Here is a 121,896-nt window from a genome sequence, read left to right as displayed (position 1 = left end):
CAGATTAGTTAGACGTTGTTAAATGGCTGGGCCTCCCGAGTACCTAGAGACCCTAGGCAATTTTAGGAGTTGTCTTTGAGAATTTGCATTTACAAGTATACACTCAGATTCTGGTTTTAAAAAATGGGAGCTGAGGAATTTTAGACCCACCGTTAAAAAAAATCCTGGAACAAAATTATCGAGCAAAGGGGTGAGAAGTAAAAATCAATATGGACTGTAATCAATCTATCTGATGTCTTTCTGTACAAGGGTACAGATTTTACATGTAAAAGAGAGGTGTTAGATATCGTTTATCTTGACTTCCTTAAGATTTGTGATATTGTGACATAGTAACAACATGGTTTAAATGCTTTTATTGTCACCTGAGTGAAAATTTTGGGGGAAAACTGCTCTCAGTAGTTCACAGACAGACTGATGAGATGTGCTGAGTGGGGTTCTGCAGAGATCTGTCACGAATGTGATACTGTTCAATATTCCCTTTAAAACCTTGGATGGTGGAATGGAAACTATGCTTGTAAAACTTGTGAATAACGAGCATCACGTAGAACACCAGCTGTCTTGGCTTGTCATCTGATACTGCTGAATATTGAATGGGCATAAGAATAGCTCTTCCTTTCCTGGCTGTTCCTGAGCTAATCAGTTACCTCCAGTGACCTCTGTAAGCACCTTCTGCTCAGCCCTTGCTTCTCCCCATGGCTCTTCCACGCTGGCATGGGCTTCTGCCCTCCGCTCATCACAGCGATTTCACCAGCCGAACTGACCTGTGCTCAAGGCTGATGTGTCTTTGTCCTGTGGGGACAATGGCAAGATGATCGGTAACTGAGCACATCTCCAAGGCAAAATATTTTAATAAAAGCTTTCTGGATAAAAATGAGACTGAAACCCTAAATGTGGTTTCACACACCTGACCATTTTTTCCTGGCTCATCAAAGCTTTCAGTAGATTCTGTATCTTTTCCCAGAGAATCGTAGGTCTGGTAATGTTTGGTTCACAGGCACTTTAGTATTTCAGGAAGAGATCCTTTAAAGCTGGGTGGGGGAGGTTTTTTTGTTTTGGGGAGGGCAGCTGTTTGTTTTGGGGTTTGCGGGGGTTTTATTGTTTGGGGTTTTTTTTTATCTTCAAAGTCCCTGTCTAGCAAAACAAGACTCTCTTTTCCTTGGAGGCAAGTTATAAGATCTTCAAAGCTAATAACTGTCCTCTGTCTTTCAAGGCTATGTTGAAGCCTGGGGCCATAGACTGTATTTCCCACAGCCCCCAACAAGCTCCATTTATGCCTCTAGCTGTGATGCTTCTCTAAGTATCAATAACCTCCCATCACTAACAAGGTCAAATACCACATTTATAAAATACTTCAGTGTTCTTAGATTGAGGGCAATCCTATCTTTGTCTGGGTTTATACTCCTTTACGGCAGGAGGCCTGGTGCTCTGGTGAAGCGGTAGGGGAAGACATCCATTGCCAATGTAGTAAATGCCAAAGCTGAAATACAAATTTTCAGGGCTCGTTTGAGTTCAGCCCCTTCAGTCTGTCAGCATGGAGTTTATCAGCACATGGGGGAATGAGAAACAGACTCTTGAGCACAAATAAGTAACAAAACTAAAAAAAGGGCTCTTTAAATGTGTTCTTACACTTCAAGACTTTTTGTTAACTGGAAAGAGAGCCTTGTGTGGGATCATCATTTAAAGAGGAGGCAACTGCAAGCAATTTCCATTAGACACCAAGAGACAGTACACCTGGGTGAGGTGTTGGTCATGTTCATTACATTTCTTATCTAATTGTGTGATACTATCAAGCCCTACTCACTGGAAACGCAGCCATTCTAATTATGTATAGAATCGTGGTGCTAAATAACAATGTGGTTAGATGAGAAGAGTCAATGCTTTAACAGTTTTGCGGCCTTCCCCATATGTTTGCAGGGCAATAAGATGAAAATTTCCAGGTCCTGCTTTGATAGATCACAGCTTATAATTATAGTCACATTGCATGGGAACGTGAGCACACTGCTGGCTAGATTAGAGAAAGAGACAGACAAGATCGAAGCCTCCCTGGTTTTTTTTCCCCTCTCCGAGTGTGCTAACATGTGCCTACTTTAGGAATTTTGATGAGATTGTTTTCATACTTTTCCTCCTTTCCTCATTTTCATAGCTCTGAAGGTTTCGGTGGTTCTGCTTTGTTTCACTTCTAATGAATTCTTCTTTTGCTTGACCTTTATCTATTTTCACCGTATTCATTTGACTGTACTGTATTCCTTTTCCCCCTTCACCACAATCTGAGCTCTCCACCCCCTCCAATGCTGTCTCCACCTCCTTCCCTGGAGGCAGCCCCTGTCATTATCACCTCTCCTTCACTCCTCTCTTCCCTAACATAAGCGAGAAGCTCGATGACACACAGTTTCCTGCTTAAGAGGAGGCTGTTCATCGGCAGCTTTTATTTATTTAATAACCCCTTTCACAACGGTGCTTTACAGTTTATTGTAGAAGATACAGGAAAGAAAAATGAGCAGTGGTTTATGGAGCGGCAAGGTAGAGCTATGGGTCCCTGGGCCCTGCTCTGTACTAGCAGATGTGATAGTGCCATGGGCTGAAGGGCTGTGGATCATAGCCTGGCAAAGCACTAAGCCTGACTTTTGAATGCCTTGTACCCGATCAAAATATTCACTGAATCATAGGATCATAGAATCATTTAGGTTGGACAAGACCTTTAAGATCATCAAGTCCAACTGTAAACCTAGCACTGCCAAGTCCACTACTAAACCACGTCCCTAAGCACCACACCTACACATCTTTTAAATACCTCCAGAGATGGTGACTCAACCACTTCCCTGGGCAGCCTGTTCCAATGCTTGATAACCCTTTCGGTGAAGAAGTTTTTCCTAATACCCAGTCTAAACCTCCCCTGGTGCAACTTGAGGCCATTTCCTCTCATCCTATCGCTTGTTACCTGGGAGAAAAGACTGACCCCCACTTCTCTACAACCTCCTTTCATGTAGTTGTAGAGAGCGATAAGGTCTCCCCTCAGCCTCCTTTTCTCCAGGCTAAACAACCCCAGTTCCCTCAGCCGCTCCTCATAAGACTTCTGCTCTAGGCCCTTCACCAGCTTCCTTGCCCTTCTTTGGACACGCTCCAGCACCTCAATGTCTCTCTTGTAGTGAGGGGCCCAAAACTGAACACAGTATTGCAGCTACATAATACAAAATACTGATCGGGTATGAAGTCACTCCAAAAGTTGAAGTGTTCCCAAAAGGGGTAAGTGTTTGATGACGGGTCTTATGACAGATCACGTATTTTCTTTTCTCACTAGGATTTTACTGGACCTCCCATATCTATCCTCAAGTCTTTTCTTGGTCATTTCTTTGCCCAGTTATAACTGTTTTGCCCAAGAGCAAAGGTGATTCCTCGAAGCACCCATTCTCAGCTGTGTCCTTCCTTTTCCTGCAGGTACTGCAGCTGGGTCTGTACATCCTTTACCTTGGACCTGGCCTTACACCAGAGATCTCCACTGCCATAGTAGCCAGCAGTGGCACTGTCACCCATGTAGAGCCCATCAAAGGCCATAGAAATGTCATTTGTTTTCAGTCTTATCGGCTGTGATCTGACGTGGATCTGGGAAGAGACTTTGCTGAGGCTCTGGAGAGGAGCTGCTCTGCAGCAGTCCCTCACTGGCAAAATGGCCAGGGATAAGGAATACAGTGCCGTTGCCTTGTGTATGCTTAAGGAGGGGCATCAAAAAATCTTGGACCAGTGGAGCATCTAACCAAGGCTTTGCAGAGGGCCTATAAAAAGTCTAAGAATACCAATATATGGTCCAGTGCTGGGGGATGTCTTCTTTGCACCCAAATGGACTTGACTGGAGTTGGTGTGGGAGGGGCATGCAGTTCCCGAGTACAGCAGGGGTTTGGTGGTACAGCCCCGAGCCTCCCTTCTGTAGGAGCCACTTCCCCTCCTCTGAAGATGGGCATCCATCTACACTGATCGGAGTATTGTGAGAGCGGCGACGGGGGGACAGTGGATAAACAGGAATCCCTCCATTCCCAGGTACCCTTGAGAAGGTCCCAGGCTAACAGGGGCATGAAATGAGGGACAAACTCCTTTGCGGGTGCTTTGCTTCCTTTTCATGGCAAGTCTTATTTTCTGGGCACACTGCCAAGCAGCAGGGTTTTCCAGCAGGGCTGTCCAGTCTTCTCAGTTATCCCGCACCTTGACCTTTCTGCAGCAGAGATGCTCCCTTCTCTGGCCCATCCTAGCTCAGAAGCTTTGATCAAGAACATGTCACATCCCCATCTCTTGGTGGTTGGGAGACTACTTCTAAGCATTTAGCTTTTGCTCGCTCTCTCTCTCCCAAAACCTTTCCTATTGAACAGGCAGACGCAATTTTTAAAGTGATGGCATACACATTCACACATCTCACACAAACCCAGAGCTGTTTATTACCATCAGAAAGTGTTTTGGCAATGGATGGATGTAGAACCAACCTAGCTGTCCATCCTTTGCCAGTTTTCAATGATTGTATAGATTTGACTTAAGTAATACCGGAAATTAGGTGACTGGTTTTTGGATAAAACCGGGCATACTTTGCGACCAAGATGTTTTCTTACTAATTACTTCTTTTAGTTATGTGTTTAATTCCACCCAGAACATATTTTAGGTACCTAAGAGGTCTGATTATTTAGGTTTAGGTTTAGGTCTGATTATTAACTCTAAAGTAAGAACTGCACCGTTTCCTTCTTACAGAGCTACCCAGCATCACCAGTTCCTTTTAATTTCACAGTAGAAAACATTTTCTTTTCCAAATATTGACCTCAGTGTAGAATTAGCCAGGCCTTTTCAAGATGCTAAGCAAATGCATTAGACAATGCAGATAGAATAATTGCCCACAGGACGATCAACTGAAATGCTGCCTCCCAAGTCATGTTGCTCTTATCCCTAACCTCCTAGGGGAGAGAGAAAGAGGAAGAGATACTGCAATTTCACCCATGTATGCTACTCATACCTGATATTACCCATGACAACAGAAAATATAAGGAGGAAAATGCTGAATATGCACTTCTAAGAGATGGATGCCCTGGAGCAACAGAAACACAAAGCAGCTCCCACAAGAGAAGAATAGGATTAACTATCTTGATTGTTTTATAAAGACGTCTGGTATGTTTTTCCTGTTATGAGGCAAAAAAAGCTATTTGCTACACATGAAAAATATGTAGAGCCTACCTGGTGCTAAAAGGCAAGGGCATGAAGTATAAATAACTTAGAAAGTGAGAGAATGAGTATGGAAAGAGTCCTGCACGGATTTATCCAGGCATGTGTTAGTGATAGTTCAAGAAAAAATAACTTAGTTTGAAGGGATTTTTACATGTGTCTAATTTCTTAAGTGCATAGACTGTGACTCCAGCTCCTGAGAGGAGCAAGCCAATGAAAACCAAACTAAAAAAGCCAAAAGAAGTGGGAAGTAGCTTATGTTACCTTACAATATTGTATTTTCCCCGGTAGAGAGATTGTGGTCAACATGTTCTTCTCCGAGAGTGGTTCACGCTGCACTTAATCTGGTACAACTGTGGGCTGCCACCAAAGATGGCAGTCTTTCTGTCTTCATGTCCCCACTCCCACATGTGTCCCCGTTCTCTTCCTTGCATCGAGGGATTATGCAACTCCAGGGTGAATCAGCTCCCCCATCCAACAGAAAATGAACAGGTTTTTGGTGGGATAGTTTGCTTTGGGCTGACCCAAGAGAACTGAGGTGGAGGTAGATGGGGAGGATGGGGAAGAAACTGATGAGTGTATGGGGCAGTGACCTCTTTACCTCCATCAGCTTTAGCCAGAGCAACATTTCTGACTGCAGTCTTAGGCAGCTTCAAAACTGGAAAAGCACACAGGGAGAGCTGTTCTCTGTCAATATGCTGCTGGACCAACAGCAAAGATCTGGGGGAGGAGAAGCTGACAATAAATGTGATGGAAGAGGCAGAATTCTGAGGGGTTTGAATGCTAAAGCATGGGAAACCACCATCTCAGCTCTTTTTGGAGAACAGAAGGAGACGGACTCATGCATCTTCCTTCACCTAGTGACTGAGGAGAGTTTTTACTGAGGAAATTAAAATCTCACTTAGCTTCAACCAAGAAATATTAATTGTTTTCTCATTTGCTGCTGTTCAGATATTTTCTGCTGATCACAGTCTAGCAGATGATGTGCTATAAAAGGTGGAGGCAGCATAAAATGCCTTGCTGAATAATTGATCACCACCCCTCCAGGCTATGTCCATGGATGAATGCATATGCCAGTTAGGATGACTGTGTCCCCAGTTAATGTTCTTAATTGACAAACACTTGATCTGAATTAAAATAGTAACTTTAAAGACATCTTATTTATGTCAGAAGGGTTTTTGTATTTTATAATGTTTCTTTTTTGTGTGTTTTTCTGATTAAATGCTGGCACCTTTTGGCCCTTTTATTGTATGGACATTTAGAAATGGATGTATTTTTAAAAAACAGTGGTGTAAGTCTTGATCACACTAAATCAATGGGAAACCTCCTGTTCACCTTCCCTCTGTACTTTTTCATCCAATGTGGGTTGCTACAAACATGCTATAATTCCCCCATTTTCTTAATAGGAATTAGGGGACCAAATAAAAGCCAATATATGAGGTCCCTGTATCTCATCCACAAAGGCAACATGAAGCAGTAAAGGGCTAGAGGGCAAGACAACAGGGTTGCTGAACTCAGTAAATGGCAGAGATTTCCCACCTTTAAGCCCACTCTACAGGTTTCTTGTCCCTTCACAAGAATCACAGGAGGATAAGAAATTTTACTGGAAAATAGCTCTGATTCCTGAACATCTAAATTTTTAATGTGGCTGACGTTATGCACATATTGTCTTCTGGAATTTATTTCAGACTCTGGAAGGAGGAAAAAAAAGAAGGAAAATTAAAAAAAAACTGAAGGAATTAAGAGAGTTGGAAAAAAGGCAACATTAGTACCAAATGGTGCCACTGTACATGAGCTCTCCTCTCAGCTTTCTGCCTCATCCCTGCTTCCTCAGTGTTGCTTCTCCTGAAATGCATGGGTCTGGCTCTTAGAGACCTTAGGCCATTCTCCTGTCTGTTTGCTTTTGGGACAATTAATGGTTATTTGGAGGCAGCTGCCTGGATTTTCTCCCCATGTGACTGTTCACACGGTCACATCCAAACTCAGTCATACTTGTTTTACATTTGCTATGATAAGCTGATTTACTATTTCCTGTATAAACTGTTTAACATGACCTTGTAAGTCCAAAGTTAACATGAATTGTAAAAGGAGATAAAATCAAATGTCATCATTAATAATTTTATTTTTCAGTCTTTTTAAAGGCATTTTTACTTTTCTTTCAGGTGAGAACCTGGTCCAAAGTATACACAGGTGTGTCTACACACATCATGCATACTGCATGTAACCCTCTACAGTACAGGAATATTAATTGGGATATAAGGTCCAAGGTGAAGCTTTTGAACGTTAGAAAGTGGCAAGTTTAAGATCCCCTTATTACTCCTTTTTCATCTGTATTCTGCACTGAACCAGACAGAGATCCCATGGAGCAACAATACGTGCTGATACTGCATAATGCACTTTGCGCGGGGGACCAAGTCAAGGTCGTACAGTCAGCTGGCATCTTCTAACTTCTGGGTAGCTGACTTTGCTACCCACAGAATGTTCTCCTTAAGTCACTTCCTTGCTTCTTTTTTACAAATAATCTGAGGTTTATTTTAAAGAAGAAAATACAACCGTGTCATGTGTGTCCCAGGCTATGGACAGATGCCCTTTTCCAGATCCAGCTGTGCTGGGGTGAAGAGTTACCTTCCCTGCAGGTTCATAGCAACCTGCCCCTTCCCCAAGAAAACCTCCTGTGCCCTGGTACCCGCCGGCTGAGCCCACCATCCGCCTCCGAGGTCAGAATGAAATCGCTCCAGGTTAAACAGGGTGAGCAAGAGGCTTCGCTCATGTGCCTCATTCGGACTGAAATGGTTAGGGGAAAGTCATGAGTCCCAGGGTGGGAGTCCATAAGTCTCTCAGTGGACCCTAAGGAATGGTACCTAAGAAATGGTGCCTCCCGACAGAGAAGGCGATGAGTGTGCCAGTGCGCTGTCCGCACAGGGGCATTTGCAGGGTGGACTTCTGCCTACACCTGAGCAGCCCAAACAGAAGGACAATGATAATTTTTTATAGTTTTGTTCTCTGCTAAAGCTACATAGATGTTCTTGTGACAGAGGAAAGGCAATTTCCCTGGAAAATATCACAGACTTTATATAAACTGTGCAACTTCTCAAATAAAGAGAATGATTTTTCAAGGCAAGGACAAAGCCTTGAGCAACCCAGTCTGACTTGAAAGCTGACCCTGCTTTGAGCTGAAGATTGGACTAGAGACCTCCTGAGATCCCTTCCAACCTGAATTATCCTGTGATCCTATGATTTTTTAAAGCAAAAAATAACCAGCTACAGGTTTGCTCTCACTAGTGCTATAAACCGAATGCAAATAATTAGCACTTTGGAGCACCATTGGGAGGGTTCCCATTATAGCTGAGACAATCAGATGCCTGGCTGCCCCCAGAAGGATGGTTTGCGCTCTGCCAATCTTTCTGCTTTCTTGTTACCGCTCATATGGCCCCACAGTTTGTTGGATCCACTGGCTGAGCTGGCAGAAAGCTGGTTTCATGAGCTGACCTGGCTCACCCATGGGTCAGACAGCGCCAGAGGCAAGAAAATGGGAAAAGGTGGGGCCACGTGGCCAGGATTAACCCTGGAAAAGCAGGGCCTTAGCTTCTCACGTCAGCAAGCTGTGAGATAGTACAGTTTTATTCTTGTAAGTTAATGTAGGTGTGTCTAGTCACTGTCTGGGTCAGTTCTCCCACTCTCATGTTTAATTATCTGATCCTTCAGGACTGCAAGGATGTAGGCTGGTTTCTGTGCCTCCGTCTTGCAATGCATGTTTAGACTGTGAGTGCCAGGAATCAAGTGCTGTATCTGTGAAGTACCACTCGCATGTCTGCTGTTAAATAAGTGATAATCTACAAAGAGCTTTTTGCTTCCCAGTAAGTTGCCTGTTTGGAGGCTTTTCTGTCTTGATCATAGGTCAGATTCATGTCCTTTTTGACGTTAGGACAATTTCTTTTTTGAGTGATTTTCAGTGCAACCTTATCGCTCAGGTTACCTATTTTTATATTGCTGACTTGTGATGTGTGCAATGAAGCCTGACTCGCCGCAGCCTAGAAAGAACAGTCCAGCTCTCTCCTCCTTGCCTCTAGTTACAAGCTCCCGCTGCTTCCAATCAAACAGCCGTGGGCTGAGACGGACTAGCTCACAGATCAGAGCAGAGAAAATGAACTCTGCAGAAAACCCAGCAGGGTGGTTACAGTCAGCCTGGCAAGCTGCTCCAGCTCACCATGCCCTGCTCTGTCCGTAGGTCAGCCAAGGCGGGGGGGAGGCAGGGACGGACCCTTGGGCAGAGAAGGGGAGCACTCCCTGGGGGTGCAGCCTACAATGAGCTCGTACAAAGTGATCGTGAAACTGCAAGATCAGTCACCTTTTGCTCTTCAGAAGTACTTGCATTAAAATGTTTCTTCAGGTGATTTTACATAGAAAAAAATTCCAGGAGAAATTCCCCATGAATCAGTAAAAGACACTTTACCGTATTTTTTTTCCCTTGAACAAATGTAGCAGAAAATAGTTATTATTTAAAAATGATTATTTCTTCTGGCATAGAACAAGAGCAAGCCAGAGAATATTTTATACTTCATCGGCTAAATATTTACAATAGTAAAGTGAAGTGGCGGTTTTCTTTTTAGCTTTCGGCAACAAATGCAAAACTGTGCGGTGATTAGCTTTACATGAAGTCAGTGTGAAAGAACAACAGTATTTTTAAGAAGCTGTCAGTGGCTTATCTCACAGCTGGCACCTATTAATACAGTGAGTATTTTCTGCAAACCCAGATAGACTCCAAAATTAACACTATCCATTAAGAAAGACCATGGAGTGCTATAATTATGTCAGAATACTTTGGCCGGCAATAAACAAATCATTCTTAATGTTTTATTCACATCCATTAACACAGGCTTCTAACTAGGAAAGGTGTAAATTTATTTTTTTTTAATACAACTTAATCCATACATAGTTTAACATCATGCAGAAAAATAACAATTTTTCTATTATTTCCACATCAGCAATTTTTGTGGGAACTAGCCAGTTTGACATCACACTTTTTTCCTAGTAATGTCCCCATGTCAATGTGTGCTTTCACCCAGCCTTCTCAGACTGCTCAGAAGTGACACAATTACTTTAGACTCAGCAGTGCAGCAATAAATTACAAATTGTCCTCTAGCTTGTTTTTGCACACCCACGGAAAACTTCTTCCCTGCGGTTGTTCTCAAAAGACTTGAGATTCCATCTGCTTATTTTATTTCCCAGGTGGAAAAGAAAGGGAAAAAACCCAAAAAAGATAAAACTGAAGAGTCTGCATCCATTTCAACCTCTTCAAAATCCAGAGTGAATGCTTGGATTTAAGCAGAGTCACTGAAGATTTACAGTGACGGACAGACAAGAACGCAAAATCTTAGTCCAAGGCTGAGTTAGGAACACATGTAAACAACCTGGAAGCAGGTTTAAACAAGAACGAACTTGCGCCCACTGTTTATTTCAGTGTAAACACATAATGCTATCTTGAAATAAAGTCTGTGAATCAATTCAGGCCGTAAATTTGACCCTGTTAACTACCAAAAGAAGGTTCCTCAGCTGGGACACTGGAGGAGTATTGAATAATAAGCTCCAGTGCTCAGCTGCTAGTTAAGCGGGAAGCCAGGCTGGAGTAATGGAGAATATTGCCATGATTCTGGGGATTTAGGTGTTGCAAGGGCAGCCTCCAAAAAAAAACCAAACCCAAAGCTCTAAGAACTTATCTAACGTAGCTCATTTGCTGAAAGCACCAAGAGGCTACAACAACTGCAAGTTACTGGACACATAAAAGCTAGTAGCAATAACTTTTTTCTGAAAACATAATTTAATCTTTCTATGGGGACCTCAATGCAAACATTTGCAGAGGTTACTGGTATCCTTGAATAATGTATCATCTGGGCTTTCCAACTGAAGAATGTTTTTTTTCCCCAATACAGCAATGCAGTTATCCTAATACAGCTGAAAAACATAGTGTATCACTAGTTTTTACAAATGCTCTGACTCTTCCCATCTCTGTTTGATTTCAAACACAAAGAAAGTGACAGTGCAGTCACATTTGCCTGTGCAAAATATTTCATGTGCAATAGAAAAAAAACCAAAACCCAGCTATTACATAGTTTGTTACCCTCTGTATAATGTTCAGTTGCTTCTTAAAATAAATTTATATCTAATAAAGCAACTTAGTAGCTGACAGTTTTTCCAACAAAATAAAAAAACTACACTGACTTACTTTGTATATGACATTTCTTGACTTTTGGAAGGCTCCTGGTATCAGAATATGACCCCTCTTCCTTGCCAATTAAAAATGAAATAAAATAGCAGACAATAAAAGAAAAATTTCACCCAGACCATCTTCTGGAACTGACTGTCTCTTGCTTTTAACTCCCTGGCTTTGCCACTGTCCAGGTACAGCTGCAGCACACTCATATTATCACTGACGTTCCTGCTGTTCATCTTTATATGGGTAACATTAGCTTTACAATACTTCCCATCTTTGATAGCACCGGAAACAGACATTTCAAGGTTGCTTCTGAACTTGGAGGTTTTGTGTAGCAACACCATTCATCAGCACATCTAAGACACTATGATTGGACTGGCCAGAAATAATTCTTCCAAGCTCTTTACTGAGGACTTCAAACTGAAGTGGCAGCATGCTGTGAGAGATCATCCTGACTATGCCTGCTACGCCAACCCTTTCGACACCTTCTGAACACCAGAGAAAGCTTATATAATCTGTAATATCATCGCCATAGGTGATTTTTTTTTTTGGTTGCATTTCCAGACCTTGAATGTACTGTAAGGAACATAGAGTACTGGTGCGTTTGTGGTATGTGTCTTCTTATAGAGATCTGAGTGAATGGTTCAATAGTCAAACTTCTTTGCTTTGTACTCATCAAAGTTCAAGATCCTTTTGTATGGATTGTAGAATGCATCATCTAGGATATGGATTTCATAGGATGCATCAACTGTGCTTTGCATATAGCACTTTTTGTTACAATTTACAGATAAAATGTTTCAAGTCATTTTTAACTTAAAAATTAAAACAAAGAAAAAAAAAACCAGTCACTTTAGAAATTTGCCATTTGCCAATCTTCCATCCCACATCTCTGTTCAATAATGCGAAAACATAGGAGCATTCAAACTTTCCGTAAAGTTCCTGAAATCCCACATGTAGGCTTCAGCTGGAGGACATACATTGACAGTGTGTTATTAACGACTGGTATAGGAACTGCTGTGGGTGATAAGCAGGTGCAGATCTATACCTCGATGTATAACACTGGAGATAACAAAGCCAAGCGTCATCCTTCCTCACTCACTGATTTGCATGATTCAGTTTAATTGGGTAAAATGAGTCGGGGACACCGGCCTCATCTGTTAATAGCTCTCCCTGACAGCGCGCACAATTGCCACCCGGTCCCCAATGTCACTCTTGTAAAGGTTCTCTGTGCCTGACTGCTAGTCAATTAATGATCAGGCTTAGAAGGTCTCTTTGGCTGGTGTTAGTTCCCCCAGTCGTGCAAAGCAGCTGTAGACCTGGCCTAGCTTATGACTATATTTTGTTTGTTTTGCATTGCCACGTAGCAGCACAAAGCAACTAGTGCCTACTGATGAGTCTGTCTCAAAACTTCAGATAACGTTTTCAGCTGAGCCAAGATTCTTCTTATATATCTTTAGTTTATGGCAGATATTATGCTACTGTTCTTGTGTCTTCTTATTGGGTTTCTTCCTGGGTTTTCTTGTTAAATGTTCGTATGGGAAAAACCTTATAAAGAAATTCTCAGCCAAAGATCAATGTTAAATTGGAGTCGATATTGAGAATGTATATCACTAATTTAACTGAAAGTACTCCCAGAAAATATATGAACTGCATCTAGTGATGGCTACTCACATCAAAATCCAGATCCCTTTTTCACAGATTTAGTCATATCTGCAACCGATGAACTGAATGTCAGGTCCTGAATGGACACTACCAAAGAGACTAAAAGTAAATATGTATTCTTGCACAGATGTCTGCTAGCTATTTTACTTTTGTAAGGTGATATCTCAAATGTAAGAATGCTTTGAATTATAAATTGAATAGTCTGGTTTATTTCCATACTATTTTATCCTTTGATCTATGGATTACAACACTTGTTAAGAGATACAAATCTGCTGCATATCTAGGCACAGAGAGAAAAACTCTTAGATTGCATTAGCCTTTTTTATTGGTGTTGACAAAGCAGGCAGTTTGCTGTCAATTACAAAGGGTTTAGTTTACCTAACCCTATATTCAGGTGACCAATTAGTCATGCATATCAAGGTAATCTGATGATTGAAGACTTCTGTATGTCCATCCCTTGTCCCAGTCAAGCCAACAAAACAATCACAGTGGTTGGTCCATTACCAGCATGATAAATAGAACTTCAAACTACATCGTATTACTCTTTGAAGCTATATCAACCTTTGATTGCTACAACATCTAAAATGAAAATTGGAAGGACGATACTTACTGTGGTACCCAACCAATTCTATAGCTTCAAAGACTATAGATGAAGTAGATTTAGTTTGGAAGACTAGCCTATCAATAATGCTAGTATTAATGAAAGTAACACCCTTCTACTCTATAACAGGCTTTCTTCCAGGTCTAGTCTACCTGCCTTCTTCCTCGTATCTAAGAAAAAGGTTTCAAACATCAAGAATTCCATATTCCAAATTCCATTTAAATCACTTATTATCAATGCTATTTTGAAAGCTTGTTTTTGAAGCATTCCACATTTTCCCTGCCTTGTAAGAGTGTTACAATGCCCTTTATTCTTTTAGACTAATCCAAAGAGCTCACTTGATATACTTGAGTGTTCTGCTCCATCAGAATAATATCTTATCCTGGCAAATGTCCAGCTGGTATTTCATTTAAATTTAAACAATAGAAACCATTATGATTTTGAACTCCCTTCACTCAATTCTCATCACACGAACCCAAGTTTGTACCCCAGCGCAAATACATGACCTTCCCACAACACTGTTTGAAATTAAGGGATAGTTAGCTTTTGGATGTGCCATCAAATTATAAACTGTAATCTATCTTAAAGCTACAACTTGAATAAAGCTCAGTTTGGCAGACCAGAGAGATTATGATTCATGCTTTAATTTTATCTGTCAGGTGCTATTGCAGTGCTATTCTGGCTAGTGGCCCAGGCAAACTCCTAAGGCGGCAGAACACAGCTCTTAGAATACGTGCACTTTTTAGACTTAGAAGCTCTATGACCTCTCTTGTATTTGACCTCCTGAGGTTACCAAATGAACACAAAGTCAATCAATCATTTCCTGCCACTGTCTTGTTGAGGAGCTTTTTTCCTATGTCTGCCATACAGTTTGTTATCTTCTAGTTACACAGGGACAGATTCTTATCTGGAGTTAAGTGTACAGGTCAAACAGCTTGCATAAAGGTATGTTGGTTAACCCAAGCACAGTATGTAGCCCATTTTACTGCACGTTAATGAGAGACGTGGCTAAATAGTTTCTGCTACATGTCTCCCTTCTTAACTGTGAAATAGCTTTTTTTCAACAAATAAATCCAATTATAGGAATTTTTTTTCCTTTCAAAGAATTGAACTACAGATAGAACTACTGAATTTATTTGAAATCTTCTTAAATGTACAGCTAACAAATATTCTGTTGTTACTATATAAGCTAGGAACTCACATTACTAATTACTTCATCTGTTTAAGTACTTCCCCAAGGATGAGGGAAATGGTAAAGCCTTTACTGTATGTTCTACTGGTATAACAAAAAAAGACATTCAATGCTTCATTCTTAGCAATATTTATCAATGTTTATATGAAAATAGTAGTAGTTAAATAGACTTAGTGAGGACAAATTTGGGCATTAAAGTTGTCTAGAATGCTACAGAATTTGCAATTAATTAAAAATAGAAGCTTCTAGATAGTCTTTTCATAAATCCAGTCTTCAGGAAAATGTAATTCTTCTCCGAACCATCTAATTTAATAGAGTATGTATAAAGACTTTATTCTTCTGGGAGAGGTATATTAAGCCACTGCATGCCCATATGTATCTTGCAAGCGGTAACTAACAAACTGAGGCAGAGATCTGGGGGTCCGTTTGAAAGCATAAATCAGAAGCTGTCACGGAAAGCTGACTTAAAGCTTGTGCTTACACTGCCTTGATCCCAGGGTTTCTTTGAAGATTTCTTTGTAAGGCTGTAAGAGAGCATTCTGAGGGTTAGTCAAACGTACATAATGGCTACAGATGATGATAACTCCAATGCAGAATTAAGTAGCAAAATTTATCATTTTTCAAACTCCCTTTTGTGTAACTACATTTCCTTTTCCTTTCTAGCAGGCAGAGAGCAGCAGTTTAGCTTGAGAGCAGAGCTTTTGCATCAGCAGTGTGCCTTTGCAGCGGTAGCCGTACAGCCTCCCTGGCCATTTGCAGGCTACACACAGCGAGACCGTGTGGTGCAGCTGCTTCGTAAATAAGTCGTCTGACCTCGATGTTCAACTTCCAGTGATGGTGATCTGTGACGATCATCTTGATAATTGCAATATTTTTTTCCAGGGCACTTGTTTTTAAGGTTTAAATCATCTTAAAAATAGCAGCGCTGCAAGATTAGATAGTCTTTTTTTATTTGAACAGTTCTTCTTGAATCCGGAAAAATTTGGAGAGTCTTCTACTTGAGCAATTACCTAACAGGAGGAATCAACACCGATCCATGTTGACTGACAGGTTCCTCTGGGAGGTTTCTGCTTCTCCCAGCCCCAGCCCACCTGTCAGTGCAACGGGCTCACTACAGACAGTGCTCTGAACCTACAGGCAAAGCCTGAGGGTACACTCCATGTTAATTAAAGAACTTCGTTACTCTTCCTCTCTCTCATTTATATATTTATTTATTTTGAAAAAGCAGCTCTGTACAGAGCTTCTACCAAATATTGAGTCTCTACACAGTCCAGCCCTGCACTTGGCAGCAATACAAGTCCAGCCAAAAGGACAGAGAGAGAGACGAAGGGGTGGTAAGACGCAGTGCGTGGTTATTTAGGGATGCTGGCATTGCAATAACCTTAGCACAGTGGCAAGGAAATTGTCTTCTCCTCAGGGGAGAGGCTTCCTCGCCTGGCCTTGATTCTGAACCCACACAGTGATGTGTTCTATTAGCTGGATCTGATCCCTGTGCTTTTTTTTGCTCCTTTTTGTTGTTTAGATGCTATATTTTATATTAATTTACTTAAAAGGAGGAAAAACCCAGGAAAAAAGGAAAGTGTAACACTGGGGCTGGAGGCAGAGGATGCTGACATGGATTATGTCATGAAGGATATAATCTTTTGCCAAACTGAGACAAAGCCAGTGATTCCAAGCAAAAAAAAATAATTATGAGATCTCTTACCAGCACTCCTGCATGCTGCACCTTGCTGCACCTTTATTAAATCCATCTTTCTCTTCCTTACCTAGAATAGTGTGGAAATTGGGAAGAGGAAACTCGAGAGGTATCTCATGGTGATCTCTTACCTCAGAGTATTCCATAATGAAAATGTAGCGAGCTGATACGGAATACCTTTTAAGACAAATTTGCAACTGTTTTGAATATTTATGTACCCATGTCTCTGTGTGTGTATATATAGCTATGAGCAGTGAAATATGCTTTTTATTATACACGGAGAAGGCATTCTTCTCAAGGACTCATCATCTTTGTATGTTTTTTTCTGACAGAAGGTTGGTTTGTTCATTCACTACTCCTATTACATATGAAAAAAGCAGTACATCTGCAATATCCCTTTTTCCTCCTGATGCCACAGTGCTATACATTCACCCTTTCCCCTTCGTTTGTCAGAAATAATGCCTGTAAGTCAAATTCTGATCGCAAAGTAAATCTGGCAGAATTTATAAAAGAGATTTACGGTAAGAAAAATTGAATGGCACTTTTGATCCAAAGGTGGCTTATGGCACTTGTGAATCCAGCCATTGCAGTAGGTGTTTGCGTGCTGACTGACACCATGTCGAAATGCTGAACTAGAGCTGGAACTTGCTTAGGGGCTTTAGTTCCAGTATTTCGGTTTTTGCTCTGACAGCTCTTAAAAAATGCTGTGTAGGACCAGGAAGCTATGTGACTTTCAGCCATATCCCCTAATCAGATTCAGAATGCTTTAAATATTGCTGTAAAGTGTGAAATCTCCTCTGGGCTACTGTTCTTCCTTTGGCACTATTTCCACTGGAAGCCTGCCACCTGCATGACACAAAAATAGGAAACAACCTCTGGCCAGATTTTCAAGCTTTAAAACAACTCCTAAAAGAGATAGCATCAGTGAAGGTGAAAAGCGAGCAAAAGAAGAGTGAGACATGACAGAAAGGGAACTTGGAGGATGGAGCAGGCAGAATTAGCAGCACAGAAGACCAGCTAGAAAGATAAATCTCAGGTGTAAAGACAAGGAGGAAAAGAAAGCAGGAAGGAGGATGAAGGAACACATAAAGAGGAGAAGGAAAAGGGAAAAAAAACAGCCAGGAAGATGACAAATAGCAGAGAGGGAAAGAGGGAGCAAAGTAGGAGGGATAAAGGCAGATGATGAAATCAGGGAGCAGACCTGAGCATATAGCATTGAGAGTGGGCTATTTTTTCTCTCCTATAGCCCCGAGGGAGCTTGGCTTGCTAATCAAGGTACATATGTGTTCACCCCTGTAACCAGCTAGATCTTATGCTGATGTCAGCAAGAATGGGCAGATTGTTTCTGTTTAAAGGAGCCTCTGCAATGCATACCCATTCCTCCTCAGGGGGCTCTGGCTTTGCCCGAATGAATCCCCCTTAGCAGAAGATGTACTGGACACTACCTCAGTTCACCCTGATGGCAGCAGCCAAGGAAAGATTTAGCCCCAAATTTAAAGAGTTGATAATGGCAGCTTCACTCCAGTTCCTTTAACCCCAGAGACTCAAATTCACAGAGGCTAGTGAACTTTATCTCCCTCTGCTTCCTTTATAGATGGTTCAAAGCAAGACCCCAGCTTTACCACTTTGAACCATTTGCCCTGGAGAAGCCAATCTTTCACCATTTGTTAGGAGGAAAACTTCCACTGGCTCCTCAAATTCAGACATAGGTTGTGTAAACACCTTTCCGGTGTCTGAAGCCATCGCTTGGCATACCTTCAATCTAGCATTCACAGACAGTTTTTAGCACACCTCTCCTGTGAGAGGTATGATAGAAGAATAAGTATCGGTATTATTTATTAACAATCTTTAGTGACCTATTTGAAATGAATTATCATCTTCAGTCTAAAAGACTGTCATGTGCACCACCATGCCTGGGAACCTCAGCAAAAGGACCAGAAATATTTAATGAGTACTAAGAATGTTCTTTTATTCCTAGCAGTGATCCTTCACACCTCGGATTACCTCCGAGAGAGGGTGAATGGAAAAAGTAGGGAAACTTCTACTTTAAGAGTTTTCTGCGATGAAGTAGAGGACTTACAGAGACTATAGAGCTGAACATTTGCCATCTTTTAAATCACTACAAAATCTGCAAAGATAAAGGCTAGGCCCAAACCAGGAGAGTAAATGAGAAGTAGGCAGTAGCTGAAATAATTATCTGATAATTACCAAGCACCTGAAATTAAGTGGTTTGATAATTTCATTCCAGTACACAGAGGGCAAACATAAAAAATAACCACTATGGTCAAATTTTTCTTGATCTAATGATCACCTACACAGACAACGATATACTGCTGCCGCACTATAACCTGCGGGTGTTCTGTGTACAATACTCTTTGTCTTGTGTTTGGAGCCAAATTCTCACAAACATACAGTCAAATTATGGCCCTACAAATATTCCTGGACTTATTCACCACCGTGTTACTCCAGGTTCATGACAGCATATCCCTGCTGATGTTGGGGCCATTCTAACTGTGTGAAACCTGAAGGATATGGTGGTGAACCAAGTCTCATGAATGCAGTAGTTCCCTAAAAATTATATAATGTGTTTAGGTCAGCCTTGTACACGCAAGTAAGTGCAAACTCTTTTAAAACATGCTTTAGGCTCTCTGATGTTATGACGTACTCTAGATGTGGTCCCTCTCTGCCTCAGCCCTTTCTAAAGCAGAATTTCACTCTCCTGCCTCCACACACTAATAAGAGAAGTGTGGACTGCCAGGAGCCGCTGATACTTTTTTGATAGCTTGGGCTGACCCCAAGGCTGAGCAAATACATGCTGGAGGGGCAGTTCTCCCTGTCACCAGTCTTACTGTCTTTATTATAGGGTCTGCCAGTACCTTTCACTTTTCAAAAGCTCTGAATGTTTTTTTGGTTGTTTTTTGGGTTTTTTTTTTCAGTGCAGTAGCATATGGAAGCCCAGACAGGATTCAGGCCTCATTATACCAAGCATGTTAAAAAACCTCACCAGACAAATTCCCATGAATTGATTGAATTGTGTTGATTTTATTGTATCAGTGCAATCCAAGCAAAACAGATATACTGTGCTGGAATAATGTGCATTTGTTCCACTGCAATTTTATACTTACATAGTTTTCCTTTTTATAAATAGGGATTAAAAGGTGGTTTCTCTACAATATAATGATAATCATCTTCATGGAGAATTTTTTAAACTCAAGCAGTGATGAAGTGATTGCTTAATTGCTCAAGATGCTGGTAATGCAGCAATTGGCATAGGTTTGATGTGCGTAACAACGGTTCAGTTATTATTAGTTATGTTAGTTATTAACTAAATAACTAAATGTTAGTTATTAACTAAATGGCAAGTCTTCATATGGATTTACACAGCAACAGCCTATTCTTAAATAACCTCATATGTGAACACTTTCTTCAGGAACAACTGTAATTTTCTCTGCAGCAAGAATTTTCACACAAAAAGATACTTAGAAATTGCTACCATCCCCTTTCACATCCTCTTTAAAATGAATAAACTTTTAACTGACAAGTCATGCATGCCAGAACATTTATACCATAAGATACTGAAAATATTATTAGATCTTTAACTTCCACAAAGCTATCAGCATATCATATTCAATATCATAATCATACCGTGAGCATTTCCCTAGTACAATGCTATAAAAAAGTCAATTTTAAGATAATAAGAGACCAAACACTAGCTAGAGAGTGAATGTCTGATGTACAAAGAGACAAATATATTGCCCATCCCTTCTGTCTTAAAGATGTGTTTACTTTAGCTCAGCTGAATTAAAATAGGGTGCTAATAACTATTGTGGAACAACTGTACTTCTAGATGAAATCAAACTTAAAACTAAGGAAACTCAAAATGAAGGTTCATTCATCCCCTTTCTTTCCCTGAAACATTTTTTTGAAGACTGCTAATATTGACGCCATCAATTTTGTCATTCAAACTATCTACGTCATGTGCCATACAAATATTTAGCAGAAGACAGATGAGTTTTCTGGGTTCACATGATGACAAAACATCTGGCTATGGAATTCCCAACTTTGTCACATTTGTAGCAAAGTCCTCCTAAACATCTTGATTAAGCATTTGACTATTCCATCTACCTCTTCCATGTGCTTTCCTGCATTGCTGCTAAAAGATGCTTTCCTGAAAATGAAATCCTTGGCTCAAACAGTTGGTTTCAGAAATTAAACATGATTCCATAAATGGACAAAAATCAGTACCTTTCAGAGAAGAAATACAGTTCTCCGAGGAACACAGGTACTCTCACCCAGACTTGACAGCAATGTGGTATAGTTTTGTCCATCCTAGGGAAATGTCCTGTTACTGGACTACGTTCAGGATTAGCTTGGAGTTGCCTAGCCTGGCTTTCTTAATAACCTCTTGTGAAGAACACTGCATGCTCCTCACCCTCGGTCCTATGACAAACCACCACTGTTTCAGTTGCAGAGATGACATGGGACAGCTCGGTACTTTCACTGGTGTTCCCTTGTGCTCCTATTTGAGGACAGAACAAGGTGCGAGGAAAACGGCCTTTCTTGCCTCTTCAGTGTTACTCAAGAATAAGACCCATCCTTGCACAGACCCATGGGCACCATGGGAGGCATCACATGGAGGGCACCATGACCCATCCACCTGAACTTTTGAATGCACCATCCGAATCACCTTTCAGTTCCCAAAATAAGGATTAGTTGGGAGTTCAGTGGGAAACGGGCCCAACGCTGCTGGGAAAACATCGTGATTTTTAAGCGCAGTGGTTTGGGTGATGGCCATGCAGCAGGTCTGGAACACGACAACCAGAAAGATTACTCGGCTGTTAGGGATAACATTTGTGGCTGGCAGTTGCGATTCTCCCTGCTGATTAGAAACGGTTCTCTCCAAGAATGGTTCCTGCGGGATTACAATATATCCCAGCATTTTGTAACCATCAGTGGAAGTTCTGTTTTGTTTCTCACAATTGGTATGGAAAAAGTAGGCTGAGACAGAGGAAAGGTCAAGAGAAAGAGGTTGTTTCAAAATAATTGCTTTCTGAAAGTGGGGAAAGAATATGTTTATTTATACAGTAGAGGAAGTGCACTGTGGAAAAGGGCACAAGGAGACAGGTTTTCTCCACTGCTTACTGTCTAGAGATTTCTACGTAGCATGAGGTTCAAGCACAGGTGAGCCACCTCATATAATTCTGTAATTTTGAAGGCTAGATGTCCAGTTCTGATGGACTACTGGTGCAAAGCTCTCGTTACAGTCAATGGAGAGAAATGGTCCCCATAGATGAGAAAATCATACGCCTGTCTTAGCATCAGATCAATCACCTTCAGCAGGAGCTTGTTTCTCCCTGCTGGGGGTTGGGTCTGGGCACCTAGTTCATGTAGATGTCTAACTAAATACAAACCCAGGCCAGCTGTCTGTGCCTGGCGTGGCCCATCCTCAGATGTGCAATCCATACATTTTGTTCATAATTTACAGAAGGCTCTATGAGAAGCATAAAAAGAGAAGAAACAAATCACAAGAGAGGAAGAAAGGAAAAGGCAAGGCAAATATGGAAAAAAAACAGAAGGCAGGGAAAATTACAATACTGGAAGCAGGATGTGAATGCAGAAAGAAATTAGGATAAATGGCCAACCACAAGTAGGAAATACTACACAGGCTTCAAATTGCTGGCCTACAGGATTGCTAGAGAGACGCAGAAAACTGTGAATCTTTTAAAAGTATTAGTACTTCTACATAAATGTAATGTCCCGACTAATGGGTCTTTCATTGCTTCCCTAATACAACATCAAGCACCTTACCTGCATTTTCCTGTTCTTCGGCATACCCCAGTATTTCTAGCTGAAATTCTTTTTGACCACTTTGCCTTCAGAATCAGAAAGTTTCTCCATTGTCCACTTGCTTAATTTTCAAAGAAGTCTACATCTTCAGTTATGCTTTTTCACACGCTTGGGCAAAGCTCCCCTTGGGCATATTTTGTTCTCGAATTGCCGTCGTTTCTTGACAAAGACAACGCAGCAAAAATAGCTTCAACCACTACGATGCTGACCAATATCACCTCATTGTCTGCTTGCACTCTGCCATCTACCTGCCATCTAACTGCCGTCTTTTGTTAGGTACTTAGGTCATATGCTCTTTGTTCTGTTTGTACAGCATCTTGCAAAATGGCATCCCAGTCTGCCACTGGGGCTCCTGTGCACTAAGATAACACAGGTAATAAACACCGGTGTTTTGTTTAACGTTAACCACGTTGTACTTGTAAGCTTCTAAGTGCAAAAGCACTGTGCTTTTGCGGACACACGGGTACGAGGTAACACCACTCTCCTGGTTTTGTATCGGTACCCATCATGTTCTCCACCCGCCTCAGGCTAACGGGCTGGTTTAGACCAAGGTTTCTAAGCAGAACCTCGTGTTTAGTTTTTTCCCTTTTTTTCCTTACTGTAAAGCACGGCCTGGAGCAATTTCTTTGGGAAGGAGAACCAGGCAACCTAGACGCTATTGCAAGCAATACCGGGTGATAACAGAAAAGCGGGCTTCCAGGGCAGAGCCGTGCAGGCCAGCTTAAATCACTCGTACTCCGGTCAGCCCGTTTTGCCCAGCACCGCCTCACGCCTCCCCGCCGGGGTCGGCCCCTCCGCCAGCTCCGCGGCTCGACCCTCGCCGCCCGCCGGGCCCCCCGGCCCCCACCGCCCGGGCCGCTCCGGCTGAGGGCTGCGCGGCGGGGCCGCCGGCTCCCCGCGGCCTGCCTTGTCCGCGGCCTCCGAGACGGGCCCCGGCCGCCGGCTCTGCCCGGGCGGGGAGCGGCGGGGCAGCTCCTCCCCGCCGGGCCCCGCGCAACCCCCACCCCCGGCCCCTCATCCCGCCCGGCCTACCCCGGCGCCGCCGCGGCGGGGGGGGGAGGAAGGCCGCCATGCCCCCCGGGCGGCCCGTCCCCGCTCCCCGGCGGGACAATGGCCGCGGGGCGCCCGCACGCCAACCGCCGCCGGGGCCGCCCCTCGGCGCCGGCCCCCTCCCGCCGCCGCCGCGCCGCCCCCTTCCGCGCCGGGCCCGCCGCCGCGCCGCGGCTCCCCCGCCCCTCCCGCCGCCCCCAGCAGCCCCCGCGGCGCCCCGGCCCCGCCGCCGCCCGGCTCGCAGCGCCCGAGCCGCCGGCGGTTGCGAACCTGCCGCCGTGCGCGGCCCGCCGGGCGCCGCGGCCTGCGGGCGGCCGCTGGTTGGCGGCGGGGGGACACGTGAGGGGGGAGGGGGCAGCGGCGGCAGGAGTTTCCCCGACAGCTGGAGGTTGCGGCGGCGGCTCCTCCTCCCCGGGTCCCCGTTAGAGCCGAGAGACCCCCCGTGCTCCTCCTTATTGACAAACACACAAAGGGCCGCGCCGGGGACGCGTCTGGAGCCGGCATGGGAGACAAGAAGAGCCCGACCAGGTAGGGGCAGCGGCGGCGCCTCCTCCTTTCCCCGGGCCCTCTCCGCGGCGGCCGGGTGCGCGGAGCCGGCGGCGATGGCGGCCGGCGGGGCGCCCCGGGGGGGAGGCGGCGGCGGCGTGAGGGCGTCGCGGCCGGTGTTACCCCTGGCGCGCGTGTGTCTCCGCAGGCCGAAGCGGCAGCCGAAACCCTCCTCGGACGAGGGCTACTGGGACTGCAGCGTCTGCACCTTCCGCAACAGCGCCGAGGCCTTCAAGTGCATGATGTGCGACGTGAGGAAGGGCACCTCCACACGGTGGGTCGCCGGCGGCGGCTGAGGGGGAAGCGGGGGCGGGCGGGCGGGAGCCGCTGGGCGGCCCCCCGCCGCCCCGGGGTGCGAGGGAGGGCGGCTCTGACAAGAATCAGGTCATGTTTACCGGGGAGCCCCGGGCCGGGGGGCTCCCCGGTAAACGTGACCCAAGCCGGGGAGCGGTGCGCTGGCGTGTGTGGAAGCAGAAATAATAAATACCAGGAAGGGCATAATTGCCTGCACAGCCTAACCCCAGAGAGGCCGTGCCCCTCGCATGAAGAAGAGCCATCCCCTGGGGCGGGCTGCTGAGACACTCGCCCTTTAATGTTTTGTGGTTTTTTTTTTTTCTTTTAAACTAATTTTTTCTGAGTTTAACTTTGCCTCATAAATAGCTCCCTTTTTTTTTTTTTTTATTTTATTATTATTTTAATTCGCTTTTCATCACAGAGCATCACCGTGCAGGTTTCCGGGGCTGTAGGGGTGGATAATAACCCTTCGCTGTTTAGGAAGGAATTGTTGATTAGCTGAATTGCGCCGTGTGGAAGTGCCACCCTGCGCATCCGTGACTTCCCAGGAGGACCTTATCTCTGTGAATCCGTCAAAGCTTGCGGTGGATTGCTTGGTTCCTGTGTCTGCCGCTGTTTTTCAGTATTGTGGCCTAAATGTGCGTGCTTGGGGAATGGAAGTTTTTTATAAAACGGGCAGGAGTGCACTTGTAGCCGTTCCATGCTAACCGAAAAAAATATTGCTAAAGATCCTTTGTTACCGTTATCATACCTGTGGGTTAATCCTGTCAGCAAGCTGAAGTGGCAATAAAAGTTGCAATCCTATCAAAAGGAGCAATTACATTCTAGATACCGTTCAAAGCAGTGCTGAATATGACTTGCAACAAATGTTACATGTTTGAAATTGTAAGTGCAAGGTTGGGTCCAATTACTTGACAAAAAAGATTCACCTTTATTTCTAGAGTTCATTTCCTAGACTTCTGAAAACCAGAATGAGTGTTGAAAGGACTTCTCATAACTTCAGTTTTGAATGCTAGTTGATTTTTTTTATTTTTTGTTTTAACCAAGGAGATCAGTGAGGTAAACGCTCTGAGAAGAATTGCATCTGTCATGTATAGTGTGGTTTCCAGTTATAACAACGGCATTGCATTAATATCACAGATAGATGTGTACAGATCGGTAATACTCAGCAAAACAATACTGCTGAAATAAAGAATGCAAAATCTTTAAAACAGCACAAATAAAGCCTCTTTAACCTCCAGTCAGTTTGATAAGCAAAGTCAGTTTAAAATTATGTTTCATTGCATTAGAAACACGGTTGGATAAAAGCACTAAAACTTAAAAAAAAAAAAAAAAAACAACCCACAAAAAACAAACAACCCCCCCCAAACCAAAACAAAAAAAACCCCAAACAAAACAAAAAGAGTGTGGAAAAAATAAACAGTCCTGAGAAACCAGTATTATCATTGCCTTCTTTTTTCACTGCTTGAATATTTAATAATTTTTTAATATTTTAGCAACAAAATGTCTTTTTTTGGTGGTTTTTTTTTTTGTTTGTTTCCACTTTCTCCCCCACAGTGATCTGGTATGCAGAGCTTTAGTTGATACATTGATTTTTGTTTCTCTACTTAAACTCTGAAACAATGTGTAGCTGAGTAGGTTTATGGGTTTCTTTTTCCCATAAGGTTTAAATGAGTTGCCTTTTCACACGTTTGCAAAGTCCAGGATTTACACATGGCATGAGATAAATACAGGTTGAGGTTTTAGGCCCCAATTCTGAAATTAGATTTGAGCTAGTAAGTAGACCTTTGTGTCCATGGAGAGAATCATTAGGGTGCCAAAGAGACACAAAAGGCCATTTGCATGGATTTTTTTTTTTTTTTTTTAAGGAGCTGGAGTCCAAGAGACCAAACTGGGGCCTTGTTAAAACATTTGCTGGTACTGCCTATACAACAAAATGTTTTTCATCAATGTTGGTCAGAATAACAATACTTATGTGTTGTTTGATATTTGTGAATGCATTTGATGTTTTGATGACACTGTGAATGCTTTTTTTTTTGTCTTCTATTTTGAAGCTTAATGTTAGATTAAGTTGATGCCTCAGCATGGTTCTTAGTGTGCAGTGGTTCTTACTTCAAAATTTCTACTACATTTTTTTACTGATGAGAGCTTTGTCTAAAAGACACAGTAAAGCACTGGGTTTTTTAGTTCAGAGAAATCTATTCCTTTGTGGTGGATGGTTTAATGTCTGCTTCTGCATGTTAAAATTCACTAAATACGACCAGATTTGCAGATGGAAAAATGGGCAATCATAGTCACGTTTAGTGGTTTTGAAGGCTACTGGAAATTAGGTGCGAAGTCGACTAAAACAGTTGTATTTTTTATACTAATCATGTACAATGAACTTTACAGAAATATTTTCAGGTGTGGGGTAGGGTTTGTGGGTGTTTTCACTGTTGAATAATTTCTTCTCTCTGAAAGAATTATCTTTTATGCCAGAGGCTAGACATGGATTATGATCTTTAACAACTGGTGGAATTGTTAATATTAGTGGAAATAATTCTTATGACTTCTTGATTATATTTTAATATACTTCTAGACTGAATTTTCAAAGCAGATTGGATCATGGAGTTAAATTACCTTTGTCCATGGCAGTATCACCTTGAATGGTTAAACTGGGCTGTGCTTCCATGGGAGATGTCCAAGAGAAATCCTGGATGCTGCAGGAAGTGGTGTAACTGATTCTCAAGGTGGCACTCTTTTCTTTGGGTTAGTACGCAAGGAGTGCCCCAGCATGGTGCCAGTTAGATGTGCCATGAGTCAGATGTAAAACTAAGATCATATCTGCCAATTGGAAATCCCTGTACCTTTTACTGTAGAACCGTTGCCAGACTTCAATTTGGTAACCTCACTGAGGATCTAAATTCTCCCTGTAGACATGGCTTTCTTATTTACTTTCTAACCTAAATTGTTCTGTATTGTTGCTTGGGTACTGAGAAATTACTATGTTCCTCTTGATAGGAGACTGTACTGAATATAGTAATTTTCTATATGTGACCTTTAAAACGTTTTGAAATCTTTCTAGATGAAAGATGTTGTATAAATGTAAGGAACCTAGGACTGTAATAATCATTCCTTACTTGGACAAATCTCCTGCTGAAGTTCATTAGAAGCATGAGTAAGGAATGCTGAATAGAACTCGAACGTACTGTGTTATAGAGGGAACTGGTAACGAACGCTATATTTAGGTTGCCTAATAGTTTCCATTATAAAGAATTTGTATGATCTCTTTGAGAAACTCTATTATTTGCAAAAGCCATTGAAGTTTGGCAAGAGGAAGAGTCCTTAGGCTAAATAAGTGGTTTGATTTCCTTGCCCCATGAAATTGTTTGAGTTTTGCTGAGACATAAACACTTGAAAATCATCATTCCCCCTCCGTCACTTGTGTTGTACAGAAAAGTAAAGTAATGGCTAGAACACTGAAAAAGCCCAGGCCGGCATCACTGTAAAAGCAACAGCGGCAATGATATTATGCTGAAAACTCGAAAGGGAATTATTTGGCTCCTGGGGAGGTTATAGTCGGGTTGCTGAACTTGATCTGACTCTCACAATTACTGCTTTGCCAAAAGAAAGTTGCTTCCATGGGCACACTACCATTTCTTTTCTTTCTTTCCTTTTGCTCTTCGTGGCACTGTCTGAATCAGGAGTACACCAATACTGGTTGACCTTCAAGAACTGGACTGGATTCTTGGACAGACCTTACTGCAGCAAGTATTTGCTCCCAGTTTGTCTGTCCTTCAATAGGTGTTTGTTTGGTTTTTTTTTTCTTGCCAGCTAACATGGTTAGTCATTGTAATTGAGACACGTTGTAAAGCTGAAGATTCAGAGTTCCAGTGTTGCTGGGAAGAAGTACGCAAGAGGACTAGCATTCTCTCTAAAGGGATGTACGTTTGCTACACTCTTCTGTCTTCTAGGAGCCTGCGTTACTGCTCCATCATCTCTCTGCTCCATTTTCCTCAGATCATATTAATGCTCTTGTTATTCAGCTAGTGACAGCATCCAGATTTAAAATTACCTGTCACTTTACTTTTCTTAATGTGTTTTTTTATGCATGAGTATTGTGGTCTGGTCTGTAGTTGCAGGATCCCATTGTTTTTTCTGTGCTGTGACAAACCGCTTCTCCATTCAGTGTGAAGGATGAGCGTCCAGGGGAGTGTAGTGAGAGCTACAGGAGGAACTGCAAATCTGGCTTTTTAAACTTTAAAATGCTTGACGTGATACTCTGCTGTGTAAATAAAGGAAAAAAGGGGGGCAGGGGTGTGTCAGTTTCCCCTTTCCAGAGTCGATAGCATTCTGTGATTTTTTAAATTAGGAAAGAGGGCAGAATTCCAAAGGATATTTTCACTAATAGTATTCTCTTAGCTAATAATAGGAGGATTGTTGTACAAAGACGTAACTACTTTATGCTTGTTATGGTTGTATTTAACTCTATTTTTTAGAACTACTTTTATTGCTTGCTTTGAATTCAGTAAAAACTTAATCTTACCTATGAATCTATGAGACTTAGTGCACACTATTCAAGCCCAAAGTATTTTTCTTTTAGCAGGGGGAAAGAAGGAGGGAGAATAAGGAAATAAAACAAGAACAGGTGACTTCTGTGAAGTTTGGGGGGGGGTGGTTTGTTTTTTTTTATGTATTCCTCTCTGATACATATGTTGGGCAAGCTGCTATATGCAGTATCATTTACATAAAATAGCCCCTGAAATTTGTAGCCAGAATGAGAAAGTCATCTCAAGTCAGGATGAATTTCTGTGGATTTGGGATGTATACATCTTAACATCCTCTACTGCTGAAGTAGAGACATATATAACCAACTGAACGGGGGGGCATGGCTTCTGTGTCCTATGCTCTATTGATCTCCATTACTGAATCGTTCCTTTTCTCCCAGACAAAGGTATGAAAAGCCAACTTTAAATCATACCAGACAGAAGAGTCTGAGGTATAAGGAACTGGGATGCCATCCTTGTATGTTTGCTTGATATTTGGTCTGTGCTCCTTGATTGTGCCTGAGAGTGTGGCCATTCAAAATGTGCACGTATTTTATAAGCATGTCTGACAATCTCCTAAATATGAAATACAGGTCTCTACTTGAAGCTGTCATGAGTTTGTTTTATGCTTTGAGAAGCATAAATAAAATGTTTAATTTTTTAACTTGGATATCAAGGTCATTTTTCTTCACAAAATATGTGCAATTTGTTTAGTCATGTACCATCTGGATGTTTATAAGCACAAATCAGTTACATTTAACCAAATCTGGTATTTGTATTTCTGTTGAAATGCAGTACTGCTCAGGACAGAGAGTTGGTACTTATCTTGTATATCTGGTTTAACATGTCTGTTTTACAACAGCTTGTTAAGGACTCTCTCTTCTGCCTTCCAGTATGCAGCCTCTGTGTGCGCACATGCGCATGCGTGTGTCAGGGGGAAGGTTGTGAAGGAGAAAAAGAGGAAGAACCGCCTGTCATGCTGATTTTACAAATACATGACTGAATCGAGCTTAACGGACTGAAGAGCTGTTCGTTACTTGTGCTAGTTTGGAGAAGGAAATATTTGCAGGAATGAAGTGAGTGGAAAAGTCATATATAATCCATACTTTACCAAGCTCTGTATTACAAGTTTTATGTTTTAGCTTAAATATTACATTATGAAGAGGAGCACGAATAAATAGTTCTCTTTTGCTCTGTAGATAGCCATCAGGTAATCTAGTCATTCTGGCCTTCCAGTCTTATTTTTAAAAAGAGTTTTAAAAAGTAACCTTTGGAATTATTTAGGAATTTATTTTCCGTTAAAAATATAGTGAAACTTAAGAATTTTGCACACATCAACTTGAATGAGGTTTTGTTTTTCCATATAAAACAATGAAGTAATTTTTATAGATTGGGGTGGCTCTGTTAGATGCTGTTGATAGGCGTAGCTTGTATGTGCAACAGAGAATGCAATGGGCAGCCAATCAAAAGAAGATAAAACTTACATTTTAGAAAGACTACATAAGCAGTTGGTTTTAGTTTGTGTTTTGGTTTTTGTTGTTTTTTTTTTTTTTTAGGTTAATTCTATTGTTAAATCTGTGTGGTTTTGAATCTGACAGATATTTTAATCCCTTACTCTAAACAGCTCATTAAAAAAAAAAAAAGAAAAAAAAAAAGCTTTTTTTTTCTTAAGCATGAGCTCAGTATTCTTGGTTTAATGTTTGGGTTTTTTTCTACAATTCTTTCCTGATGTCTGTTATAGCTTGGGCTTTTTTTTTTTTTTTTCCTTCCCTTTTTTAATGCAGTCTTCCCAGAACAAAACAAACAGTGTTTCATTTGATATCGGGCTATTGATCCAACTTTGATAGCTGATTTAAACCTAGTTTAATTGTTTCTTTTTGCATCATATTGAAAATAGTAGTTATATCAGCAGTCATCTTTGGCCAGAAATTTAGGTAGCTGTCATTGTGACTTGGCCTTCTATGTGTATATACCTCATGTAATTAAAGAAACAAACATGGAGCAGAAAGAAACCTATTGCTTTCTATAAACTTTCTCTCTTCCCCTCCTATGATAACTAATGATGTCAGAGCTGCTGAACAGGAAGAAAAACTTCTTAGCCCTCTGTTTCCAAGATCTTGGATCTGATCATGGATTTAAGAGATATGCTCCCTAGAAGGCCAACTTTGTTAATGGGCACTGCTGGGTCAGAGGTAGGTTCTGCCAGTTAAGAATGGCTTCTTCAGCTGAATTGTATCAAATACACGCAAAATAGATTAGCATTTGTTTTCCACAGTTACTAAAGTAGTAAAAGCTTTGAATACATTTGGGTTCATTATAGGAATGGTTCTAAGAAGGCTAACATGTCTCATTTGGCTTATCTATGTTGCCCTAGGAACTCAGGATGGAAAAGGTCTTCCAGTGAGTTAGACCCTCTCCCATATTGAAACAGGATCAGTAGACCCAGGCAACTTCTAACATAATCTTTGCTCTAACAAGTCTCCAGTGAAGACTGTAACCCCTTTAGACAGCTTATAGTGCTTTTTATCCTTGATGTTTTTCCAGATATCTAACCTTCCTGTTCAGTAAAATAAGTTGATTTATACTCCCCCTATCCCCAGTGAATTACCCACTATATTTGTAGTTCTTTGGTTATTGGGTTATGGTTTCCATGTTCTCCCATTTTCTCTAAGTCTTTCTTACAGAGACAAAATTTCAGCAGCCCTTTCTTATAGGTGACAGTTTCCTTCAGTTTATATCATGATTCTTTATTCTTGACTCTTCAGTTGACACACCTGTTTCTTACAGTAGTAGCCCAGAATGAGGACATACCTTCAGCTGAGTAATTTCTAGTGCAAGGTTTAGTGGGACTGTGCCTGTCCAGAATCCTGCTAAATTGTGATGTCTGATGTTGGTACTTCCCTGAATGAGGATTTTCCTTTTGTGCAATGGTATCATGATGTTGGTTTCTCTGTGCCTTGCGATCTACTTGATCCAGTACAGTCTGGTGTCCTTTTGTGTCCCGTTGTTACGGAAGTAGAGCTTTTTTTTATGCAGTTGTGGGACCTGTGGTGCTTTATGCTATCTTTCTTGGATTTCATCATTTTGATTTTTGAGTCATCTTAACTCAGGATGGTCTTGGCAGATAGTTCTCACCACCATTCAGCTTGGTGCTGTTTGCTTCTTCTATTCCTTATTCCTTTGTCCAAAGGATGATTAAGGATATTAAATAGTATACCTGTAGAACCTAAATGTAAATGCTATCCTACGTCTACAGCTGGTGGTTGAGAACTATTAAAAACAAACAAACAAACCCTAATTTTGAACTTCATTCTGCACAACTTTGTCCCAATCATCGTCTAGCTTGAGTGGGAGAATGTATTTTTGATTGTGTCAAGTCAAGACGTGGGATGTGTATTGCTTTTCTCCTAGTCGCTAGGACAATTAATCCATTAAAGAGAGAAACTAGGCTGTTTCAAGCCAATTGGCTTTATCCTTTAATGCTCCCAATTGTTAAATAAATTTGTTCTAGTACCTTTCTGAAATTTGAGTTAGGCTGAGTCACCTACTACTTCCTGCATTTTTATTTACCCATCTTGTGAATTCTCTTTTACTTTTCTTTTTTCTTTTTTTCTGCAGTACTTGATGACTTCTTCCATCTTCCTGTAGTTCTCTAAACCATATGTTTCTGAGGGTGAATTTCATTAGATGCTGTTGACTGCCATATATAACATTCAGTAGCCCAGTCTGTTTCTTATTCTAACTTGTACTCATATCCCCTTGTTTAATTTGGTTATATGGAGTTAAACTTTTGTGTGGAGACTGAAGCAAAGAAGCCTTTATGCCATCTGGTATTTGCTTTCTTTCCATGTTTGATAATGGATATACTTCTTTCATTCTATTTCCATGATTAAGTACTTTCCTTTGGGGCATAAGTAGTGCGTGGTTTGATGTGTTTAGCGCTCTTTTTTTCTTTTTTTTCTTTTTCTTTTTTTTTCTTTTTCTTTTTCTTTTTTTTTCTTTTTCTTTTTTTTCTTTTTCTTTTTTTTTCTTTTTCTTTTTTTTTCTTTTTCTTTTTTTTTATGTTTTTCTTTTTCTTTTTTTTCTTTTTTTTTCTTTTTTTTTTCTTTTTTTTTTCTTTTTCTTTTTTTTTTCTTTTTCTTTTTTTTTTCTTTTTCTTTTTTTCTTTTTTTGTGGAAATGTCATCTTTGTTTTTAGTGCCACCAGTGGTGTTCTTGCTCCCTGTGTCTTTTCTAGGGAAAATGATCAGCTGTCCTGGTCTAAAAGCTACTGGTTTTTGAATAAACACCTACAATAAATTAAGTATGTTAAAAGAGAAGTCTAGCTGGTAAGAAGAAAGCTCTTGTATTGCCTGTAGAGTGATGAGAAGTTGCATTTTCTGCCCCATGACTTTTTATAATGATATTTTTCCTTTACTGTTGTGACAGCCCACTATGCCTGTTCCTGTTTAAAACATGATACAAGTGTCTGTACTCTTCATCTTGAAAGTCAGGTTAGGACAGAGTGCTTTGCAGAAAATTTTCTCACAGTATCAAATGAGGTCTTGTCTTGTTGGCTGATATAGTCAGCTACAAAATACTTTCAAAGTAGGCTAGTGGAACAAAATATTAAGTGTTCATTTTTTATGCTTTCATGCAGTAGCTTATCCTGGTTTAAGTAGGACAGAGAGATCCTGAGGATTGTCTGTTCTCTCTGAAGTGCATTCCACTGGTATTGATGTAGAGCAGGCTTGAACTTGGAGAGTTCAGCTGCAGAATATTGTTGGTAGGCTTTCAGCTGGCAAACTTTCCATCAGAAGTGAGTTTGAAGATACAGATACTACAAGATACAACCTTAAGGTCTGCTACAAGTTTTTTCTTGTTTTCTTAGGAGTTGGGGGAGGGAAAGAAAATGAAAATTGAAAATTTTCCCATTCTAACTTACTGGAAGTTTGGGACTTATCTTTAAACATTTCCATAATGCTTGAATATACTTTATCTGAACTGCACAGTTCAAATGACAGTGCTTTGTAGAAAAAAAGTGTGAATGAGTGGGGGGTTTAAAATTTCTTTTTAAAATAGAGTTCCTAACTCTAAAAGCTGAAAAACGTTAGTTTGACACATTCAGTGAAAGGAAAGTTGTTTCTTACAGATATAATTGAATTCTGTGATTAGGGTCATGAGCTAGAAGTTCTGTAATTGAAAACAAAGGGAAAAAGAAAAGATGAGGGCTGATGATTATGTGGCATCTTTTTCTATTAATATACCTCTTTCTTGAAGAGCATCATGGGAACTTGATTTTTTAGGAAAAGTGTGCAGTCTTTTCCCCTACTTAAGGTGGACATCTTTGTGGGGCTGGCTCTGAATGGAGGAAGTTTCTAGAATGCTGCAACCTTCTGGGAAGATCACACCCGCAGTGCAGAACAATTAAGATAGGTCAGAAGCAAGCTCCTTCCTGTTTGGTCATAAAACTAGCTGTGCCAAGTATTGACCCTGTTTTGTGCAACAATAACTGTGCTGCTGCATCAGTATGAACCTCATGTTTTGCGTGTGTTTTTTTGCATAGGTGCAAGAAGCATCACAGTTTCTACAGGAAGGGGACAGAGGAGCAGCCTGGAGGATCCAATCCTTTGTGGGATTGGAAGTTGGTAGAGGTCATTTCCCCATGAATCCCAAGGATCTAGGGGTCTAAAAGACTGTAACCACTGCCTTCTCTGCAGACTCCCAAATACTGCCTCCTCAGGGGATGTTGTTAAGGAAATTGAGCGTCCTGACCCCTGCTCATGTGTAGCACATTGTCATCTAGGAAACACAAATTGGTTGATACCCATATGTTTCTCAAACAGGGTATTTTCAATGTAGCTGTCACTTATGCTGAGCATCGATGAACCACAGTTTGTGGCATATGGGGAAGAATTTCTAACAACAATGTGCGATAGGTTGAAGCCTTAAAACTGGTTGTTGGGAAAGTAACATTTGATGGCTGCTTTAAAAACTATCCATGAAGATGAATTTGGGTTTTGTAAAGGTCCTGATACAGATATTTCTTCTTAGGCCAGACTGTTGTGCAGTGTACCAGTTGTCTTCAGGAGACTCGCTGGCCTCATCTGTTAAATGTCATCTGGAAAATAGTGCATTCCCTTTAAGGGAATGATTAAATAGGGACATTGCCTCAAGGGGTAGTTTTCTGCACATTTATACAGTGACTGATAAAACCATATGGGTCTTGTAAGTCTATTCTAATTGAATCAGCTTTTATTGAAAGACAAAATTGCTAGAAATGCACTGAATGGATGAATTCCAAGTAAATGATTCACACTGTAAAACAGCTAAGAATATGAAAGCACTGGAAATCAGAGCTGGCTGAAAGTTAGAATTCAAATATACATAGGATGTGTAGAAATTGCATTGTTACTCTGCAATATGCATATGGATCTGTATTATGTTTTCCCATACAGACCACTAGCTCCATTGTTTGCACTGTCATAATTATTCAGTTGTATTATTTGTGGAGGCAGTGCAATGTACTGTTAACATTCTAGGATATGACAGAAATGATGGTAATGAGAAAAAATAATTTTGGATAACAACGTAAATTATCAATGTTGAAGATGCATTTAATCATGAACTGCTTCAATGTAGAAATAAAGACTAGTTTCTCACAAGATGGCTTTGTGTGGTGATTAGCATGAGCATATTCATGTGACACAGCAAGCTAAACGTAGTTTAATCTGATAGTTTTTATTCTATGAATAGCTTAATAGAGTACTGATGACTGAGGGAGGGTGAGCTGATCTGTGTCAGAATCCAAAGACTGCTTCTCCTGCTAGTGATTTAATTTAATTGCTAGCAACTATTGTACTTGCATTACAAGAACTGGTAATAGGAAATATTTTTTGCTTTTCATAATGTGACTTCAGCTGCTAAAAATCAGGAGTGGCATCGTTATGTGAACTGCTAGCTTCTGTGTAGACCACAGTGTGCGAGATCTAATTGGCCACAGTGTTTGCGATACTACTTAGTATACACAGTGTTCCTGATGATTTCCTGTTTGCTTTAAATAATATCACTGATGTGCTTATGCAGAAATGAATTTTTTTTTCTTTTTTTCTTTCCTTGGTATTAGGAGGTAAGTTGTGGTCTGGTTGTGCTTGATCACAAAAATCAGCAATGGTAATGGAACAAATGTTTGTGCTGGGTTTTAAGTGAAGATTCCTTTGTTCTGGAATATTGTTTCCTCGGTATTTTGGCAGAACCTGGAAGCTCTTGTTGCACAAGGTGCTGCACAAAGAGCTTGTGGAGTGGATGTCATAGTCCCTTAAAAGATAAATGTGATTAAAAAAAGTAAATTTTGCTTATGTATCATATCTAGAAAAAATAAAATGTTAGTTGAAAAATTGCCTGATGGAAGAAAATAAAGTCTCAAAACATTGTAGCTACTAATCTGCAAATATATGGAAGGATATATTAAAAGCTGGTGTGCGTTTTGTGTGTAGCAATGTGTGACAATTCTCTCTAATTATTTGGGAATTAGTGTTTTGCATTTGACAAAAATAGTCCTCCACTGTTGAAGTTTGAAAAATATTTCGTGCTTTAAATATTTACTGTCAAACTAGCACTTGAAAAATTAATTGTCTTCTTGAGGCACGAAGAAAGTTCAGTAAAAGAGATAGGGCAATTGATAGGGTAAAGATAGGGAATTTTTTTTCTTTGCTTCTGTACAGCTAGATTGCACGTGGATGCTTACACCTAAAGGATATGGATTTGTGCATAAACTGGAATGAATAGCTTAAAATGTAAGACTTAAACTTTTGCCTTGCCACTTGGAAGTTTAATAGGGTTCTGCCATTCACTATGTGTCAAATTGACTGTTGACTGTCGGCATTATTACATGAAGACAGTTACTGCAATGACTTAATGCATGTATGTGTGTCTTGGTTCTATTGATTTCTTTCCATATTATAAAGAACTTAAGTAACAATTTCTTGACTCATAGGAAATGCTTCACCTGTGCATTTGTAAGCCATGATAACAAGATTATGATGCTAAATTAAATTTCATTCCATTTATTTTATTTAAAGCTGTCAACACCCTTGCAATGTCTGTATAAATATAGGCCTCAGCCTTTGAACATTTTTCATGGATTCCTAGTCTTAAAAAAAAAAAAAAAAATCTCTTTGAAGTTAAGCTCTTTGCAGGCAGAGGTCAGCTCAAAATAAGGAGGTCTGAGGTAGCTGTGTGTATGTTTAATTTTTCCCTCTGTTCAGGTGAAGTTGCTTACGTTTACTATTATTAAAGCCAGTTACAGTGGGAGGGAAAAGAGACTCTGGAAGGGGCATGGATGCAAAAATCACTAGCATTATTGTAACCTGTTTTGCAGAAAGACCTCTGAAAAAGAGAAAACATGCCTGAGGAAGTAGAAACGTTAATTACTTGATGTTTGTAAAGTAACTTGTTATCAGTGTATAAGGGATATAATTGTATTTAAAAGAATTGATGGGAGGAAAGTTTATTTACTTCTTAGTAGCTTCTACTTCAAAGTACTGAATTACTTGTTACAGAAACTGAATTCTGAAATAAATATATATAGATAGATATATATTTAATTCTGGAGCCATTTAGACCTTTTGGCATCTAAATCTACATCATCAGTCCATCATGAAAAAGTCACATTCCAAAACTGCTGGTTGTAATCTGTCCTGTGATCTTCAGAGTAAAAAGCTGTCTAAGCTCTATTACAAAGTTACAGTTAGAACTGTGCATAATTAATGTATTTTTGAAAACATGCAGGAAGTGTATCATACTATAATATTGCTACAATATTTAACTATAGCTGTACCTTGTAAAAGTTACTGAAATAAATGCCATAAGAATTGCCAAAACATTCATGCCAAAGTGAAGATATTCTCCTAATAATATGTGTTACAGGAGCAGCTTTCACGTAGAAAATCTTCTATCTAAAACCAGTTTTTCATATCCTTCTTTTTGTCTCTTTGTTTAAAAAACTGTTTACTGTAAAATCGTGCATCTTTCCAGCTGACTCCCTGTGTGCATCTACTTGCTTTGGAGATTAGGAACAACTTTTTATTTTTAAATTAATTGCTCAAATTACTGCATTAAGGTATATTTGAGAATATGGACCTTAGTAATTAGAAAAATGAGGACATGTGGTGAAGGAGATTTGAGTAGGGACTAGCAAGAATATGATGATTAAGTAGAAAGTATGCAAAGATAAGCTTTTCTTGAGATTTCAGTAATGACTGTGAACTACAAAAATGGAGATTAGAGTATTACTGTGAATATCAGATTTCTATTAGCTTCTAGAGACATTAATATTTAGGATAGACATGAGTGGAAAATGATCTTCAAATAAATTATAAGATATTTAAAGCCTGTACATTTGTATTGGGAAATGATCCAGTCTAATAATGAAAGAACAGAGTAGGATTTGAATGATTTGACTTTGTTCTCAACAAGATTTTAATGCACTTAACTGTGTTCTGTTTAGACTTTTAAAAGACATATATGATACAAACATCAGCAAAACAAGATTTTTATTAGGGTTTGGTTAAACCTAACCTTATTTTTTCCAATAGTTTTGCTTAGTTCACAACAGCATATTGCTAATGGAGTTACTTAAAGTGGAATAAATAATACAATGTTAGAGTTTTCTTTCTTGCTCAAGGAGATGAATTATTTAAGTAAAAACAAACAAGTACTTACTCTGATATTAGCTTTACAGGAGTTTGTCTTTTTGGTTTTGGTGACAGTTCTGAGAAGTGTTGAGCCGGGTGTTCTGTAGGCTTATTATATGCACGGCTTTGTGGAATGAGCATGTGTGGTTTCTCTTGGTGAGCTGATATATCAGGTCTTGTACTGTCTTGCAAATGCATTCTGAAAACACTTGTGGGAGTGTTTTAAACTGTTTCAATTGTTTTTAATGTAGTTTTGCAGAATTTTAGAGTAGCCAATGTATGAGAGTCTTTACATTTAACAACTTTGTGAAATTATCCAGTCAAGTTATATTTATGAAGGGATGTTTACAAAACTATTTGATTAGGTATCTAATGGTAAGATTTGATATTATTTAGATGGAGAGAGAGTCATAATCATAATGAGGTTGGCTTTGTGTTGTCTGGAGGTGAGGAATATATGGTAAGATATAAAAATAAAGAGGCAGTGGAGCGATACAGAATATTGAGGAACACAACAGTGTGCATTTCTAAGTACAAATATAACCCTGTATTCAAGATGCAGTACTAAAATTATGCTATGAATTTTCCAAGAATGTATTGGCTTGTCTGAAGTAAAATACGTGTTTGCTGTAAGCAAATGGGGAGCACACTTTAAATAAAATGGTCATTGGAAATGGCCCCCATCCTGTTGTTTTCTGCATAAAGGCTGAAGCTATAAGGAGGAGATGACTAAATTTAATTCCAAGGTCTGTCCACCTTTATCAGGGATTACTCTCATTTTCAATGGCAATGCATTACAAAATACAGACAACTAAAGACTTTCAGTCCACCTACTGTCACAAGAATTAAATTTACTACCAAATTCTAAAATAATTGAAGGTTGGAAAAACTCAGGCTTGCTAACAAGGCATTTCTGAAATCCTCACTAGATGAGGGAATAGCAAAAGCTGGTGGTGGAGAAGTACTAGTACATGATGAAAATTGGAATTCCATTTGAAAACAATACTGAGTATCTTAACTCAATCAGCTCAGTCAGAAACACACAGAAGCCCCACAGCAGCAGATGGAAAGGAGATATGCAAGTCTGCAGGGCACCAGAAGGAGAGAAAAAAAAACCTTTTTTTTTCATGATGATGTAAATGTACAGTAACTTCTAGGTGAACAAAATACACACAACTTTTGTAGGTTTGCTATGAAATGATAAATTTTAAATTTGGTGCAGAGTAAGCTTAGAAGAGTTTTATAACAGCTTCTAAAAGCTTGCATTTCAATAAGAAGACAGTCCCCAAAAAGAGGTGGGTTAGAGGGAGGACAACAAGATACAATTAAAGTAGAAATTAGTTGTGTCATGGTAACGGTGTTTATATAACATGGTATATATTACTGTAAGTCGTATGCTGTTTTCAGGTATCCAACAATTTTATCAGTCTTGTAGGCAGTGTAAATCTGTATTTGATGTGTCTGAACCTTCTAGCATGGCTGAATACCTTAAAAATCAGATACTGAGGATAGTATAGAAGAGTGTATCATTTTGGGCAAAACCAATAAGATTTTAAGTATGAATACTAGTGGACATGGTGGGTTTGAGAAAAACATAGGAAGAGTGATCTTTGAAGTATCATATAATTACTTGACTAAGAGGTTAACCTGTGGGGAAGGTGCTAGTTTTGAATTTGAGAAGAATGTGTTAAATGCTTTCCTTGCATTTGGCAGTAATTTTGAAAAGTGTCTTAAAATTTTAATGCTGTTTGAATTGTTACAGTACTATAACACATTCCCGTGCATCACCTTGTTGTCAGAACTGCCTGCAGAAATGCTCCACAGTAAAGTTGTTTTCTGTCCAAAGTTACTGAGCATTTGCAGTGGCTTAAGAGTGTACACAGCTGGTTATTGTGTATCAGCTTATCCATGATACTTTATTTATATTTCTGTAGATCCATGGGACACATTTTATATGGAACTCAGGGGACAACAGAGCTGTCAAAGGAAGAAGCAAGCAGTGTAATTATAGGTAAATGAAAGAAAAGCTTCTGTAATTAAAGTAAGGGTGAGTGCTTGAACAAAAATTTCTAGCTATCCAAATGGAAACCAGCTGAATTTTGGCATGACTTAAAGTAGAAATTGCATAAGTTTGTATATAAGATAAGATAGGATGAGACAGGAGGAAAAAATCGAAGGGGTATTAATCAGATAGAAAGTGGAGGCATTGTCATGACGATACTGTAGTAGTCATATTTCTTTGTGACTGTCAGAAGTGCGCAATTTTGGGAAGGTTGCTTTTTAAGCAGTTGTCCTTCATAAGTAGTAAACAAAGAAGAAGGTAGGATACAGGAAAACTTGCAGTGGTTTGAGGAGCTGACTGACTTTCTCTGATGCCTAGTGATTAGTTCTAGGTATTTTTTCCTAGAAGCTGACTGAGCTTGTTCTCTTATGCTTTGCCTGAAGATAGTTAATTGGGAATGCCTGGCTTTGATTTTAGAGTTTCTACTACCTTAGTCAGAACTGTGACAAGCGTTCTGGGTTTAATCCATAGTGCATCAGCGTATGCTGTGTTTATAATGCAGCTTCTGGAATAAACTCCAAGACTTTCCCAAGGAGACATCATAAAAAAAACTGTGTGGAGTTTGTAAAGGCCAAAGCATTTCTTTTTTTTTTTGTGCTGATCCTATTCTTTAGCCATCAGCTTTGCAAGTTTGACCAAAGATGATTTGTATAAATGGAGATTCTGCTTGTGAGACCTTTTGGCAGTAGCGATTTTGATAATTCTTGAAAAACCCTGGAGAGTGAAATTCAGGGCACTGATTGACTAGATTACTGGTTTCTAAAGAATGAGTTCTGCCGTGCCTTGCTGATGGGACAGAACAGATTGCAGAAGTGTGAATGAAGTTGACGTTCAAAAACATGCTGGACTCATTACTTGAGTCCTGTGCAGTGAGGGCCTTAAAGCAACAAGAAGTAGAGTAGAAGATTTGGGAACTTCCATTAACTTGGAAGCATTTATTCAGTCCTCCTGAATCACATGAAAGCGAAGAATACTTCGTATTTAAAGAATAATGTGGATTTTTCATTTTTGAGGAAAGGATTCTGTGACCAAGGGCAAAACAAAATCAGTGAGGTTTCTGTTCCAGATACTTCTTTCTTTCTTGAGGGATGAATCTGCTGTCTTGAACAAAAGGTCAGTGTCTCCCTGTAGGGAAAAGAAGTTTAGATAAATGGTACTTCTTAAGGATTAGGTGTGCCTTTGAATAAAACCTCTTTAAGTCTCTGAAACCAGTTTTGTGGGTTCTTTCTTTTTTTTTTTTTTTTAAGAAGTGATGATCTTTTACAGTGGAGGAAAGGAAAAAATTTGTGTGCAAAGTTGAAATTGTGGAACGTATGGGATACTGTGTAGAGATTCTACATAAAAGCAGGTGAATAATTTTGAAGAAATACCACAGGCTTTGTTTTGCTCAGGAGCTGGTCTTCTCTGGCAATGAAAATATGATAGGAGATAAGATATTGCTGATAAGCCTGAAAGCTCGAACTGTTCTGATGAATAAATGATTCCTGGTATATAATAGTTACCTGTTCTGTTTGATAGTATGAACATCTTACTTGTTTCATTGAATCCTTCTGTCACTCAAAAGGTAGCTTCTTAGTATCTGGAAGAGAAACTTGAGTCCACGAACTGAAAATAGATCAGTACCATATTGGGCAGCTACGACGTAACAACCTTCTGTAGGAATAGTGTTTCACAGGCAATTTCTTCCTGATTTCTAGGATTGGGCAAGATGTGTATTACATAGGAAACCAGGGAGTAAGATGAATTTGAAAACAGAATTGTATCAGCTCATTGATAGGTAAGTAAAACTGGACTAGGATATTGCTGTAGTTATTGGAGGAAAAGTGTGGCAAGTAAAGTGACGAGAGCTCAATAGCAGATGTAAATATCTGGCTTAACATGTGGTATTCTAAAAGTTTTTAGGTATGTTGCATGTGGCACTTGCTTTACAAAATAGATAATTTGCCACTCCAGACAGGATAAGCATCCAGCAGGGGCTTTTTGTCTGAATTGAAGCCAGGAGGTAGATGCACTTCAGAAGAGGAAAGGGAAGGAAAGGATCATATTAGAATGGAAGCTCTGCTTGGCAGATACTATTCTGGATCCACGTCATCTGTTGAAGAGCGTCTTTCAGTTTGATTGAAAGCTGAGGTGACAGCATTTCCTTAATTTAGACCTGTTCTGTTAAGACTGGGAAATCGTAATTTTAATACTTTTGCCGAAATAAAATATACAAAGTGGAGATTTAGCTTCAAGGAGTGTGCCTTTGAGTATGTCTCCTATTCTTCAGAATATCTGAACTCTGTAAACTGCGTGTTATAGATGATAATACACTTTTCCCACAATAGGTTGAAAAGGTGTATGTATTCAGCACTGAGATTTAATTACAGCATCTAGCTTTCCCTATAGAAAAGCATAGGATATGTTCTAAGATCTGTTGATACTGGGAGGATATGGGTACTGGTTCTGTGTGGACCAGTCCAAGTCCAGCATGGCTCACACTGAATCAAAGATAAGGTGTTGGCTGCTCTGTTGGACTGTTGATGTCTCTGCACTGTGCTTCTCAGCAGTCTACTTGATTGGCTGCACTGTGCTGCTTGGCAGGCTCTGCATGTTCAGGATATGCAGCACCAAATGGATGAATCTTCTCTGAACCCTGCATGCAGGGGTGCATCATGCTGACACAGGACTCACTTGAGATGTAGGTAGATTTGGGGTTGGTTCGTGGAAAAACTGTCACAGTTGTCCACATCATGCTCTTTGTTTCCAGACTGTAGCAGACGGACCCTAGAGCTGGTTTGACAGATAAGTAGTTCAGGTCTATCAGAATTTGAATTTATACTCTGAGTAGTGCAGGAGACATTAGACTACTTTATGAACTCATGATGGCTGTAGAAGCAGCATTATGCAAATGTAGTTGTGCTCTGTATGAATTAAATTCAGCCAGACTCCAAGATGCTTCAGCATTAAGCCAGTTTGGTTGTCTGCATGTTTGATACCAACTGAGGCGACTGAGAGTTTACTGTACTTCTGCTGTGTATGTTGATTATTAGTATTGTACATTTTTTTTTTTTATTTCTGTTTTCAAAATGGACCCGCTTTGTGCTAATGAGACCAAGTTATTCACCATATCAAATTGGTCAAAATTCTTTTTACATAGATTACTGGTGAATACTGGGTGAGGGAAATTAAGGAAGCACGTACTGCTGTGAGATGTTCAAAATGACTTATGAGCGGGAAGGTATTGTGTTGAGCTCTGGGAGAGGGAAATGACTTGGGGCAAAAGTTTGGTCTAGTGCACTGCGTGTATTCTTGAATGAGTATTTTAATCACTAGGAATGTAAATTGCTATGTTATAAAGTTTTGGTTTGTTTTTTTTTTTTTTAAGAATGTCAACAATGAAAACTAGTCCATCATTCTCGGTATTAAATATTTGCTCCCTTTGAGAGCATCAATGTTGAATGAGTTTCTGCACACAAAACCTAAATAGACAATTCTCTGCAGCCTCTGTAAATATACCCTCTAAACCAGCAGCTAGATCAAATCCTGTAAGATAAAATGTAGTCACATCCTGCCACAAGAAGAATAGAGTTAAAATGATGACATCCTTGTCATTTAGCATTAATGGTAATTGTAGGGAAGACAAAAAATGTATCTTTGAATGTTTGTATAACTGTCTGTTGGTTTTTTAAAGAAAAGTCATAGTTTTCCTTATTTTTTAAAGGAGATTATGAAGTGTGTGAGTATTTGGATGCAGGACCTTGAAAGCAACTTTGGAATTAGATAATTAATAAAACCATAATGGATGAGGTTGGAATAGAAACGTAGGTAGAAGTATGGCTGATCTTAACTTAGAAGAAAGATAACACTGGCTGAAAAGGAAAACTAAGTGATAGAGAAGGAGAAGCATAATATTTGGATCTGTGATGTTTAGTGATCCCTTGCAAACTCAGTAAATCAGTTTGTTGGTATAGCTGCAGTGCTTAGGGCCTAAACCATAAAGTTCACCTCTGTTGGGAAGAACTGATAGCTCTTATCTTTTGTAATAATGTATGCCTCTCTTGGTTAGTGTTCCACTTTAAATGACTGAACTGAAATCATTAGATAAAAATGCGAAGTTTTGAGGGGCTGACTAAGCAATATGCATTGTATTTATTAACGTTTCTGCCCATAGTTCTGGATTATTCAGTTGTAAAGTCACTCTCAGTGGTAGAGGCAAAAATGCTTGTAATCATAATGCAGAAGTTTTATAGAGCTTCTTTCTAAACACCAGTTAGCTCAGGTGCTCTTGAATATGCTCAAAAAGCAAATTACTATAAATATATTGATGAAATAAAAGGTGGTGTTAACATTGTCTGTATCTACTTAACCTGTAACAGCCTATTACAAGGAGTCTTTAACTAACTGGTTTTGAAAACCAGTAATTTAAAATGTATTTTGGCAAATCATCAAAATCAATTTCCTGTTACAGGAATAGTTTTTCTTACATTTATCTTCTCTGCCTTCTATGTATGAATTCCTTCATGCTTGAATGACATGATTCAGCTACCACTAAATCATGAACAATTCTATCAGGTTAAAGCTTCATGAGTGGTAAAGTCATCTCTTGAAGCCTGCATGGCTTGCAAAGTGCTTGGTTGCAGTTCAGTAGGCCCTTTTGAGTACCTGGGGAAAAAAAAAAATTGAATGCTTGAAAGACACTCTCAGTGTTGAGAGATGTGAATTTATTTTTTTTCTCAGTTTTTTAATATAAAAACATTGAATGCCTCATTTAAGAAATCTGGAAGTGACAAAGCAGATAATAAATTTTGGAACATAGATATAACTGATAGACAGCTATAGAAATAAGTGACAACAAAAAGATGGATGTTTAATTGGGAGGAATAAAATAACTGAGTGGAATTCCTTGTCACAGCAAAACCACATAGAACCTCGATTCATTTTTAGTGCATGTTCTCAAACATGATTTCTCTGTGGTGTTTTTGTCTTAACTGACTTCTGTCCCTTGTGGCAACAATCTTTTTTGTCAGTCTCTTTTTTATGGTACTAGAAAAATAAGTTCTAAACCTAGGACTTAGTTCTAAGCTTAATTTCCCAGCTGTACTCTAATAGAAATTATCTAGTTTGCCCTCAGGAATTGAAATTATTGCAAATTGAGAACTCCCAAACTAGTTGGCTAAGAATTTTTTCCCCTCTCTACCCCTTTTTAACAAGTGTCCGTGATCATGGTGTTGTCCACAGCCCTGGGCAATAATTAATTCTGTGTTGAGAAGTTCACTACTGTCTTACTTCATAAGTAACATGTCAGATTATTCTCTCAAGTCACTGTGTAGTAATGATGGGATTGTCACTTGGCCATCATTAGGAATATTAACTCCCTGTATCCCTATCTCCTGGAGCAATCATCAGTTCAAGACAGATGATCAGTTTTGTTTATATATCACAAGTGTTTTCCACCTGAAATGATAAGCTTGTGCATCAATTACATCTTGGTTCTTCTTGCTTTATTATGAACTACTATGACAAGTAATTGAAACAGTTCTGAGGCAAGTTTTCTTAAGTCCTATGTACTCTGTTAATGTAAACAATTGTAGTCCATTGAGTCATTTCAGTGATTTTGGACTCTACTGTGTGTTTTCCAAGGTCCTAGTTGCAAGGCTCTCCTCAAAAGCATGTAGTCATATATTTGCCAGTTGATAAAAGCTGGGTAGTTTTCACTAAGTGATCCGTTGCTGACCTTCATCTCTCCATGAGTCAGCATGGGCTTAGTTCATGAGTGGGTATGTGGTAGTCTAGTTTTTACTCCAAAGTCTACGGTGTTGACATTTTTAATAGTCTTTATTTTTACTTTAATTCATTAAGAACTTGCTGTGAAGACTCATGAAATCTCAGCTGGTTTATATTAACTGCTTTTCCCACACTTTATGGATTCTTGTAACTTGGCTTTCACTCTGTAACATGAACTATTGCAATCATTACTGAAAATATAACTTGCTGATGGGAGCTGCCTTGATTTTCTGCTTTTGTTATTTTACTCGTCACTTCATCTAAGCAAGAAGTGCCGGTAGCGTGGTCCTGCGGGTTGGAATGATAAATAAACATGTGTAAGAGCTGATAGCTTCTGTTGCTTTAATAACTGCTTTGTATTTTCAGAGTAACACAGTGCATAAAATTTGTGCTTTTCCTAGTTAAAAAAAACCCAACAATACAACCCAACTAACAAAACCCAAGAGCTTGGCAGGGTAAACATTCTTTTGGAGAAGAAATTTGCATCTCCAAAGTCTTAATAGAATCACAGACCTTCCTTTTTATATGTCATGACTTGAAATGTCTTAATTCCAAAATTTCGAAGTAAAGAAATACCCTTGCATTGGAAAGAGTAAAATGTTTCATTTCACATTAGAATCCTTGTATTCCAATACAAAATAAAATAAAAATGAAGCAATTTCAAAATAGTTTTCAGAAATGTAAAAATAATTAACTGTCAAAATTCTTTTGCCTGCTGTTCCTCTTCTCACCCTGGTTTTTAGTTTGGATCAAAACTTGGAAATGAAACCTGCGCTGTGTATACCGATGGAATGTGGTTGGACGTTTCTGTTGCCAGCTTTTAAAGTATACATGTTCTGACAGCTATATCCTACTATTATTAATGCAGTATATTTTTTTCCAGTGAACAACCTGATAAAAATGATATACAACTTAACACGATTTATCATTGCTTTCAATGAATTTGTTTGAGCTGACAACACTTAAGTTTTACTCTGTAAGCCCAACAGTGGCTTTAGGTCTGATACCTGAAAGGTCAGCTTTTTCCTTTTTGTGATATGGATTGTATACTTCAGTATTGCAGTACACTCAAAACAGACCCCTTCATCATTTGAGGGGGCTGGGATTGGGTGGTAAAGTATTCTCTCTGGAAGCTTCATCTTTTGGAGTTCACTCCGTGTAAGTCTCTGGATATGACAACTGGGAGAAGAGGGGACATTGCAAGGTCTTGTCTCTAATTCTTTAAAAAAAACCAAAACCCAACCAACTCATTTGTTGATAATGCAAGTAAGTGAACCAAAAGGCTGTAATGGGTTTAAATTTTATATGCTATTTTAATGAAGTATTAGCAGCAAGATAAGTTTTAGCAGTATTTCTTTATAGTGATTGTTAATGTTAACTGAACTGTACAGAGTTTGAGACTTGTGAAGTCTAAGCATTATGCGTTTCTGTATGTATGTGCACACAGGAAACCTCGACCTGTCTCTCAGCTGGTTGCACAACAGGTTCCTCAGCAATTCGTGCCCCCTACACAATCAAAGAAAGAGAAAAAAGACAAAGTAGAAAAGGAAAAAAGTGAAAAGGAAACAACAAGCAAAAAGAACAGTCATAAGAAAACCAGGTAAAAATTTTAGAAACTTTTGCAGTATTGGTAAAACATGATTTAAAAAAAGAAATCGCAGAATATTTTCTTATTTTACTGCTTTGTAAGTACTGTGGCAAGTTCTTTTGACAATAAAGCTAAATATTTGTGCGTGAAGTTCCATTGGTTTAGGATGCCTATTAAATGTGAAGAGAACCTGCAGTTTGTAATTTTGACCAGAAGATGGAGACCAGCTGAACATAGAGAGAAAGACTTGGGTATTTTTGTTAAGTATTACAGATGTATTTCTTACACCATACAAAACTGTAGATAGGCAAACTGATGATACTAATCTCTGGAAAAGAGAGGGGACAGGAGTGACTAGTTTTCATGAAAAATAGTAGGAGAGAGAGAGAGAACCAGTACCAGACTGCAGAAGAGTGGGAAAGTAACATGGTTATTGCTATCCTTGCAGAATTGGAATAAACTTTGAAGGGCTGAACTAGGGTATAAATTAATGTGACAGGATAAGGCATGTATATGACCTAGTGATAAAAATCTCCATGCTGCATCTGGGATGCTGAAGAAAACCTTGGACTCTTAGAACTGAGAACATGAACTATTACAGTACAGACAAGCAGTTGTAAAAGCCTTAATCTTGCTGTAAGTCCAGGTGGAAGGAATGTGCAAACTGCAAAACAAAAGTAGCAAGTTTAACCCCTAAATCATCACAGTCTAAGCATAAAGTTATTGTGGCAAGAATGCTGTGCCAAAAAGCTCAGAAGTATACAAGACATGTAGTCTAACCAAATGTGGGAGGAACTATTGATTTTTTTTTTTAATTATTTCTTTGGAAGCACTCCAAAGAAGTCCAGCCAAGGATGATCCTTTGCAATTAGTTATGCAGAGAAGTAGCAGATGCCTTTCTTGTGCTTGAAATAGGATCATCAGGATCAGAACCAGGGAAAGATGGAGAGTCAAGTGAGAACAGTTGTTAAGAAAGTCATGGTTAGGATTAAGGACACTGAGATGTTCCTTCTTTTTCTTTTTTTCTTAATACTCAAATCTACTAGCTTACCTCATGCAGCTAAAGTACTTCAGTTATGAAGTATTTGAAGTTATCATAGTGAGTTTTAATTAAGTTAATTAAATATTATAAATGGAAATATTGATGGTTGCATTGCAATAGTACATTAAAAATGCAAAAGTGAGGTAGGGGAAAAGGGAGAACATTTAAAAAATAACTAAAATTAAAATCTTGGACTGAAATACCAGTATTGAGATGTGCATTGAGAATTGCTATTTGAAATAATTAGGCTATTATTTTTTTTTAATGCTTCAAACAGTTCAATTTTTCACAGAATTGAGTTGCTAGGTAGGATAAAAAGTTAAGAATGCTTGATTAGTTTAAGCAGATTTCTTCAGTATCCTTTGGGAAAAGGATAACCTTTTCTCTTTGCCTGAAAACTTGTATATTATTGCTGGAAATAATGATAAAAATCGGCATGCACACTCAATATAATTAATAAGCTCCAGGCACGGCACTTATGCAGGTTGATAATGCTGATTTTTTTTCTTCTCCATTCCCATGTTACAGAGCAGCAGATTTTCAGTTTTCTCTTAAATTCTTCAGGCATGCTACTTCAGCCTCAGGGGAACAAGATGTCAAAGCCTCTTTCTGTTCTAGTGGAGGAAAGGCATGAGGTGTTTCAGCTGAAGTAACTGGGAACCAATTCTACTTCAAACAAAGTCAGATGATAGGGTAAAGGTTAGGGCTTTTCTCTTAGCACACCTGCTAACATGTGATGTCATTAATTTATTCTATTGCAGCTTGAGATAGTGAAAGCTGTGGAGTCAGTTAAATGCATAAAGCTATGCTGTTCATAACTGGTTGTATAAATTCAGCTGTCTGGTGACAGTTTTTCATGGTAGTCAAAGGAAAATAGTAAATTGAAAGTACTTTAAGCTTGTCACTAGCAAAAATATGATGGCAGAATATAAGTCAAAGTATTCTTCTCTGGTCTTCATGTTGTGACAATCAAACAATTGAAAGATTAGATGAAGAGACTTACCCTATCAACACTGTGTGTAATACTCAGCTCTGTGCATAATTTAAATCACAGCATATGCTAGGAATACTAGAGTTATACTGTGAACACAAAGTCCAGTTCAAGTAGTATACCAGCAGTCCTAGTGAGGTTTTGAAATGAAGTAATACCTGCTGCAAGTTAACACTATCTGTGCTGTTGAAGTCAAAAGACAGACACCAACATCTTCATTATTGAACATCATTCTCTACTTAGAACTGTTGCTTAAGGCTGCTGCAGAGATGGATGCTTCTCTGGATCAAATTTATAACTTTCTATAGCCACAATGAAGAAAGACTTAATTTCTAAAAGTAAAAACCTTCACATGTGCAACACGTCCATATTGCTGCAGAGTTACATTATTCATAAGGTCAACTTTTAAATAATCTTAGGAGAAGGTAATGTGTTATGTTCAGCTATTTTAATGTAAAACATACTAGGAAACACTCTACCATAAATACTTGTGGTATGTTGTTTTCCTATGTATTACATGTTGCACATAGCAGTCTTATGTACACATGTATGTTCTCCAGAGCTCCTAAAAAGTAGGGGGAAGACAAGATAAGAAGATGGTTTGTGTGCTTTTAATATGATTATTTGCTTTATTTAGGCCAAGATTGAAAAATGTGGATCGAAGTAGCGCTCAGCATTTGGAAGTTACCGTTGGAGATCTGACAGTCATAATTACAGACTTTAAGGAGAAAACTAAGTCACCACCTGCTTCCAGTGCTGCTTCTGCAGATCAACACAGTCAGAGTGGTTCTAGCTCTGACAACACAGAGAGGGGAATGTCCAGGTCATCTTCACCCAGAGGAGAAGCGTCATCACTGAATGGGGAATCTCATTAAAGTTTCATTCCTCCAGTTTCTTTAGTCTCTTCTCTTCAAAACATGCAAATACATAACTTCTGTCACCTGTTACCACATTTTCATGACAGATTATCCATGCACAATTGGTATGTTGACTGGAACATAATTTATGCAGTTTTAAAAAAAGAAAAAAGTGCAGTGGTAGAAACAGTAATTTAAATGCAATCTACAAATGCTTACGAAGCATTTTCAGACCAACTTTTTAATCTTCATGTGTAAAGGTGCCATGAAAATGTGGTTTGAATGTTCATTATGCAGTGTTATTGGTAAGTCCATTTTCACTTTTAGTTTAGTGAATTCTAACACAACTCTTGCAGTCTCTACTATTGGCATGTACTGAATTTAAATTTTTATAACATAGTTCAAGCTGCCTAAATATGTATTATTTGAGAATTGTGAAACATAGTTATATGTATGCAAGTCAGAGATCAACTTAATCAACTATTGCTGCAACAGAATTTTCATAATAATTATCTTCTTAAAAACACCTGCTGGTACTTGGTGTGGTTAAATAGGAAAAATGTTATTAAATAAAACATTTGTATGAATTTTTGCCAATGTTTGACACATTTTACTAGATTACTGTTACTGAATTATGTTGAAGGTTTTACCAGTATTTTTTCACACTTAAAACACTTATTGTAATGTTTACAAGCAAAATAGAAAACACATTCTAAGCATTGATTGGTTAACCTTACAATTCAGGTAAAGTACTACATTGTCACTGTACACTGGTATTCTATGTTGTGTAACAAATATGGAACCTCAGATGACTATGCATTTGGCAAAAACTAACATTTGGAAATATGAAAATTTGGAAAAGCTTTAAAAATAACACAATTGCAGTTCTCATTTCTGCTTAGTGCTGTTTCCTTGCCCCAAATTTATCTAGTGTCATATAGTCACTTATCATTTCATTACAGGAATATCAGATGTTGCACAAGAATAAGGAAATAACAATACTGGTTTTTTTTTTTGTTCCTGAATCAATTTCTTTAATTTTGATTTGGCCCATTAGAATATATTATGTCATAAATCATATGAAAAAACTCAGTACCCTACTTTATGGCATAAACTGTCAACGTTTACGCACTTAGCAATATACTGATACAGAGCAGAATGATTTACAATCCCATCTGGTATTATGTAAAATTACCAATAAAATATTTTTGTGAATACAGATTTTGCATTTTTGTTTACAACCAATAAGTGTTTTGATACACACATACAATCCATGTATAGACTTTAAATTATAGATTCAGGTTCAGTACAAAAGTCCATTTAGCTCCTTTTAGTGAGGTAGTCCACTTACACCCCTGTGATTCTTTTCTTTTTCATTAAAAATAAATATATTTTTAAGCCCATGTAAAAGTTGGATGGACCTTCTTGGTAGTGAATCCAGCCCCAAATTATTACCAACGTATGATACATCGTTTTAACAGCTAAAACAATGGATTTTTGTAGCCCCTGACAATTGTGATGTTTGGTGGTTTCTTGTAGTAATGTATTTTTCTGTTTTTAATGCAGTACTTACAGGCACAATGGTACTGTTCTATTTTGTAAGATGCTAGTTGTGAAATACAGTTAGTTGCATAAAATGAAAGTCTGATGTGATATCTGAGAACATACATACCTCATTCCTTGGTGTTGCTGTTTAAACTTTTTAGACATCAAATGTTAATTATAGGCTATTTCAGATGGATAACTACTGACCTGTTTATTATGTATTCTGCTTTATCTTACTAAATAGGATGTCTGTTCATTGCCGTTACCTGGCCAAATCTTAGTATCTGTAAAACAATGCATTTTAAGGTTCTTAAATGTTTTTGGGGCTGGGCTGGTGTTCAGAATAACATACACTAGTTTTTAAAAGAAAAATACGTGCTTCTCAACTTTATTTTTTTATATTTTATTTTTAGGTGGGACTATTTGCAGAACATGCTGATGTAATGGATTACAAGGGAGCTGAAACTGTTTAAAGTAAGCAGTTTAATGATAGCAAATCTTATCGCAAGATGTTTTATGAAATGTGTTTCTAATTTAAAATGTAACAAATGCTAACACATTTCAGAATTCCTTGCAAACAAATAATAATCTATTACCAGTAGTTCACTAAATGGGAAACGTATTTTCATTTAACTTTATGTGAATAAACCACCCAGCACTGCCAACAAGAGGTCTCTTTGTATCTTCGGAAATAAGTAGCCATTTGGTTTGGAAGGAAGGGAGGATGGAGTGGATTTTACTATGATTCAACTGTCTCGAGAATAATCTCAAAGATGTGGTAGAAGTATGGTTATAATCAAAAAGAATGCAGAAAAGTCTCACTGTTCTTTATGGAATAAGACATAGAAAAGCAATTTCTTACCACAGATACAACACAAGTCAGCTAGGATCTAAAAACTAAGCTGTGGTGGTTTTAACTGAACTATTACATTGCCAGTGTTTACATTGCTATGATGCCTGTTTTGGCATTAAACAAAGTTAAGATAATTTTTGCCTGTTTGTGATTAAAGGGATGTGACAATACTGACAGCAGAGTAGGCAAATTCTAAGTAGAATATGGCATTTGACTCTGTTCATAATGTTATAATTTAAATGAACTTCACTTTCATAATTTCTAAGTAATTTTGACCTGTAGTAATCCTAAGTCCTTTTTCTAACTGTAAATATATTTAAAAGCATCTTTACTCCATTTATAAAAAGTCAAAATTTAATGTTGTAATGTGTTTTGATTAGCTATTTTTCTGTGTGACTGCTCTCTGCATAAGAACTGTTATTTGTTAAATTCTATATATGCACCAGTCTTCAACAGCCATACATCCTGGGTTGTTCATGAAATGGTGACCCAACAAAGACAATTGTGATAGTGTTCCATGTAAATGAGTTCCTTTATGTGCTGATTGATTGTCTGGTTTCAGAAAGGAAAAGGGGGGAGAAATGAGGAAAAATGAAGTATAATTAGTTCATTGATAAAGTATACAATAATTCAGTCTCTTATCTTCCTGAATTTGCCACTAATTATAGGTGGCATAAAGAAAAAATATACAGTTGTAGACTATAATCCTTTTCCTGAAATTAAGTATGTATATTGGAGAGAAACAAAAGTTGTTCTACTTAGTAGCAGGTTAAATGATGCCATATAAAATCCTGATTCTAACAGAAGTGATAGTAAAAAAAAAAAAAAATTACATTAAAAAACTTTAAAATTCTTGATATTAAAAGTCTTGAAATTAAGACTATGACTGAAGTTTTAACCTATTACATGTTTCTCTAGATATTTGATGGTTTGTGGCATGGATTGTAAAATCTCAAAAATTTTTTGGATTTTATAATTTGTGCACTTTTTCTAATATTATGGATAGCACATTTTTAGGTAGCCGTGTAAGATAGAATACTTTTTATAATTTGTTTCCACCAGTTCACTATAGTGTTCAGGCAGGTCTTCTAAACTTGACACAAGTGTATAGCTCTGCATCTTAGATTCTTTAGTTTTTCTCTCACCTGTCTCAAAAGCCTGACAGTTTCCCACATTATGCTAATTGATTATACTTTGTTGTACAGGATGGATTTGGAACTGTCTGTTGTGTACTTCTTTATGTACATCCAGGGTTCTTTAACTGTATCTGCTTGGTTTTTTTCTGTCGCATGCCTTTATTTGACTCTGCTCCCTGCTAGGGAGTCTGGGTATGCTTCCTTTCAAATACCAGAAACTATATGGAAATAGAAATGCAATTTAATTTAATTTCTCCAAAGGCAGCAAGCGCTATATTTGTAGTAAATTTGGGCTGTGCTTACTCAGGAATAAGATAGGTAAGATAAAAAGTTAATGCTGGTTTTGGCTATGATAATTTGCGAATGCGTACTTCTATCAATGTTAAGATTTGGGCATGCAGGAAATACTGTTTGAGGTTTCAAAGGTTTTTCTTAGCTGAAATTATGCCCTGATTTATGTCAAAGCTGTCTCAATCTGAAAGGGTCTAACTTCACAGACTAGCAAAAGCTGTACCGTAAAATCAGTCAAACTGAGGAAGCTCAGGTGGTTTTCTTTTGTACTGTCAAAGTTTTAACGAGGAGAAACTTTCTCCTCTTGCTAAAAAACACTTAAGAGATTTGTCTAAGACAACAATCAGATACTGAGCTTAGTCTGACATCTAAAGAACCACCTATGTTTTAATAAGAATTAACAGGATTTAACTGCTAAATTAAAATCGGAAAAGTACTTCACAAGTTAATTACAGATCAATACTTTACAGAAATTATTGTAACTTCCTGTCTAGATGGATATTGTAACTAACTTCTTGTCTAGATGGATACGAAAGGAGTAAATGGTGCAACAGCAATGGATAGCTGCACACTTGCTAGTAAATGGTATTATCCACAGCAAGTGATGTTTAAGTGACTTTCCTAAGACATTACACAAGAAGATCGTGATATGTCTATGAACAAGGCCTAGGAGTCCCCTGCCTATACTATACCATTGGATTCAAACAGTGAAAGAAAACGCAGTGAACAAATAAATTAGTTTCAGATCCTAGAGTCTTAGTAATGCAGGAGCTGTTTACAGCTTCTGTTTTAACTGTATTGGTGAAAATTAATTAAAATGAACCACCACTGTATAATACTTAATCCCTCAAGAGATGTTTTCAATCCTAATCTTGCCCCTTTCATTATGGGAAACAGATAAAAGTCATCTGAAAGAACTTGCTCTGTCCACTGACACAGGGGATTTTAAGAGGAGACAGTTTAATGTGCACAGGAAGTTTTAGCTGTACTTTTAAGGAGTTAAACGTGGAAAATGAGGGGTGAGAGGATATTCCACAGCTCAAATGAGTATTACTAAGAATGATCACAAGAGATTGCTGTACCATTTGAGGTTTGTAAAAGACAAAATGGTAACACTATCTAATCACTCCTTGTCCCATATATTTAAGAAGAAAATTACCACCAGAAAAAATATCGTTCCAGTAACAATAATTTAAAGAATAGTTCCAAAATGTTAATTATTTTTTGGAAAGTATGGCATATCTTGACAGATGTAGGAATATCTGAGCAAGAAGCCCTTCAGGACTACATTTTCAGGATCTAGGCCACCTGGAAAAGCGTAATCTTTAATTACACTGTTCTCTGTGTATAAATATTGATCTTAGTCAAAGTGGTTGCAAAGTGAACAAGCTCCCTTAAACTTAAAGATTTTAAGAAATGTGGCTTTAGACCAATGGAGCTCTAACTTACAATGGAGTTATTGAGAAGACAACTGAGGAAAAGAGAGTATTAGTCTATTTTTTGACAACCTGCTAACCATGTGCTCATAATTTTCCTCTTCTGTATGCAGAAGCAGAAGTATACAGAAGAAGGAAATATATGTAATCAGGGCTAATGAAATTTGGCTCTTTACCCCCTTCCCAAGCTCACTAGATTCTACAAACTACAAATTCTGTTTGGTTCAAAGGCAGTTGCAGGTACTTAGTCACTAGAAAAGGATGGAGTTGTTCAGTCACTTAGCATCTGTTAGTTAAGACAAGTGAGTGGTCAGGCCGATTCTACTTTCTGAATACCCACTTTGGGAATATAGAGATCTAATTTGCTATTTATATGCATCTAATATATAGCAACCATCCATGAGTAATCTGTTTCAAGCTGATCCTTCCTTGCACAGAATAAATGAAAATGCTTCAATGCCAAGCCCAGTTCCTAATGGCACAGATCTTCGAGCAAGAAAATCTGCCATCTGACTGATCATGTCTTACTGTAACAGCCTTCAGCTATGAATTAATCTCAGCAAGGGAAATCTCTTAAGATTACATGTATTTGTTGAGTATCACTACTCCCACCTCTGAAGGAAACACATTCTGATTCCTTCTTCTCTCATTTCTTTTTATTTTAAAGTACATCTATAGTATAGGTGGATGCAGTGAGTTTGAAATAATTTATTGTGCCTGGTTTTGTAAGTGGGAAATTTGACTGCTATTCCCAGTTCTTCAACTATATCTTGGTTTCTGTAAGACCAACAATGGTATGTGGAGCTTAGAGGTCATCTATCAATTTTGTCACCATTGTCCTTGTTTCTATATAATTGACTTGCTGAACAGATTCTTGCTGAGCAAACTTACTTACACCAATCCTGTACCATCCAAGCATTCTGGCTGAGGTAGCTGGCATTCTGGGATGCGAATTACTGGTCTTCATATCTGCATTTCTGCAAATGGTCTGATTCGATTGCTGGGAGGCTTCCAAACACAGAAAAATAAGCAAAATGCTTTCCTACTGATGGAGGCATAATGTTGCCAAGTAACTTGCAGTACCTGGAGGCTTTTTGAAAGGTGCAAGAAAACGCTCTCAGTGCCAGCTGGAGATCTGAGGAGCATGCACAGATACTGAGCACTTTCTCAGCTTTCTTACAGAAATTCTGAGTAGCTTCTCTTTCTAATATCTCAAACACCTTCAAAAACCCTCAGTCCAACAAAAAGACAGGATAAGGAGGCAAAAGAACAAAGACAATATATTTTCAGAATAATACCTAGAAAAGCCACTATTCTAGGCTTTTCTAGGCTAAGAGGCTTCTTCGTGTGTTTAGTATTCCTTTCTCTGTACTGTATTGGAAGTAGGCAGCATCCCACACTTCTTATAGGTGTGCGTTGCTTTATAATTCTTGATACCTGTTGGTTCAGTGACTTTTGGCCTAAAGATAGATGTAGGTTATTGTGAATTTCATAGTAAATACTGTGAATGTTTCTCTCTTGGGTACAGGTCATTTATTGAAAGGGCAGTAGTTTTGATTAAAGAGCTAGTCAGGAACAAAATAGATTCCTTATGTACATTTAGACACTACCCAATTTTAAAGGGTCTGATTCCTGGACTACTAGAAAAAGGATAACTTTGTGCTGAAAGGGTAATAAGGACCCAGACTAGAACGGATGTGGCTTCTGAAAAGAGTTTTGTGACCAGTAGTTCGTATGGCTGTTTTCAGTGATTATTCCACACCTTAGCCCGTTAATCTTGAAGCGTTGGTAGAGCATCCTCACAGACAAATCAAAACTACCAACAGCACTGTCAGATGCTCTTAAAATTTACTAAGTGCCTTATACAGAGCATCACTGAGGCAATGGTTCGATTGAAAGGAAGTTTGATAAAAGATTTACTCCTCTAGATGGAGTCACAGGTTATCAGTTGTAACCAAGGTGGTGCTCCTGGTCATAACACACTAGAATCTTATATTTTATTGCTGATACAAGTACCTAATAAGAAACAGTACAGAAATTTCTGAGGCTTTCAGTTTGTAAAACATACATTCTTTGGAGGAGACTTTTTCTCCTAGTCAGCTGTGATAGCCTACTAGAATATCACAGAAGTGCATAAAACTTCTGAGTATTTCTGGATGCTTTCACACTTCTCGGTTTCTCAATCAAGGACAGTATTACCTTTCTTGGGAAGGGGTACATAAGTTGGTTTTATTCATAGGGTTTATATTTATCCAACAGTAGTTTTTAAGGATTTTATTGTCAGAAAAAGGGCTTGTTATTTTGAAAATAAAAATCTTACCTGCCAGGTGTCTTCCCCAAAATGAGTAAGTGCCTTTTCTGTTCTGACTCTTAGAAGTATTTACTTTGTCAGATTGAATCTGAATGTCCTGGATAAACCAACTATTAAGTACTGAGTGTTACCAATGGCTTGAAATCCTTTCACTGAAAGAACAAGAGACAGAATGTAAGCCACTTGAGTTATTTTGAGACCTGATGTTATCAGAAGTTTTCTAACTGCTATGAGTAGTATACTTCTAAGAACAATGTAACTTTTCAGGAACTTGATATTGATAGGAAATAAATATTTATTAAAAGAAGTCTATTAAATAAATATTTATTTACCAATTTAAGTAAGAGAAAATGTTACACCGTGGGAGCAACAGTCTTGCTGTTAGCAGTCCTGACTACTTAATGGAAAGTAAAACTGAGGCCCTGAACTCTGGCTGTAAAAGAATGCGTGGTATTTGGTAAGAGATTGGGACTGTGAATCTTAGGTCCACATTCTAATAAAGTAATTCTTCCTACCTAAGTTTTTACCAATTCTCAAGCAGAAAAGAAAGCACGAGCAGATATCTGTAAGAGGCCCTCTGGTTTTATTGGTGCTGCTTCCTATCTCTAGACTTTTTTTTTTTTAAACTTTGCTCAGGACTGGTACAGCTGAAAGTATATTTTCCCTTCATTCTTAAGCCTAGACTTTGAATGGAGTTTCTCTGAGACACTTTTGTAGTGAAATCGTATTCCCTACAAACATTGAAGACAAAAATAAACATCTCCGTGAACAAAAGATTGTGTGTGGTTGTAATTTTTTAATATATACAATTTTGTTATAAAAATTCTAAAGGTACTCTAAGAAAAACATAACCAGTATATTGGCCTACACTTAAAAGGTCCCTTTTGTAGCAGTCAGAAAATACCGTTTGCATCATGAGATGTTACAAATTTTCTGTCTGATAAACTATGTTCAATTCCAGTTAAGCCCTCCTTTAAATAAAGATGACAAAACATTTCATTTAGCCAAGTGTATAGTAACCCATTAGGATGCTGCCTTAAACTGACCTCTTCCTGACCTCAATTCAAAAACATTATTAAACAATTTAAAATTCTGAAAGCTTGACAGAAAAGCTGAGGGGAAGGGGCTGGAAACAAAGAAACAGTAGGAATCACATTGCAAAGATATTTTTTTCCAGAATAAATGCCACACAATTAATGATAATGGAATTGTTTTAAAATTAACGACTCTATAGTTATTTCACATTGTTTGATAAACATACACGTGATTTCAGATGAGTGTAAATAGCTGTCTTTGAAGCCCAGAATAGTGACACATATTGAAATGCCTTCTCCAGGAATAAATTAATAATTCTTGCCTGTGAAGAATCTGACAAGTATTTTTGGTGAAAACTGTTGTTGGTGCACTATATTCGATCTTGACTGGCAGTGGTGATGCTTAGGGTGTGTTATGATAAATAAAATAGCAAATAAAATGATTAAAGTGTTCAGAACCATTCTCTGAATGTGTTATTTGTACTGGCTAGAAACAAGTGCAAGAAATATAAGTGGGCAATTTAGGGATAAACAGCAGACTTAGGGAATTTGATCTCAAAATGCCAAGAGGCCTCTGCTAATTTACTGGCACAGGTGATTCATTACCCCTTTTGGCTATGATGGAAGTTGAGATACTCCTGAAAGTAACAACTGAGGTAAGAAGCTTGAGAAGAAGGCTTAGCTAAGGCTTCATCTCATTGTATATACAACTACTCTTTTTGTTACTAAAGCAGATTCTGAAGAAATGGGCTGTGTGGGTTGTCGCAAGTTGTCTTCAAGTTACATACAGTTCCAGTGTTCAATTCTCTCTGAATTGTTTGTAGTTTGTGTTGCTTTGCAGCATGAGGCTAAAATCCTACAAGGCATTCTTGAAGGAAGCTGGTTCTCTTGTAAAGACAGTCAGAGTTTCCCAGTTGTGTAGCAGGTGACTGAAGCATTGGCCATGAGTATGTGAACTCATCCTCACTCCAAAGAGGCAATGTGTGAGGCTGATACATCCTCAGGTGCAGAATGCTCTTAATGCCACCCTGTAAGTGCTGGGCATAGATTCCCGAAGCGCAGGCAGCAAGTGGTAGCAAACTTGACACAACTACCAAGCTTGGTACTAGCAGAAACGCTGACTTGTACAAGACTAAATTGGCATCAGATACCAGAATGGGGCTATTGTCACTAATTAAGGGAGTCTAATTTAGAAGAATAGAAGGAATTCAAAAGAGGAGAGCAAGCTGTAAAGCCCTTCTATCACCCTTCTATTCATTTCTTTCCTCTGTTGACTGTTTGGTAAGTCTGCTACACAATTATGGGTCTGAAGATCAAAACAAATTTCTTAAATTCCACACAAATGTTTTGGCAGCCATGGGAGATCACAGCATTCCGCTATGTGCCTGGTGCCTGCAGATAGCTTAGGACAGTGTCCAATTTTATTTTACCCTTTCTTGACCTGAAAGAAAATAAGAGTAAAAAAAAAATATTTCTAAAGTTACAGATAAAGGATGGGTGAAGGAAGGCTGAGTAATGTATTAGTGCAATCATGAGCCAGCAGCGCTTAAAGATATCTTAGATATTTCAGGCTCTAACTTCTGTGCAACACAATATCCCAACTACTCACCAACTCTGCTGCCGCTTGGGCAGTGGAATAGTTTGAGAACACAATTCTAATGACAAATCAGATAAATCAGTATAATGTCTGCACACTCCAGGGAGTGGCACAGGACTGTGCAAGGTAAGCTGACTGCTCAGCATAATTACTTCTGTGAACTTCAGACATGACTAAGACTATTGACCAAGTATAAGGATACTTGGTACGTGAGCCTGTTATGTACCTTGGGTGTTTGTCTGTTATGTGGCTGTTCTGTTCAGCTTTAAAAGGGGCAGTCAGTACAAAAGAAAGTATTAATGTCTTACCTCTTCTTCCTGATAATTCAAGCACTAAATGCTTTAAACAGCTAGCACTTTTGACTGCTCTAATCTGGTCTGAATTAGTAATTATGGAAATAGAGCAACCACTAGAGAAAAGCATGTGGAGAGGTGAACGTTAGGACTTCCTTTCTCTATCCTTGACATGTCTCTACATCGGTTTACAACATTAAACCCTACTTGAGGAGGACCAGGGAGCAAAAGCAGGGGTACAGATAAACAAAATAAAAAGGTAAAATAGCAAGTGGGCTTGCTAGAAATTGACAAAGTAAATCAACTCTTCACCTGGTTTGACTGACTGACTGCTTTCCAAAACCTCTCCTGACTGAATGACTGTCTGGCATCTTTTTCATTCCAGGCTATGCTGCTGTTTCAAAATAGGGGCAACTGGCATCCTGGCTCACTGCCTCCAGTGTATCATCTGGCTTGCAGTGCTGAATGGCTTTCAGAGTCCCTGACAACTCTCCTAAACCTCTGTTTCCTCTTGGAAGGGCAGCTTGCAGTTGTCTTCTAACTTTTTTTTTTTTAGCTTTTTGCTAGATGCAGTTTCACTCTCCTAGCCATGCAGGCTTTTTGCACTTGGAAATAAATACATAAAATGTATAAAATTTTTACATCAAATATGAAAAAAATAAACTAAAAAAAGGCAGTAGTTTTCAGTCTGTGGTCTGAGGATCTCATGAGCTAATGCATTCCTTCTAAGAGTCTTAAAAAAAGTGGCTAGGATGAGCATACTTATTACAAGTAGCATTAAGTTCACTGGGTAGAGTCTACACTGTTACTGTAAAGTGGAAAAGGTAGAAAATACCTTACAGGATTAATTTCAGATTAGTTGATGTCCTTCATCTTAAAAATCAAACTTTCAAGCCATAATGCAAAGTTGCTATTGTGTATGATTACTGCTAGTAAATATTTATTCTATTACAAGAAAAAAGTGATGTTGTATTGTAGAAACTTAAAGACCCTGATCTGAGTGTCGGAGGACTCAGAGCGCTTGATGCTGTAGCAAACAATAGCAGGACAAGATAAGGACTTTAAAACTTGAGTATAGTTATATATAAACAAAAAAAAAGCCAGGCCTGCTTGCCTTATTTCTATATTTTTCTACATGGTACATATTTGCATAAGTAGATAAGTTTGCTTTGACTCCTTCCAGGAGTACTTTAAACACAAATACCTGTGCCAGGAATGGTCCTTGGAGAATTTTAGATGAGGCAAAGAAACAAAAGCCCAACACGGAGAATCCCCTTTGGACTGATGTTTTAGAGCTCCATATTTAGAAATCTTTACAGGAAAAAAAAAAAGATTCTGACACACAAGTACAGAAAAAGAGATAAAAAGAAAATTCTCTTTATGCTCCTAGAAGGTATTCTTTCTGCTTTTTTAATGTAGTAAAGCACTAAAAATTGTGCAAGTCTACATATATAGATGCATATTTATTTATTTAGGACATGGAAGTTGAACTTTCTTAAGAGGAACAATACTACTGTTCCTCTGTTTAATAACTGTTTACTGTTTAATAACTTATAATTGTTCCCAGAGGATCCATTAAATAAATTGTGAAGTAAATTGTGCTATTGATGAAGAAATAATTGATTCAAATTAGAAGAAACTAGGAATTTTGCAAAGTATCACACCACTTCCCATACTGCTTACAATGCAGCTTATTTAATTTTGTGTATTATTGTCCTCGGGTGTGTATATTGCTGATACCAAGAGTAATTGTGAAATATTGTAAGCTCCTGCTTATAGTCTAAATAGGTTAAGCACACACTACAATGCAAAACAATGAGCTATAAAGGGAAGAAATGGGGGAAGGTAATAATATTTTGGTCATGAATAGAAATTGATTTTGAGAATTCTTATTAACATTTTTAACATTGGGGGCTGATGTAAGGCAATTTGAAGACTAGATACATAAGAGTAAAAGGCAGTTGTAACAAACTAAATCCTTGTCTTAAAAATGAATTGGAAATAAAGAAAAATTATATCTGGCAGCAACAGAAAAGGGACATTGCACCAAGAAGTCTGATGATACCATATGCACAATACGTGGTAGTAGAGCAGTTTCCCCTTGCTTACCCAACCTTGCAATCTCCCATAGCAAAGTGTTGGCACTGCAGGTTGTACGAAAGAGCACATGAACATCAAAGAAAGTGTCTTTGCCTTTGAAAAACCCCTAACTGGTCTGCATGCGAGGCAGCATTGACACAAATCTGTCAGCGCAAAAGCTTATTGCTTTGCCAACTTAACTAATGGTTTAACTTCCTGAAAGAACAAAACCAAAAGGAATGATACAAATGCATCTGATTAGGACTGGGTTTTTTAATTAGCAGAAAACTGGAGTGGAAATTGATTTCTCTCTGTTGTCTCTGTTGCATCAGATAATCCCCTTCCACAATTGTGAATAATTCTTTTTTTTCTAGTTGATCTGATTTATCTCTTGATCTAATGAGTTGTTAGAATTTTGGTTTCACTTTCTGGCACACAGTAACTGCTCTTATGACCCTTGAACACACTTGCAGAAGTATAAGATGCCGATTCTTTTAAAAAATCAGTTGTCCTAACTATTTAACATCAATAGTTCACTAAGATTACTGTTTTCTGGATTTCAGCTATTTTCTGGACATAGTAAAGAGAACTGAATCATAAAGATACAAAAATCACCATGGCTAAGTAACTAAATTCCAGTCAAGAAAAGGATTTCAAGATTTAAAATTGCTAATAAATGGAGAGAACCTTGCATCTAATTGTACCTCTTCATGTTTTAAGTTTATTAAAGACTAGCAAATGTTATAGCATAAAATGTTATATATTGTTCATTAACTGTTTATGGAGAGTAATAAAGATACGTAATTATTTCTCCTTAAAGAATTTTAAAAGCTGAATTAGCTAATTGGATACCATCCCATAGTGTTTTTTCTCGGTGACAACCTAGGTATGACATTTCAGTCACTTTTGCTTATCTTTGTTATTCACAAGGCCGCGTTTCTAGTGAGAAGCATTTTCTCTTTTATCAGACCAACTGATAGATTAAATGGACAGATTTTGCAGTGTGAAAAAAGGCTTGCGCGTGTGTAAGTTTTTCTGTTTTTTTCTCCCCAATTGCATCGGATACCTTAACAAAAGATACTGACTTTCTCTCTGACCTTGCCTCAGTTATATTTTTAGAGCACTGCAGGGACATTCTCACTCATTAATTATTCAGGCATTATTGGACAGCACTGAATGAAGAGAATCCTGTAAATTTCCTATTTGGGAAATGGTATGATTGATAATCCCCCCAAATTTTTTTTCTCCCTGTGTCATCTCTCTTTAGCACTCCTGATTTCTTTTCTCATCTAAGAATATACTTTCTTCTTCTGAAGCATGAAAGCATTATTGCTGCCTAGCTGCCACATTCATTCTTGGTCCCTCTGTAACACCCTTCAGACCTCATTTTCCCTGACTGGAACACTCTTCAATAAAAAAAGGTGAGTGTCACACCTCAGTAGAGACTAACTGGTCTTTGCTTTTATGCTCACTGTCAGTAAATAATCCATTGTATCTCTCCACTCGGACTCTCATATTGCTATGTTATGCTATGTTCCCTGCCATACTGCTATGTTATGCTATGTTATGCTATGTTCCCTGCCGTATGGACTCAAATAGTATATGTAAGGGGTTGTGAAATGGGACAGTGAGCGGGTGACATGGGTCTGCAGGCAGCTATGCAATGAGAGCAATAAGCCAGGTTTTGAACGCAAACACAAATTCAGGAAAGCTGGTGGAATGGCGGGTTCATCCATTGCGGCAGAAAGCACGGAAGAACAGAAAACAGAGGGGCAGAAAGCCCAGCCAAGACTTTGAGTGGCACTTGCAGAGCTGGTTCTTTCTGTGATGCATGCCAGCACATGGATCTCACTGACATGAATTGCCTTTACTTCATTAAGCAAATTCTTTCTAGAGAGTCCTTTTTACAAGTCCTCCCCCATTTCATCTATGACTCTCCCATCATCACCCTGCCATCATTGGCCCTGAATTCTCGTCTTTGCTCCTCATCCTCCCTAGCTCCTTACTTCTTTTGGATTCTACTTCTTTTCTCAGTCCCAATTTCACTGCTTGTATCTCTTAGTAATCATCTCAGCTACTGGAGACAACATAGCTGAGTACCCAGTATTTCTGAGGGCCACCTTTTTTCCTCACTTTTACTTTTGTTTTGAGGAAGAGGTGATGAACAATTTTGGCAGGACAATTCTGTCATTACTTCTCTTCCAGTTACTAGAGTTGCCAGCTGGCATTCTGCTTTCCCCCTTCTTTTAAACACAGCCAAGAGCAGCGGTAAGCTACGGCTCAGGTTTTATGGGCATTCACATATGACATACACCCTCAGGCCCCAGAATCTACAATAGAACAATTTTTTAAGGTTTGTTGTAAATCATACTGGCATTTTTCTTAAAATGCAGGGTTCTGAATTCATGCGATTAAGTGGGGATATCATCGCTTATTTTAAAAAAGTCTGTAGACAAAAAAAAGGGAAAAGTCCGTAGAGATAAAAAGTCCAGTCCGTAGAGAAAATGTGAGCCTAATGCACCGTAAGGTTGAACAAGCAAGCAGAATTATTTCAAATTTGTCCTTTTTTTTTAAACCAGTGTCAGGAGCTGAGGGAGAAGCACTGACTGATGACTTTAAAACACTTACCTTGGCAATAGCGGATTAGGCTGTTAGGCCTTTGCTCAGCAGACTGGGCCAGAGAGAGGGGATGTGATACTGTACCGGATTCAGCTGAAACCCAGCCAACATTCCCCCCGTCCAGCAGGACGCACACCTATTATTTCTTCTCCCCAGTGCACCGCTTCCCAGACCTACTTCTTGTTCCCCAGAAGCATGACTTGGTGAGCCAAGATAACCCTTTCTTTGCTAGTGACCACACACAAATCCTCCAGGCCCAGTTCACCAAGCTTCTCCAGCCCAACGCCCAGCAGGGAACTGCTCTCCGGGCCAGGGTGCTGCGCAGCCGCCTGCGTGCCCAGGCCAGAGGAGGGAAGGGGGCTGCAGTCCAAAGTGCTTTGCCTGCTCGGATTGCGTCTCTGCAAGGAGAAGGGATGCCTGTGTAACCCCAGTTGCCTGACAAACATGAGGGAATAACCTGGTGAAGAGGTAGTTGTGAAGCTTTTACACAGAAAAGCTGAAGATACTACAACAGAAACCCTGAGTGAGAAAAAAAAGTGTCATTTTGGGGGACTTTAGCCACACTTTTCCCCTTAACGAAGACAAGGCAAGACGCGAGCCTGCGGACTTCTAGTTTGTCAAGGCTGGTCACTGCATCTGCCTGGGGCATTTCTTCTCTCGGCTTCTTCCCAGGGACGCATTTTCCCGAGGTCTGAGGGGGCGGCGAGACCAGGCTGACCACAGGGGCCCCGGTGGAGGCAAGCAGCTTCTTGGGGACCAGGCCCAGCCGGCACCCCCGAGGCAGCAGCACCCTCCGGGCTCCCTGCCCGCCCCCGGGCTACTTACAGCGGTGAAAGGGCGTTTCCAGCTGTTTCCACGTTTGGGGCAACTAAGCGGGGACTTGTAGCCGCCGCTACGACACCGCCCCGCCCCGCCCCGCCCCGCCCCCTGAGGCCCGGCCCGGCCCCGCCTCCCGCCCCGCCGGCGGCACCTGGCTCCCTCCGGGCGCCTCAGGGCTCGCCCCGCCCCCGCCCGCCCAGCCCCGCCCCTCGCATGCCGGGGCTCGCGCCGCCGCCGCCGCGTCCGTTGGGGCTCGCGCTGCCGGTTGGGCCCCGGCCGCCGCCTGGCGCCGCTGCCGGGGCCGGGGCGGGAGGATGCGGCGGTTCGCGCGGGTGGCGCTGCTGTGCCTGGGCTGCGGCGTCTGCTCGCTGCTGTACGGCTTCAGCCAGCTGGCCCTCTCCCTGGAGCAGCAGGCCCGAGACCCCGCCGCGCCCGGCGCCCGGCGGCAGGCAGGCGGCGACCGGGCGGCGGCGGCGGGAAGCGCGGGCCGAGGCGAGGCGGGGGCTGGCAGGTACGGGGCGCGGGGGCCGGGGCCGGGCGGGGGAGGCGGGGGCGCGGGCGGGCGGTGGTTCCCCCCGCATTCCTGCGGGGAGGGTCGGGAGGCGCGGGAGCGCGATGGCCGCCCTCCCGCGGGCGGAGCGGCGCTCGGCGCCCGCCCTCGCCCCCCGCGGGGGCCGCGGGCGCCCCCGGCTGCTCGGTGCCGGCCGGCAGCGCCTCCGCGGCCGCTGCGCTTGGGCGGCGGGGCGGAGGCGAGGCTGCCGCCGCGGCGCGGGGCCGGGAGGGCGCTTTGGGAGGGAGCGGGGGTGGTGGTGTGTGCTCCCTCCCGAGCAGCTCCGGCATCCCGCCGGCCGGTTACCGGGGAGCAGAGGTTGAAAAAGCCTCAAAAACAAACAAAGAAAACTTTAAAAAGTGGTGTTGCAGGCCGCCCGGTGGCCGAAGCCGACCGCCGTGCACGTCCCCGCGGCGGGAGAGGCTGTGCTGCCCGCCGGCCGTGCTCCGTCTGCGTGCGCGTACGCTGCAAGGCAGGGCGACTCTAAACTGGAGGAAACTGCGTGCTGCTTCGGGAGCTGGCCTGCCACTTCGCAGGCGTCCCGCCTTACAGTCGGGCTGCTTCCTTCTTGCGGTAGGGTAGATGCAGTGAGGAGGGTGCGTTTTCTTCTTCCAAGCGAAGGTACTTTCAGGGTGGTACTCGGTTCTGAAACTTGATAACTTTATGATTATCAAACATAACTGTATTTAAGCCGAAATATTTATTATGGGATACTTTTAGCAAAGCCAGTCTTCTCACAATGAACTGTGAGTTCAGTTCCGCAGTTAAAGCGATGTAAATCTGAGCAGCTCGCTCTCTGCGTAGCCGCATATTTCTGTTGCCTGCCTTCTGTCAGCAGAAATTTTAATGTGGTCAAGTGGTGAGCGAGATTACAGAATGAAAAAAAATACTAGTTTTCCTTTAGCTTAGTTTCATGATCCTGTTCACCTGTGGCTACCAGAATGCTGATGCCAGGAAAAGAGGGGTGACAAAAAATCTGTTACTGAAGCTGGAGGAGAAATTAGGACCAGGCCTTTCTGGGCCAGCCTACCTAATCTAACTCTGCTTAGATTCCCCAGGAGTTTAAAGCGATGTAAGTTTGATGGTTGGGTGACTGTCCCTCCTTCCCAGGGCTGCACACACCCTGGCACCCCCCACTCCTTACACTGCTTGTGCTCCTCTGATCAGGCAAGTGCGTTGGTGGGGCATGCTGACCTGCCTGAAAACCACCTGGGGTTTGGCCAGCTCAGCGCTCTGAATTGGCTCATCAGGTAGTTACGAAAGCGTTGGGGCTGGTGCAAAGGAGTTACGGAGGACGGCAGGATGACAGAAGCTCTGACTTAATCATCTTAAAATATAATGAAACAGCATTCTGAGTTGCTAGGGGTGGAGTCAGCTGAAATGTGAAAAATGGTATGGCTGCTTCAGAGAATGTTTTTGTTTCCTCCCGCCCCATGCTTTTGCTTTAGTTTTAGTTTGCATTAATACAGATTGTGACTTGAAAAAATGTGGGGATCCTTGTTCCTCGCTTCTAGTTCATAATTAAAAATTCACTGTGAGAAGTTGAAATCTACTAGTTCTAAAGAACATGGTAACTGGAATAAAAGAGTTAATTTTAACAGTTTTATGTAAGATTCCATTGGTTTAATAAATCAGTTTTAAATAGAAATTTGAGGAAAAAATCGTATGTATGATATTTGTTTTACTAAAGAAAATATGCAATTTACATGAAGAAAACTTGTTGGGTAAAAGATGATTAAATAATTTGTATTAGTAAACACTGAAATTACTTTCAGGTGCTCCTCCTGGTTAGCAAAAGAAGAACCAAGTTTATTTGAAAAGCTGTACTTTTTTCTTTTTTAGTATTTGTACTAAAGTGTAGTTTTTAAGTCAAAGATACTGGTGGGGGAGAACCCCAACAAGATGCAAGAAGCTTCTTGCTTGCTGGAGCGAGGTGGAATGAGATATAAATCTGCCCTGTGTTGCAATGTGGAAAAGCTTTGCAAACTGAGAAAAGTTATTTTCCAAAGGTCTTAAGTGCTCTAAATAATTCCTGTGCATACAGCTTCATGGGGGCATATCTCCTTGCAAAATCAGTGTCTGTTTGACACCTGTGTGGGAATTTTTTACCTATAAACTGCTGTCAGACTGAAGGCTCAGGATGAACATCATCTTGTTGTAAATTATTGAAGTTTTATATGCTGTTTGTACAAACAGTGTATGCAAAACTCAGGTGCGAGTCAGTCCCTTGGAACAGTCCCTAAAAAGCTTTTAAGGAAAAAACTGTCCTGTGGCAGCTAAGAAATGCCCCGCTGAATGTTCCTTTAGATGCATGTTTCAGTTATTCTCAAGTATTAAATTGTGTTACATTCACTTGTGTAACTGATACACGCATCTTGGTGAACGGACGTATTGGTGTTTTCCAGTTTTTATACTTCGGCTGTTTCTTTAGTGGAGACAGAACATGACAGCCACATGGCTGTCTTATGCCCACTTCTGACTATCTTGTGATCGTGTAATATCCTAAAGGGTATCGTAGAGTAAGTTGTGTTCAGATAACCTTCTAATCCTTCTTGAAGTTTAACATTTTATATGCATTAATAGCAACTTTCAGTAATGGGTTGCTTCAGCTGTTTCCCTGATAGCTTTAAAATACAGTTTGGCAAAGCAAATGTAACTGCCACCTGAAGGCGTCTGTGCACTCAGGAGTGATTTCCCCTTCTCTTTAGCCAAGAAGGATTTTATTTTCCTGAATAATCTAGTTTAGTATATGACATGGCAGGAAGAGCTCAATCATACTCTGTGATGGGGGGTAGGGGGAGTCGAGATTCCTGGTAGTTTTCAGAAGCATGCAAACGTGAAAACTGCAAGCTTTGAATGAAGCTTAAGCATACCACGCCTGGAAGAATTTCGCAATAGTGATGATGCTTTTAAGTAGAAAGTCTTTAATTAAAAAGGAAGTACCATATTGAAACTAGAATTACAGGTTGAGGCAAGATCCTCCAATAAACATAATAATTCAGGGGAGCTTGTTGGGTAATCACTTCGGTAAGGAGTTGTTTGTTTCAAAGGCTACAGTAGCCTGAGGAATAAGATGACTAGAAATTAAAGGGTTGTATCTTGAAATTTGATATAAATAGCTGAAAAACATTTCAAGAATTTATTAGCTAAATCCTAAGGTTGGGTTTTAGCTGTGAAGAAAGATTAATATTGGAGGTGAATTGTTCTCCTGATTATTCCTTCCAGTGAGAAAAGTAGTGATGAATAGTCAGTACTGTCATATATAAGAGCTAGATGAACAATAGATCTAAATTTGAAAAAAAAGAAAATATTGAAGTGTCTACTTTCAGAAGATACAAAGTCAGTCAAAAGCAAGTATACGTAGTCAGCCTTTTTTCCTTTCTGGTATGATTTATGGATGATGAAGAAGGCGGCTGTGAAAAAAATGAAAAAAAAAAAAAGAGTGAATAGATGCATATTTGCTACATGGATGTTATTTAATAGTGCTATAATCTGCTGTCTGTGGAGTATCCTTTCAAATCAGTCTTTCTCCACATGCTTTCAGATCAGTTAGTTAGTAGACTGTGCTTATGAGAATTGAATCTTCAGTTAATTTTATCAATATTGCCACTTCAATTAGGCAGATAATGTTCATCTTTTTGTTCAGGTCCAAAAAAAGTGTTATGCTAATGGCAAGTTTGAGAAGTAGATCAGGAATCAGTCTGTCGTCAGTTCCGTGAATTCAGTGAGGTCAATGAATTTGACCCTATTAAAATGAAACATTTTTCCATTATGCTGTAGTTTAGCATTTTTGTGCAGCCAGCCATACTGTTTTGTTATGCGTGACACTGATATCTGAGTGTATCTGTCTCTTGGTCTCTAACTATCCTGGCAAAGGGAGAGTTAAGTAGATTATAGTGCATGGAAAAGTATAGAAAGTGTACCCACAAGCTTAGACAGCAAAGGAGGGTGGTTGTAATAGGTAGTTTTTTCTTTCCTTGCACCATATGTAGCTGGTTTTGTCTGTGTCAGAACTTAACCAGCAGTTTCACTAGTATGCTTCTCAGCTACTCTTATGCCTTGAGCAATTGGTCTAGAAACTGTCTAAGCATTTCAAAATGTGAGTAAAACTTTTAAAAGGATGAAACATTGAACAATTTAAAGTTGAAAGTACATTTAAAGAAATCTGCTGAATTTGTCAAGCAGTTGACTAGCAAATGTTATTTTACATAGAAATGTCGTAAATTAATGAAACGTTATCAAGATTTTTCCAGTTAAAGCTTGTCCTGTGTCAAACATTTAGCATTACATCTGCTGTCTCCTATCTAATAAAGCCATTGCTTGTCTGACAAAATACATCATAACAAATTTGTGATATTGCTGCAAATGTTCAGGAAAAGCTATTCAGAAGAATCAGAAATTCTCAGTGCATTTGGGAGTTGAATTGAACATCTCTTATCTTCCCAAATTTTTACTCCTGTCATTATGAGCAGGAAGAAACTAAGAAATGTGTCCTTCCTGTTGTGCTGCACTTTGTGGGTTATGCTGTAGGAGAGACACCAGTCTGTCTCTGTCAGTTGATTCTTACAGTTGATTAGACTTAGGTTATTAATGCACTACTGACAGGAAGGCGATAGTCACGACTGCAGACCTCACCGTTTGGACATACTGCTAAATTTGCTGTGAAGTTACAGTAGTATGAAAGATACCACATGGACTGAAAGTATACTTGAAAACTGTGATCTCCATTAATAGTAAGCCTACCAGTGCGCTTAACAAAATGGCTTTTTTTTTTACCATTGATTGTTGGGAGATTCCTTATGGTTAAAACTTGACTTGCCTGAGCACAGGGCCTCAGTCTTCATCAATGCAACTTGTGCGCTGCCGTTTATTTTGCACACAAATTTAAAATTGTCCTTTAGTTCTGAAAAGTATTATTATTTTTGGGTCACAATATAGACACCTTTGCTATGTCTGCAAGACTAAAATTTTTACTATCCAGTGGTGTTGAAGCTAAATTACCTGGTAAAGGTAATTATGAAATGGCTGGTTGCCTAAGGGAGAGATATCTTGAACTGGCAAACGTCTTTAAGAATGCTTGTCTATGATACCAATGATTTTTAAAACTTTACATTTCCTTGTTTTTATATTTTTGACAGTGGTTGGTGTTAGGAGTTGTCCAACCCAGTAGTGTGATGGAGGCGAGGCTGCTGCAGCTCCATGTGCCTGGGTCCAGCCAGTAGCAAAGCTGAGCATTTATTCCCGCTGGGCACGTATGCCCACAGTGCGTACATACATGGCTGGCCACAGAGATCAACGCAGAGAAAACCGTGCTTGCGCAACCACAAACAACACAAGTGGCCTGATCCTGTTCCCTTCTCTGGCTGATCAGGGTGAAAGGCTTTTAGTGAAAAATATGTTAATGTATATAGTGTGTATGCCTGCAGGAACTGGCCTTAAACACTCAAGTCTATCCAGGAACTGGCTCCTGATCCTCTGGTCTCCCCTGTTGCTGGCCTGGGCATGCAAACCCATGAGGCTTGCAACCCCAGTTGAGTTGCTGGTACTAGAACCCTCTTGGACATGCACACACGTACACAGATGAATACACTATGGATCCTTCCAGTTACTGGCCTTTGCCTTGTGGCAGCTGGCCACGGGATTGCCTCATGCAAACGAGTCTTTTTGATAGCTGGTCCAGACCTATGGCCTTAACATTAGCCAACCCTCTAACGCCAGGGCCTCTCTGGTGGCTGGCTTAGACCTTCTGGTCCTTCCAGTAGCCGTCCTTCAGACCCTAGTCTCTTGTGGCTAGGTTAAGAGAGAGGTAGCTCAGACCCTCTGCTCTCTGCACAGTCTGGCCCAGCCTTATGTCCTGTCTGATACCTGGCTCCCAGGCCTCTTGCTCTACTTGCGGGCTAGTCTGGCTTGATACTTGCTAGCGATGATGTGCACCAACATGCACACCCACACGCTATGCGCTCACACGTCTCTCTGGTTTCTGGCACTGGGTGCTCTTGGGCGTCAGTGATCTGCAGCCACCTTTTCATTTGCTGGCACTTTGACCTCTGGGCACCGAGATCTCTCCTGTTGTCTCATCTGGTGGATCTTCTGCCTGGCCCATGGGCTGACTGCTGTCGTGCATTTGGGGCTGAGTCAGGGTGCTCCATGTGCCTGGGTTAGATTGCTGGGTTTCCTTCACCTGACATTATTTTCTGCTTTCTATTTGTGTAGAGTGGCCTTAATCACATAACCTATAATAGATGTGAGCAAAATATCCCTGAAAGTGACTATTCCTGTCTGACTAGTAAGCTCGCTCAGGTAACCGTGACTGTGCCTGTTTGATGAACCGATACAATTCATCTCCCTAGCTTTGTAAAGCACTTGTGGCACTTACTGGTAGTCTAAGCTTTCCTCAAGTTTTATTTCAAGTAAAAAAAAAACAATCTTCATGAGTGGCATTTTGAATGATCTTATTGTGAATAACAAGAATAAAATGCTGTCCAATGATTCCAGTCTCTTAATCCTTTGCATGCGAAAGCTTTATGGGATATGGTAGCGTATGGTCAGCTGAGAGAGACTTCTATTGGCAGGAAAAAAGTCTTAGTCTAACGTTAGGTAAATTACATACATATGTATCCTAGTAACATTTTTGTTTTAAACGTGAAATTTATGAATCAAATCCAAGGCTGACAACCTTGTCATCATGCTAAATGGCATACTGGAAAGACCTAATGTGTCAGAGAAATGACTTAGGCATCAATTCAAGCTTGCCTCTTGCCTTGGTAGTCTGGATAGGATAGTAGCTCAAGGCAGCTAAGAAAACACAGCTCTTGACAGCTGGAAGAGGAATCCCCTGTAACAGTAAGATAATAATCTTCCAAACCAGAAAACCGTTTTTGAGAGATAGTCTATTAATTTATCCTAAAAGTAATGACATACAGTTACTTCAAAAAGGTACACAGTGGAGAGCGTAAAGATTGTTCTTCAGATAAGGGCAAGGTCTTAACGTGCCTTGAAGTTTTAAAGAAACTTCAAAAGCCACAAAGATTAATGTAAGAGAATCTGGCAGAGAGAACTTGTGGTTTTATACCATTTACTTTCCCCAGAGGAGTGCAGATATCCCAGTCACAATCTACATTATCCTTTTTTGTACCTGGATATTTATTTGTGGAGACCATTCTTAAGTCATGAGATAGAATTACTTGACTAATTCTTGCAAACACATGTATCTACAGGATACAAGGATTTCCTGCGATCTCTACCAAAGAACTGTTCCACTCCCTCAACACTTAATGAGGCTTTGTGAAACACTATGTGTTTATCAGGTCGTTTTTCTCAAGTGTTGAAAAAATAAGAAATTATACAGCTTGCCATTTTTGATGCTACATTAATCTACTAAATCTGCTATTCGCGTAACGTTGGCCTTTACAGATACCAGATAACCCTACCAAGATGATGCTGATTCATTTCAAACTTGCAAAGCCAACTTCCAGTAGAGTTCTGAGCTGTAGTGCTTAAATATCTTTTCATCATCAAGCTTTTGTGTGGGTTTTCTTCTTGCACATGTCTTTCATTCACAGATAACCAACTTTCAGAGGAGGATGAACACTATTGGCATTGTGTGACCAGGGCAGGAAGAGGGAGCAGAGGAGGTTATTCAAGAGTATATCCCTTGCTTTGCAATATTCGACTTGCTCATTTAAGATTTTAAATCTTGATGTTGATTTCCTCACCAGAACCTTTGAAAATACACTTCTGTTGCTCTTTTTAAATATTTTCTATATTACTGTTGCATAAAATGTAGTGGTGGACTAGTAAAACGTGCTTTTTTAGTTGTTAGTGTAGCACAAGTCAATAAATTATTAGTCTTGTCATTAGTATGGAGAAGGAAAACTTACCAGATGTGGTCATTATTTCTGTATTGCCTTAACCTTTTGTTATGAAACAATGGAATTCGTTGGTGCTGCAAAGCCCTGTTTATTGTTAAAAATCAGCTTTGCAGGTTTGCACTGAATAGAGTCATGAATGAATAGGGATTGTGTTTAAATGGACAATGTAACTTTGAAAATGAAATGTTCTACTTGCTCCTCTCCTTGAAGTAGACAAAGGTATTGCAAAGGTGAAGGAGGTCTTTCCACCAGTAAGTGTTGCCATTCACTCTATTACCTATAGGCTTATACTAAGTCAAGAACATAGAATGACCCTCAAAAATCCCATTCCCTTTGTTTTTCTCACTCTGAAAATACATGGCGAGGAGGGGCTAAAGGACGGGGGCTGTTATTCCTTAAAAGAATCCTCCTGGTTGGCACCTAATACTTCCTCTTTTGTATTATCCAAGTTCCATTACATAGCCAGTCTTCTGCCAGGTAATTAACTATTCAAGTTATGTTTGAGCTAGAAAATAATCCATTTAACTTTGCTGTAAAATCAGTAACATTTACATAGGTTATTTTTGTCTTATCCTGTTAGGTGTAAGAATTTGTCTGTATCTTTCTGGAATTCCTATTGGATGCTGCCCTCTGATGTTTGTGGAATGAACTGCTTTTGGGAAGCTGCTTTTAGGTAGGATCTATTATTAAATAGTACTTTATTATTTGATTACAGACAGATGTAGCTGATAAGTATTTTTGGCTATTTAGCAAGGTGACAAAGCAAAATATTTTGATTGCTTCACATGCATTTCACCTGCTTATTATGGTTGCCTTTAGCTGGACTTTCTCCTGTTCTATTATGTTTTTATAATTGTAGACTCAAGTGTTATTACAAAGAGTAGATTTTTCAGTTATATTGCTTCACTAGAGACTTGCTAACATTGGTAAGAAGTCTATCTAAATGTAGTCTGAAAAGTTACTGATTAATTAATTATCTTCGATTAATAAAACTTGCTGCAAAGTAATACCCATGATGTAACTTGCCATAAAAACTGGCAGATATGCTTAGTAGTTAAATTTGGAGTTTTTTTTAATTCAAGTTACACATTTTATAGGATTTGAGGAAGGTACTGCATCCAAAAGCACTGAAACAACCATTTTGGAATGTGCTTTAAGATACAGCATGTTAAAGCATAGACTGTGTCCTTAAAGCTGCATCTTTAACAATAGGTTTAAACGTTTTGATGTGGTTGTTCAGATGCTTTAGGCTGTCAGATTATGGAAGTAGCTTGAAAAGAAATGGAAGAAGCCTGAAGCTACTTGACAGATATGTTCTCTAACCTGCATAGTTCTCTTCAGTATATAACTAAAGTTATAAGTACATTTTTCTTATATTTAAAATTTTACTGATTATCTTTTGATATGGTTGTGTCTTCCTCTTTGTCTGAAGCTTGAATATTTCTAGGGAAGCAAAGGAAAAAAAAAGTTTAGCTTCACAAGACTTAATGTATTTTTGAAAATTATGATTGTGGGAAAGACTTTAGATCTGTGCCCTATTCCTCTCTGCTTATGTGCTGTCAGTGCTTTTTGAGCTCATCAGTTGCCAAGAAGTTACTTAAAGAGATGGGTTAGATTGATTTTTTTTTTTTAGTCTGTTAGTGAACTGCACCTGTAATTTGGGACTGCTGAGTCTTTCTTGTTGCCCTTGGTAGCCAGTGTGTCAATCCACAGGGATTCATCTGACTTTCCCTTTGGCAGATTTAGCTGTCTGAATGGACTCAATTCACTTTTTCTTTTCCTTAAAGGTTAGCTTTTTGTGAGTTTAGCTTTATGAAGTTTAGCACGGGGGGTAAACCAAATGTCAGTGCTGTTGTGGTGGAGGGCGTAGGGGCTTAGCCTGTGCTTAGTGGAACACAGGATGTGATTGTAAGCTTCATTCATCCATGGACATCTGAGCCAGTCTAACAGTTGTGTAGTGCTGAGAGAGGAGAGGGTCTCGCTGTCTTCTGACCCCATTGACTGTGATGACGTCCATGAACTCTCCACAATACAATGTAACGCACTAAAATAGCAGGAAACTTCCTTTCTGGATTTTCTGCCAGGCTTGAGGCAAGTGGGACCTTGGAACCAGAAGCGGAGAAACCCCATGCAGTTCCTTTGCACATACCTTAAGCTGTGACTTGTATTATTCTATTAAGAATGTGGCTGTGAAGACAAGTCTGTTGAAGTATGCATTGATTATGACATTACTGGGGGAGTGCAGTTTCTTTCATGGCGAAACAATTGTCATGGTGATCCCCTAATATTTGCAAAATTTCATGTTTATACATTTTGAAACTGAGGAAAAAAAGCTGCTTAAATGTGTAAAGGGGATGTGGTGTTCAGATTAATCATTTCAGATTGAGTTTGATTATTTTATCAATATATTACTATTAAATTAATCCCCATATGTTGTGCTGACTGCGGTGCTTGTTGCATTCCTCAGTGAGATGCTCTAGCTTCAGAGGGGGGCCCCTTGCCTCCTCCAAACTTTATTTTTCGCTCTGTTTAGTAAGTTCAGTTGGTTTCAGAGAGGTGCAGTGAGCTTGTGTAAGAGAAGAGGTGGGGATAGACGCCAGAGAGGAGGAGAAAGTGCCCCCTCTTTGGATAGCAGCAAGCAATTACAGTGGCTCAGCATCTGAACCTCCTGCTTTAGCCTCATTTCCTTGTACGTGCTGGAATAACACAAGATAGTTGCAGTTCAGTTTCAGGTTTGGATATGAGTTACAATTTTGTTTAACTCTCAAACAAAATATGTGCATTGTACTAGATGCACTGAGAAGCTGACGGGTTTAGACCTTTGATACCATCTTATGCTTCGAATGTGATACTTAGTAGTTGTTCTCAAGTTTGCAGTGAGATTTTTGGAGGAAGAGGAATGAACTTAATTCCATGCAAGTTTATTAACCACAGCACATGAAGTCTAGCATTCTTGTTTTCTGAGATTGTATGTGTAGGGCCACTTCAACATTCTTCATGAAGATAAAGCCTCTTGAAAGCTTTTTCTGTAAAGAGGCAACATAGTGTTTCTAAATTGGGTGTCTTTTGAAATAGAAAGGAGTGGGAGTTCTACCATAGTGTCTTATTCCAAATAATTTGATTCTGGGTTGACTAAGCCTTTGTGTTCTTGTTAAGTGCAGTTGTAGTGAGGTGCAGAATAAAGCTGGACTCTGAAGAAACTGGCATAGGGAGAGGGATATGAGAAAAACCTAAGAGTTACATATCTGATTGAAATCTTAGGATAGCTAACTCCACTGCTGATAGACATGCCAACAAAATAATGGGAATTCCAATGAGTTTGCTTTTAATAGAACAGCAGAGTCTGGTCGTTGAACTGCACTAACACTTATCTTGAATCTTCTATTTGGCCTCGTTTAATCCATAAAAAGAGAACACCACTTCTTATCCAGATCACAAATCAGTTTGTGAATGGAGATTCTGGTGTTCTATTCTTGCTCTTTCAATAAACTAACCCAATGAGTTTGTTCAGAGGAGCAGATGATATAGCCAGAATTTCTTTGCCAATAGTAGGTTCGTAAAATTTATCTTAATGTTAGAATGTTTCCTTTCCCTTTACCAGTTAAGTTTTTCAAACATTGGAAGGTAGTCCTTCAGCTTTTGGATTTTTAAGTATTTTCTTTGAAAAAAACTTAGCTTGTCTTCTCTCTGTTTCTAACTTGAAATTCCAGTTGGCTTTTTTCTCCTGGATGTCAGGACCCCAGGGATTTGCTTATCCATGAGAGAAAGAACTTGGCATAGACATTTTTGAAATGCAGCTTGCTACGTCTTTTCCTCTGAGTAGCTGTAAGTGTATAAAGCATGAAGTGGCAACTAATGTTCTATGGATTTGTAAGACTCAAGTTAGTGTAATAGAAGTGTTGGAGACCTATAGAGGAATCTGGAAATTTTTTAGGAGAGAGGTGTATATATAGACTTCAGTATGACTCATGCTATAGCTAATGCAACATCATTTGAAATCAATGAGCTCTGAGCAGTTGCTGATTCTGATAATGATTCTACTGGTGTTGTGCTTTTGATACAGAATATTTGTTAGCTTTTACATTGATAGAGGAAGCATGAGATCACTTTTACAAACAGTGGAATAGATTTTATCAAAAATTTAAAAAATGCTGATAAAGATAACATAAGGCTCAGGTTTCGCGTGATCTAGATGATGCGTATCTTTTCTAGGACACCTTTCAAGGTGCTCAGTGTCATCTAGCTGGTATGGCTGCTTATTTCCTACTGAGACTAATTAAGAAGAAATTCTTAGAGGTCATTACTATGGCTATCTGACCTGCCTGATTTCAGTTGTTGGATGTTGCTTCTAAGCAGGTTCTAACTTGTGTTGCTTATTAAAAAAATAAGTTTCACTATTTTTTGAGTATATTGAGGTCCTGGTGGTGTGGATATATTGAGACAGTCCTGAAACCAGGACTTTTCCTCTAAACTAGCTAGCTCATTGGAGGATGGGGCTTTGGACTTTTATAGTAAATTTTTAAATGACTAATATATTGTAACTTCAAACCTAATCTACTGTAATTTAGTTTGTAATTGAATAGATGACATTTGGACATCATATGCACTGGTATCATTAGCATACTTTTGCAAAATAAGCTCTGATTATGATCTACTTTTAATTCAGTGCAGTAGCAGAAAGTTAAGAAGCTGAGTAAAAACTAGAATTTTCATTACTTTCAAATCCAGACAGTTAGCTGAGTAAAAACTAGAACTTTCATCACTTTCGAATCCAGACAATTTCTGTAGTTACCTTGATTCTACTTCTAATAAGTGTGGGAATGATTTAACAGTTGCATTTTAATCAGTGTAGGCTTTGTTGCCTTCTCACTCTGCCTATTTGCTTTTCTTTTTCTGGTGACTAAAGGCTGCTGGGTTAGGCTCCTTAACAATTGATTGATTTAGATAAAACACAAAGCATTAAAAGAAAAAAGGATGCAATAAGTAAGCCATCTGTATTGTATTTACATATCTACCATTTGTTTTTCTGAGGCACATCGTGGTGCCAGGTTTGAAATAATACAGGTTGATTATATGAAAATATTTTGCCTGCGTAGTCTAACGAATATAATTTGCATTTTCCATGCTAATTGTAAAAAAACTTGTATGGGTAAAATATTTGCACTGATAATGTGGTTAGCTTTTTACACTGAAGAAGAAAACACATTTGCAGTAGGCTTCTGTTTGTTCTTTTTGTAAGTGTAAACAACTTGAACACAGCTGAGCCTGGCAACCTAGTCCATTTGGTTATAATATCAAGGAAAGTTAGCTTAATGATGTTGTGGAAGGATTGAGAGACTTTATTAAGCAACCTTGTTTAGGAAGCTGAATATTGCATGCCTCGTGCGTTACAGACTGTATGGAGAAAAGATCAAAGAAAAGCAAGGCTGTAGCACTATCGGAACCTGTGTAGGAAAACTTGTTTTGATGTAGAATAATGCTTAACATGTTTTTTAGAATAGAATCATAGAATCAGTAAGGTTGGAAAAGACCTCGAAGATCTAGTCCAACTGTCAACCCAACACCTCATGCTTACTAAACCATGTCCTGAAGTGCCACATCTACATGGTTTTTGAACTCCTCCAGGGGTGGTGACTCCACCACCTCTCTGGGCAGCCTGTTCCAATGCTTGACCACCCTTTCAGTAAAGAAATCTTTCCTAATATCCAATCTAAACCTCCCCTGGCACAACTTGAGGCCATTTCCTCTTGTCCTATTGCTACTTACTTGAGAGAAGAGACCAACACCCACAATTATTTTGTAACCTACAAAATAATTATTACATCCTTGTATTACCATTATGTAATACGGTGGTTGTACATAAAAACTAGTGGTGCCAGTTAGGATGACGGCAGTTTTCTCAGAAAATGACAAATATTTTTACATTGTTCAAAACTCATGCAGTTACATTAAAAATGGTAACTCCTCAATGGACCAGAGTAAAATTTGAAAGGAAAACTGAGGTCAATGTAGTGCTTCAGTTATTCATACCACTCTGTGCTCTCAGTACCTGGATGCTAATCTTTCCTTCCTTGGCTTCCCCAGCCATGTTCAGGGAACAGGAGAGGACAGCTTGATTGCCAGTGAAGTTGGGCAGGGGGCTTCCTGCTCATCCCTAGGCATGTTCTTAGTAGTACATCAACGGGTGGGAAAAAGGAACTCTAGTGCGCAAAGTTTGTAACACAGAATTAAGGCTGACTGTGGTTCCTTTGTGGCTTTCTGTAATAACAGTGCCACTATTCTTGAATGTGGCTTAAAAAAAGGAGAAAAATAAAATTGCCCATGGTCACACTGACAACTCTTCGAATGGTACCCAGGTCATACTAGATGCTGTAACACTGTGGCTGCTCTGGAAGGTTTGGAGCTCGGAAGGCAGCAGTATGTGCGTGCAGCAGAAGAAGCTGTTGTACTGTGACCTCAGTAAAGCAGGCTAGGACTGGGACAGGCTTAATGATCACAAATTAGATGGAGGTGTACACAGGATTCCTTATGGCTGGCTGGCTGTTCCTGAGGGTTTGGTACCCTCTCACCTGTGCTCTTAATGTGCTGAGTAAGAATAAAAATGAGAATAAGAATAAGAAACTACCTTAAATGTCTGCAGGAGACCCCCCCGCTGCAGTACCTTGTGCCAAGTCTAGAGGGCAGAGCTAAGATTTTCGTGGAGTTGATGGGTATTTTAGTGACAATATCATTTGGGTTTTGGGTTTTTTCAAGAAGTTCAGCTGGGATGCAGTGAAGGTTCTAGAAGAGTACAACCTGTCAAAACATACCTCTATAGCTTACTACCAAATTATTACTTCATAATTTTAGTTGACCTAGAAATGCTGATTTAATATACAGTGTGTCATGGTATACATCTTTTAACATAAGGCAGTGTCTTGACAGACAGGCTCTAGAAAATCTTGTTGTAGCAGATTCACTGAGCGTATCCAGCTACGTTCCTCTGTCAGAGGTTATTAACCCCACAGCAGAATTAATCAGTACAGAATGAAGGCCTACACTTGAACGCAGAAATACTTCAGGTCAAGGCTTGTACCTGGCCTTATGCTGCTGCTGAGCAGCATGTTTTTAAGTATATGTTTTTGCTCTCACAGTGTCAAAGTGGATTGTTTTAAATGTGTTTTCTAAACTCTTGGGAGTATGTGTGGTGCGCTCTCTCAAGTGTTTTATTTCATTTATTTTTACTGTCCTTACTACTCATGTGTAATTAGTATCCTCAGACAAATGAAGTTCTCTTATTTGTCCCTAAACACTTAAATCCTGTCATGGCTTTCTGCTCAGTATCTTCATCCCTAAACACTTAAATCCTGTCATGGCTTTCTGCTCAGTATCTTCTGTTGGATTACAGGTGCATTCTTTGCTCTTCCATTTTAATTACCAGAGGGATTTTTTTTTCCCCGCAGGAGCTAGGACTCCCACATTATTGGAGATTTTTTTTTTTCTTTAGAAATTAGGGCTGTCAAGATTTCCTTGTTAGTCTATCCAAAAGCCTTACTAAAATACAGTTTGTATTTCACTCTATTGTTGCTTTTTCCAGCTTCTCCACTAAGTTCTCCCACACCAAAACATCAGGCTACTAGTAATTAGAAATGTGCATATAAAAATCTGCATTTGTAGTTTTGTGTTTTCCATGTTGCCTCTGAACATTTTTTTTTTTTTGAAGTATCTCCTAACTTTTGAAAGTGTCTTAACACTTTCAGAACCTGGATTTGAGGTTCAGTAAGGGTATTGCTCTGATACCAGAGCTTGCTCAGGTTCAGACAAGTTACAGTTCTTGTAAAATACATTTTATTTTGCTCATGGTCAACTCAGCTACTGAACTGCTAAAAAAAAAAATCTGTATTGCTGAAAAATCTTGTGTCATTAGGCATACCAGACCCAGGACTGCCTAAATGAACAAGGTTTCCTTTCCTTTTTCCAGTGAGGTAGTTGCATGACTAACTGCAGTGGAGAGAAGATGGGGAAAAGGGTTACAGAAGCTGGAAAAGTCAGGAAGGAGAAGTAGAGAAGGGAGCAGTTGGGGGCAGATAATTTTGAAAGGAATTGGGGGAAGGACCAAAGTCATGTAGACATAATACTGACGAAGGGAGTGAGAAGTCATGGCATAGGTAACTGGCCCTGTGGGTGGGGCATGTTAATATTGAAGGTGAGACTGCAGAGCTCAAGCTGGTAAGCTCTGCTGGACAACTTAAACTTTATGCTGCTTCTAGTGGGAGGAGGAGGAAAAAGTGATGAAAGATGCTGGCAGCGGAGGATTAGTACAAGAGGTAAGTAGGTAGTGTCCCTGGATGAAGATGGGGTGATGATTTCCCTCTGGGAGTGGAGAGTTGTATATGTAGGGAGAGGAGCAGCACTGAGGCCTGATTATTAAAAAGGAGGCTGTGACTCAACTCCTCCTGCAGGACTATGTCTCTGAGACCTATGATGTCTCATCCCCTTCTAAGTGGCTAGTCCTCAGAGGGAATGGTGGCCTCTTCTTTCCAATGTCTTCTTGCTCCATCTGCTTCAGGGATAAAGCTTTGTGTTGTGGACTTACAGATCTGAGTACAGCTGTTCCCCATATTGTGCAAACTGAAATTCAGTTGCTATTAGCTTTTTCTAAATTTTTTTTGCCTTTTCAAAAAATTATTAAGCACAGATTTAAAAAATTGAACTCATGAAATCAGAAACTCATACAACAGAGATTGTGTGAACAAAGTGATTGTGAAAGCATTATAATACGATCAGTCTGGTTTTTGTTGTGTGGCTTGAAATGTTCTTTTATTCACAGATGTCACTAGATGTAGAAATAATAAAATACAGTCTTTAAATCTCAATGTGTTTTAGAGTTGCTTTGGCATAATTTTCGTCATACCTTATTCATGGAAAGCCGTGTGTTACATGTGGTTCAGGAACCTGGCTTTCAGCTATGCAGTTTGTGTAGGTTGTGCCCTTATTTATCACATGCCCTTGCAATATCACTGTAGGCTCTCATGACTTCAGGGCTTAATTATTGTAATTCCCTTTTCAGTGGATTAGTGATGAGGCTAATCTACTGTTTGCAGCTTGTTCGGACTCAGCAGTGTACTTATTTGTGGGTTTCAGCTACCCTCATCACATTCAGCTTGCTTTGTGGTTTTTTACATTAGCTACTTACTACATGGTGGAATGTTTAAATTAGCTTTTATGTATTAAGGTCTGAATGGTCATGCCTCGGTTACATTTAAAGATTCTATTTTATATTTTCTTTTCCTGTTAACCTGAACTAATTTTTCAGGTTTTGCTGCAAGACTTATAAAAGGTTTCAGTCTGTGGATTAAATCATCTGAATATAGACATCTGTGTATAGGTGTCTGTGTCATAGAATCATAGAATCGTTTAGGTTGGAAAAGACCTTTAAGATCCTGAAGTCCAACTGTTAACCTAGCACTGCCAAGTCCACCACTAAACCATGTCCCTAAGCACCACATCTAGATGTCACACCTCCAGGGATGGTGACTCAACCACTTCCCTGGGCAGCCTGTTCCAATGCTTGACAACCCTTTCAGTGAAGAATTTTTTCCTAATATCCAATCTAAACGTTCCCTGGTAGGTCTTAAGTGGTCATTAAAATTGAAAGACCATAGAAAATGATCCAGGTGACTAGCCATTAAGTTGCTGAGAAGTAAATGGCTGGTGTTAATTGAGAAGCACTTGGGTCTCCTAGACGTCTCCTTAGGACTAGTAGATACAACGTGATCTTTGAGACACCCAGTCCTTTCGGACTGGCACCTGGAGATCAGGTAGGATATTGTAGAGCTTATTAAATGGCACTATACCTATGTTAAAAAATTGAATCAAGCCCTAGGTATTTACTTTGAAATAAGATGAATTGCTGTCTACGCTCCATATCCTGCTCACTAGATCTCCGTTGGCTTTAATGAGACTTTGGACACAATCTCATATGTCAGCATCTTCATTTAGGTGTCCTATTTTGTATCTGAATCCTACCTGTGAGGTCTTCCATCCATGTGATTTTTTAATAATGCCCCAAACCTTGACTTAAGACTGACTGCATGTTCTGATTAAAATTTTATTAATCTTGAATCCCTGGGATGCTGGAGTTTTTTAGTTCCAGGGCATTAAACTCTTCCAAAACTCAGAATGTTTTTTAAATACAGCCATTATTTTTGGCATTAAACTTCAGCAGTTTTACAGTGATATCTTTGCTTATATTTTGCCTCATGGAACTCAAAATAATGTGTGTTGCTCTTCCATGCCTTAAGGAAAAAAAGGCATATTTGCATAGTATCTTTTGTCAATTTAAAGGAAAACTTGTATGCATCTAAATGTTTTAGTTACATAAATTGGGTGGAGATTATGTGCTAAGAATCACATCTGTTAATTTCTGTTTTGAAGTGTCTGTCTCTTTGGCAAGTTTCTAAGCATGGATGGTATGTTTGCCAAGCATTTCTCTACTGTAACTAGTTTGGGAAAGTCTTTTCTAACTTCAGAATTATTTTTGCCTGCATAACTTGGAATTAAACTTGTAATTTAAACCTTCAGATGCTCTTAGTTCTATGAGCCCCCCTCCTCCCATAGTCCGTGTGAATAGCTCAAGTGCAGAATATTCTTTTGAAGATTGGCTTTGAGTTGACTTATGTTTAAAACCTTTGAAAGCTTTTCTGACTAATTAAATATATGAAATCCAGGAGAATGTGGTTTTAGGTTTAGTATACCCACTTTGTTTGCCACCAAGCTAATGGTATTTACCTGATGATAATTTTAGCCTATTGTATTAAAGTAATGAAATTACTTTTAAATGCACTCTGTATAATACGTACCAGGCTCTTCTTACCATAACTGTTGGACAGCTGTCTTCAGGAAGAAAGGACTTCCCAATCCCCATGCCTTGCAGTGGTTTAGCCCCAAGGACATGGGCAGTGCATGTGATCAGTATGCCTGAGGGATTTCCCAGAACCACTGGGAGCACCAGGACATCCCACAGGGTCATTTGAGCTGTTAAGTTTCCCCCCCTTCCAACCCAAGTTGTACTCCTGCAGGATGGAAGGAGAGGAGGAAGCTTTTTGCATTTTGCCAGTGCTTAGGAGAAGCCCTAAGGCGTGGATTTGACAAAAGGACTTATTGGAGCAGAAAATGGACAAAATGCCTAGATCACTCAAAAATGTTCTTAACAGAACTGCTTAAAAGTAGGGGTTATCTCTCTTCTGTTGTTGAGTTTAACTCTGCTATATTTATCATGTTTACCTATCTCTGCACTGAGTTCAGGGAAAGAGAAAATGAACTCATGCATAGACTTAATGTGCTCTCTGCCTTTTACATTTCGATGTAACTTCATGTGATCTTTCTTTTAACGTAGCTATTTTGATGAAATTCCTTGCTAGTAATGGATAGTAAGATTACTAAGACAATAAGTGTTTGTTTAGTTTCTGTATAGCTCTTCCATACCTTGTTTTTCCCTCATAGGCTGGGATGGTGGGAGTGAATATGAGAATAGTTCAGGTTAAACATAAGCCTACAGGTGTAATGCTGTACTTTGTATGTTCTGTTTGAATTATCCTTTGCTGGTTTAAATATGATAAAGGATATTTTGTTAAATTACATGCTGCAGTAAAAAATAGAGCTTTCCTTTAAGCCTGTGCTAGAAATAATGTCAAATGAAAAAATATTTTTGTATCAGATATGATTACGTGAAAACACATCCTTCTGAGAAAATGCATCTAGCAGTGGTTGCCTGTGGTGAAAGACTGGAGGAGACCGTTACTATGTTGAGATCGGCCATTATTTTCAGCATCAAACCCCTCCAGTTTCATATTTTTGCTGAGGACCAATTGCATGAGAGTTTCAAAGACATAGTAAGTACCCAAATAATTTGTTTAATCAGTTTGTAGTACAATTTGAGTAATACATAGCAATTTCTCTGCTTCTTGGGTAGTAGTTGTTGGATATAGTAGCAGAAATGCAGGGGTCTAAAAATAAGGTAATATGCAAGTCTTTCGTAATGTTGGATGGGGATTTTTGAGTTTTTTTTCCATGCAGAAAAATGCCAGTTGCTGATATCAAAGCTTTTCATAGAGACAGACCAAAACTTCCTGATTTGTCACTCTGAATCTGTTAAATACAAACCTGATGTTCTGAACACAAACCAGTTATCTTGTGCGAGCTTATGGCATTAAACTTCAGCAGTTTTAAAACCAAAAAGTTGGTTTAAAACCATAAAACCAAAAAGTTGGTTTTACAAGAGAAAATAGAGATCTGTCCTTTTTTGTCCCTGTGCTTACAGTATGAATCAGCCTTACATTGTCTAAACAAAGTGAAACATCAGTCTTTGAAAGTGGTAGATATGGTTATGTCTAATTTTAGTAAACTCCAGTTAATGAATATAACATTATGACTGGAGTAGCAGTATTAGAAGCTGACTAGTATATAGCTGTGGAGGGTTTTACTATTTTTGTGCTTAAAATGTCATACTAACTATGACATTAGTATGTCATACATACTAATATATATACACTAATGTCATGTGAACAGTACTGTGGCAGAAATTGGGTAAGGTTATTTTAAATTGAGAAAGACTTTATTGGCATTTCTCCTGTGGAAGCTAGTTAAGAAGGGAAAAAGTTTTATTTGATGTATTTACTTTTTGTAAATACTGATTTATTTTACTTGCTCTTACTTTTGTATATAATCTGATATGATGTGTTTTCTTCATAGTGGCCTGCAGGTGCCACTTTTTGTTCAAGTATTTTGAATAGTTGACAGATTCTTGTAGTTCAGGAAGCATTTCTGTTATGGAAGAGAGGTGTTGCAGTTGTGTTCAGTTATCACTTGGAATGGGCTTTCTTTTTTGTAATAGAATTGAACTGAAGTAATTTTTGTGATTTCTTCTTTTCATGTAGCTTGATGACTTCCCCTATGAAGGAAAAGTTAATTACACTTTATATCCGATAACATTTCCAACGGAGAGTGCAGCAGAATGGAAGAAATTGTTTAAACCATGTGCTTCACAAAGGCTATTCTTGCCAGTAAGTTATTCTGTAACAGGACAATACAGAAGTCTGTTTATGAAGCATCGAGCTGTCCTTGTTAATCTAATATCTGTTTAGTTTTAAATTAAGAACTACTACTACTCCTAAAAGTTACTTGTAAGACATCCCAAAAAACCCTCTGAATTTGACCTTCTTCTGTGGCACTAATACACTATGGAATAAAAGTCTTTTTCTCACTTGCTGCATTATGGCATAGTATCCTCAGTGAGAGGTACGGGTCACTTCATCCTCTCAGAGGTAAGAAGGATTTAGCACGCCTCATCCCCTCATTTAGTTGAAAAGTTTCCCACATGTGTGGGTCTGAGAAGTGTTAGAATGAAACAAGAAATGGGCTCTTGTTGCCGGCGTGTTTTGTGCAGCCTTTTCTTCGCTCATCTAAGACACTTCAGAAATCATACTTCAGGCTAGGTGAATTATAGCAGTGGCAGCTATCTCCCAAATGCTGTCTCTTCTGGGGCTCCTTTACACCTCTCCCTTGTTTGATTTAGATGCATAGGAAAGCAAGGGAACAGGAGGAAGATAGGAGCTCCTGTTATGGTAATGTTTCACCTGGCCTGCAACCTACTGAGGAGCCCCGGGATATAAAATGTAGATTGAATGCCTTTGCATTGCTGTTCTATATAAAACCTCTGTTTCACTCTACAAAAATTCTCCAAAATGAGAGAAGAGGGAATGATGACAAATTTATTAACTGCAAACTGTCAGTCTAAAATGAATTTATTTGCATACGACACAAAGGTATTAAACTTCATTGTGTAATGGCAGCAACTTCTGTTTTATGAAGAAAAGCTCAATAAAACTTAAAGGTTTGGTTTTAAATTTCTTTCCCTCACAGTTAATCCTCAAAAATGTAGATTCACTACTGTATGTTGATACTGACATCCTGTTTTTGAGACCTGTTGATGACATTTGGTCTTTTCTGGGAAAGTTCAACTCCACACAAATAGCTGCAATGGCACCAGAACATGAAGAGCCTCGTATCGGGTGGTATAATCGCTTTGCTAGACATCCTTATTATGGAGTAACCGGAATAAATTCTGGAGTCATGTTAATGAATATGACACGTATCAGAAGAAAGTATTTCAAGGTATGTGTGTTGCCTTTATTGCATTTTTTTGTGGTTTTATATCTTTTAATTCTAATTCTGTTTCAAATTCATGTGGGACATTATTTTTCAAAATATTTTTCTTGTAATTGGAATAATGCTCTAAAAATACACTGTGTTTAAAATGGTATCTAACTTGTGTTTTTTAAATGCCATTCACTGTAAGACTTGGAATTCCTGAATTTTAAGTGTGCTTGACTGTTTTAATTTTTCTTAGTTCTGAGAGATCCTGTGACTTGATACAGTCTGCTGTAAGTTACATTTGTCAGTAGATATTCTGGTATTTTTTCTTCACTGTAGAGATCCCAGAAAACAGTTCATGTATACTGTAAACTAACTTTAAAAATGTGTGTAGTAGGATGACCAGGAGGTGGTGCTAAAACATTTAGTAAGTTATTTTAACTGTACAGTTTCCAAATTTTGATCTTTTACATTGTAACCAGGTGATTATCACCTTAAGTATCTTGATGTACTTTGAAGTCATAGTTTTTGTAGAGAAATAAGTTCATCATGAAAGTACTTACTAAAGCAGTGCGTGCAGCAGCAGCAATGGTCATTGCTTCACAGATGGGAAGTTTTTTTCTTAAATACTTGAAACACAAGTACAAAAGCAGTGCTATGTGATTATGCTAGGGGAAAAAGTACTTCTCTGTTTAAGAGAAGTTTGATTAGGGAAAAATAATCATGCAGTCAAAAACTATTGGAAGGTGCACCCATAAGAGGGGCAATATAAACTTGCAGTAGACATTACTTCTTCTCCCCCATTTCCAATTTAAGAAAGATTTAGCTTTCATCTTAACATTCTTGCTATGTATTTTTGTTATGGAAATACAGAGAATTTAAGAAAAATGGAGAATGGATTATCTCCGTTGTGGTTAAAGCAGAAAGTTATAGTAGCTGTAGTTTCCCCAAGAAGAAAACTTCTCCATCAGTGGAATCTTGCATTGTCTGCTTTGTTATTTGTTTGTTTTCCTGATTATAGTATCTGGAGAAATGAAAATATTGAAAAGTATAACAAGAAAAATATGGGTCTGAAAACTGTGTGTATCTTAACCTCTGATGATGCATTTCTGTGTAGTGAATGATTTTTAGTGTGGTAAACTTTGAGATAAGGTCAGTCTTTCATTCATACTGTGCCAGAATTCTGTTTGGGCTTCTTAGTACAACTTAGTGAGGAAGATTGTATGTAATAACTGGTATGGGGAATCAGAACAAAAAAAAGTCTTGAATTGTCCTGAAAACATTCATCTTAATGCTCTTTCTCAAATTGTTCAGTACGTAATATACTAAGCAAGTCTGCTTGATGAGTTGCACGCTTAGCATTCATACAATTAAGGGAAAGGAACTGTGGTTGGAGTGAGCTACCCAGTGTAAGTATACTAAATATTCAGAATTATGAAAGGGCACTTGAGAAAGGGAGGCAGAAACAGAGCAAAGCTTCCCAATAGCAAAGCACATGATTCAAAGCCCTTTTTGATTACTCTAGTTAACAAAAATAAAAGCAATCAACCCATTCCCCTGCTCCACTTCAGTTGTTTTAAATGTTAGAAATACAGCATTTTCTGCCCTTAATCTTTAGTCATCATTCTTTGGCATCCTTCCCAGGGCTTTACTGTCACTTCAAACTTAGACTTCCCCTTCTGTGTCTGATGCATATATACTTCTGGCCCTTGCTTTCACATGTCTTCTGAACTTCATACTTGTCCAGGAATGCTTGTGTGCACACTGTGGCTATTCCTCAAACATTTGAGACTAGTGGTGCACATAAAGAAATATTCTTTCACTCTTGCTTGATAGTAAGAAGTAAAAAAGAAATAAGATGGTGTGTTCTGTATACCTGAGGTTTTCGGGATTGTTTGGTTTGGGTTTTTTTTTTGGGGGGGTGTGTGTGCAGCTTTTAACATGGTTGCTGAGAACTTATTTCTTGCATGAATTTCACCTTTTTCCTTCCATTCCTACACCTCTTTCCCCACCCTGCTTTTATAATCCCGTACATCTCTTCTGGAGTCTTATCTTGAGTAAGAAACACAGATATAATGTTGGGATGCATGGTGTTTTGACATATATGGATTTTCTGGTTCAGCTGAAGAATTTTGAAATGCCCTGTTTGAATACTCTTCTTGATTTAAAACCTTGCCCCAGTATCTTTCAGGCCCTTGTATAACAAATGCTGAGCATCTAGCTGAGCATCCACGTCTTTGTATGTTTCTGGCAAGTGTAATGTTTGTTATTTGTTCAAGCTTTGAATTTGTAGAGATAGATACTTTTTTCAGTGTGACTGGCTTGCTAAGACTCTGCGTTAGACCTTATTCCCAGCGACCAACATACTTATCAGTGGAGGCTTTTTGGTATTGGAAGGCTCAGAATTGTTTCTGATGGGAGACTACCTCATGATTTCTAACCCATGGTGCTGACTTAGTCCTTCCACCTATTGGACACACTGGAGAAGTGTTCTATAGTGTCAGGCTTGTGGTAGCATGCTCAGCCCAGTCAGAGCACTTTGAGGATGTCTAATCAGAGAGCTACTAGGTTACCTGAAACTTAGGAATGATAGTGCTTGATCGTTCTCCTCTCATATCATAGCTAGATAGTGCAGCCTGGGTAATGATTAAGCAGGAAATGAGTTTCTCTTACACAATATTGATTATTGAGATCTTGGCTTAGAGATCACTCAGCAGGGGAATCATTTAGTTTATGCTCCCCTAGTACCTAGAGTGTGGTCCCACGCGCTTGCAGAGCATCACAGGGCCCTAAGATGCCCAAGCTCTGTTACAGAAACTGCTGTTCGTGGAGATTTGCAGAGATTTTGTTTTCATCTTCAGGTTCCTTGAATGTCTTAAAAGGATGATTGGTCAGTATGAAAAAACGGCAAGCCTCACAGCAAAACTTTGAAAAGGGTTTAGTGTAGTTGAGACTATACATGGTAGGCCTGAGAGAGTGTATGGCTTCCGTTGTTACTTATAGCTAAGGAGCTACTAGTCTCAAGCTTTTAGAAGAGAGGTAAACCAAATTCAGGGGTAGAGACTATCCTAATACCCCTTGCCAGCAACACTGCAGATGCTTTTGGACCTTACAAGTACTGTCCCATGTCGTGTCCCATTAGCTATTCCAGTCAAATACAGCAGAATTAGAAAATGCTTCATTGTTTTATAGGGAGGTCTGTATTTGTTTATATTTATTCAGGAGACTCAACAAATTCATCAAGGAGTGTATAAGTTCTGGGAATTTTTGTATCTTTAAAAAGCTGCCTCTAGACCTTTTAGTATGACTATCTAGTGGCTAGAGCACTTGTATAAATGGTGGAAGTTTTGGGTCAGGATATTCCTCCAATACGATGGATTTAAAACTGTGGGTTGTCTGTTGTAGTTTCTTCAGCCTGAAATTACAGGCTGAGCTGCTTGAGGCCTTTAAGCATCTTTCTTCTGTTATCACATTGATTTGTAAGAGTCAGGAGGAACCAGAAGAAGAATAAATAAAAAGGAGAACCGGAGACTTTAGCCAATGGTTATAGTGCTCACCTGGGTGGCAGAAAACCTGCAGTTCCATGTATTACTCCAGGATTAAATCTTCTTTTATCCACTTATTTATTCATGCCTCAGTCTTCTCAGGACTGTCAGGTCTATTCATTTCAGACAAGTATCCTAGCTACTTGCCTATCTATGGTGCCTAATGGAAATTGTTACTCCTGGTCCTATCTATCTTATTTGTGTTGTGTGTTTTGAGACTCTGTGTATATATGCAGTACAAATATATGCACTGTATATGTACAGATATATGTACATGTGCATACATATATACAGATACATAGGCATGCACATATATGTTATTGAATATAGTGTGGTCATTAAACAGTGCATAACTGGAATAAGACTAGAATCGGTAGTGAATCTTCTGATGGATAGCGCCTGCCTGTTATCTTTGCTAAGCAGCAGTTGGAAAATGGGAATGTAAAACATGCAAGAGTATTCAGCAGATGGAAGAAGTAATAGTAGGTGACTTTTTTATATTCATATACATAGAGATACTTTTAAACTCGAAGAGATGCAGCAAATACCGCAGATACGGTGTTTTAACAAAAAGTCCTAGACCAGTGACACTTTGTGAATAGAGAACAATGACTTTTACCAAATTTATGAAGAAACTTAGTTGTTGTGATGCCTGAGACGTGGGCAGTCACGGAAAGGAATGAGCTTTTAGAAAATCAAACAAGCCCTAAACAAAATAAGTCCAGATAGTGTGTGCAAAGGAGAAGTTCATGGGTATGCATTAGACAAAAAAAGATCGAAGTTCAGAGAGCTTCTATGACCTAAGCCATTATACACTTTTTTTTAATCATTCAGTATTGCTTAAGGCTATAGTTCCAAGAAATATGGTGAGCCTGTGCAAAAGCTAATTGCTTCTAAAAGGAAGGTTCCTGTCTCTTACCAGCTGCTTTTCCCTGCTTTTCTTATTTACTTTGTCCTAGCCTCTGGTGTTTGTTGGTCCCTTCTATGATTCAATTAAATCTGGTAACAGTAGAAAAAAGAAATCCTTCTGCTGGATTAGTGAAGTAAATCAGCTCACAAAAGCATCTAGTAAGTGTTAGCACTACACTGTTAATGCAAGAACAGGATAGAGTCATGTAACCAGAAGGAAGAGGGCTTGCTCTCATTTGCCATTAAGGAAATTTAAATTGGTCAACTGTTTGTGGGACACAGCTGCAGTTTCTTTAGCTATTGCTGTATGATTTGAGTATTTTTCCTCAACTTTATATTTTCCTACTAGAATTAAGAGAGAGGTAATACTAGGTTGCTACAGGCTAAATGTGACAGCTCTTGTAAGTCTGACTTCAGCCTTGGCCAGGCAGAAGTCTTCTGGGACAGAAATCAGTAATGACCAAATGAATTAAAGCACAGCATGTAAACAAAAAAAACATTTAGGAAAATATCTTAATGTCCTTATGTATATTTTCTTCTTACACATTTTTTTCCACTCAAAAAAACCTGGAATTTTGAGGATTCATAAGAGCCTGTCTGTATCAGCTTGGTGGCATCACAGAAATGTCCACTACCATTGTGGGTTTTTTTCTTAAACCTTTCTAACCTTCTTTGCAACTTGTTGAATATTGGATAGAAGGTTTATATTCTGGAAATCCTTAAGTTATCACGGAGTTATTTTTCTCATATTTACTTGAGTAACTTTTGAAAAGCAATTCTATTATCAATTTTAATAGAACTTGAGCATTTTACTTCTCATGCTGTCTGACCTCACTGCAAGTTACAGTAGAATTTTAAAGGAGGAGGTTGTATAACTGTTCAAATAGCTTCTCTTGCTCTGCGATTCCTACACAGAGTGTTAATAAATTAATATATGTGTTTTCTATTTATGCAAAGGTTATTGAAATATTACAGTTTCCAATTCTTAAATCTGATAGCACTATTTGTCAAGTAGTATTGCTTCTAGACATCTGGCAATGTGATCTATGCTGTTACCTGCTGTGCATCTCCTTGGGATATACTCTGGGTTTCACTGCTATTAAAACTATACAAGTTAAATGAAAATTATATGAAATAATGACTTTAACAATTTAAAGTAATATTTCTATGGGTTGCTCTAAAACTTTATTTACTACTGTATATTCTCTTATCATGATTATCCTGGTATCAGTGAGCTAATTTAATTCTGTTTTTAATTCTTGGCACTCAATCTAAATTTAAACCTTAGTTCAATATTCCATGGATGGCAAAGTTCAGGTGAGTGAGTAATCTTTACCCACTGTGATTCAGTCCGGTTGATTTGCTTTTTGGAAGGTTTTAGCTCAGTGTTAAGCCTATGTTTTCTCTTGTTTAATCATATTGCACTGAGCCTAATGATAATTCTTGCCAGAGAAGAATTCTCTTGTGCATTTCTTATGCCTGCTCTCATCAAATACTTGCAAGCAATGATAGTCATAAATTTTTTAGGACAGAAGGGACTGCAATATTCTGTTTGTCTTCTTACATAATATAGGCTATAGATCTTTTTTGTATTAATTCTTGTCTGAAATCTGATAGTATTTCTTTTTTTAGTCTTCAATTCTGAAAGCCCTTCATATTTGATGTCTGAAATGATTTGAAGAAAGACTAAAAACTGAACTGCTAATTTTTGCACTTTCTAGTTTGTCAGTGGAAATATCGGAGAAGAAAGTCTCTGATACTGTAATTCTAAAACTGAATATTTTGCTCCTGGTAATCTTTTCCGTTTCTTAACATGATGTTTCTGTATACAGATCCCAAACCATACTGGAGTTCTAATTTAAATTTTTTTTTTTTTTTGGCAACTTGGTTAAAAAGAATCAAGGGTACAATCCTGTACTTGTTCAGGAATTTCCTCTCTTTGGGGACTTACTGTTATTCCATCCTCACTCTCCCAGCTGAAGTAGAAGGTACAGAGTGAGCAGCCTTCTTCCTTTTCTGTTCTGGCTGAGCTTTAACGTGGTGTAAAGATAAGAAATTAGCTTTAGAATATGTAACCTCTTACACTGCAGATAGTAACCCCTTTGGTAACATGGAGTTCAGCATAGGCCAGTTTACTCCAAGTAGCATCTCCTCAGCCAAAGCCTTAGAAGAACTCGTCCTTTTCCTTTGAATTGATTTTGCCAGATCAAGAATTTGGGAATTAAGTAATAGGTGTTGGTTTAGTGTCTTACTGCCTTTTGCTAGTGAAAAGTTGTGCCTTTGCTGTGGAAGTTCAAGTTCAGTAGCTAAAAAAATTAGTTCAACTCAATGAAAATTCTTATGAAAACCTTTGAAGGATTTCTGTATTTTTGTACGCTACTTTGTAGCCAATATTTTTTAGCTGTATGTGTTTGGAACTATTTAATAATTAATTTTATATTGATCTGTTTTGAATTTTTGATGTTAACTTTAAAACCTGTGTGTATTATCACTCTGTGATAGCAACAGAAATTGCATGAAGTGTGGATATTTAAATAGTGCCCACCTACTTGCACGCACCACTTAAATGCAGTTTTTGTGTTAGAGCCTACTGCTGTATTAAAAAAACCTTGCTATTTCTTAGAACTCTTGGTTTAAGATGTTTGAGGGAAATCTTGAAGACAAAAATTTAATGTGGCAGTTAAATAGAAGTAGGAGATTCATATAATTTTCCTTATCAGATAATAATTGAGAAATAAAGCATATTGGAAATGTCCGTAACTATTTTCCTTAGATGTGCTCATTTGTTTAAAAGGAAGAAATCATCTAACTTTGAAAAACAAATTACTGCGATTCTGTAGGGCATTTCCTTCTTTATAGGTATAATTGTCCTGAATGTGTATTGTGTTGTTTTGTTTTGTTTAATAGAATGATATGACACCAGTCCGGTTACAGTGGGGAGAAATTCTTATGCCACTGCTTAAGAAGTACAAGTTGAACATAACATGGGGTGATCAGGATCTATTGAACATTATGTTTTTTCACAATCCAGGTAAATCCACATTGATCCACTAAGTCTAACATGACAAAGTTGATCTTTTCTATGATGCTCAAAAATCCAGGAAAATACTCTTTTAGCAGACTTTTCAGGGAAAGTATTCAAGGGACTTTTCACTTCTTTTGTTTTCTGGAAGTGTTTACTTTGAGAGACAGCATTGGAGCTTGCTAGAGTGTAATTAGCTGTTAGGTTGCAAAACAACTGTACAGAAATTTATGAAGCAACCTTAAGAAAAAAAAAAAAGGATCAATGTATTTCCTGAAACAATTTTGATACTTAATCCAGAGTTCTAATTTTTCTGCACAGAAAGCCTTTATGTCTTTCCTTGCCAATGGAATTACCGGCCTGACCACTGCATCTATGGAAGCAATTGTAAGGAAGCTGAAGAAGAAGGTATATTTATTCTTCATGGAAACAGAGGTGTTTACCATGATGATAAACAACCAACTTTTAGGGCTGTCTATGAAGCAATAAAAAATGTAAGTGTTTTCAGCATTGTACTTGTGCAAATTTTATTTTTATCTACTGTGCTGCATGTATTTTGTAGGTTTTGTTGATACCTTGATTGCAACAAAATAATTTTTTTCTCTTTTAAGTGATGTTAAGTGTTTCACCAGTTTTTTTGTTTACTGCTTGGATAGAATTTCACTGTATTCCTTTTGTGATGAGCATCTTTTGAAACATGTTGTAGACTATGTCTAGGTTAGGATTCTAAAACAATGCCTGTAGTTGTCAGTGTCTATTTAAAAGGCTTTATTCCCACTCCTTTAGTAAATGCATCTAGTAAACTGTATGAGCATTTGGAGATCACCAGAAGCTTCATTTTTCTGGAGATTTTAAAATGCAGAAAAAAAACCCTTCTTCCCAAAGTTTGTGTGCATTTACGGCAACATTTTAACATTTAATTGTAACTAGATTTGGATGGTAGAAGATATTTTTTTAATACTGTGTTTTGACCTTTTCTAGAGATTCAGTGTATTAATATGTTGCTGTTCCTTTAAATACTAAGCACCATGACTTCTTTTCATTCTGCAAATAAGTCATCTAATAAACTATTTATCACTACATCAGTATACTCACTGAAGAGCTGTAAAATTTAGCACTGATGCACATTTTAATGTAGCAGGCTATTGTGTGTGTATAACCTTCAAAAATCAATAGTATATTTTAATGGTGCTTTATTACATGTTGTCATATGGATATAAAAATGAAGAAAAGTACTTTTGGGGGTCTGAGAATACATTGCAGGGAAAGTGAATGTGTTTCCATAAAAATATGATTTCCTTGTTTCCTTTGAGCATTGTCAAAAACAGAAGAAAAAATTATTTCTTTTTATTTATGATCCCATTTGGTTTATGAATATGTCAGAGAAAGTATGTAAAACACTGTTGATTCAGTGGTAATAAGATGAACAAAATTACGTTACTTTGAAATGCTGTTTTAGCTTATCATTTGTTTATTAAAAATATTGCACTGTTGAATTAATGACTTCTTTATTTCATGTCCATGTTAAACATGGTATGTGCTTGACCATCATTCAGTTTAATGAAACTTCAGTAGTACCATTTTTCATACTGTTGTTTCATGATAATTTGATAAGAATTGTATTCCTTAAAAGTTATATGTCATTCAAGAAATTTACTGTTCAACAAACAAATAGCCAGAAATAATTTTAGATCTGTAAATTTGTAATTTAATAAGGTAATTTTAAATTTCCTCCTTGCCTGTCTGGATATGTTAATTTGCTTATGTTTTTGTTTTTTTTTTTTAAATCTCGCTTGTTAGGCTTATTGAAAGCATTAGAGAATATTTCTGTAATTCAGAGGTGCTTTTCAAATATTGCATTCAGAAGCTCTCTGAGTTCTTGAAAACATTTAATAAACCTATAGAAAGCAAATACATTGTTCAAAGGCATTTTTATAAAACTCTTTAATAACTCTGAATAATGACACTCTTCTATATTGACCTTAATCTTCTTTTCTTAACCTCTTTACAGTATTCATTTGGAGATGATCTGGTTCATTCCCTGTTGCAGCCTCTAGAACTGGAATTACAGAAAACCATGCATACATACTGTGGAAGAGTATACAAAGTGTTCATAAAGCAGCTAACAAAAAGCATAAGAGACTTGTATGCCAGAAGATCAAAGGGAAGGTGATTTTTACTCCAAGCTGTTAAATCAAGAGACTGAATTAACATACTGGTCAAAAGGTGCAAAAATTCTAATATGGCTTGAATTGGCTCTTAATGTGCCCAGATAAAAGTTTACTAGCATACATAAAAATGAAGAAAATCATTAATGTAATGAAGAACAGGACCTTTTTTCTGCAAGGGTGACTTTTTGCTCTTTTGAAGTTTAATCACTGCTAATATTTATCTTGGATCTGATGATTTGGGTGTTATTTACTGGCTTCTGTGGTCAGTAGTTTTAGTCTGCATAATTCAGTTATCTAATGATCAAATGAACAAGGAAGAAATGAAGATGGCTGTATTTGGGCGTGTACCTCATATATTGTCTAAAATTCTGTTAAACTGTGAATGTAGCAATAACTGAGTCAGCAGCACTAACCTCACTTTAAAGGTGTGAGCCTTTATGTAAACAAAGTTGTTTACAAGTGCAGAAAATACTCTGTTTTCAAAGAAATGTGATATAATTGTTGACAATCTGTATGTGCCTTTATATGTTCATCTCTTACATGTTGAAGTACTGTTTTGACAATCTTGTTTCGCTTATCTTAGATGTAAACTGCACACTATAAGTATGATTTTCTGAGAAATGAATAACTAGTATGTGATACTAGTTTTCTCTGTTGGTAGATACGGAGGCGTTTTAATATACAGCATTTGTTTCAACATCGTTGAGCCATCATGGCCAAAAGATAGACCAGAGTTGAGGGTTTGTTTAGCAAAAATTCAGTTTGAAGTTGTCTGTCTTACAATACTTCTTAAAAATTACATGGTTTTGCAGCTTTATAGGGCATTTTGGAAGTAGGAAAAAAACACAGTGGAAAGCTGTTGCTATTGTATTTCCTTACTAAGAATTATTACCTGATGATTATTATAGAGTATTTAGTACCTAAAAGTGAAGAGCTGTAATAAGAGTTCTGATACTTCATCAGACTGTATATTAGATGGGTTTCTTAGAGAATATATCCTGTTACCGTATTTTTTTAATAACATGGCTTTAAAATAGTTTTGGGGTAGACCCTCAACTACACGAATGCATTACTCTCAATAGGGTGATAGTGATTTACAACAGGTAAGGATTAGGCTTTCTTAGTTACCTTAGTGAAAAAAAATTTCTGTTTATGTAATACAAACTTTTTTTTTCAGAGAAAAACATGAAGAAAAATGCTGAGCTCTAGTGTTACAGTAAAATATTATTTAAACTTGCATGGTATGACATGTATTTGTAAAGTATATTTGAACCTGGATAACCTAACTGAGATGAAGTCTTCATAAAGTGAGTTTTTGGATTCCAGAAAAGTTCCTGTGTGTTGAACATGGAGGATCCACTCACTGACTTGCACCTTCATCCCAACCCCATTTTAGAAGCTTAATTTTTGTGGCTGTTTCTTTGTCAAAGGCAGGCTGGCTCTGACTCCCAGATCCATGTGAGCTGGACGAATGCTTTAGCAGTACAAAAACACACTCCATTGTAAGCAGAGTCTATATTCTGCTCCTAATCTCCCTGCTGGCTCAGGGTGTAAGTTTCTGGGATGGAAACTAGGAAGCAGTCTGCCTCGCATGTAGTTATGGCCTCTTTTCCTTGCTACGTAACCTTTTGAAGTCTGAAAATCTAGAAATCTGTGTGAAGGTGAATACTGTTACTGACTGATTTTACAATATGCAATGCATTATTTTTTTACATAAATACTGATTTTTATATCAATTTGTCTTCAGCTTTTTTTTTTTTCACTTGTACTGTGTGCTTGTATTTAAAAATTCTTTCTTTTGGCCTGGTGATTTTTGTTTGTAGAAACTTTAAGTTTTGAATTGATTTTTAGTATGTTGTGCACATGTGAAGATACTGCTTAAAACCCTATGAGCCATTTTAGAAAACAAGTGGAATGTGAACATTAGCAGCAACCTTTCCACTTAAATTTCAGTTTTTGTGGGGGATTAGAACAAAAAGGGTTAATACTGAAGCTTATCATAGGATAAAAATTCTTACTTTGTGCTTATTTCAAGAGATGTTTACTTAGCATATTACAAATAGCAGAATATACTGCCTTATGGCATAGTTCTTATTTAATTTTTATTAATATAAACTTAAACTGCTTACCCAAGTAACTCTCATGAACACTTAAGAAAACTTAAAAAACAGCAAGTGCTTAGTAGCTTCTGTTAAGTAACTCTTCGGAGTATTTGTCTGTTTCAAATCAATTTTTAGTTCTGTAATCCCTATGTCTTAAATTTAGAAAGATGACCTACCTTTAAAAATGAATCTGACTTACGAAGAAAACATCTGGAGACAGTAAGAAGACTGGAAAACCAAGTAGCGTGATAGAAACCAGTTATACTCCCAAACATTTCAATACCTGATTTGTAAGGTTATATGCATACAAGTGTAGAAACTTCCATCTAGCCTGCAAATCTTTATTGCTGTCTAGTTTTGGAAACATTGCTTTTTCTATAGACATAGTAAGTCCAACAAAATAGGACCTGACAAATTACAGAACTTTAGAAATCCCTTTTTTGGTGATTTATTTATTATAAAATTATTTAATGCTAATAGAAGTATAAAGTTTCATAGAAAAATGTAAACATCAGGGAATGTACATTCAGGTTAAATTAAGATAAATCTGTCTTCTTCATGCTTGATTTGGCTCTATATCAAGGTACCATTATTCTGTCTCTGTTTAAAGGCATCACAGTCTCATGGTAAAGAGATTTATTTGAAGATGTGTTATCTCATTTGTATGAAATTCTGTCTCTCTTTTTAGGTAGTACGAAAGGCCAGCTATCCCTTAATGAGACCAAAACATCCTTATGTATGGTACTTGTACCTCTGCCTGTTAATAAGGCTGTGTAAGCCTTATGAAAATGTCTTTCCAGTTATTTGTAGTTTTGCCAGAATTTAGACTGAAGGTGACCTTAGTGCCAGTTGAACTGGTTTTGGTTAGCTTTTGATTTAAATTTAGAAAGGATAAGAAAAGAGGTTTCGAAGAAAAAATATTTTATTTTTCGTTATTCTGATTTTAAACAGATTTTAAAGCAATATGGAGTTGCCTTTTGCTGGTTTTGACCTAAATTTGGTCAAGCTATAAACTTCTGGCAAAATGTTGTTTGGAAAACTGAACTGCCAACACTTTTGTTAATTTGTACCAGGTTTCTGTCCATGCTGGACATACTCCAACCGCACTGGCTTTCCACACTTCCTTCTGTGCACTTTCCATAACAGGATGACTGGGAAGCCAGCCTTTTTTCTTTTCCTCCTCCCAAATTAGACTTCCCATCAAGGCAGCATGGAAAAGGAAATAACTGCAATGTAGTGGTGGGAGGAGGGAAGGATCTGAGTCTGCTTGGAATGTTTAGAAGCAGAACGTGTAAGAGGCAAAGCTGAAGGTGTTATGAATTATCTATATGTGCATTATTGTTTCTCTTATTTTGAGTGAAAATAGGAATGAAGCACCGCTGTTTACTCTCATTTGTGAATGTGATGGTATTTGTGGTGGATTAAATGGGGTGAAACTGAGGGGTAAAATCAGTCTTCTACTTTTTTAGCTTATCTGCAGGAAAACAGTAGACTTCTGATTTCTCCTACCTGGTTTATAAAGATGTCTTCAAACACATGGACATATGTAGAATTTCCATTTCTTAGAAGTCTTAAGTTCTTTTTCATTGTCTAGTTTCTGTTTCAAACTATCAAGCAGGTTTAACAATATCCATTTACTGACTATATAATTACTATTTTTTTTTTTTTACCTGGTTAAATGGAATACTCCTGTATAATTTAAATGAATGTGTAGGCTGTTTGTGTCTCCATTTATTTTTTTTAATAAATTACCCATTTTGAATAGTTATTTTTTACATTCTCTGCTGTGGTATCTAATGTGATTACCATAATTATCATAGCTTCCCTGCCATCCATTCACAAAGCAGTGAAGTGGGCATTTGGAATAGCTCCAGTAATTTTGTGTATTAAAATAAGTTGCAGAGAACTATAATGTGAGGATATGGCTTTTTCTTTATTAGCAGGAAGTGGATTCTTTTGTAGCATAGGCAGTAGAAGTGTGAAGTAATGGGAAGGTACTCCTCATCACCATGGATCTTGGAACAGATCTTAGATGTGTCTTATGTGGCTGTTGCTGTCAGTCTGAGCACTTCTGTGCACAGAAACACTCAGAAGTGATGTCATAACTTGTATTTTTCAAAAGGAACCTGAAGTATTTTTCTGTCATGTTTCTAATGTTTTTGGATATGTGCTGTTCTGTTTCTTTTCTGACACTTCAGTTCTGTCCAGCTGAATTTATCTGTAGATGTTCGAGAATAACAACTTCAATTCCTACAAAGTTTTGCACAAATAACAGCCAAGTTATTTCCTCAAGTTGCCCAAGTGGGCAAAGCATGAACCCAGCAAGTCAAATTTTAGAAAATAAAACAGTAGTGTATATACGTTAGGTTCCCTTAGGAAAAAGAAAAATGTTTGATCCAAGTTTAGCTCTACAGAGGAACACTTACAACTTTGGCAGTATTTAACTGCCAAATCTTAAATAATGCAGGATAATTTTCTATAGAAATGCAGGTTGCCTCACAGTTGCTTTGTAGTCCTTGTAGTCTACTAGAAACTATTAGTCAGGTTTAAAAATAGAAGGTGTTTGCAGAGATCACAGTGAATTTTCCACTTCAGGAAGTGAGGAGAAAGTCTCATTTTAAAGTAGTTCTCAAAATCACTCTCTTGTAACCACTTAGTGGATCTATATAAGAACAGCTTGCCCTCCAAGGCTATCATAAAATTTAAGATTTGTGGTTCTCCAATGCATTTTTAAGCCTTTGTGGGCCTATTAAAATTTTAAGTTTCTTGGAGGAATATTAAGTCATCAGAAATTCTTGCGTTGAAGAAGTTCAGTTGTCTCTTCAGTTTTGCTGTTGCTTTATGCATAGCTGTGTTCAATTCTTTAGAGAGTCCTCATTTAAACTTACGAATGTGCAGCTTCCTGTGTATTTGCTAGTAAATTTCTACAAGGCTTCTTTCTTCTCCCCTCCCCCTTTCCCCTGCACTGCTTTTAAAAGATAATCACTAAGCTCTTCTTTCATATGAATGCGTATAAAAATTATGGGAGATATTATTACAGGTCTCTTTGCAGAGACCTGTCATTAAAGGAGGACCTGTAGTCCTACTGTGGTTGGATTTTTTTTCTTCCCCCCCCCCCCCCCCCCCCCTTCAGATTGCTATTTGAGGATGTTTGGGTAGGAGGAATTTTTGAGCATTTAGTAAAGTTGTTATGTTCCTTGAGTGATCATCTGGTAGTTTCTTCCCTGAATCAATTAATGTTATCCCTGTCCTCTCTTATGATGGATGCTTGGCTGCTGTCTGCCTACTTGATCTATATGATTGCAAGTTCTTATAATCAAAGCAGTGACTGTAACTTCTAGATCTGGATTTGAAATGCTCATCCCATATCTGGGTGCCACCTTAGTTGCACAAACCAGGGACCTAGTCTCTTTCCACTTTTAGGTGTCCATCTTTGATTTCATTTCCCTGTTTTCATTTCCAACTGGACCCGTAGGGTTAAAATAGTGAGATAACAAGGAATGCAGAATTTTTCACAGCAGCTGAGAGAACTACAGATTTCAAAAAAATAATTAACAATTTTGAAATAATATTCTATCCTTGAGTCTAATTTCTGATTTGGTAGATGTAAGAGTTAGCATCCTTGGTTCAGTCAAATAATTTGACTTTTCCTGTGTCAGCCCCTTATGTGGAGGGACGGGCAGGTATCTCTTAAAAGACTGGTTCCTTTTTTATTGTGAACTCCAAGGAAAGGAACCATAAGTCATCACTGTAGATCCTCAGTATCACCCTATCTAAACTCTGAAACCAGTACTAACTGCCTGCATGCTGCTATTTAGTGATACTGGTTTTAGTGGTTTTCTAATGGTCATGTTGAAAGGGGAGGGGAAAAGATGCAGTTATTCCGATGTTGTTAGTTCCTGCACTGCTGTCTGTAGAATTCCACATGACGCTTAAAAAAAAGAAAACCAACAAAAAACTGCCAAAACCCAACTTTCTGCATCTGGGTCAAAGCCAGAGGAGAAGAAACTTGATGGCTTCTCCTGGCACTTTAACACCTTCATTTAGGAACATGCCTTCACTGGTCATGGGCCTTATAGATTAAAAGTCAAGACAGTTTTCTTGCACTGTTTATCAAAACAGGTCTGCAAGAGCAGGACTTGTCAGGTTTGATATAGTTTATTGCTGTTTTAAGAGTGCCAAACTTGTAAGATACAGGCATACTGTGTTCCCAAAGTAAGTCCATTAGAAGCCTGTAAGAATATAATCAATCTTAAGTCTACAGTCTTTAAGACTTGTGACTGCTTTTCAAGGTACCTGTTGAACTAATATTCTCACTCAAATTCCCCTTTCTTTCCTCTGTGCTATTTTCCACAGATAGTTTATTGATTTGTTTGTCGTCTTAGAGCAAAGCAAGAATTTGGGAGTTTGCTTTAATAAATGTCCTCTTGAAACCAAACAGAATTTTGCTAGGGAAGGAAAGGGACTGTGAAGTCTGTTTGCTAGTGATTGTTTCTGCACTTCAGACTTCTATAAGGTCGTGGAGTGCAAACATGGAACTTCCCTGTGGCTTCCTCACTGCTTGGAGAAGTGCTGCTAGATTGCGCTGTCTTTAATTTCCTCACTTACTTCTAGCATCGAACACTGATTTCTAAAAATGCTGTTTGTCTATTCCTAAATGGCCTTTCTGTTTTATCTAGTTCATATTAAATTATTAAACCAGCTGAGATGAACAATTTATTAGAATAGCCTAATGCATTTTCAACTACCTTCATATTCTGAGAGGTCACTTTCTCTCCTATTCACCCTTTGGGTCATTTATTATCATATCCTCATTCTCAGAATTATAATCTGGGTACAACAGGATCATTTTTTATTTTATGTCTATGTCTTATGAATCTTAATGTTCCACGAGTCATTGTGTACACATTTTACTAGAGCAATTCACATTAAATATCTGTAATATTCCTATGAATTGCTTTGAAATACAAAAGTACATGTAGAAGTTATCCTAAACTGCAAATATTTGTGGTTGAATTCATGAGTATTTAGGGCATGGTTTTTTTGGCTTCCAAGAAAATGAAAGCAATATAATCAGTTTTAACTCCAGATTTAAGACTAGGAAATGAAATGTAATTAAAGTTGATGTTTTAGCCTTATAATGCTAGCCTACTGCGTCTCCCTGAGCAGCTGGTGCCTAGGAGACACTCCGCTTGCCTGTTGGCTATCATGAAACTTCAGAACTATGATGTCATGCAGTTTCTGACTAGTCACTGGTACTCCTATTTTTTAATTTTAAAATATTCTGCTATGTTTTATTTTATTGTTTTGGTTTACATTTTAATGCCATGGTTAGTGTTATCCACGGTGAATCGGGATTGCAGATCTAAACCCAAGAAATAAAAAGCACTTTTGCTACCCAGGGTGTGTTATATACTATATTTGTCTTTTGATTTGATATTTTTCACTAGTCTAATGGATAAACTTGATGTATTGGGGTTTTACTGGCTGTCATGGGTGCTTATCTTTCCTGCTTGCTGTTCCTGGCTGGCCTCCTTTCTCCACTACCCCTCCGGTCTCCTTGCTGCCTCTCTTTTCCAGGAGCTGGTGTCACTCTATCTGTTCTTCTGACGATGATCTTTCTGGATCTTGGTGGCTGTGACCAAGCACCAATATTGCTTCTGCCACCAGGTACATGCTTATAGAACTGGGCTGTTTGCTGTAGTAAGCTAACTGTACCATTTCAAGCCAAAAGGGTAGCCTGGGGTGGGCATGCTGCTTTCTCCACAGGGCTAGTGGATGAGCACGTGTCTGGGCACATAAGCGGGTTCTTGACCTAAAGTAGTTCCTAAGCAGTGCTGTGTGTTTCTTGGCTGTAGCTCAGGGAATAAACTTAGTTTTCCTTTCCGCTTTGTGTAGACTATTCCAAATCTTAATCTTCTTTATTTTTCTGTAGATATAAAGGCTTTTTACTAGAGGCGTGCTTTCAGGAAGAAAGCTTGGCCGATGAAGCCGTTACCATTAAAGAGAGGTGATCTGAGCCGTTCTGCTTGCAGAGGTTCTGAGAGCAGCGTGAACAAAAGACGAGAGCCAGGGCACCTGGTGTGCAGTGAGGGGCTTGGTCTCTGCCCTGTTCGTGTAGGTGCTGGACAGCCTCTGTGGGAAAAGGGATCTTCAGTCAACTCTTCTTTCTGTGCATGGACAAAGAGAGAGAATTGACTTAGGACTTCAAAAATCCCAAGCAAAGTTTTAGAGGAATTACAGAATGCAATAGGGAGTACACAGTATGCAAAATTGTTCTAGCTGAAAAATTAATGGCTGCAAATAGCCCATTGAAATGCACAGGGTTTTGAGAAGTACCTTCTTCACTGGTCCATAAAAACAATGAATGAAACAACAAAAATAATGGTAGGATATTGCTTAAAAAATAGATCACTACCTTATTTTTGCAGTAATCACGTTTGCCTACCTTGTTCTTTCTTTGGCCAGAAGGATAGGGTGTAATTAATGAAAATTGATTTAGATTGAAGAATAAAGTCTTAACACTTTGTGGTTGTAAGAAAAATGAAACATCTAGAGAATTTGCGCTATTTTTGGTGGTTTAGACCTCAAGCAGTGTCTAAATTAATTAGAAGTTGCTTCGTTAATGTACACTTGTCAAATAGTACATTGGGAAGAACTTTTGTACTTTTGTACAAAAAATACTTTTGTATTTTTATCATTTTTAGAGTCTAAGATTGAATTAATACCTTTTTGCAAAAAAAATACATGTATTTTGAGGACACCACATCCTATAGCATAAGTCTATAATAACTGTTAGATATAAAAATCCAATTGCTTTGGAATGAGAACTGTTGTAGAACAGACACATTATCTTCTTAGAGTGGTATCTTGTCTCTGAAAATATGTAATTCTTAAGGACTAGATTATATGGTGCGTTGGGCCTACTACTACTCTTCCTTTTCATCTAAATTATGACTCTTTGAGGATGCAAATGTTTTTTTTTTTCTTAGTATCAGCAAAGCAAGTGTCCATTACCTTAAACAACACTGAAAAGCAGAGCTCCGAGACAGTTCTGTTGTGATACCCACTGGTGCATTTTTAAGCGTTAGAGGAGACAAACATAACTGTGTTTCTTAAACAGACCTGTTTAGCAGTACCATGCCTGACTGAAATCACTAGCTCAGTGCTTCAAAATACTGTATAAGCACAAAGGAAATATAGTAATATACAGTCTATAACAAGAATAAATACAGACCTTCTGACCTCCTATAGAAAACCTCAAAAATCCCCCCCTAATTAGTTTTACTCCTAAAAGCAAAAGTTTCAGAAGCTCCTTGAAGTCCACGAGGGATTTCGCTATTGCTATTGATTTAATATGAAAGTGCTCAGATACTGTAGCAATGGATGGCAGCATAAAGCACCGATAAATCGATTAATAGAGTTTAGCCTTGGGGTGTGTGTTAGTTCATCTAGTCTCATCTGTCATATATCACAAGCCATTAAATTTCTCCCTGTTACCTCTGTACTGAACCCAATAATTTGTTTGACTAAAGCATAACTTGTGTGCAGCTAAATCATACCTTTCAGAGAAATGTCCAGTCCTGGTTTGAAGGCATGAAGAAGGAAAAGCTGTCCCTTTGCCAGTTTGTTGCAATGGTTCATTGTTCTCATGGTGATGAGTGTGTGCCTCGTGTCTCATTTGAATTTCTCTGGCATTAGCTTCCAGCCATAGATTCTTTTTATGCCTCTCTCCACTAGGGTAAAGAGCTCCTTAATATCCTGCAGCTTCTCCTTGTGGAGGTACTTAGATGTTGTAATCAAATCACTTCTCAGTTTCCTTTTGGATAAGCCAAACAAATTGAGCTCATGAACTCTCTCTCACTAAAACATAAGTGTCATTCAAGTTTTGTGCCTCTTTTTTTCTACCTTCATCGATTTTTCCAGAGTCATCCTTAAAATATGGGCACCAGGACAGCATGCAGGATTTCAGTATAGTTAAGGACTTGCTAATTTTAATACACAGGTAACATTTTTCTAGTCCTTTCTGAATTTATACATTGAATGCTCGTGTTAGCTTACTTTCCATTCCTGGGATGAGATCTGCATTCCTCGATGTGGTGGCATTTGTCTTTGTTAAAATGAGCTCAGCCTGGTGCCATTTCACCACAGTAATGCAGATTCATCTGTGCAACTGATGTTATCATCACTGTTTATCTTGCCAGGTATTGTCGTCTGCAAACTTCATCAGCCATGATTTTATATTTACTTCCAGATCAGCAATGAAAGCTTTTAATAATGTTATGTCCTTTAGAACATCACTGGAAACAGCTCTGATAACACTTTTATAGAAAAGCTTAGTTGTTGAGAGGGGTGAGTTAATCTTGCAAGATTTTGATGTTTCTGTTTTTTCTCTGCATAGCATAATTTCAACTTCATGGAACAAAAAAATGTATTCAGGAATAAATATCAGATTTGTTTGAAAAGCTTTATTTTCCTGGAAATCACATTGATTATTTCTGATTGTAGTATTTTCTTTTAACTCTCTTCCAGTTAATTGTGTTGCAACTTCTGTAATTATTTTTATGTGGGAGTAGTCTTGTAGTAGTCTGACTACAAGTAACAATATTTTGGATAATACTAAAATTATTTAGGTTATCTTCTGGAATTTTCTGGGAAAGCTAAGATTTATTGGAAGTAGTAACAATAGTTACTATTAGTAGTTAGTAGTTACTACTACTAACAATAGTAGTAGCATTTTTCAGGAAATTATTTCATGGTTTCCTACTGTGAATTGTCTACATCTGCTACATTTTGAAATATTTATACCTGGTCGATGTTTGTTTAACTTTCTTCTGGTTTGCTAATGGACAAGAAAGTATTTCAACACCCTCATGTGATGCAAACGTATTTTATTTCTTAATGCAGAAGACTTAATTGAATGTTTTTGCATTATCAACAACATTATCAGTAGTAATGAAACCAGTTTTATTTCTTTTGTTCTTAATTTATTCAAAAAATTACAGCATTGTATTCTTAGGCCTTCATTCTGTCAGCTGCAGGGATTCCCCCCCCCCCCCCCCCGATGTAATACTTCTCAGTTTTGCAATGTGAACACTATGGTAATTCCTACATAATTTAGTAATTTCTAATTTTTACCTTCTGTTATTTTTATCTTGCTGAAACTTCACTTGGTGCCGTTTTCTTTGTGTCACTCTGTAAGATGCTTGTCTGCCAGATGGAGTACTGGGCAAAGCTGGCGTATCTGCAGTTACTCTCTGCGTCTTTTCACCTCTAGGTTTGGCAAAACTTTCATGAACTGTTCCAGAAGATAATGCCTTTGCTTCCAGTCTTTGGCCTTGTGTGTTCACACAGAGAATATGAAGCAGGCTAACCAACTCTATATAAGAGATTTCCCCCAAGAGAATAAACAAATTTCAAGCCTGCTATAGTCAGTGGGCAGGAGGAAGGGAGATGTGAATGGGGGGGTGGAAAGAAGCGTTACCTGGTAGATGGTCCTTTCAAGTCAGCTCACATTGGTAAGTGCAGATGCCATAATATCATCTTAGAGCTAATGTCTTGGAGATGTGTTAGTCTGACATCTTGTCAAAAAAAGGAGATACCCCAGTCCTTTATTCCCTTTGGTGTTGTGTGCTACAACATTCAGAGAGGCTGTGATATGGTACTAAATCAAACAAAAAATGAATGCCCCCCACCCCTATTGTCTTTGTTTTGTGCAAAAAGTTGCCTCTGCATGTGTAGGATGATCAACACGAAGATACAAGGAAGAACATTCCCTCCCTCAGCTTCTAATGTTTTAATATCCTGATTGAACACAGGCATGACAGAGAAAAAGTAACTTCTGAGACTTGAATGACTGATGTTGGCAAACACTGCACCCACTTTTCATGGATGTAAATTAGCTGGTAAGCTGAATAAGAAGAAATATATCTTGGAGCCTAAACAGCAGAGACCAAATGCAGGTTAGGAATAGTAACAAGCAAAGTAGCTCCTAGAACTTCTAAACATTCACAGAATCACAGAAGGGTTAAGGTTGGAAGAGACATCTGGAGGTCATCAGGTCCAACAGCCCTGCTCAGGCAGGGCCACCTAGAGCTGGTTGCCCAGGTCTGTCCAGACGGCTTTTGAGTATCTCCAAGGATGGAGATTCCATAACCTCTCTGGACAACCTGTGCCAGTCCTCAGTCACCCTCACAGTAAAAAAAGTGTTTCCTGATGTTCAGAAGGAACCTCCTGTGTTTCAGTTTGTGCCCGTTGTCTCTTGTTAAAATTGTTGAAAACCAAACCCTTCAGAGAGTGTGCACGATGCCCGTTCCCTTCAGACTGCAACAAGGAGAAACCTTGCTGGCCTGAAGCTAGTACCTGCTTCAGAACAGAGTTTGTGTCTTGCAGTTTATTTTCTCCTTACAGTTAACAGTCTAATTATGATATCTCAGCAAATTATTAGGAAATAAACAGATTATGCACTTTGGAGGAATGGAGATGTTCTTTCCATGCAAACGTTTCTGCTGCAGTGAAGAAAATAATCCCAATAATGGTACAGTCAGAGTTATTTCCATCAGAGTGCCCTAGCTTTTGTCTGCAGTGTCCTTGAACTGGCCTGTAGAAGATTACTTTTTACATGGCGATCCTTTAAGTTGCAACCTTGTATTGATACAGAAATATGTAATTATTCCTAATGGTCTATGTATAGTTATATAACGTGTTCTGAAGTAGCCTATAGTTATTTCTGTTCTTTCCATGCAAAATTTAGTTACCATTCAATTCTTTTTTCTCACTGCAATAATATTGACACTCTTAACTTTGTAATGGAAGGTATGCCAGGAACAATATGTATGGAGCTAAGGTGAATGCCAGCCAAAGCTGGATCCATTTAAGATTTATTCCTTGCTATTCCAACTACTTGTGAATATGTCCAGGAAAGAATGTTGTTTTTTCTGAAACATGTTTTTTTTGAAATTATTACTTGAATAATTTAATCGCTAAGTGTTGGTCTGTGGTTAGTCTAACAAATCACTAGATAATAAGTGATACATGTTGTATTTCCTGACTGAGCAGGAAAGCATCCTGTAATAGGGTTTCTGATGCAAATACAGATGTAATTCTAATTTTTTTTTCCTAGCTAATATATCTTAAAAATCCACTCTGTGTTAGTTACTCTTGTTAGTAACTTCTAAGGTGATCTACCAATGATCAAAGAAATTCAGATTGGACATTAGGAAAAGGTTCTTCACTGAGAGGATGATCGATCACTGGAACAGGCTCCCCAGGGAAGTGGTCACGGCACCAAGCCTGTCAGAGTTCAAGGAGCATCTGGACAAGGCTCTTAGTCATACGGTTTAGTTTTAGGTAGTTCTGCAAGGTTAAGAGAGTTGGACTCAATGATGCTTATGGGTCCCTTCCAACTTGAGATATTCTATGGTTCTAAAGCAACTGGCACTTATAGTGTCTGCACATTGCATGTGTAGGCTATTGTGAATTTGAAAGTTTTGGCTGGTATGTGAATTATGGTTACCTCTACTTCTGCTCCTCAGTCAGCATTTCTAATTCTGGCTGCCAGTTTCAGTTTGCCAATATCATTTTGATCAGAAAAGAAGGCCTTTATGTAGGTATTGCATGATTAAAATAATAAGGTTGAACTTCAGAGACTGGTATAAGGCCCTTCTGTCTTTCATTTCTGGGAAGGAATCCATCTAGCCCAACAAAATCGATTGGGAAGTTTCCAAAAGTTACTTTCTTTTCACTTGTGCTCTGTGTGTGCTCGTAAGTACTGGCAGACAGCAGCTTGAACAAGGCTCTGCCAAACTGTCATATTCAAGATCTGCATTCATTTTCAGCATTGTGGAAACAGTATTCCCTACTTCCCACCTACTGTCTTGTGATCCAGGGCTGAATAGAAGCTTGTATCAAATAAGCTGTGGAAATAAATGTTGTGTCTCTCTTTCAGCTTGTTGAAAGAGAGTGAATGTCAAGGCCATATGAGGGATTTATGGAGTAAATAGTTGAAAGAACTTTAAATGAAAAACAAGAAGACAACAATGCAGTTAATGACTGGAAGTCATCCTTATCCTGAAAAATTCTTGATGATGCAAAAATCAGTAAAAATAGTGCCATTTGACTTATAAGTCATGCTCTTCTGGTCAACCAAGCTGCTTAAAATTAGCCCCCTTCAGTTACCTAAAAGCCCAGCGTGTTTGATTGCTCAAACATCAATGTTTGCATATAAATGTCCTCAAAATACAAGCAGAATGGAAGGCTCTCCCTTATGCTTATGGCAAATCCAACTCAGCAGTGACTCTGGGGTATTTTCTTTGAGACAGTGAATCTCTGGACTCCACGTGACTGGATCCAAACCCTCCTGTCAGTCATCACCTAGTGGGCAGCCTTATGTTTTACACCATCAGGTCATCAATGGGTAATGACACAATACTCTGGAGACTATTTTCCACATGGGGATAGCCTCATATCAATTTCTCTGCAAGCTAGGAGATTAAGGTCTTTTTGCTTGCACTTCTCTTTGAGACCTCTCAGACACTTTCCTGATACCAGGGTGAGGCTGTCTGGCAGGAGCCTCCACCCTGTCCCTCTCAGCCTGAGGGCACTACAGAAGGTGAGGAATTAAGCATCCTAATAACCCTGTGTGCCCACAAAATTCTCTTTACTTCCTTCATTCCTGTATGCAGTCACCACAATTTCTAGCTTTTGATAGCAATCTCTAAGGTCTTGTCCCTGAAACTCAAGCATCTTCATATTGTGGAAAGTTAACAGGATGGTCCAGGCAATTAGAGTGGGTTTGTTCACTAACAGTGAGAAATATCTGTGTCAATAGCAAGACAGACGTTGCTTGGCGCACATATATAAAAAAAGTGGTATAAGTTTTGGGGATAGTGTGTGGACAGGGATCTGTTGTCCCCAGGGAAACCTTCACCATGTCAGTTTAGGATATATGGAAAATCTAAAAAATTGGAACGTCTCCATTAACTTAGTAAAAGTTTTTTTGGCAGTCATTTTTGTCTTTATGCCTGCCTGTAGAAACAGTTTTGGTTTTCTTCTGTGCTTCTGTAGTACATTTGCTTAAAGGCATCTGCTCTTGCATCTAGAAATCCTGTACCACCGTAAATCTGAATTCAGGGTTTGAGTTAAAAAGCTTAAAGGGACTCTTGTGGCTAATCTTTCGTATGCTGGATTTTTCTAGGGTAAGGTTTCAGGTTCAAGTCTCTACCTGTGGTTGTATTTGTCCTGAAGGATGGTCTTTCTATGTTTCTTCCCAAATTCTGTTTGTCCTCAGCAGAGGACATTACATGCACTAAACATTAAAAATCCCTTGATAAGGACTCCTCCCTCCTGTAATGTGAGTTGTCATAGCTTCTGCCACAGAAAGGGCTTTGAGATTAGCAGGTTGTGTCTAAGACCATCCTCCTGAATCACTCATGGCATGAAGACTTGCAATGATACAGCAAAGGTGGAACCTGCTTGTGTAGTTCACGTTTGTAACCAGGCACAGGCTCTGTATGTAAAATTACTTCCAGATTTGTAGAGCTGCTAGATGGAGTGCTGTTTGGGCACTGTCTTTCACCTGAAATTTTTTAGACAGGAGGTTGGTCCAATCTTCCTTTCCCCAGTTTTCTGGGTGAGGAGTCTGATGACCACGGGACCGCTGTTTTCAGCATGAACCTGCATGTGGACAGTCGATGGAGGATGAGAGGAAGGTTTCTTATAAGTAACTGTGTAATTTTCATAGTGCACTTTGCATAATTACCTTCAACATCTGCCCACTCCCCTCTCTGATGTTGCTTTCATCATTGTTTATGTTTGGGCCAATGTTGGCAGGTTCTCCCACCAGTTCATACCATGTGGGAGAGAATTACGCCATGTACAAGGAGAATAAGATGTTTAAAGGTCTCTGAGTTTAAGTGTGGCTGTACTCTTGGCAGAGTGTGAATGTGAATATAAACAGCAAATAGACTGTGAAGAACATCTGTTTAGGGATAAACTCTCTTCCTTTTCCATCATTTAAAGGACTCTACTGAAATAGATGGAAATGCCTGCGAGGTTGCTGTACTTGAATGAAAGGCACTTTTTGACAGGAGATTACCACTCTACAACAGGCTGCATTTCTTCTGGTCATTTTTCTTCTCGTCACAGATTCCCTTTGCAGCTGAAATCTGTAACTTCTTTCTGACATCAGAATGTACATACAAAAGAAAAATGTTGACAAAAGCAAGACTCAGTAATACTGGGCAAGCAGATGCCTATGTTAAAGGATAACACAAGGTCTAGTTACGGTAGCCCTCCTTCACTATTTCCAGTCCTAAGTTTTATAAGGAGGTGGTAGAACTACTTTATGGGTGGATTAAAAGTTTTTTCCCTTCGGTACCATCAGGTGTTTTCTTTTTCCCAGGGCCAGCTCTAGCGAGCGCAGAGCCCTGTGCCAGCCCCCAGCACCTGCCCCAGCAGAGCCGCTGCCTGCTGGCAGTCCCCGCTGTGTGGCCACGCGTCCCCGTGCAGCTCTGCACACCCAACACGCCTCGTGCCCCCGCTCCTCTCCCCACTACCTGCGGGATGACCCTGTGGCATCACCCAGCCAGCCCGGCTCTGTCGGCAGTGCCCCGTGTGGGCCACCTGGCCGTGCTGGTGTGAGGCAGAGTACCAGCACCAACCCTGGATTTGGGGGGTTGGTGTGGAACCCCAGCAAATCACGGCTGTGGGTGCTGAGGGTCCCTGGCTCCTGGCGACTTTGGAAGGAGGCAGTGGTACCCACCAGATTGCAGCCCCGTGGTCCTATTTATCTGGTCCATCATATGCTTGAAGACATCGTTGTGGGATCTCGCATCACAACAAAGTTTTATTCTGTGCTGTTCCTTTTTCATCTGGAGATTACAATAAAACAATTGGGACTTTTTACATCGGAAGTTTTAGCGTCTATATTGTATCACTAAAACGGTTGCCAGCGATGCCTCTTTGGGTCTCTTTCCATTGGTCTGTTGTGTGTCAAACTGGCTTGCTTTGTAACAGCTTCTGCATTGGTATCTTGCTGCTTTGAATAGCAGGGTTTATTTGCTTTGCATTTTTCAGTAACGAAGTAGCCAAAAGCCACCTTTAGTACTTTCCTTAAAAGTAACTAATCTTTTGATACCCTAGGGCTTTGAATCAATGGTTTTAAATCAATATTTTCTATATAAAGTTACTGTTTATCTTCACCCTGCACTCTGCGGACTGAAAATCAATGGGGTACGTTTGTGAATTGTACAGAACATGGGATAGGCAAAGAATTAGATGTTACGCTCTTTTGGGAAATGGATGAAATTAAGGAAATTAAGTGGCACTCTTCTCAATAAAACCTCTAGTAACTGTCACTGTTTTCATGCAGTTTTGTTCTCTTGGGCACTAACTGAAAAGGAAACAGAATTTTATTTTTCAGGACACACTGAAATCTTGAACAGCAATTAAAATACAGAATGTTTTGGCAGTCTTTAATGATGTGATTGGTTCCGCGGACAGAAAGAGTTCACGAACTGCTTTGCATTTCTTTCACATTTGGTCTTAATTTTAAGAGACCATTACTGCTTACAGTCATCTAGGAGCCCTAGATTCAGCAGAATCTCAGGGGAAAGAGAGCGCGACAGTGCAGCTTTAATAGCATCAGATGTGTGTTTATCTCAGGCTTTTGGTTTTGCTTTCTAAATTTGTTATATTAAGAGTACTACTACAAGCTGTGTTCTTTGAACTCCTTTTTCATCTATATTTTTAAGAGAAGTTACTTGGTCCGAAACCGAGTTTTCTAAGAAAACACATATTAATTTTGAATAACATTAGTTTCTGTTATTTTGTGAAATTAACACATTCCTGTGGTCTGGAGTAAAACAGAAGGAGCATGGGCATGTTTTTGATGCCCAAAGCCTTCATTTTGTTAAAGAAGGTTTTCACAGTGTTTTTTTTCTGAAAACATTTAGTAAAACGGTGTACACTTTCAACTGGTCAGTCACTCAAGTGAAGTGATACAAACTAAGAAAAATGAAAACAATGACAATTTAACAGCTATGAGAAATAAGAAGTGTCTAGCCCTCTCTAGCTGCAGAATGAACTGAATGATCATATTTTGATTTGGTTACCTGAACAAAAGAAAAAAAATTTTCATCCAGATGTTTTCATCCCCGACTGGTGTGAAAGGTCACAGTGCTGCATTTCCCTAGGGAAGGAGACTGGCTTTTCCTGTGTTCCCTCTTGGACTTAATGAACCCCGTGAAGACACCCTGTGAAGGGTGAGAGACAGAACGGTGCTGAAATGTTCTGCTTCCTTCATCAGTTGGGGTCTCAGTTTTAGGGTGAAATCTGCCTGCTTTTGGTGGTTTTCTTTTTTTCTAGTTATCTTCGCTACAACCACTGACAGCTTAACTGTTAAAGTAAAATCCAGGTACAAGATTGAGCTCTTAGTCTCCCCTTGACTGTGTATCTTAGGCTGCCGTTCTTTTTAATCTCCTCTCTGGATTTAACTGCATATTCCCTTGTCCCTGCTAACTGACTTGGGGTGCTGCTGACTGAGCCACTTCCACAGCAGGCTGCTCCTCTCGGGACTTTCGGAGGTGGTCCCTCCCCTGCCAGCCCATGACGGAGGCTGTCCCGGCAGAGTGCCCCTTCACCCTACACCCGTGGCTTCCCCAGCATGGTCTGTGTGTGACTGCAGCCCCAGCACAGCCCCCAGACCCACTGTCCTGTCCCTTGGGCATCTCCAATGGGAACGTTTCTGCTGCGACCCGACCTGCTTGCTCAGAGGGTGGGAGGCTGCGATGGAGGCTGCAAACCCTCCTGGCTGCTGCCATTCCCTCTGCTCCTCGCTTGTTTTAGCCTCTCCTCATGCCTTGCCATCAACATATCTTGCCAGTTCTTCGTGGCAAAAGACAGCTCTTTACTGCTTTATACAATTTCAGCTGCTGGGCATGAATTTCGAGTAAAACCAACCATCACGTAAATAGTATCTTGACACCTCAGCAGCCCACACAGTCCAAATGAAACGGTAATTTCCAAAAGCAGCTCCATCCACACTGGGATGGTGATTGCAGCTCCATCCTGTGAAGGGTTCCCTCCAGACCAGACTGTGACTTCCTTTTCATTCTGGGGTCTTACTTAGTCGCTTTTGTAAACTGGACCAAATTGTGGGTTGTAGATCTCTTTGGGCTGTTATTAGAGCTGCCAGGCTTGGTAATGATTGATAAGAAATAAATTATGTGAGGAACTCTAATTTCTTATTTACAGAGACCTGTAGAAGGACACAGACAGTGACAAAGTACAGCTTTTTCCTCTGAGAGTAGGAGTCCGAAATGGCTTGTATTTCTTCTGGCTGGTCAGTGCAATAAACTACATTTAGCCATCAAGGACTTGATTTACTGCTCAGTGAAAACAATCAAAACATTTCTACTGCCCTTAAGAGTAGGGAAAGCTTGAATCAGCCTTTCTCATAGGATCACTGAAACCACGCTAAGTGAGCTGCAGGGCTGAAGTGAGCAGAACATCGCCTGCCTTTTCCACCAGGTCACGGAGATGTGAAAGAAGTGGAGCAGTGTTGCTATGAAGCTTGTATATGTGCTTGTATATTGGCTTGTCTATAAAACCTCCCATGTTCACTGGTTCTACAACATGGGTGACCCGTGGGGTGAAAGCAGGCAGCACATCTGGCTGCCCGCTGCTGGCAGCATGGCTGCGTGTTTTTTGCAGCTCTGGGAAGCAGAGGGCTGGAAATTCCTCCTTGCTGAGAAATTAAGTACAAGGCAGAATGTTTGCGGTGGGTTTTTTCAGCTGTTCACAGGCAATTTCATTTTCTTAATTCTAACAGCAAAATAGTGATAGTTAGGCAAATCAACTTGGTGTAGGCTGTGTTTTCAGGGAGGTTCTGCGTCTGCCCTTGGAGTCACACTTTCTGCTCTGCCAGCTGATGAAGTCAGGCAAGTGTAGAGCTGGATGATACCAGGGGTGCTGGACATCAGTCCAATGTATTGTACATCGGCTTCTTGTGCAGGTGGGTGAACAAATGTCATTTGATGGTCAGGTCTGTAGTTCTGGTTCTGGAGCTTTCCTCACTCAAATTGATGGATTACTGATTGCTCAGAGTTAATACTCTAGATACATGTTTGAGTAGCCTGTGCATTTATGATTTATCTCTGGATTCATCTGCTAATAAAGGACCTGTAACTTTTGGTCTTACTGTTTCTTTATCTGTCTAAAAGTGTAACACTCTTCTGGCTCATTTTTTGAAAGCATGACCTGCCTGGGCCAGCCACAAGCTGTGAGTACCTTACTGTGGTGTTGCTCTGTTAGCCTGAAGGTCCTGAGCTGCTGCCGGCACATAAGAGTCGTCTGAAGTTCCCCGGTGAAACTAAAGAATTTCCTGCCTGTGCACTACTAATGACTCCTTCCCCTGCTTCAGGCAGAAGAACTGAACCACTGCTGACTACTCTCGTCTCTCTAACACTTCATAATCTCCTTCCCGTGATCCCCAAGGGAATTTCAGCTCAGTGTTTTAGGAGCTCTGACAATGTGCTCCAGTAATTTTGCATGCATCTGTGCTAGTGTCAGCCCTAACCAGTATCACTGGTACTGTCGTGTATGCTTTTCTGGTGGACCAGTGCTAACTTAGAGAGAAGTTAGACAAGCGCACATGAGAGATTGAGATTCACTGTATTAATTCCGCAGGAAATCAGAATTTAAAACGTGATCTCAAGCTGTAAAAGTCTTGGACTGGAGTCCATGCCCCTCTGGCTGCAGTTGTACTGGCTGTATGTCTACACACATTAAAGAGGATTTGATTAGCAAGCCTGTGAACACCCGCACAGCCTCACGGTCAGCATCCCCCGGCTTGGTCTGAGCCTGCTCCCACCGTGCTTCCCTGGGTGGCATGCAGTGGAGCGGGCTTCGCCTGTGCCATTTCAGTTACTCCCAGGAACAGAGGAAGGGTCTGGTCCCTTTTATTTTGTAGTATAAATGTAAACTCTGATGGAGTTACTGACTTGCTGGCATAAAGATTTCCCTTAAGGCCTTGATCCCAAAGGTTCAGTGAAATAAAAGGCAAAATGGTAAAATGATGAGTCATTAAGAAAAGGCAAAACATTTTGTGCCATGTTCTTAGTACTGGTTATTTACAGTTTTACGTTCTGCTTTACAAGTAAAGTTGTTCTTGGCTTATGCTGGGTTAAAATGAAAGAGTCTGGTCTCTTGTATCTGTTAGAGCACCAGGAGAGTCAGTTCACTAACCCAGACCGAGGGACAGCTGTGCAGACACCCGTTATCACACCCCATGCGCATCACCAATAAACCTTGCCATGGCAAGAAAGAAAGGGGTTTCTTTCTTTTATTTAAAACCAGAAAGATCATGTTCAGCTGTCCTGGTACAGTTTTCAGCCTTAATTGTGTGTGGACAAGTTGGCTGCGAGTTTGGCAGCTGAACCCAGCCTGCAAGCTCTTTGTCACTAGTGTTAGTAGTGTCATCTGGGTGACTTTTTAAGTGAAGACTGAAACAAAAAGAAGTGTTAGATATTTAATCTTTCTCAGCACCGCTCATTAGGCTTTCTTCTCCCCTTCTGGCTGAGGTATTTCCATAGACAGCTTTCTTGTTTTTATAATCCTTCTTGTTTAGTGACTTTTCTTTTGTATCCTTTTTTTTTTTCTTTTGTATCCTTTTCTGATTTAGTTGTTACATTTTTGTGGTTTTCTTTTACATTCTGTTATCCCTAATAATTTGGACTGGTTTCCACTGTTTGTACGCTTATTTGTGTTCGAGATCATTGAGGAAGGCATGATTTGACCAAACTGACTCTTATTATGCTTCATGTCTTTACTTTACATTAGGTTATTTTGTACTTGTGTGTAACATCCCAACCTTCTTATGCAATTTATTTCCCAAGGGACCCTCCTGATCAGTTACTAAGTTTTTTCTGTGCCTTCTCAAAAATTCACTCATTTTATTGTGGGCTGCCTGACACAGAACTGTGGAGTTAAAACTCCATTTCCCCTTTTGCTCTATGGAGAGAGTGTCCAGGGCAGAAGGGAGAGCGTGTGCGGGGAAATCAGGACGTGCGGTCGCTCGGCTTCCAGCTTCTGCTTACTCTACTTATTTAATTCATTGGTATCTGTCCACCTGAGAGGCTCCTCAGATTGTCCTTTTCTCTTTATTCTTGTCTTCTTGTGATGCTATAATGAATAATTAGCCCCTCTTTATTTGTATCACACTGTCAGGTTGGGTTTTTTTTTGTGCAGGTCTTTGCAACAGCCCCTGATAATCCCCGTTCTGTTCCCTAAGCAAGCCTTTGTTCATAGATGCCTCATTTTGTAATAGTCTTCTCCTTCCACAACAAAGAACCAAAGCTTCTTTGGTAATACTGTGTGCACAATCATGTGCTAATCCCCAGGATGCTCCTGTTCCCATTAGGGCCTTTTCTTGCAAATGTGAGGGCAGCAACACCTGCTAAGCTTGTGACTTATATCCACTGCCAATTCTTGGTCTTAGAGCTGTTGTGGATAGCATCATTAGTGCTCATTTGGATTGCCCAATATTTAGTGGATGAACCTCAGTGGCTCTTCTGAGTGACAGATTGTCGCAGATGGAGTGAGAGTGCACTTCACTTGTAAGAGAGAAGTAAAAATATACTTTATTGATACAGAATAGGGAGTTAACAAAGTTCAATGCGACAGTGTTTTAACAAGATTCAATGGCGAGGCACACTTGATTATTTACTGCATAGAGGACAGGGTCAGACAGGACTGTCAGGGAGACCCTCCCGTTGAGTCATGAG

The 121,896-nt window shown here is 39.1% G+C and overlaps 2 protein-coding genes and 2 long non-coding RNA genes across 9 annotated transcripts; 3 read left to right on the top strand and 1 right to left on the bottom strand.

Annotated features, from left to right (window-relative positions):
- Positions 1–10,058: 10,058 nt before the first annotated feature.
- LOC140651932 (uncharacterized) lies at positions 10,059–23,600 on the bottom strand. 3 transcript variants are annotated; one of them, XR_012042598.1, is made up of 4 exons: positions 23,435–23,600; positions 22,364–22,561; positions 16,565–16,625; positions 10,059–15,869 (listed from the first exon to the last, which is right to left on the bottom strand). It is a non-coding gene; the product is annotated as an uncharacterized lncRNA (long non-coding RNA). The 3 variants fall into 3 exon arrangements; XR_012042597.1 differs by lacking the exon at positions 23,435–23,600 and having other exon boundaries at positions 16,565–17,401; positions 22,364–23,385; XR_012042596.1 differs by lacking the exon at positions 23,435–23,600 and having other exon boundaries at positions 22,364–23,385.
- Positions 23,601–23,661: 61 nt separating this feature from the next.
- On the top strand, positions 23,662–59,816 carry YAF2 (YY1 associated factor 2). Of its 2 annotated transcripts, XR_012042595.1 has the most exons (5): positions 23,662–23,980; positions 24,147–24,272; positions 47,767–47,919; positions 50,578–51,102; positions 52,756–59,816. XR_012042595.1 is itself a non-coding variant. In XM_072862068.1 (4 exons), exons 1-4 carry the CDS (start codon positions 23,955–23,957, stop codon positions 50,813–50,815), a joined length of 543 nt encoding a protein of 180 aa, XP_072718169.1. In that variant the 5' UTR covers positions 23,662–23,954; the 3' UTR covers positions 50,816–59,213. The 2 variants fall into 2 exon arrangements, 1 of the variants encoding a protein (XP_072718169.1); XM_072862068.1 differs by having other exon boundaries at positions 50,578–59,213.
- Positions 29,761–35,955, top strand: LOC140651939 (uncharacterized). The gene is made up of 3 exons (XR_012042600.1): positions 29,761–29,894; positions 30,888–31,010; positions 34,363–35,955. It is a non-coding gene; the product is annotated as an uncharacterized lncRNA (long non-coding RNA).
- A 7,189-nt stretch (positions 59,817–67,005) lies between the features above and the next one.
- Positions 67,006–101,061, top strand: GXYLT1 (glucoside xylosyltransferase 1). Of its 3 annotated transcripts, none has more exons than XM_072862056.1 (8): positions 67,006–67,321; positions 75,812–75,904; positions 86,930–87,104; positions 88,149–88,274; positions 89,227–89,385; positions 96,726–96,849; positions 97,162–97,334; positions 98,852–101,061. In XM_072862056.1, exons 1-8 carry the CDS (start codon positions 67,125–67,127, stop codon positions 99,011–99,013), a joined length of 1,209 nt encoding a protein of 402 aa, XP_072718157.1. In that variant the 5' UTR covers positions 67,006–67,124; the 3' UTR covers positions 99,014–101,061. The 3 variants fall into 3 exon arrangements, with proteins under 3 accessions (XP_072718157.1, XP_072718137.1, XP_072718146.1); XM_072862036.1 differs by having other exon boundaries at positions 89,134–89,385; positions 98,852–101,060; XM_072862045.1 differs by lacking the exon at positions 75,812–75,904 and having other exon boundaries at positions 89,134–89,385; positions 98,852–101,059.
- The last annotated feature ends 20,835 nt before the right edge of the window (positions 101,062–121,896 follow it).

This window comes from Ciconia boyciana, chromosome 1, assembly GCF_034638445.1.
Source record: "Ciconia boyciana chromosome 1, ASM3463844v1, whole genome shotgun sequence".
NCBI lineage: Eukaryota > Metazoa > Chordata > Aves > Ciconiiformes > Ciconiidae > Ciconia > Ciconia boyciana.
This window is presented reverse-complemented; position numbering and strand designations above follow the sequence as displayed.

Excerpts from the sequence above, each read along its gene's own strand:
- YAF2 (XM_072862068.1), top strand. The coding sequence starts at position 23,955 with ATGGGAGACAAGAAGAGCCCGACCAG. Across the intron at positions 24,273-47,766 it reads AGGAAGGGCACCTCCACACG|GAAACCTCGACCTGTCTCTC; the intron begins GTGGGTCGCCGG and ends ATGTGCACACAG. Across the intron at positions 47,920-50,577 it reads AACAGTCATAAGAAAACCAG|GCCAAGATTGAAAAATGTGG; the intron begins GTAAAAATTTTA and ends TGCTTTATTTAG.
- GXYLT1 (XM_072862036.1), top strand. The coding sequence starts at position 67,125 with ATGCGGCGGTTCGCGCGGGTGGCGCTGCTGTGCCTGGGCTGCGGCGTC. Across the intron at positions 75,905-86,929 it reads TTTTGGGAAGCTGCTTTTAG|ATATGATTACGTGAAAACAC; the intron begins GTAGGATCTATT and ends TTTTTGTATCAG. Across the intron at positions 97,335-98,851 it reads TCTATGAAGCAATAAAAAAT|TATTCATTTGGAGATGATCT; the intron begins GTAAGTGTTTTC and ends ACCTCTTTACAG.